We start from the raw sequence: 125,691 nt of genomic DNA, 5'->3' as shown, positions 1-125,691 counted from the left end.
CAATTCAGGATTTGGGACAAAATTTAAGAGGTTAGGGAGAAGAGGTTGGCATGCGGAAATGTTGGTGGGATAGGTATTGATTGGTGGGCTTCAGGCATTTATGGTAAGGTTTTAAACATTTATGATGAGGTTATAAACATTTATAATGAGGTTCTAAACATTTATGGTGGGGTTCAAAAAATTTATGATGGGGTTCTATGTATTTTTGCATGAGGAAGAGAAGGAATTTTAACACCAGATGTTCCTGAATGAGGGACCCCTCGCTTCTGATAAGAGTCTGGCTTTCAAGTTCTTGTAGTATCCTGGTTCTTGGGTTCTGTGGAAGAGGACCTTTGGTTCCAAGGTTGTTTCAGGTCATCGTTTCTTCTTTTGCGCATGACCTGGCTACATGACTTTGCAGTTTTTCTGAAAGACAATCCTTAATCACTTTGTTGATAAGAGATGGGGTCTGTTTGAACTGGCTCTAAATGGGCCCATGGTTACAAAACCATGTGTGTTAGGCAGCTAGGGCTGTCATAACAAGGTACCACAGACTAGGTGACTTAAACAACAGAAATTTATTGTCTCACAGTTCCGGAGGCTGGAAGTCCAAGATCAAGGTATCGGCAAGTTTGATTTCTTCTGAGGCCTCTCTCTTTGGCTTGTAGACGGCCATTTTCTTGTGTCTTCACATGGCGTCCCTAGTGTGTTTTGTGTCCTAACCTGCTTTTCTTCTAAGAACACCAATCATATAGGATTAGGGCCCACCATAGTTTCTTCATTCCCTCTTTAAAGACTCTGTCTCCAAATACAGTCACATTCTGAGGTCCTGGGGCTTAGGACTTCAACATATGAATTTGGGGGGGACACAATTCAGCCCACAACAATGTGCATGCGGTTTGAACAGATTGGGTCCCAAGAACCCCAGAGACATCCAAGAGGAAGTGTTGGATGTGTGTGTCTGGGTTCAGAGGGAAGGGCTTGGCTGGAGCTGTGAATTCTGGAGTGTGTGGCAAAGAGCTGATAACTGGAGCCAGAGGAGAGGAGGAATCGGTTCAGGAGGGAGTGGAGGGAGAAGAGAAGAGATCCTGGACCAAGCATCCAGGAGCTCAACATGGCAAGGGCAAGTGGGAGCTGTGGCCATTGGGGCAGGAGGAGATCCAGGGGAGAGTGGAGTCACAGAAGGGATCGCTTCAAGGAAGAGGGAGTGGTGGCCATCTTGAACAGCCTCCATGTGGGGATGGGTACCTTTTTTCTTCCTGGCACTCATCTGTTCCATGTCTTCCACAAGATGGCAGACAGCACAAGATGGTGGACAGCACAAGATGGTGGACAGCACAAGATGGTGGACAGCACACGATGGCAGACAGCTTGGGGCAGAGGCTTAGTTTTGCTTTTATCCAAGTCCCCAGCACTCACTCCAGGGCATGGTTCAGGAATGGGATAAAAATTGAAATATGGGAATATTCATTTCTAGTTTTCCTTAAGCAGGAGTGAATTTCTTGTTTCTTTATCTTTCTTCTTCTTCTTCTTCTTCTTTTTTTTTTTTTGTGAGGAAGATTAGCCCTGAGCTAACATCCGTGCCCACCTTCCTCTACTTTATATGTGGGATGCCTGCCACAGCATGGCTTGATAAGCAGTGAGTGGGTCTGTGCCCGGGATCTGAACCTGCGAACCCCGGGCTGCTGAAGCATAGCATGCGAACCGCAGCATGCCGGCTGCAGGAGTGAATTTTTGTTTTCATGAAGTCAGCCTACTTTCTGGGAGTTAAAGATGCATAAATGTGTCTTTTGATTGCAAGAGACTTATGCCCTCCCCAAGGCAATCCCGTGGCAGCAAATGCCTTTGAGCTGAAATGAAATACCCAGACGTGCTGTTCTACTTGGAAGGGTTAAAAAAAAAAAAAAAAGCAATCCTGGCTGTGCTCACTGTGGCCTTTAAACATTGATTGGTCAAAGTGAATGATGCTTTCCAGATGCTCCCATCTCCTCCAGTCTGGAGTCCGGCTGGCCAGCTGAGCCCCCACTGTGGGCCTCTCCCTCAGTCCAGCCTCCCAGGCAGCCAGACGGCCTTCCTTGGGCCCAGTTCCATCCTGTCTTGCTCCAGCTGTGTGGCTTTGGCCTTGCTTCCTCCTATAGTGGAGTGCCGGGCACATGGTCCCCATGGACCCTTCCAGCTCTAGCATTCTCCAGTTGTGTGCCTCCTGGGCTTGCGCCTGCCTCAGCATCAAAGTCGGGCATTCAAGGACCCCCATGGGGTTAGCAGTAATGATGCCTTTTATTTGAAAAGTGCTTCATAACCTTCAGAGACACCACCCCACAAGTCTGTCCCGAGCTGTCTGCCTAGCTGCATCTCTCTGGGCACTGCTGTGCTGTTTGCAGTCCCACTGCCTTGATAAACCCACTCCAGTTGATCCTTGCTTACTCCTCCTCTGAGCTGCTGTCCTTCGGAATTTATCACACTTGACTCGAATTGATGGATAGGTTTCTTCTTTTAGAATAAATATCTTTCTTGGATTCTGATACTTGAACAAATTGGTGAGACACCTATGTTACAATTTCTTTCTAACTTTTTATTTCACAGCAATTGTAGACTCACAGAAAGTTGCAAAACCAGTACCAAGAGACTTCTACTTCTGGGAAGATGGAATAGATGTCCTGTTGCCTATTCCTTCCACTAGCTACAACTAAAGACTCTGAACCTTTTGTATAAACAAATATAAGAAGATTTGGAAAGGTGGAGAGAAGCAGCTGGGCTGACTAGGGACCTCGGGACCTGGGGAACAACACAGCGTGAGTTCCTTGGGTTTTCTTTCGCCTCATATCTCCTAGACTTGGAGCTGAAGAAGTTGGCATCTGGAAATGCCCACAGGCAGAGACAAACACAAGCCCAACAAAATCCTGCTCTCTCGAGCCAAAGGACTAGGAAAGGGCAGCCCAGCAAGACAGAAAACCTTTAGAAAATAACTGCTCTACTTTAGCTGAAAACACAGAACAAAACGTGGCCCCACCCACAGACACACCAGGCTGTACTGAAGGACCCCAACACCGCCACTGGGCTGCGTCAGAGAAGGCTGAGTGGGGAGCCAGGACTTGCATCACTGCCAGCCAGTAATGAGGCCCCTCTCCCGTGGTGTCAGTAGAAACGTGGGGAGTCTAGACTTTTCCCCCAACTTGGCAGGAAGGAGGTGTTTCTCCTCCACTCCATGGGGGTTTTGTTAGAAGGGGCCTAGTTGATAGTCTGGACCTTCACCATGGCCCAGTGGTAACAAGGTCACCCCCTGTGCCCCGTAGCTCCAGATGGGAAGAAGTAACGAAGCACTTCTATCCCTCCCAGCCGGCAGGTGTCAGTGGAGGCTTAGTGGGGAGCCAGAACTCCCACCCCCACCCAGTGGTAATGAGGAGCTCTCCCCTTGGGTGTCAATGAAGGCTGGGTGGGAAACCTGGACTTCTATCTCCACCTGGCAGTAATGAGGCAGGGCCCCTGCTTCCCCTGCTGGAGTGATGGGAGAGAAAGCCAGCTGAAATAGAAGTTTAAATAAGGTCCAGAATCTCATATGTAATATGAGAATGTCCAGGTTTCAGGTGAAAATCACTCACCATACCAAGAACCAGAAAGATCTCAAACTGAATGAAAAAAGACAATACATAAATATCAACCCTGAGATGACAGAGGTGTTAGATTATCTGACAAAGATTTCAAAGAACCCATGATAAAAATGCCTCAACGAAAAATTATGAATATGTTCAAAACAAATGAAAAAATAGAAAGTCTCATCAAAGAAATAGAAGACATAAAAAGGAAAGAATCTGTGAACTGGAAGATAGAACAATAGAAATTACCCAGCATAAACAACTGAGAGACAGTAGACTGCAGAAAAAAGTGAACAGAGCCTCAGGAGCCCATGGGACTATCACAAAAGATCTAACTTTTGTTACATCCAAGTCCTGGTAGGAGAAGAGAAAGAGGGTGGAGCTTAAATAATAACTGAAAACTTCCTAAATCTGACAAGAGCAAATAAGCTTATAGATTCAAGAAACTAAGTGACCTCCAAATAAGATAAGCTTAAAGAAATCCACACCAAGACACATCATAGTCTAAACTCCAAAAAACTAAAGGCAAAGGAAAAAGATCTTAAAAGCAGTGAAATAAATGACACCTTACCTACAGCAGAAACAATTTGAATTACAGCAGATTTCTCATCAGAAATCATGGAGGTCAGAAGGAAGTGGCATGACATTTTACAATGGCTGAAAGAAAAAATTCAGAATCCTATACCCAGAGAAAATATTCTTTAGTAATGAAAGGCAAACCAAGACATTATCAGACTAAGATAATGTCTTAATTAAATTTTAATTAAAACTAAAAGAACTTTTGTCAGTAGACCTATCCTAAAAGAATGAAAGATTTCTAAATAGAAAAGAAACAGTAAAATTAGGAACCTTGGAATATTTGGGAAGTAAGCAAACATACAGGAAAATGCAATAGGTTTTCCTTTTCCTCTTGAGTTTTCTAAATTATGTTTGATATTGAAGGGAAAACTATAATATTGTGTGATGTGGTTCTAAATATATAGAGAGGAAATATTCAAGACAATTATGTTATAAATGGGAGAGCGTAAAGGAACCTAAAGGGAGATAAGATTCCTCTACTTTTGGGGGGTTTTTTTGGTGAGGAAGATTAGCCCTGAGCTAACATCTGTTGCCAATCCTCCTCTTTTTGCTGAGGAAGATTGGCCCCGGGCTAACATCTGTGCCCATCTTCCTCTACTTTATATGTGGGGCACCACCACAGCATGGACTGATGAGTGGTGCGTATGTCTGCGCCTGGGATTCAAACCTGCGAACCCCAGGTCACCAAAGCGGAGCACGCGCACCTAACCACTATGCCACTGGGCCGGCTCCAAGATTTCTCTACTTTAACTGGTAAGATGACACCAATAGACTGATAAGTTGTGTATATATAATATAATACCTAGAGCAACTACTAAAATAGTTATATGAAGTGATATATCCAAAAACACTGTATATAAATGAAAAGGAAATTCTAAAAAATGTTCAAGTAACCCACAGGGTGACAGGGAAAAGAAAACAGAGAGACAAAAAGTAGAGAGAACAAATATAGAACAAAAAACAAAATGGTAGGGCCAGCTCCGTGGCTTAGCGGTTAAGTACGTGCGCTCTGCTACTGGCGGCCCGGGTTCGGATCCTGGGCGCGCACCGCTTCTCTGGCCATGCTGAGGCCGCGTCCCACATACAGCAACTAGAAGGTTGTGCAACTATGACATACAACTATCTACTGGGGCTTTGGGGAAGAAAAAAAGGAGGAGGATTGGCAATAGATGTTAGCTCAGGGCTGATCTTCCTCACAAAAAAAAAAAAAGGTAGACTTAAGTCCTAACGTTAATAATTAATTAAATATAAATGGTCTAAATATGCCAATTGAAAGACAGAAATTTTAAAAAATGACCCAACTATATGCTGTCTATAGGAAACTTGCTTACAATGATGTAGGCAAGTTAAAAGCAAAAAGGTAGAAAAAGATACATCATGCAAATATTAATCAAAGGAAAGCAGGTGGCTATATTAACATCAGATGAAGTAGACTTCAGAGCAAAGCAAGTTACCAGAGATATAGAAAGATTACTTAATGATAAAAGGACAAATCCACCAACAAGATACTTTCCCCCTAAGATAGGAACATCTCTCAATTCATTTTATCAAGTTAGTATTATCCTGATATCAAAACAAGTAAGACATACGGATCTTAAATATGTATGCATCAAAGAACAGAGCTGCAAATATGTGAAACAAAAACTGATAGAATTGAAAGGAGAAATAGATAAATCTATAATTATATTTGGAGACTCCAACACACTTCTCTTAACAATTGATAGAACAACTAGACAGAATATCAACAAAGATATAGAAGAACTCAACAATACCATCAACTAACAAGATGTAAACATTTATAGAACATTCCACCTAACGAAAGCAGAACACACATTCTTTTAACTGCCAGGGAACATATCCCAAGACAGACCATATCCTGGGCTGTAACATGAACCTCAAAAAATTAAAAGAATTGAAATCATACAGAGCATGTAATCTAATCACAGTGGAATCCAACTAGAAATTAATAAAAAAAAGATCACAGGAAAATCTCCAAACACTTGGAAACTAAACATCACATTTCTAAATAATCCATGAGTCAAAGAGAAAGTCTCAAGGGAAGTAAAAAATACATTTAACTGAATGAAAATGAAAATACACATATCAAAATTTGTAAGACACAGGTAAAGCAGGCTAAGAGGGAAATTTATAGCACTAAAAGCGTACATTAGAAAAGAGGAAAAACCTCAAATCAACAATCTAAGATTCCACCTCAAGAATCTAGAAAAGGAAGAGCAAAATAAACCCAAAGCAAGAAGAAGGAGAGAAATAACAAAGAGCAGAAATCAATGAAATTGAAAATAGAAGAAAGCAGAAAACATCTATGAAACAAAGAGCTGGTTCTTTGAAAAGATAACACTGACAAACCTCTAGCAAGAATGACAAATTAAAAAAAGAGAGAATATACAAATTATCCAAATCTGCAATGATTTGGGAAATTCACTAGGGACCGTGTAGGCATCTAAAGGATGATAAGGGAATTCTATGAGCAACTCTACACACATAAATTTTTACATTAGATGAAATGGATCATCTTCTCAAAAAGCTCATACTTTTATCACAACTCACCCAATATGAAATAGATAATTTGAACAGCCCTGTAACTATTAAGGAAATTGAATTCATAATTTTAAAACTCCCAAAATAGAAGCTTCCAGGCCCAGATGGTTTTACTAAAAAATTCTACCAAATGTTTAAAGAAGAATTAACATTAATTCTACACAATCTCTTCCAGAAAATAGAAAAAGGAACACTTCCCAATTCATTTTATGAAGTTGGTATTATCCTGATATCAAAACAACATAAAGACAATACAATAAAAAAAGAAACAAACAAACTACAAACCAATATCCCTCGTGAATATAGATGCAAAAATCCTTTAAAAAAAATACTAGTGAGTAAAATTCAGCAATGTATAAAAAGTATTATACACCATGACCACGTAGGATGAAAGGCTGGCTTAATATTTGAAAATCAATCAATCTACTTATAAATGGACTAAAGAAGAAAAAGCACGTGATCATATCAATTGATGCAGAAAAAGTATTTGACAAAATTCAACCCCATTTGTGATAAAAAAAACTCTTAGAAAAAAATAGAGGCGAATTTCCTCAACTTAATAAAAAAGTCTGCAAAAAACCTATAGCTGAACTTATAGGTCTTAGTGGTGGAAGACTGAATACTTTCTGCCTAAGATCAGGAACAAGGCAAGAGGTTTGTTCTTACCACCCTTATACAACACAGTACTGGAAGTTCTAACCAACATATTAAAGCAAGAAAAGGAAATAAAAGGCATAAGAAATACAATTGGTCCTACTTGTAGATGACATAATTTTCTACACAGAAAATCCCAGAGAATCTATAAAAAATTTCTAGAACTAATAAGTGAGTTCAGCAACATCGCAGGACACAAGATAAACATGCAGAAATCTCTTTTATTTCTATATACTGGCAATGAACATGTGGACGCCAAAACTAAAAATACAATACCATTTACAATCACTCGAAAAAATGAAACACTTAGGCATAAGTCTAACAAAACATGTAGAGGACTTGTACACTGAAGACAATGCTGATGAAAGAAATTACAGAAGATCTAAGTAAATGGAGAGACATACTTTGTTTATAGATTGGAAGACACACACAGTAATGATGTCAAGTCTCCAAATGGATATACATGTTTAATGCAATTCCTGTCAAAATCCCAGCAAGACATAGACAATATTTAGCTATAGACAAGATTATTCTAAAATTTATATGGAAAGGTATGGGGCCGGCCTGGTGGCTTAGTGGTTAAGTTTGCGTGCTCCACTTTGGCAGCCTGGGGTTCGCCAGTTCGGATCCTGGGTGCGGACCTACTTACCGCTCATCAAGCCACGCTGAGGCGGCGTCCAAATAGCAGAGCTACAACTCTACAACTATGATACACAACTATGTACTGGGGCTTTGGGGAGAAAAAAGAAAAGAGGAAGATCAGCAACAGATGTTAGTGCAGGGCCAAACTTCCTCAAAAAAAAAATTTTATATGGAAAGGTAAAGGAACTAAAATAGCTAAAACAGTTTTGAAAAGGAAGAATAGAGTGGCAGGGATCAATGTACCCAACTTGAAGACTTATTATATAGCTACAGCAATCAAAACTAAGAAGCATTGGCAGAGGAATAATACATGGATCAATGGAACAGAATCAAGAACCTAGAGATAGACCCACACAAATATGCCCAATTGACTTTTGACAAAGGTTCAAAGTAATTCATTGGAGAAAAGACAGCCTTTTCTACAAGTGTGCTGAAGCAATTGGACATCCATCAGCAGAAAAAAATAAACCTTGACCAAGTCTCACCCCTCTTAAAAAATTAACTCAAAATGGATCACAAATTTAAATGTAAAACATAAAACTATGAAACTTTTGGAAGAAAGCATAGGAGAAAATCTGTGGGATCTGGGACTGGGAAAAGAGTTCTTAGAGTTGACCAAAAGCATTATTCAGAAAAGGAAAAATTCATAAATTTGACTCATCAAAATTAAAAAATTTTTCTTTGTGAAAAACTCTGTTAAAAAGATGAAAAGACAAGCTACAGACTGGGGGAAAATATTTGCAAACAACGTATCCAACAAGGGACTAGTATCTAGAATATATCAAGAACTCTCTAAACTCAACAGTAAAGAAGCCCAACAATTCAATTAGAAAATGGACAAAAGACACGAAGAGACATTTCACCAAAGAGAATATACAGAAGACAAATAAGCACGTGAAAAGAGGTTCAACACCATTAGCCATTAGGGAAATGCAAATTAAAACCATAGTGGGGGCCGGCCCCGTGGCTTAGTGGTTAACTGCGCGCGCTCCGCTGCTGGCGGCCCGGGTTCAGATCCCGGGCGCGCACCGACGTACCGCTTCTCCTGCCATGCTGGGGCCGCGTCCCACATGCAGCAACTAGAAGGATGTGCAGCTATGATATACAACTATCTACTGGGGATTTGGGGGAAAATAAATAAATAAAATTAAAAAAAAAAAAACCATAGTAGGATGGTTCACTACACACTTAACAGAATGCCTAAAATAAAAAATAGTGACACCACCAAATGCTGGCAAAGATGTGGAGACATGGGACCACTTTGACATTGCTGATGGGAACGTAAAATGGTGCAGAAGCTCTGAAAAACAATTTGGCAGGTTTTTTAAAAACTAGATATGCAACTACCATATGCCCCAGCAACTGATTTCCTGGGTATTTATCCCAGAGAAATGAAGATTTATGTTTACACAAAACCTGTACACCAAGTGTTTATAGCACCCTCATTCTTTTTTTTTTTTTGTGAGGAAGATTAGCCCTGAGCTAACAACCGATGCCAATCCTCCTATTTTTGCTGAGGAAGACTGGCCCTGGGCTAACATCTGTGCTCATCTTCCTCTACTTTATGTGGGACGCCGCCACAGCATGGCTTGACAAGCGGTATAGAACCTTCATCCTTAATGCCAAAAACTGGAAACAGCCCAGATGCCCTTTGGCATTCACTGAGCGTGTTCACAGTCAGTCTGTGTAGATGACCTTCATCAAGTGAGGAGGTCCTTTCCATTCCTAGTTTGCTGTGACTTTTTATCATGAACAGATGCTGAATTTGTCAAATGCTTTTTCTGTATATATTGAAATGATTATATGATTTATGTCAATGTAGTGAATTGCACCAATTAATTTTTAAAATACTAAACATTTCTGTGATAACACCAACTTGATCATGATATATTATCCTTTTTATATATTGCTGGATTTGATTTGATAGTATCTTGTTAAGCATTTTTGTGTCTATTATTCATGAGGGACATTGAGCTGGAATTTCCTTTTCTTGTAGTGTCCTTGTTTGGTTTTGGTAAGAGAGTAATGCTGACCTTATAAAATAGGTTGAGAAGTATTCTGTCCTCCTCTATTTTCTGAAAGAATTGTGTAATTAATTAATCTTTGAATCTTCCCTCTAACCATCAATCCCTCTACCAATATGGTAGGTACTTAGTAGATGTGGAATGAGTGAATTTGTGCTTCTAGACCAACAGTTGCAAATTCAAATGGCTTCAAGGCTGGGCCAGTAACATAAATAGGTGAAACAGCCGAGTCTACAATAGGGAGTGGTGGGGTCTGTGGCTAGAGTGCTAAGCATTTAAATTCAACCTTTAAAAAACTTATTTGTGGATCTTGCCTGCAGACCTTTGGTTTGCAACCCCTATAAACAATTCTAATTCCGTATTTTATTAAGACATGGAGAAGATGATAGAGAACACTTTATGAGCCCTACATATTTAGAAATTAAAAATATATATACGTGGCTCTGTTGCATTGATTTACCCTCCTTCCCTGCCTCACTCGTCCTCTCTCACTCTTACTACTCTGAGATTGCAAGCTTCCAATAAAGCATTAGGATGTTTTTTTTAAAAAAGGGAGGCATATGCTATGTGCTATGGCGTTATGCAGCCATTGCCCAGCAAAGTCGTAGATACTTATCCAAAGGTACTGGCACGTGGGAAGTGCCTGGTGTCATTCTTGCCATCCAGGCCCAGACAGGATTCTTGCGAAGTATTTGGGCAGCATTTCCTGGTTAGCAGCCAGAAGCGTGCCCGAAGCGGAATTCTCTATCCGGGTCGTCTTGATGCCTTCGCTCATACCCCTCCAGTGTTTGGGCGGCAGATTCATTGAGAAGAGGTCACATACTTGTAGTCATTCACCCTAGAGTGCTGGAGCTGCTCTCCCCTGTCTCTTCAACTTCTGAGTTTCACTCATGGGAGGGGTCAATCAACAAACCTTTACTGTGTGTCTGTCCTGGGCTGGGCCGTGTGCTGGGCACCAAGGGATGAGCCAGACACGGTCCTACCCTCAAAGACTCAGGACTGCGTACTGTCAGCATAATGACTAGACATCATCAAAGAAAAACATAATGAAGTAAGCTCGCACTCTGTTTATAAGGCAAGGAAGCGTATTCTACATTTTGGAAATCTTTCCACTCGAAATTGTCAAAATAAAAAAGCAAAGGCTTGTCACTCGAGGGGATAAGCTTCAATGCTGGGGAAAAATTGCTCACGTGGGATTGGATCTCTTCCAAACACGCTTGATCAACGAGCGGTCACCACGAGTGGTGTTTTGAAAGGGGGGTTGCAATGTTGTTCTGGTATAGCTCAGAGGGTCACGCAGGCAGCACGGACCTTTGTTTTAAGTCTTGGTGGTGACTTCAATGTTTCAAACAATTCTGCGGGGGTGGGAATCAGTTCTAAAGTCTTATGAATCGTGAATAACTATGAACAAATTCTTACTCGTCTCTCTAAACTAGATTTCATATCTTTATGGGCTGTTTCATTTTTCCATTAAAGTTTAAAAAATATATTTTGAATTTTCCCTGGCTTCAGTATGAAGTCATAAGACCTCAGAATTGCCAACAGATGCTCTCTTTCTAGAATGTGAGTGCACGGGGAAGTTTTATTAAAGTGATTTTCATGTGCAGAAAAAGATTAGGCATGTATAAAACCTGCCATAAAAAGCACACGTATTCTCTGGGGAATGTCTCAGATTTGATTTCAGAGTTCCATCTTGCACAGATAATGATAGTCTTTAATTTACACACATTTTTTTTCTGTTTTAGTTTGGGCTTGTTTTTTGTTTGTTAGGCCTATGTCCCTTCTGTGACTCTGAATTGCGAAAACTTAAACCTGAAAAACTGGCACTTGAGATTAGGCGCAAAATGATGACATTGTATACCTCCAAATTTTTTTCATGCATTTTGGATAGTCTCGGTTCCAATGTTCTTTTAAGCCAAGAATGAACATGTGCTGGGAGCAGTGCAGGTTGTTAAAAGTGCTTGCCAAACATACTTCTAAACCTAACCCCATTAGGGGGAAAAGAAACAGCGTTACAGCACACTGGCTCGAAAGCAGTTTACCCAGTGGTTGGCCCTCAAATGTTTCTCATTAAGGATCTTCCCCGAGGGCAGGCCTAGGACTCGTTCATTCCTTAATTTTCAGCCCCTAGCTCAGTGTCTGTTGGTATTAGGTGCTTAGTGGACATCAGCTAAGTTGACTATTTGAAAATGTTTGACACTCAGAGGGGTGTTAAATGGATGGGTCCCCAGAAGCACGATCTACGTCTCAGAGCAAAGGATGCTGTACTGCCTGTCACCTCCAGATGGACTTTTGGAACTCTGTGCAGAGACGGTGTCTTGAAATCCAGGAAGCTGCTTTGCTTGGAGGGAGAGAGTCCAGAGAAGGGAACAAGAGAGCTTTGATGCTGTTGAGTTCATGGATAGGGCCAGGGCCCTGCTCCCTGTTCCTCCCTCAGAACTTGTTTGCTCAATGGATTCCCAAGACAAGTTCTGGGGAATCCTGAAGAAGAGGGACCCCACACTCTTGGAGGCCCTGGGTAGTGGGGAGGAGGTGGCCGTGTGGAGGTTAGTGCAGAGGACTTGCTGGTGGCTTCCGTCTGGAACTTCCTTCTCTCTTCTCTGCGTGGTTCTCACCTGTCCTTCAGGCCTCCAGTCAGATGTTTCCTCTCTGGGAAGACTGCCCTGCCTCCAGTCTCAGTTACCTGTCTCCTCTCATGTGGGTCTCCTTGTGCCCCTGTGCGTCCATCTGTCGTAAACAAATCACACAGTAGTGCAATCCTCTGTTTCCTTCCTAGCCTGTGATCTCCTTTGGGAGACACCACATCTGAGGCATCTTTGTGTCTCCGTGAACATCAGGGTGTTCTCGTGTTCTCCACTGCCCCTCCCTCTGCCCAACCCAATTTATCACAGTTCTTTTGAAAATAGTGTATTTTCCCCACTCTTAGCTGCTTTTAAGATTTTTCTTTGTGTTTGTTTTTTAATAGTTCAACTATTCTGTGCTTAGAATGTGGTTTTCTTTGTGTTTATCTTGTTTGCTGTAAATTGAGCTTCTTGAATCTGTGGATTGGCATCTTTCATTGTTTTTGGGAAATTCTTGGCTGTAATCTGAGTATAGCTTTGACTGTTTTCTCTCTCTCTCTCTTTTTCTGGGGCTACAATTACATGTATGTTAGACCTGTTGAATATGTCCCATAGGTCTTTTATCCTCTGTTGTTGTTTTTTTTTAATCCATTCCTTTTTTTTCTGTTTCAATATACATATTTTTTATTGACGTGTCTTTCAGTTTATTTTCTTCTGTTCTGCTGTGTCTAATCTGTTGTGAAACCTTTCCACTGAGTTCTTAATTTTTCAGTTCTAGAATGTCAATTTGGTTATTCAGTTCTTTTTCTCTAAAGATTCCAATCTCCTATTGAAAATCTACCTTTCATTATCTTGCCTACATTTTCCTTTGTTTGCTTTGACATATAAATCATTATTATTTTAAAGTCCTTGTTAGCTAGCTTCAATATCTAGATCCACTGTGGTTATGTACCCTTGGCCTGTCTTTTCATTACTTGTCATATTTTCTTCACTCTTTTCATGTCTAGTAATTTTAATTGAAGGCTGGACATTGTGTATGGAAAGCAAGGAGGCTCCAGGGGACTTTCTTCTCCTTTGGGGGTGGTTCCCCTCATCTCCTAAAAATATTCCTGCTTACATTCAGAAAGCTAATGACAAAACTGTGCCTATTGGATCAACAGTATGAGGGGCTTGTCAACTCAATCCAATCAGAAATTGAGCAGGGAAGGGGCTGGGTCTTAGTCTTAGTCACATTCAGTTTGTCTCTGGGGTGTCCCTGTTCCCAGATCATCCCTCCTGAGCTTTTGACTGAGAACCTGGTGGGACTTGGTCTCCTCAGTCTTCAAAGACTACAGGAGAGCCAGCTCTGCCCTCCAGAGGTCCCAGCCCAGCTCTCCCACCCCCTGCCCCAGGAGCTTTGACATCCGGTGAATATGAGGAGCAGGGAGACTGGCAGTGCGTTTGACGCAGGTCTCCTCCCAGGCTGGTCTCTTGTGTCCTAGGCGCCACTCTGCCTTTCAGGTTTCCTCCTAATGCCCCAGATCCCTGCACAGTGCCGGAACCCAGCAAATATGCCACCAGGAAAAAGGGGCTGTGCATCTGAACCCCCTCTGGTTTCCTTGCGACACTCTCCCATGTGACCATGCAAATACCAGCTGGCTTCTCTTTCCCTGGTAGAGGCTCACTGCCAGGAGGACCCCAATCCTCAGCCCTCAGAATGGCTAAAGGTTCTCAGCTCACCCCAGGGTCTCCCCACGCTAGAATTTAATCTCATCTAAGCCTCATTGCTTCCGCCTCTCTGATGCCTTTAACAATGTCATTTTTACAATTTATCCAACTTTTTCTAATTGATGCTACGGGAACATTGGCCTGGGATGATCTACTGCTTGCCCCAATTTAAAAGTAGAAAAAGTGTGTCTCTTACATAGTTTATCCACGTATTTGCTTTAAAAAAATAATCATGCTTAAATGAAAACACTAAATACACAATTGTCTCTACACCATGATTCCAAGCGTAAATATCCTCCACGCAAGTGAACGAGAACGAGAAAGGAATGCCGAGAAACGATGCCTAATGGGTTGGGGTGGTGGGATTGTCCATTTTTCTGTGTGCTTTTGATTTCCTTAATATGTTCAAAATGTGGGTTACAGAATTTTCAAAAATGTCGTTTTGAAAATCCAGGCTTGGCGGTGTGGCTCTGCCTGAGATCCACTTGCAAGCTGGTGTCCCAGGTTCTGTTGAATGGACCGCTGCCCCTCCACTCTACCCGCTCCCGGTCACCCCACGTGGCTCCCTGCTCCTTTGTCTTCCACCTCATCAAGACTCTCAGAAAGGTTGAGGAGAACTAACTACGCGGACCCGGTTGAGTTTCCTCTCCATTCTCTGGTGCTGTAGTGGATCAAGCTCTGGACTTGGAGCCAGGAGAGCTGGGGGGAGGAGAGCACTGGGCCAGGCCTCTCACTGGCTGCAAGCCCCAGGCCTTTCTGAGCCCCAGCTTCTCCATCTGTAAAGTGGGCACGATATTCCTGTCTTGACAGGTTGTTTGAGGACTCAGGGCCGTGTTGCGTGCGGCTTGTCAGAGCTTGGCTGAGTCTGCATTTGAACCATGGAGTCCATGGGCGTGAGCAGGTGGCAGCTGCAGAGAGTCAGGCCACTGGTGGAGGGACACACGCACAGCCCAGGGCATGCGGGGCTGATCTGATTAGACACATTCACAGGTCAGGCCTGTCCATTCACTCCCCACGCTTACACAGGACACTAAATGTGGGTGAATGCAGGACAAGTGTGCACTTTCTCCAAGCGAGCCCTGAGCTAGGGTCCCTGAGATGGACAAAGGGCAGCCCACCCAGTGGTGAGAGCAATGGGCAGACAGTCAAGGCCTATACAGGCTGGCGAATGTGAGACCTAGGAGAGGGACCTGTGGAGACCCAGAGGAGGGCCGAGAGGAGAGGAAGCGAGCATCCCACATGTCCCAACAGACCACCCAACCTGCGCTCAATGTCAAACCCAAATCCCGGAGGGAGTTAAAGGCGCTTGGTGGTCTGAAACATGAGAACACATAAAATACGGTCTTAAATGAAGTCAGCCTCATAAATTGTGAAATCCAAGAGGCAGGCTGACTTCTTCCTGTGTCAGAGTAAACACGGCGCATTTTATATTAAGATGGAAACTAAAACCAAAGATAAAGTCGGAGCCCCATTCTGTGGTGAGATGCACCACCCCGTATCAGATGAGCCTCTCAGATCTGGAGCTCCTGTCTGTGATCAGGGCGGGTGGGGGCAGGGGGCAATGCGGAGATATTCCCCCTGTTATGACACTGCTTCTGAGAGTCAGGAACACTTGGGGTACCTTCTGAAGGGTGAGAATGGATTTGCTGGGAGGGGGAGGGCCTGCCAGGTCAGGAATGGCAGCCACAGGCAAAGAAAGGATGTTTCATGTCTAATGGAAACTCCGTGCCCTATAGTGTCAGCTCCAAGGGGGCAAGGTTTTGTCTGGTTCACCCCTGCACCTAGAATAGTGCCGGGCCAATAGGAGATGCTCAGTAAAATACTAGTTGAGTGGATGGATGAATGAGCAATTCTCTGGGTATACAGAGAGGAGAAGCTTAAGATGCCTGAAGAAAACAGACAGGGCAGAGTGTCCCGGGGCCCCATGTGGCAGTCTGAGGTCCTGGACATGGTCCTGCAGACAGAGGGGAGCCAGCAGAGATGCAGCAAGATCCCTTTGCTATTGCCCAACTGTCCCAGGCACTGTGGGAGGGAGCAGCGGGCGTGGGCCTGGCTGGGCCGTGGGCTCTGACGGTCCACAGCCACAAACATGGCAGCCCTCCAGGACAGCCCAGGGGCTTGGCCTGGGGTCTTGTTGTAAAGCTTGTAGTGCACGCACAGCTCTCAGGGCCACACCAGGCACGTGGCCACACGGTGAGAGGAGGCGGGAAACAGTCCTGAGCAAAGCCAACTGGCCGGAAGATAGGCGAAGGGCAAGCCTGAGCAGAAGCCAGGCCCAGCAGACAAGCGTGAGACATCAAGAGGAGGCCACCTTGTGCCCTGGGCAGAGTATCCACCTGGGCGCAGGGGGACACTGAGCCCCCAGTGCCTCCCTCTGTAAAATGGCAGCTCCCTGCCCACAGGGTTCTAGGAGAACCTAACGAGCTGGCGATGTGCCGACACGTGGTCCAGTACCTGGCCGGCGGCCAGGGCTCCATGAAGACATACTGGGATAGAGCTAAAAACAACCATGGAAATGCCAGGCCCAGTGAGGAGGCCAAGGCCAGGTTGTTCTCTCTATGCTTTCTGCCTCGGGCGCCTCTTCCCTCCCATCCCTGCCACGGAGCTCCTCATCCTCTCCCAGCTCGCATTGCAGGATCTCCACCAAGTCTTCCAAGATCAGCTCTCCCCACACCTCCTCCTCCTCTCCCCCGCTCCTCCGCCATAGCTAACACTTAACAAACAGATTCCCTGTGCTAAGCACAGGTCTAGAAGCTTCACATACATTATTCAATTTAATCCTCCCAACACCAGCGTGAGGGTGATGTCAAAATCCTTTTTTGTAAAGAAGCCACTGCAGCTCAGAGCAGGCAAGTGACTTGCCTAAGGTGATCCAGCCAGTGAGGGGTAGAGGCAGCATTTAAACAGGGGTCTATGAGGACAAAGCTTGCTCTTAGCCATCAGGAGACATTATCGGGTGTGAGACAGGTGGCCATGGTCTCTAATGTTGTCCCTTGGCGCTCTATGCGTACAGGGGAATCCTGTTCATTTTCCTTTAGGGTTTACTTTATACACTTGTCTGCATCCTGGAGAAGGGGAGCTGAGTTCCTGAGAGCCAGGCCCATGCCCCGCCTGCCCAACGCACCACATGCTCTCCGCTCGTGCTTCCTTCTTCTTTCCTTGCCCACCTGGCAAACTTGTGCTGGGCAACACTGAGAGCCCCCTGCTCCCCGCAGCCCACCTCTTCTCAGGGCTCCCACAGTTCTCCCTGGTACTGACAGGGCCGGCGTAGGTCTCCCCAGACTGTGAGCTCCTCGAGGGAGCCAGGCCTGAAAACTCTGGGTCTCCAGCACCCAGCACAGGGCCTGGCACAGGTTTGTGCTCAGTGTTTGTGAAGCAAATGAATCCAATCTGACGTGAATTGATTCTGAAGTGGCCCTGGAGTTGGAGGGACTAGACTGTGCATTGGTTTTCCTACTTAATTACTGTGTAATCTCAGGCAGGTCCCTTTACCCATCCGAGCCTCAGTTTTCTCATCCGTAGAATGGGGACAATTTGAGGGAAAGAGAGATGAAAGCACTTCATAAACTCTGAGTTGCTGCCTAGTTGTGAGGAGGGATAACAGTGGTTCCCAAGCCCAGCTCCAGGGAAGGCTGGTGGGCCCGCTGCTTGCTAAGCAAAGCAGGCACTTTGTAAGGCTCACAGCTACATAGATTGTCCTAAAGCATGAGTCAACACGAAGGATTGTTGAGTTCCTTTTAAAAGAACACCACCTACAGAGACTCCTTGCACCGACCGTTTAGCTTAGCAAGTTCGTTCTGGTTGCAAAGACCCCAGCGGCTCCCCCATACACACAGCTGGAACCTATGAGGAAACTTCAGGCCTTTAATTAGAACCACTTGTCCCTCCAGCGAACGGCAGGTGGCTGGGCCAACTTAGAAAGAGATGCTTATTAGAGCAGTATGTGACCTTTGACCCATTCATCTGACTTCTGGGAATCTGTCCTAAAGAAATAATCCCAAATATGGAAAGGCTCATGAACAAATAAATGATTTTTCCTGTATTTCTCATAATGGTAAAGAAACTGGAATCAACCCGAATATCCAATAAGGGAACGAGTTTCTGATGTGTCCCCAATTTACAGTGTTTATTGCCCACCAAGAAGAAATGGCCACGGAGCCTTTGTAGCAACATGGAGCATGTTTAGGATAGAATGTTAATTAAAGAAATCAGTTTGTAAAACTCTGTGCCCTCAGACGAGCTATGTAAACTACGCATATAAAATACTGGAAATAAATACGCCACAATTCTAGTTGTGTCAAGAGGGTGGGATTGTGGGTAATTTTTTTTTCTCCATCTTCCCAACTTTCTGCAATGTGGTTATAGTTAAAAGTATATTATAAACCTAAAAATTCAAAACAAAGAAACAATGGCTGGTTTTCCTAGGGCGGAGAGAGAACTTCGGACTGTAAAAACAAGTAACACAGGATCACTGGTATGGCCTAATTTAGATTTTTTTTTCTTTAATGAAAAAGTAATACACGTAGAAGTGAAAAAATATTCAGTACAGAAAGATCTACAAATGCTACTATCTTAATGAAACTGCCTTTTTCTTCCAATATTTCTCCATATTTACATATATTTTAAGAAAGTCTAGTATATACATAATTTTAACTTCTGCTTTCATTTTTATTTTATTTAAAAAATGAGTACTCTGTTGCAACAGTCATTATATTTATAAATTTAAAGAGTTACATGATATTCCATAGTGGGGATATGTCATATATTTACTTAACTATTCCTCTGTATGACACACTAGTTATTCTGTTTCCACTCATGTTTATGTTTCTATTATAAATCTCACGGCAGTGAGTTGTACATACTGAACATGTGGTTGTATATAATGAATATGTAAAATCTTATACCTTTCCTTAATATCTGCAATAACAAATTAGAAAACAAGATGGAAAAAATATTCCATTCAGAATGACAATAAAAATACAAAGTGCTGGGGCCGGCCCGGTGGCGCAAGCGGTGAAGTGCGCGAGCTCTGCTGCAGCAGCCCGGGGTTCGCCGGTTCGGATCCCAGGCGCGCACCAACCCACCGCTTGTCAAGCCATGCTGTGTTGGCATCCCACATAAAGTAGAGGAAGACGGGCATGGATGTTAGCCCAGGGCCAGTCGTCCTCAGCAAAAAGAGGAGGATTGGCAGATATTAGCTCAGGTCTGGTCTTCCTCACACGCACAAAAAATACAAAGTGCTTAGAACTAAAGAAGTAAGATGCAAGATCTGTACTTTAAAAAACAGCAAAGTTTTAATAAAGGGTGCAGTTCTCAAAGAAGAGGGAGCTATGGGCTGGGCATAATTCCCCAAGGTGCCCACTATATTCCACCCCTCGGCTGCCCAGTACACTCATATACCCTTTCCCTCTGTATACAAACTTGCTTTTGCTTAACTCAACCCAACTATCTCCCATACAGCTACAAGGTTATTAACTTCCCCCACCAGCGGGAACCCAAGTCATGTTCAGATATTACATCCAGCTGCAGTGAATTTAGGGCCACTGTTCTCAGTGTTCACTGTCTCTAGGGGAATGTCCATTCCTCCTCTAATTTAACAGTCCCAGGACTCTTTTTTTTTTTCTCCCCCCAAAGCCCCAGTAGATAGTTGTATGTCATAGCTGCACAGCCTTCTAGTTGCTGTATGTGGGACGCGGCCCCAGCATGGCCAGAGAAGTGGCGCGTCGGTGTGCGCCCAGGATCCGAACCTGGGCCGCCAGCATCGGAGCACGCGCACTTAACCGCTAAGCCACGGGGCCAGCCCAGTCCCAGGACTCTTAGTTGCAAGCAACGGAAACCAACTCTGGCTGACGTAAATAGAAGGAAATTTATTGAAATGGTATTGGGCAGCTCGTAGAATTATTAGGAATACTGCAGACCAAGTCTAAAAGCTGGGCTGGACCAAGGACATCTGGAATAAAGCCAGGGCCACGGCCAAATTCAGGCCACAACACCAGTCAGGTGATGTCACAGTCACCTCCCATGGTGCCTCTCAACAACAGATGCCCTGGCTTGCTCTGCTGCCAGCCCTGACCCCAGAAATTCCATGTTCTGGCTGCTGCTGCTTCTAACTGCCAACAAAATGGATTCGCCACCAACCCTGCTTCTCTCCATCACCAGGTCCTCTACAAAGCCTGGGGTGGTTACGTGTGATCGGTTCTCGTCAGTCACAGGCCAGCACTGGCGCTTTCAGGGGAGGCTGGTGTGGGAGAAGTGAGAGTTTAATGCCTCTAGCGGAAGAAAGCAGTGCCTCCTCGTGAGGCTCTGAAGTGGGGAATTCCTTAAACAAAGGGGGAAAGAGGATGGATACCCATTATAATCCCATTCACTATTCTGCAACCTGGACTAACAGAAATTCAAATATCACCATTCCTAAGCAACAGCTAAGGCTAACGACAAAAGAAATGCAAATCTGTCCTGAAACAAACAAAACCCCAGAAAGTCTGCCCAGTCTCCACTGCTGGGCCCAGGGCATCGGGAGCAGTATTTCCAGAACCTGATCGGTTTTCTCATTTTGTCAAAACAGAATTACATCTGCTTCAACCACGTAATGGCTGCTGCTGCTGCTTCTCTTTTTTAACCACGCGCTCCAATGCCTTTAATCTTTTTGACAATCACTTTTTCCACTTCCACTGTGCTGCTCTGAGGACAGACAAACATCGTGCCCCGCCCCCGGATGTCAGGATCTCATCTGGCTTTTCTGTTTTCTGGGCTTTGGTATGTGTGGACAGGAGCTTCAGTCTTCAAGCAGAGTACAGCTCCTCGAGAACTCTGTCTTAACGTGAAAACAAATGATGGTGGTTTTATTTGAATTTGCCCTGGTAATTTTTCTTCTGATCCATAGAGAGTTCTGAGGTTCTAGAATGCCCTGGAATGTTGTGTGCTCCCCGCCCCCTTCCTTCGTTGGTTCCAATGCCTATTTACAACATGCCAGACCACAGACACATAACACCTCTTCCTCACCCCTCTCTTTCTAACTGTAGTGGTCCACTAGGGCTGCATCACAAAGTACCACAGACCACAAGGTACCAAGACAAACAGTAGGAACTTGTTTCCTCACAGTCTGGAGGCTGGAAGTCTGAGATCAGGGTGTCGGCAGAGTTGGTTCCTTGTGAGGCCTCTCTCCTTGGCTTGTAAACGGCCGTCTTCTCCCTGTGTCCTCACATGGTTGTCCCTCTGTGTGTCTGTGTCCTAATCTCCTCTTCTTATAAGAAGTCCTTATAAGGACTCCAGTCCTACTGGATTGGGGACCACTCGAATGACCTCATTTTACCTTAATCACCTCTTTCAAGGCCCTGTCTCCAAATATAGTCACATTCTGAGGTACTGGGCGTTAGGACTTCAACATATTGGGGGTACACAATTCTGCCCATAACACTAACCAACCACCTGCCACCGTGCTTGGTAGGGACCGTGGGGTGGTGAGAAACGTATGGGCTCAGGACCTAGGCAACTGGTCCATGTGAGGCTGGCAGGTTCCTCGACGATCCTGCTTCCCCTGCTGTGAAATAGGGTTCATACGGTGGGAAGGGCGTGCCTTCCTCCCAGGCTGGCTGTGTAAGCAAAATGAGAGCAAAGGCCAGAGGCGTGCTAGGGCGCTGGACACACGGACATTAACATCTTCAGATGTCATGGGGGAGACAGAACAACAAGATGGGCCCCAGTCAGGGACTTCCCTGATCACCACCTGCCCTGGTGACATGGGGTTGTCACTAGATGTGGAGGAGCCCCACGAAGGCAGGGAGGGTGTCTGAGGTGCCCCGCACAGGTCACTCCATGCCCACTTACCGTGAGAATGAACATGGCATTCAGGAAAGCCTTGATTTGGTGCTTACCGTGAGAATGAACATGGCATTCAGGAAAGCCTTGATTTGGTGCCGTGCTGCCTGGGAGGCGCAGGTTCAAGAGCACGGGAGTTTGAGGAGAGAGATGTCTGCTGGGAGACTGGGAGAGCCCAGCAGTTCTCTATATTTTGGGTATGTGGCAAAGTTTGGAATCTCTAATTTTTGGCAGCCCAAGTGAAGGGACGGAATTCTTTTTGCATTTGTCATTGGTCACATGATTGCCCCTTCCTAGTAAGGAAAAGACCCTAGTGTAGGAGTGGAGAGGGGGCCCAGAAAGGATGTGAGTGGGCCCAGGAGTGGAGGTGCTTGGATGGCAGCACCGGGCCAGCTCCTGGCCTGGCAGAGGGCAGTGCCTGGGGAGTCACACTGGGCGCCAGGGACTTGCTGGGCTTGTGGGCCCAGCTCTGTCACCTCCCTAAGCCACCACGTCCTCAGCCGTAATACAGAAGGGGAACACCCATGTCAGCGGTGGCTGTGATACACTGCATGACTTGAAGCCTGCTTTTCTCACCATGCTGCATTGCCAGTGGCTAGGAATGAGGCTTTCTCCATTCACACACTCAGCAAGGATTTATCGTGCACCAGAGATGTGCAGACACAGTCCTTGTCCTCAGGGAGCTCATAGGCTAGCAGGCGAAGAGAAACCAACACTTTAACAAAGAAATAAAGGAGTCTGAAGATGGATAAGTGTCATAAAGGGGGTGGTATCTCGGCTGAGACCTGAAGGACAGGAAGGAGCCGGCTGAGCAAAGAGGCAGGAAGGTAGAAGAGGGTGCTTAGGTGTTCTAGGAGCAGTGCAAAGGTCCAGCGCCTGCTGCCAGTGAGCGAGGAGTGCAGGGCTGAGATGTGCTTGGAGGGGTGGGCAGGGGCCAGGGCAGCTGCTGCCCTCAGAAAACCACCCAGGGTGGATAACAGAACCACATGCAAGGGCCGGCCCCGTGGCTTAGCGGTTAAGTGCTCACGCTCTGCTGCTGGAGGCCTGGGTTCGGATCCCGGGTGCGCACCGACACGCTGCTTCTCCTGCCATGCTGAGGCCGCGTCCCACATACAGCAACTAGAAGGATGTGCAACTATGACATACAACTATCTACTGGGGCTTTGGGGGGAAAAATAAATAAATAAAAATCTTTAAAAAAAAAAGAACCACATGCAAGAACCACAGGAGGCTTGTCCTCCAGAGGCTGGGCAGCATCAAATCATTTGTTTTCTGACTTGGGGAAAAACAGTACGCGTGTGCCAGCAATGATCTATCAAACAAACGGAGAGCTATTTGTATCGGGGAGATGGACCAGTTGTTCCGCTCCTCTGAGACGGGAGAAAGCTGGATTGTCACAACAGGATATAACGAATGACTTCCTGCTTGGAGCAGAATCCGAGGGGTGTGTGTCATCTCGCCCAGGACCCAGGGTCAGATGGTGGGGGCCTTCCCTTTTCTTAGTCCCCCAAATGGAACCTCTCTGAAGACCAGTCCCATCTTCTGCAAACTACAAACAAATGTGCTGTTCATCAAGTTCTTTGACTCTTACGTCAAGACCCAGCAGGAAAATGGACAGAATTTAGTGCCAGAAAGAACCTTTTCTCCCCTGATAAAATGGGAGGCTTTCTTCGGTCAGAAAACAGGAACCATATGAGTGATCAGAATTTGATTTTTACTTTGGTTGCCAAGAAACTCGGGGTCAAGTTTAGGTGCAGGAATTATATCACTCCAGGTTTCCGGTACAATTAATCCTCCCTGTCTCAATTGTTTCCTAAAAAAAAATTACAAATAACAAAATTTTCACTAGTCAAACACAACACTCACTTTCATTCTGTTCCCTTTTGATCTTTAGCTACATGAAGACAGCTTTTACATAGTTGTAATTGCAGTGTGGATCTATAAGCTCACACTCAATTTGATTTTCTCTTTTTTTACATAATATTAGTTCCCAAAGACCATGTTTCTGCTTAGACATCTTATTTGGCCTTTTCAACAATGGCACAATATTCCACTGAATCACTGAATATCTATATAGTTAATCCAATTGTACATACCACTGATAGGTTATTATTGGACATGGCATTTTTTTCTAGATTTTCCCTGTAATAAATAATGCTGCTATTACAAAAATAAATGAATAAAGGTTATGAAAGAAGTCACAAAAGGAGAAATACAAATGGCTAATAAGCACATGAAAAATGTTCAACTTCTGTGATGATTAAAGACCTACATTGAAACAACAAGATGCCCGTTTCTTTTGCCTGTGGCAATAACCCAGATTAGACAGAGATGTTACTCAATGTTGGAGAGGAGGAGGAGAGCTCGGCTTGTGTCTCTCTCCAGGGATGGGAATTAGTCTTTTTCTGGGTGCAGCAATTGCTGTTCTAGTGTGTCCATGCTGGGAGCTGAGGCTAGTGCACCCAGGTTTCACTGCAGCATGATTTATAACCTCCTCTCCTCCCATATTTAAACAACCTAAATATCCAATAACAAGACAGTGGTTAAGTAAACGTATATACAACTTTCACACTATTCATTCACTAGATGTGTAATGCAGATTTCTAATAAGATGGGGAAATGTTTGTGCTACAGTGTTCAGTGAAACACAGAACACTTGATATACAGTTGCTGTCAGATGAGCTTGGGATTGGGAGTCAGATGGCCTGGATTCAAATCCCAGAGCTGCCAATCACTCGTCACGAGGATTGGACCAATGACCTCGGTTTTCCCATCTGCAGAATGAGTACTAGAGCCTCCAAGAGCTGTTGTGAGTATTAAGGAAATAATGTATGGGCACATAATACCCTGGGCACACACCACACCTTCTCTCTACTCTAACATCTTTCCAGGGCACCCTTATTCTCAAAATGGACCAGATATTCTCCCTGAGCTGCCCGGGGTCTCTGGTGCCTCCATGCCTTTGCAGATGCTATTCCCTCTGCCCAGGAAACCCTTCTGCTCATCTTTCAAGGGCCAGTCCCATGTCACCTCTTCGGAAGCCTCCCTAACCTGGGAGGCAGTTAGCAAGCGGGCACCTTTCATGAGATTTTCTGGGCTCTCTGCAAACCTCAAACTTAGGCGGCGTCCTGTGGGGAGATGAGTTTTTTTGTCTTTGATTTTTAAATCTAGCATTCATTCAGAAAACGGCACATATTGCAAGTGAACAGCTTGATACATTTTCACAAATCAAACCCAACTTTGTAACCAATAGGCAGATAAAAAGACAGATCCTAACAGCCCCCCAGCAAGTCCCCTTGTGGCCCCTCCAGTCACTAATCCACCCCGAGGGTCATCACTCTCGGACTTCTAACTTGTTCTTGTCCTTCACACAGACAGAATCACGCAATCCGTGTTCTTTAGTGTCTGGCTCTATTGTCACACTGTGTCCGTGACAGCCATCCTGGTCGCTGTGTGAATTGTCAAGCACTCATTCTTCAGAGCTGTGTAGGGCTCCAAGGTGTGACTACCCCACAATGTTTCCATTCTGCTGTTGGTGCTGTTGGGCAGTTCCCAGCTGGAAGCCATCATGAATAGTGCTGCTGTGAACACTCCGGCACCTGCCTGTCCTTCCTTTGGTGCACGTATGCGTGTGTGTGCGTTTCTGCTGAGTGTCAACCTGGGAGGGGAATCGCTGGGGTCAGGGGATCCACACGTTCAGTGAATGGTGTTCCTATGGGTCTTGCTCAGCATCTTCACCTGCATTAGCTTAGTGTATGGTTTTTTAATAAATCTATTTATGGCTCCGACAGACTAACACATCCTCTGTAACCACGGACTGGCTGCAGTCATGAATTCCTACACAAAGAAGTGGTTCGTGAAGGCCCAGCTCAAGGCAGCTTCCTCTCCGGCAAAATGAGTCTCCTTTCCCCTGGGCTTCGGTGTTCCGGGTTCATCACATTCCACCGGTGTCGGTGTCAGGATGTTGCTTCAAGTCTGTCTGCCTCGCCTGACTGGCAGGCCCCTGAGGGCAGAGCCGGGTCCCAGCCCGGGACACGCCTCGGGTCGGTCACCGACCTGCGGAGCCCGGGCGACCCGCGCGCGCGCAGGGCGGCGGAAGGCGGGAAACGAGCAGAGTGGGTGCGGGGCTTTGCTCGCGTGGCCGCGTCCTGCAGGGAGATCCCCGGAGAGGACACCGCCCTTATTCCCCCCAGAAGGCGCCTCCGACCCTCGGGGACACTCCCCCACACCCCCCGCTGCCTGGGTCCGGGTCCCCCGCCCTCTCCGCGGAGTCGGGCGGAGCCAACCTTTGATACCGAGCCCGCCCCTCGAGCCGGCGGGTGGGGAGGGGATCGGGTTTCACTCGCGCAGGGGGGTGAGGGGTGGTAGGGGGTGGGAGTGCCTCCCACCCGAATGCGCCCCCCTTCCCTGGCCCCCAGCAGGGAGAAGTTTGGGGTCCCCGCTCCCAACCCAGCCGTGGGCCTGCGCGCCCCTCGGCGCCGGGGTGTGAGGAGGTAGGGGGCCCTAGCTGTCCCCGGCGGGGGGCGGCCCGCGAAGGAGGGGACCTGGCGCCCCCGCGGCCCCGCCTCCGCCGCGCCCTCCCCCGCGCCCTCCTCCGGGGCGGGATAATTGAACCGCGTGGCCGGGGCCCAGCGTTGGCTGCGGAGGCTCGGCCGGAGCGTGGAGCCCGCGCTGCCCGCCCGCCGCGCCCCGAGCCCAGGACCGCGCCCGCGCCCGCGCCTTTGTCCGCCCGCCGCCCGCCTGCCCCATGGAGCGCGCCGCGCCGTCGCGCCGGGTCCCGCTGCCGCTGCTGCTGCTCGGCGGCCTCTCACTGCTGGCGACCCGAGGTAGGGGCGCGGGGTGCGGGCCGGGAGGGAGGGAGCGCCCCGAGTCCACGGCCCCCACTTTAGTGTCTCCCCCCAACTCCCCCGACCACCCAGCCCCGCGCTCCTTGGGAGTTCTGGAGCTGCCAGGGGCTCGGAGCCCGTGCGCCGCCCCGGCCTGGCCCCGGCGACGATCCCTCCCCCTCACCCCACTCCTAGCTCCGGTCTTAACCACGTCGCTGACTTGGAGGCTGGTTTTAATGACGGGATCCCCCTCAAACACATCCCCTTGCAGGCCCACTCACACCCATGCTACCCTCCTAGGCCCACTCAAGGTGGGGTTGGCGCGGGGAGGAAGCGCTAGCTGGGGGCTGCCGAGCCCCCTTGGTGCCCTGCTCTTTGCACCGGGAGGGCCCTTGGCACACCTAGTCTCACTGCCCCACCTAGATAGGGGCTGTTGTACCCAGCTTGCTGATGAGAAAACAGACTGGGAGGTGGGGAAGGGTGATTTGCCTAGGAGACAAAACCAGTGAAGGGATAGAGGGGGGACACGAAGAAATCAGGAACGCAAAGAACAGTCTGGAGATTTTCAGAGAGATGGCTGTGTGTGGGGAAACCCCTGCCTGCCCTCCTGGGACACAGAGGGCCCGGAGGCAGAGGTTCCGCCAGGCTCCATACTCAGCTGGGGCTGGGCACGGGCCACTTCCAAACCCACCCACCCTGTGGCCAGGGGGACAGAGTCTCCACTAGGGGATCCATGGCCCGGAGCCCCCAGCCCTGGGACTGACAGCATGCCGACGGTGAGCACTCAGCTGCGCCCCTCTTTCTCCCTTAATCCTCAAGGCCTTGCTCCTGGGGGGTGACCACGAGGCACTGTGGATTAGAGCAGCTGTGGGTGAGCAGAGCCATGACCTCTGATCTCTCTGCTGACCTGTAGCTCATCACTCATTTGCCAGGCCCGCCCTCCTGGAGTCTTTGTTCCTCCCTGGGCCAGGCCCAGACTAGAGTCCTGACCACCCTCAGGTCTCAGATTCTTTATGTCTGGCTTAGCTGAGTTTCTTTTAAACTTTCCAGTAACCATCCTCCTTCTTGGTCAAAAGGTCACTTGTCCCAGCTAAAGATGGTCTGGGGATTCAAGGAGAGGCTGGTGGGGGCGGGGAGAGCTCTGCAGAGGTTTCTTGGCTTGCTGGCTGGCTGCGGCAGACCTTCACGGGGCTCTGGGTGTTCCCGCCACCTGCTCCGTCCTCGGGGACATCTCGTGGGGGAGATGGTGCAGGGAGGCACAGGGCTCACTGTTGGCAGCAAGAGCCGTCCCAGGCCCCCGGGCTCACGAGAGGCTTCTTAGAGGAGATGGTGCTTGGGCAGGAGCTGGTCAGGCGAGCCGGGGAGGAAGGGCATCCAGGTGATTGCTGGCTGGAGTGAAGGTGCAGAGGGGGCTCAAACGGGGGGCCACACAGCACTCTTGTTGGAAATGGAAGGGGCCCCAGAGACCCCTGCATTTTACAGATAAGGACTCTGAGGCCCAGAGAGAAGGCGTAGTTGACCTCTGCCGAGCCAGACCCCAGATCCTCCATTGCTGTTCTTGTCTGCCTTCTGTGCGAGAAAGTTCCGCTGCAGCCTGGCAGTGTCCGACTTTGAAGGAACACCTGGGAATTGCTAGGCTGGAGAGGCGCACAACCGTCCTTCTTCATAGAGAAAGTCCTAACTTGAAGCGTGTAAAAGAAACCTCTTCGTTGCACACTTGGATGAGAGCACCCGGATCATCCTGTGGCCATTTGTTTCTTTGGGGAGGTCCCTCTTTTGGGTTTCAACAAGTTTGGTGTGGTTTGGGGAGAGGGTTTGGAGACTGCAGGGTTAGCTCAGCAGCTGTCAGTTTCCCTGAAGCCCTGTGGGGCCGTGCTCGGGTGACACCGTGCCCACCCTCTGGAGAGCCGTGGGGTCCACGAGGAGACAGGCAATTTAAGAGTGATCGTGGAAAAGGCCATCGAGGGGTGAGCCCGTCAGCTAATCTGCTGAAACTCATTTGGCGACCTGGTCACCGAAATGCAGAATGCTCTTTTGTGCCAGTGGGCAGAGCGCAGCCTCCGGTCTGTCCTGTTCTGTCTGTCCTGTTGGGCTTTACTGAGAGCTGGGGCGGGAGGGAGTGGAGAGGAGGAGGGTGTGGGGAAAGACGACTGTGTTTTCTCTAAGACTTTCTTGGCCTCTGGCTCCAGCGGGCAGCGTTTCCGACTGATTACAGAGAAAGTCGGAGAACAAAGGCCAAGAGGACTTGGCTTGGAAACATGTGGCCCGAGCCGCTGCCACTCTTGGAAGTTTCCCAGTCGGGTGGCGGGGGCCAGACGGGCCGAGGGGGGTTGCTAGAGCGCCAGATTCATGAAGACAAGACTCCGGGGGCCCACAGCTCTGGTCACACCTCCCTCCTGGCACTGCCTGAGGCCCCCTCAACTCAGGGCTGCGTTTGCCGCCCCTGCTGGACTGTGCTGCGGTGGGGGTGGAGGGGGAGAGCATGGCTCAGTCATCTTCGGGTCCTAGCGTCTGTGGGGTGGAAAACAGCTCTGCCTGTCTTCCCTCAGAAGAGCCCACGGGATGGTTTGGTGGTTTTCTCATTTATAAAACGGAGGTAACAGAAACCCGCTTCTTAGGTTGCCTTGAGGATGGGGAGAGAGAACGCAGGACGGTGCCGGCCATGGTAGCTGTACTGTTAGGATCTGTTATTTGTGTTGTCCCCTTCCCTGGGGTAGGACAGTATCCTTTTCCCCAAGATTGCTCTGAGAGTTCCACTAACACTGAATTTCCCAGCCAGGAGCTGGGAGGGAGGCCCAACCGGGTGACTGAAGCTTCAGCCGCTGAGTGCCAAAGCCGTGCGGTAAGAGTTGTGCACAGTGGCCTCAGCCGGCCTCCTTAGGCCTTCAGTCATTCACACACTAAATACCTGCTGAGGGCCAGCTCTGTGCCAGACGCTGTTCTAGGTCTTGGGGATACGGCAGGGAGGAAGAGAGACCCGGCCCTTCTCCCCATGGGGCTCACATCCCCCCGGAGATCCAGACAAGTGAACAATTACAAACCAACCTCCAACTGGCAGAGAGTCAGGAAGACTTCCTGGAGGAAGCAGCATGCAAACTGGGATGTGAAGGAGCAGGAGTTGGCTGGGTTTGTGGGTAGGGCTGGGAGGAGGGTGGAGAGGGTGTTCTAGGCAGAGGGAATGGCATGGGCAAAGGCCTAGAGGCGCGAGAGAACGTGGGACTTCTGGGGAGCTTCCAGGAGTTCTGCCCCCGCCTCACACTTGGGGAAGACCACAAGAGACGTCTCCAGCAGCGCACCCCTTCTGCCCCCCATTCTCTTGAAAGTGGGGCTCTGTGAGCAATGGGCACAGTGGGTGGGGCAGCTTTGCAGGTAAAGTTTTATGAAAACAGTTCTAATAGGGTGCACAGTTATTTTGCCAGTTATGTTTTGTACAATAAAAGATTTTTCTTTTGGAAAGCATCAAATTATAACAATTTATTTAATAAATGCTTTTGCAGACTCCATATGGTTACCATTTCCTTGTAATGATCACAAATGTGGCCTTATAACAAATTGGGGGGAGGGAGACACCCCTCACGTTGACTTTCCTGGGATCAGAGACCCTTCAGCCTGGAGGAAGCTCGGATACCCCACGTCACCCAGCTCGTAGCAGGCAGGGTGAGACCCGAGGCTGGGCTCTGCGGCCTGTGCTCTTTCCACTGGGCCCACTTCCTTTAAGCCCCAGGCTGGTCCTCCCAGAGGCTGGGTTAGGAGGGAGCCAGGTGCCTGTTGCTGCAGCCGCCGGCGTGTTAGCAGGAGGGTCCTACACGGTGGGGGCCAGCACTGGAAGGGGGTCAGGAGACTGGTCCCAATTCCGACTCGAAAGAGCTTGACTGTTTCCTTAAATATGGAATGAGAACACGCTCTGCTCTAGGAAATTATCTAATTGAAAGGTCTTACATTTCGTCATGAAGTTAATTCTCTCAACAACACTGTGATGTAGGTACTGTGATTATTTCCATTTTATAGGCATGTAAACTAAGGCCCAGAGCAGTTAAGTAACTTGCCCGGGACACATGGTAGTGAATAGAGGACCAGGATGTGGGACCGCATGCACCTGACCCCTGGCTGGACAGCACTTTAATCCTATAACTGAGTGCTGCGTACTCAAGAGGCATCCTTAGGAAGGGCAGGGGTTTTCCACACCCAGGGGAGACCATGGAAGTGGGGGCCACAGCCTGGGCCCTTGAGGGGCTCACAGCCGGCTTGACAGGAGGTGACCGCCAGGGTGACGGCACCTTCCTTGCTTGAGGTCAGTGGACGAGCCTGTCCTATGCTTGTGGGAGGGCAGCTTGCTGGGGCGTTGAGCTTGGGGCTGGCCCTCAGGTGTGGCCTGAGTCAGGCCATCCTCGCTGCCATCTGGAGTGGGCTCAGGAGCCCCCCAAGAAACCGGAGGCCGGCAGTGCGCCTCCCACTGCAGCAGGAGGTGGTGCATGCGGGGACAGCTGGCAGGGATGGCTGGCTCTGGCCACAGGATGCTGGGAGAGGTCTGGAACTGACAGAGGGAAGAGAGTGTCTCCACTTTCCTGGCGCTTCTATAAAGGAAAGTGCTCTTGGCTGGTCCTGGGTCCTGCACCCAGCAGGGCGGGCCCAGCCCCTGAAGAGCCATGTTCCTGCTTAGTTGTCAGGACCCTGCCCCTGGCCTTCTCCAGTGATCCTGCCAGAGGGCCGTGCTGACATGGCCAGCGCCGCAAGTCAGGAGACCGATTCCCGCCAGCTCTTTGGCCGACTTCCTGGGAGACCCAATGGGCAAGGACCCCTGGTTACTCCTCCCAGGGCCAGGGACCTAGAGCCATCTTTTGCCCCGTGAAAGGTTTGCGGTGTGTGCTGTTACCTGCACTGCCAGCACTCAGAGGGGATACCACGTAGATGAGGGTCTGGGATCCCTACACCTCTGGGTTAGTAGCAAAGATGTGAGAACCGACGAGCCAGCCTTGGAGTCCTACGGGGCCGGGGACGGGTTTTACGTCAGGCATGTGAGGAGAATTTGGGAAGAAATGGTTTGTTTATCAGGGTACAGAAACTGCAGATCAGCTGGTCCACTCTCTTTGTATAGGTGGGGAAACTGAGGCCCAGAAAGGGGAAGTGGCTTGTCCAAGGTCGCTTAGCTGCTAAGTGGTATAATTTATAGGCTCTTTTTCAGTTCTGTTCAGTAATTTCCTGAGCATCTCCTGGGAGCCTAGCCTGGCCCTGAGGAGCTGTCTGTCATGCATCCATCATTTGTCAGTTTGTCCGTTTATTCCACGAGCACTCATTGCGGAGGTGGGCGTCGGCCTAGGCCCGGGGGACATGGGGCAGACCAGGACCCCGCCTCATGGAGCTTGCGTACTATGAGAGTTTCCTATGGCTCCAGACCCAATTACTGCAAACCAAGTGGCTTAAAACAACAGGAGTTTATCCTCTCACCATCCTGGAGGCCAGAAGTCTGATTTCAAGGTGTCTGCAAGGCTTCGCTCCCTCTGAAGTTTCTAGGGGAGTATCCATCCTTGCTTCTTTCATCTCCTGGTGGTTCCTGGTTTTCTTTGGCTTGTGGCTGGTGCATCACTCAAGTGTCTGCCTGTCTTCACCTGGCCTTCTCCTCCTCTGCCTGCCTCTTGTAAGGACACTCGTGGGATTTAAGCCTCACCTGGATGCTCCAGGATGAGCTCATCTTGAGATCCTTAATTACACTGGCAAAGACCTTTATTCCAAATAAGGTCACATTCCAGTGCTCAGGACGAGCCGTATCTCGTTAGGGGCCACCATTCAGCCCACTGCCCGTTGGAATAGTAAACATAGAAACAGATGAACGTCTTGGTAGGGATCAGCGCCCCAAGGACCATACATGCCATAGTAGTGACTGCGGGACGAGGGTGGCTCTCAAGTGAGTGGAGCGGCGAAGTGACACGTGAGCTGAGATGTGAATGGCGAGGAGCCATCTTTGAAAAGACCTGGGAAGAGCTTGTGGGCAAAGGGAACCGCTGGCCAAAGGCCCCCAGGTGGGACCAGGTGTGTTGGAGGAACTGGAGGAAGGCTGTGCCTCGCCGGAGGAGTAAAGGGAGCGGGGAGGAGGGTGCCGGAGAGGGGGTCAGTGCAATCATGTAGGGCCTTAAAAATTTGGGTGCAGACTGTGGATTTTATCCTAAGTGCACTGGGAAGCCACTAGAGGATTTTAAGCAGGGGTGACATTATTTGACTTCCATTTGTAGAAGTCAGTCTGGACCATGGCATGGTGAGTAGACTATACAGAGACGAGAGTGGAGGCAGGATAAGGCAGCATGGAGGCTCCTGCAGGATCCAGGACTGAAGATGCCCTGGACGAGGTGGCAGTCAGGGGGCCGGTGAGAAGTGGGCAGAGCTAGGGCGTTTGGGAGGTTGAGTGGAGAGGAGTTGCCGAGGGATTGGATGTAGAGGGTGAGGGAGAAGGAGTAATTCTGACCCTGTTATTTTGGCTCGAGTAGCTAGATGGATGGTGATTGCTAATTACTAAGACAGAGAAGGCTGGACGGGTGTGGGGGTGGGGAGGTGGTGGGAAGAATCAGAGTTTTGTGTGAACACCGTAAGCACCCTGTCAGACGTCCAGGTGGAGCCTGGGCCCCGGGTGAGATGAGGCTGCAGACAGAAACCTGGGAGTCTTGGCTCATGGATGAGGCTGCAGGAGACCACCCAGAGAGATGGTGAGAGAGGGGACAAGGGACCACGGGACTGAGCTCTCCCAGGCAATTTGAGGAGGAGAAACAGCAAGGTAGCTCACCTGCTCAGGGGGTTCCCAGGCCCTGGGTGGTAGCTGGGACGTTGTCAGGACTGGTTTCCAGATGGGAGCTATTAGAATATTTTTATGCTAATGAAGGGAGCTAGCAATTTTCTTGAACCTGTTTTTCCTTTGGATTGTACTGTAAGTTTTGCTACCTACATACGCTTCTTATTTTGACTTAAAGACTTCTTTCTGCAGCCCACTCTACACCATTCCTGTCATTATCCCCATTATCCATTGTCAGTGTGAGGACACCGAGGCACAGAGAGGCCAAGTAGCGGGCCTGTGGGCACACAGCTGCTAAGCAGTAGCACCAGGATTCGAACCTGGGCAGCTTGGCTCTCGCATTGTATTCCTAAGCAGGACACTGAACTGCCTTGCTCATCTTTCTTACTGAAAGGTCTTGATTTTTCTAAGTCCAGCTTCGGGGGAAGCCAGTTTTTTTCGGCATTTTATAGTAGGTGTGTGTGAGCTTTAGAGTCAGAGCAGGATTCGACTGCCGCCTCGGTGGCTCCAGGGCCCTGGGCAACTTGCTTAATCTCTCTCTGCCCTGTTTCGTAGAGTTGCTAGGATCACATGAGACCGTTTGTCCACTCATTCTGTCACAGATATTTATTGAGTTCCTGCTCTGGGGCAGGCATGGGCCAGGGCACAGAACGAGATGGAGCCCGTCCCAGCCCTTGTGGCACTAAGTACACATGCAGTTAATTATTTGTGCTAGGTGCTGGGAAGTTCAGGGTGCAAAGAGACCATGCAAGAGAGGAAATGGATCAGCACCATGTGTGTGTGCGTGCGCATGCGCATGTACATGTGTGTGTGTTGGGGGGGTGGTTAGGGAGGAATTCCAGGAGGAAGGGACCTTTGAACTGGTGTGGGTGTGAATGAGCTAGCCCAAGGAGAGGAGTGGACTCGGGACCACCCAGCCCGCAGAGCTCCAGCTTCCAAAGGCCAGGTGCAGAGGACACGTGACAGGTGGCTGGAGAGTTGAGAGGAAAACCAGGGAGATGGGTCCTGCAGAGTGGGATGCTGTAGAGATGTCGGAGGGTGAGGGCAGCCCCCGTGTCCAGGAGGTCACTGCCTGGACCAGAGCTGCCTGGAGGGATCAATGTGGGAGATGCTTCTCTTCCCCTTCCCAGAGATGTGCCTTCTGGTCCTCTCTTGCTGCCTCCTACTAGCCGGTTCTCTATCCAAGACCCCTCTCTTTCTGTAATGGGTGCTGTGACGGGTGGGGGTGTGAGGGCACCAGCAACTCTTGTGCTGGGGGCAGGGTCTGGAGCCGTAAGAGCAGACTCGGGCATGTCCTGCTTCCTCCTGGGGAGGTTGGGTGGCCTTGAAGGGGGAGATGGGTCTGTGCTCATCCTAGACCTACAAGGGGTGCAGAGGCACTGGGACACAACCCAGTGACAATTGCCTGGCGTCTCCCCGGACTGTCCCCTTGAGGACAGGGTCCTGCCTTTTCACCTCTGGATCTCTTGCCCTAAGGCAGAGCCTGTGCTTGGAAGGGTCCTAAGAGGGGCTCGGGAGGGGAGGGCCTCTGGAAGGGGTGGGCTGAGTCTTGCATGGTTGTCTTTGCTTGGAATTTCCTGTTGACGTCTCTGTGGTTGGCATCTCGTTGCATTTCAGGCTGCCCAGTGATGTGGGTCCTGGACGCCATGGGACCCGCTCCAACTTTTTGCTCCAGCTTTAGACAGGGCTATGGGGCAGATCGAGCATGAGCCTTGCAGGGTGGCAAGTTCAGAAGACACATAGAACAACATCAGGATCCCAGTAACATTCTGAAACACCTGAGGCCCCTCGGCTGCCTCTGAGGTTTTGAGCTTAAGCAGAGGAAATCAAGAAAATTGACTTGCTCCCAGCTTCTGATGACACACCTTTCCCCCCTTCTCATTTGTGCACAGAGCTTGTCAAATTTTTGTTTTGCCACGTGCGAATATTAAGATATAAAATAAGCAGAGACCCAGCCAACCACCATCTTGTATCTGCCCATTTCATATATATAAAGGGCATTTTAGTGCCCCGTGTTTTGGGTGGACAAGGTCTCAGAATTAAAAAAAGCCTTTTAGGGGCCGGCCCCATGGCCTGGTGGTTAAGTTCGGCACACTCCGCTTTGGTGGCCCAGGTTCAATTCCTGGGCGCAGACCCACACCACTCATCAAGCCATGCTGTGGCAGCGACCCACATACTAAATAGAGGAAGATGGGCACAGATGTTAGCTGAGGGTGACTCTTCCTCAAGCAAAAAGAGGAAGGTTGGCAACATATGTTAGCTCAAGGCCAGTCTTCCTCAGCAAAAAAAAAAAAAAAAAAGAGAGAAAGCCTTTTAAACGGAATCAGGCTGGCTTTTGGAAAAGCTTCCTCAGTCATTTCCTTTCCTCATTTTGTTGCAATCCAGTGGAAATTTTGTCAGACCCACGTCCGTACACGAGGTGGAGTTTGGAAAGCCTTCGCTTGACTCCGGGCTGCCTCCTCCACCCAGTTTACAGATGAGGAAACTGAGGCCTGGACTTACTCCCAGTGGACGGGCCCTCAGTGGTGGAGCTGTAACCAGACCCCAGGCCTCTAGAGCTGTCCCACAGCAACACTGCACAACGAGCAACCTGCCTATTACATCTTGGTGGCTCGCGGGCTGATCAGGCATTGCCCAAAGCCCCTCTGATGTTTATAGGTGGCAGGCTGACATTCTGGAAGCCTCCACCCAAGGAGCAGTACAGAACCCCTCCGACTGCCAGCGGGCATCTGTAGTCTTGGAAAGAACATGCGTCCATATCTTTACCACTCAACAAGAGTGCGTGCTCCTCAGACCGTGGGCCTCTGCTGGCTCAGAACATGTAGCATGCCCTTGGCGTCCATCAAAATCACGCTGATTCACAGTCTGCACCATAATCCTTATGAAGGCTTAATTCACCTGGAAGGAATTGAGTTTTAGCTGCTGTGACAAATGGTATCTGACACCTGTGAATCAGGCTGTCTCTGTCCACCTGCTCACCGATTGCTTCAGGCAGGTGTGTCTCTTTCCTGAAGAGAGGTGACATGGGGGGTGTCGGCCATCTGGCGATGTGTCAGCCTTGGGGTGTGTGAAAAAGAATGTCCTCCCCATCATGGTGCAGAAACTTCTATGTTTATTTTATTTTGAAGATTCTCTTTCTTTCTGTGGTCAGGTACTGATTGAAACATTTTGGGTGGGTTATCTCATTGATCTTCCTGGCCCTATGCAGTTACTGCCCCGTTTGACAGAGAGAGCAAAGGGGGCTCAGTGAGGTTCAGTAAGACGTGGAGCAGGTTCAGGGCTGAGCAGTTTTAACCCACAACGATGCCTTCCCTTGGAACGTCTGAGTTGAAAGCTAACAAGATGTTACAGGAGAGTTTATTCTTCCCCCCACCCCAAAGCCCCAGTAGATAGTTGTATGTCATAGCTGCACATCCTTCTAGTTGCTGTATGTGGGTCGCGGCCTCAGCATGGCCGGAGAAGCGGTGCGTCGGCGCGCGCCCGGGATCTGAACCCCGGGCCGCCAGTAGCGAAGTGCGTGCACTTAACCTCTAAGCCACGGGGCCGGCCCGAGAGTTTATTCTTGATTTATATTTAGTATAATGCTTGGTGGATCTAATCCACACCGTCAGATTACAGGAATCAGAGATTAAAACTGTGCTTGATTGAAGCTTCTTCTCATAAGAGAGGGAAATGATCTGAGAGAGAAAATTCCAGGCTGGCCCCGGGCACCACTTCTCTCCTAAGAGCATCTACAGTCCAGGGATGGGCGTGGGTGGGCAGCCAGCATGGAGTCACCTGAAGTGATTTCGTGGATGTTGCCATCGCTCCCAGGGTCAGGGATAGATGGCCTCGTTTTCTCCAAGTTGCTCTCCTGACATGATCTAGGAGGGCCGCTCAGATGTGGCAGGGTCTGTGCACGGGATTTCTTTGATTTTAAGCCCTCCTGGAGGTGCTGCCAGGGGGTCTGTGAGTGCGGCTTGGCCTGGTTGATCTCTGCTTGGACGCTGTGGACCTCTGCAAACCCCTTGGTACCAGTGAGGTGTGGTGTCGGGTAGGGGGTGTCACCTGGTTCTCTTCTTGCCCCTGGCCCCCCTGTATGTCCTCTGTCAGAGTGGGGCTGCTGCCTGGGAATCTTCCTCTTTCCCCTTCCACAATGTTGCTGAGCTCCTGCTCTGTGTGTCCGGGGGAAGCGATGCTGGAAGGAGGGCCTCCCCGTCACCTCCAGAAGGCCCCCAACGGGACAATCATCTGCCCCAGCTGCTCCCTCCTTACTCTGGAGCAGCCAAGCCGGCACTGAGAAGGCGCCGAGTCGGGGTGTGATGGGATGTGCTGGCGGGGAGGGGAGCTTCGAGGGACAAATCCACGACTGGGGGCAGGAGACAGGCGCCTCTGTGGGCCTCAGGTAGTCCCCAGCTTTGGTGATGGGATGGCAAAGCTCAGGACGCTGGCTTTCAGATAACTGAGAGGTGACCCAACCACTAAGTACAATGAGCCGGCCGAGGTGATGCAGGGGGTCAAAGCCGGAGCGACTCCGAACATCAGGCCCTCGGCCTCGCCTCCGTCTGTCCAGCCTCCACGGCCACCGCCCGAGACACGCGGTGAAAGTATGATCCTGGAGATTTTTTTTGTCATTTTTTTTTACTTTTAAATCACCTTTATTTTGGTTACAAAGTTACAATTTACTTTGTTACTGAACATTTTATCTGTTCCCTTTTGAGGTCTCATAGCTTGCCATGTAAAACACTGCATTCACTTTCAAACCCCTGTACAAGAACATTCTACGATACAGTTTACCAAATTACCTCTCTGCAGTGTTCAGATTAGTGCATTAAAATGACATCAATTGAAAACAGCAAGTGAGTTAATCAGCAAAAACATCCAATTCCTTTCCTAATGAAGGGGAGTACAAAATAGCACACAAACACTCAACTTTAAATGTATTTTTTATTGTAATGAAATGTACATAACATAAAATTGACCATTTTAACCCTTTTTAGGTGTATAGTTCAGTGGCATTAAGCACATTCACATTGTTGTGCAGCTGTCACCACCGTCCATCTCCAGAACTTCTTCATCTTCCCAAACTGAAGCTCTGTCCCCATTCAGCGCTAACTCCCCATTTCCCCGACACTACCTCCTGGCTCCCACCATTCTACTTTCTGTCTCTGAACTCGACTCCTCTACGGACCTCATGTAAGTGGAATCATACAGGATTTGTCCTTTTGTGACTGGCTTATTTACCGAGCATAATGTCTTCAACAATAAACATTTAAACGAGGGGGCCGGCCCGATGGTGCAGCGGTTGAGTGCGTGCCCTCCGCTGTGGCGGCCCGGGGTTCACCGGTTCGGATCTTGGGCGCACACCGACGCACTGCTTATCATGCCATGCTGTGGCGGCGTCCCATATAAAGTGGAGGGAGATAGGCATGGATGTTAGCCCAGGGCCAGTCTTCCTCAGCAAAAGAGGAGGATTGGCATCGGATGTTAGCTCAGGGCTGATCTTCCTCACAAAAAAAAAAAAAATTTAAACGAAGTGTTTAATTTAATGTTAAGTGCTCAGCTCTCAGAAGCAACAATCATGGGGAAGTTAAAGTGAATTTAACCTAAGGATGCGTATATAACCCTTATTCTACAGGAAGCAAGGAAAGACAAATAATGGTCCACAAAACCAGACTGTTGTACTCAACAGGATTTTAGTAGACTAGAAGGTTGGAGTCTTTGAAGTCCCAACACAGTAGGTAATGATTTTTCAAACTCTTCCTCCAGGTTACAACAGACATTTATAGTGACTACACTCTCCCCGTAAACGCCAGGGACAAAGTGGGGACACCAGCCCGGCTCCCTGTCCAGCACTCTTTCCCGGGGCCTCCGCACCTCCCTTTCTGACCTCACTTGATTTTCACCACCGGAGTAAAGCTTGTTTATTACCAAGGGGACGAGTGTGAAAACAGCAAAGCCAGCTCTTTATGGCCCTTTCTAATTGGGATGTGTCTTGGAAGAGATGTGTCTGCGGAGTGGAGCAGCACTGGCTTTGTGCTTCAGAGAGCCTGGTCCTGCCCATCTAAAGGAAATGCTCAGAAGGAGGCGGGTGGCTTTGTTTCTGAACATAAGTTAAGAACAGACCTTTTCTTGGACAGGATGCACGCACTCTTTTTTTTTTTTTTTTTTTGAGGAAGATTAGCCCTGAGCTAACATCTGTTGCCAATCCTCTTCTTTTCGCTGAGGAAGATTGGCCCAAAGCCTGGCTTTGCCACTTGCTGACCCCTCTGGCTATGGGGCTCAGAGCTGGTCACTTAACCTCTCTCAGCTGAATTTTCTTATCTGCAAAATGGGGAACATAATGAACTGGTCTCACTGGGATCTTGTGGGAATTAAGTAAGACTCACAAAGGCTGGTGCTGTGCTTGGTGCATCGTGAGGGGTCAGGAATGATGGAGCGCCAGTGGAGATGGCAGTGGTAGTGGGGAGACACGGTGTCGAGGGACATCCTAAAAGAAGTGGGTAGTGTCTGGAGGTGGGGAGGTGACAGAGCTGGACAGAGAAGGACCAGAGCCTTGAGGGGCCGGGGCCCAGGCCGAGGAGCAGTGGGATGAGCGGTTGGTAGGGAGCGTCAGGGATGTTAAGTGGCAGCTGAATGCTGCACAGAGCTCGTCACCCACTGGTTGGGGTGGGCGGGGCATGGTCCGGGTGGCGACGAGGACACCTTGACATCTACTTTCACATCACTGTTTGGTGACTTAACTCCATTCGGTTTCTTCCATTCTTAATTATGTTTGAATTCCAGGTTCCGTACCTACAGCCACTGATGTGACAGTTTGGTGGCGGGGCACTTAAGGCACGTGGCGAATGGGAGTAGAGGAGGAATGGGGGTGGGAAATCTCTGACTGCTTCTGTGCATCAGGCCCCACAAGAACCCAGTAATTCAGGGTCCAAGCCCCATTTCACAGATCAGGAGCCTGAGGCACAGATGGCGTCAGGAATTTGCCCAGGGACAGTGAGCTGCTAAGTGGAGGTCAGGGGTTCAAACCCAGTTCTGGCGGATGCTGAAACCTTCCTCCACCCTCTGCACAGCGATGTCCCCAGAGCAGCCGCAAGCACTCCAGGGGAGCATGATGAAAGAGGGGCTGGCACTCCCCTCGGGTCCCTCTGACTAAGCTGGAGCTCTCAGCTCGTCCCCAGGTCAATACCTCAGCCTTGAGCCGGGGCCTGTGAGCTTTGGTCAGTTCGCCTGGCTCCAGCTGGCCACGCATCAGCCAAGGTCCTGGCTCTAAACAAACCACTGGTCATCCTGGTCCAGTCGCAGGGTCAGCGGGGCTGTGTGAGTGGGGGCGCCTCTCGGGACAGCTGTACGTATCAAGAGTCGTGATGATGTCTTCCCTGTGACGCAGCTTCTCTCCTTCGGGGGGCTTTGGCCTAAGCAAATAATCGTGACTTTAGGAATAAAGATACACAAATAAAGATGTTCAAACCAGAGTTGTTTGTTCCTGATGGTGAAATATCAGGTGACACAGATGCCAAGAGGGGGAATGCGTCAGAAACGATGGCACTTCTGCTTGACAGTGTGACACCATGTGCCTGACACGGTGGCATAAACAGGAGTTTAAGGGGCCGAGGGAGTGAGAGACGGTAAATGCACGAGGCCTTCTCTGCAGGGCCCATCACATGTCGGGGCTGTTTATTATGATGAGGACGGTGATGCCCTGCCCGGGTCTGCCTCATCACCGTCCAGCCAGGCCGTGGTCCCTGGTGGGCTCTCCGTGGCCTCTCTGACGGGGCCGTGTAGGAGCCTTCCCTTGGCTGACGGTGCCTCACACCCGAGGAGGGCACGCTGACCCTGGGCAGCTGTGAGGCTCTGCTTTGCACAGATTCCAGCTCTGTGGCTGCTCGGAGCATTCCAGGGACATTCCAAGTTTCTGGACTGAGTGAAGGACTTAACATTTTATTGTCCTGCTGAGAATAATGTTCAAAGTGCTGAAGGCTCCCCAGCGGGAATCATTTCCAAATGTTTCCACAGCTCAGGGCACAAAGTTCTCGCCCTGCTCAGCCGGCCGCGGGAGCCTGAACTTCGCCTGCGCCTGCCTTTCTCAGACTTGAGGGGGCTTTGGGGCTGCGACATCCCAGGGGGATTCAGCACCCCGAGATGGGTCCATGGTTCCCCCATCTCTCATGGGCAACGGCAAGCAAATCTTCTGTTTCTTTAATATGTAATCAAGCCGCTGTTTACTGGAGCACACTGTGTGCTCAGATCTTCATAAGCTTTATCCATCTTCTCAGCAACTCTGCGAAGGTATTTCGAGCCCCATTTTACCGCCAAGGAAACTGTGGCTCAGAGAAGTGAAGTGGCCTGCCCAGGGCCACAGAGCAGGAAAGTGTGGAGCTGGGATCAGAGCCCAAGTCTGACTCCAAAGCTGACGCTCTTACTCAACTCTAGCAGCTGCCTGCCAGCTTTGCGCCGAGGTGGAGGAGGACAAGAGACAGGCCCAGCTCTCGAGACGTTTGTGGTTGGGAGGGTGAGGCAGACAGAATATGGGAAAACGGTGAGCTGTGCTCCACACACACGGTGTGATGTGGGAGCAGAGGGCTGCCCAGGCCAGGCTGGTGGGCAGGCGGGCTGCAGTGGGTGGTGATAGACTGGATGGGGGGGGCGCCCAGGACTGGAGAGAGGCTGTGAGAAGCCACGAGGGGTCAGACCACAGGTGGGAGAGCTAAGTGGGTCCAGCTGGAGTTGGGGTGAAGGGGGAGCCGGGACTGGCTGCGCAGGGAGATCAGCCTCAGTGTCAGGCCACGTGGGTCACAGTCATCCCAGGGATGGGCCACAGGCCATATTTTATCGTTTATAAGGTCTTTTGTGAGTGCTTTTCTTCAAGTCAGTTGAAGCCGGAATGAAGGGATGAACAAATGGATGCGTGGGAGCGTTCGAGATGATCCCCGTGACTGTGTGTCTCTCCCTCGGGATGGCTTTCCTGCTTAGGTGCTGGGAGGCCCAGGGCGCCAGACAGTTTTATCCAAACCCCAGCCCATGGTGCATCTCCCACGTTCACCAAACGGCATCATCGGGGAGTATGGAGAGGGGGCAGCTGAGGTAGGTGTGGGCTGAGTGGCCAGGTGGCAGCAGACTGGGGGGCTTTGCTATGGGGTGGCCTGTCACCCTTAACCAAACTGCCTCAGACTCCCCGTGCCAGCCAGACTCTCCCTCACACCCGGGGGAGTGAGGATGGGGCAGGGTACATCCTTCAAGGTGGAAAGCAGCTCAGAGTTCTCCGGAAGCCCTGGGGCAGGGGAAGCCCTTCCTCCCCTGGCCGTACACAATGGCCAGCTGGCCCAGCCTCAGCTCCTCGCCGTGCACTGACCACCCCAGGGTCTTTCTGGAAGTGAGCACTCTCGGTGGCAGTGACAGTTTCTCCCCCTGCCCCCGGAGCGTTCGAGGGCAGTGTGTTCCGGACGCAGTGTGACTGCAGAGGCGCTGGCGTGGTTGAGGGCGGGTCGTCAGAGCCTGTGTTTTAGGAGGTCCCGGGATTGTGCTGAGCCCAAGAGTGAGCCTCCCGTCTGGGGCCACCCGAGGGCCCGGCCTCAGAGGAATAATGAGCCTAAACAGGACACCCATGGCCATCAGTGCCAAGAAACGCTGCCAAGCCCAGCAGGATTTACCCCATTGGGTGCTGGAGAGCCTTCAGTAAGAACACGTGGTGTTTCTTAAGCCCAATTTTGCAACGTCCTCCTGCGCGAGGGGTGACCTTCTGCCCGGCCTGCAGAGGCTGTTGGTGCTAAGGCTCTTGGCCAGGGAGTCCCTTATGCTGAGGGCACCTTGGTATCCGGCTGCTCCTCTCTTGGGGCACAGTGGGGTCTTCTCCTTCCTGTGAGCCGAGGGGCCCATCAGGGCAGCGGCCTGGGGTGGGGCTGAGAGCCAGGCTGGGGACTGGAGGGCCCGGTTCCCAGCTCATCCCGGCTGTTGTCCAGCTGTGAGGGCGCACGTGGGCCAGCTGCTTGACCCTGGGAGTCTTCGTCTTTCCTTTTCCTGCGCAAAGACTCAGTCTTGCGGCAGATCCAGGGCAGAAACCGTCACCAGCCTCAGGTTCCTCACCTGTAGGATGAGAGCTGACGCCACGCCAACAAGTGGCTACGAAGGTTAAATGAGAGCGTGGATGTGGGTCCCAGAGGCTGGTCTAGAAATGCTGTCTCTTTCTTTCTTACCCCAATGGGCTTGTGAATTTGAGGCCCTCGTTTCCCTTCTCTCCTCTGAGCCTCCTCCGTGGTGTGCACTCACCAGACTGCGCCCCCATGCTCGAGAGAAGACTTCCTCGGTTGTCCCAGTTTTGGGTACCAGCCCTGCTCGGAACCTCCACGCCTCCCCCACTCGGCACTGTCCATCTCTAGTGGCCAAACCATCTCCGGCCCTAAAGAAGTCAGGTCATGTCCTAGATACGCTGGACATGTGGGCTGGATGGCAGCTTGGTCATGCCTCTGTCAGCAGCTCCTGTCTTTCTTGCCCTCTGAACCGTGAAGACAGGGACCCCCATCTGGGCAGGGACCCCGTCTGACTTTCCAGCGTGTGGCCGGAGCAGGGATTCAGTCTGGGTGAGTGTGAGCTGCAGCCCCATCAGGATTGGATTTGGAAGGCAATAGTCGAGGTTTCAGGCCCTTCTAGGAAGAAGCAGGGTGTGTGCTCCCAGCCTGGGACCCAGTGAGTTTTCAGTACGCTTTTGTCAAGTGACTAAAGGAATCGATGTGCCCACGGTCCTGTCAGAGCAGCCTGATACTGTGGTAGAGACCTAAGGAAGTGGGCATCCAGATGGTGTGGCCGGGAGGGAGAGCCCTTGGCCACCCGAGGGAGATGCATGTCGGAGGGGACCTCGTGTGCCACTCACCCCATTCTCTTCCCTGCACAGTGGGCGCAGACGTCGCCATGGAAGCGTGCTGTGCAGACGGACATCGAATGGCCACTCAGCACAGGGACTGCTCGCTGCCGTACGCCTCGGAATCCAAAGAATGCAGGTATGTTGGCCAGTGGCCACCATTTTACCAGAACGGTGTTCCTTTAGAGGAAAGCCAGACAGGAAGGGATAGTGTGTGTCAGACCCCCCAGGAGAGGCTGGGCACCCAGGGCCGGATCCGACCAGGCTGTGGGAGGGTGGTGGATGACCCCTGCCTCCTTCCCCTGTGCACCCAGGATCCCCGTACGGGACTCAGCTCACCCTTCCCTTGCTGCCCTGTGACTGTTGGGGCATCCGTGCCCTTCTCTGGGCTGCAAGCAAGGTCTGGGTTTACAGCCCTCTCCACCACAGCTGGGCACTGTGGCCAAGTCAGTTTCCTCCTAACTAAAAGGGGGTCCTTGTGCAGGGCAGATGAGATCACGTGACTGGAAGTGTTTTGCAAATTTAAGCGTGAACCACCTTCAGACTCCGAAAACACAGATGAGCCAGTCCAGAGCAAAGGGTTTCCCCAGACGTTCACCTTATGTAGTAGCCAACATCTGGACCGACTCTTTTTATTCTTTTCTCCCTAAATTGACTCAAGCTCTCTCAAAAGTTTTGGGAGAATATAAGCTTAGAATAAATGACGAAGATATGTAATTTTGATTGTCACCATAAAATAATCATAAAAATAATAGCAAGCCTTTGTGAAACCCCTACTTCATGCCGTGCGTTTGATGCATATTATCTCATTTAACCGTGTTATTAATCCCATTTTACAGACGAGGACACTGAGCCTTCCCCAGTTTACATAGCTGGTAGGTGACAGCATCAGGGTTTGAACCCAGATCTGCTTGCCTAGGGAGAAAATGTCAGGGAGGCGAGGGTCTGCAAGCATCCCGTCATTTGACATCCACTCGTCTGCTCTGCTCTAATCCGAGTCGGAGCTGCTCCGACACCTGGAGCCGTGGGAGGCTGGGTAGAGAGCTGCTACGGAAAGAATGTGCGGGGAAGCTTGTGCGCCTCATCCTGGAGTTCTGCATTTGTTGGCATCGAGCACAGCTGCTGCTGCCAGCAGTGATGGAGGATGTAAATCTCAATTTAGGAAATTCTTGAAAAGTCAAAGGCATTATAGACCAAACAAAGGGATGGGAGATAGGCGCTCGGATGTGTGAACTGACTGGGAGACCACGCATTCCGGTTTACGGAGCATCTGAGGAGTGAGAGCTGGGATTTGGGCTCCAGTGTGGCTTAGCGCTGGAAATGTCGGAGGGGCAAGCGAAGCGGGATGGTCAGCACCAAGCATTCTGTTTACTGACGGTGCCGGCGAGAGGCAGCCTGGCCCCGGGAAGGTGGACCCACTAGGCTGGATTTCTCTGGCCAGCTCTAAGCCTCAGTTTCCCCAAGGGTAGAAGGAGGACCATGGTTCCCTCCTTTCAGGGTTGGGATAACGAGAGAGAAGAGGGAAGAAGGCAGCACCGCAAAGCCAGACAGTGGGAGCATGTTAGTCTGCTGGGGCCGCAGTAACAAATACCACAGACTGGGGGCTTAAACAGCAGACGTTTATTTTCTCACGGTTCTGGAGGACGGAAGTCCAAGATCAGGGTGCCAGCAGGGTTAGTTCCTTCTGCAGCCTCTCTCCTTGGCTTGTAGACGGCCGTCTTCTCCCTGTGTCCTCACATGGTCGTCCCTCTGGGTGTGTCTGTGTCCTAATCTCCTCTTCTTATAAGGACTCCCGTCGTATTGGGTTAGGGCCCACCCATATGACTGACCATTTAACCTTAATCACCTCTTTAGAGACCCCATCTCCAAAGACAGTCACATGCTGAGTACTGGGGTTAGGATTTCAACAGAATTTTGGGGAGACACAGTTCACCCCGTAACAGGGAGACACTATTATTAATACTTACTGAAATCAAAGACTTAGAAAGTGAGGCATCAGCCAGATGACTTCTCGATGTCAGAGGGAGAAGCTGAGGTCAGAGACTCAGTGACTTCTGGGCCCACTTGAGAACTCAGATTTTAGTTACGACTACATTTATTACTGACTTCTGCTCCCCGGCCCCTCTGTGAGGTCTTGAGTTGTCTTTAACTCAGTGGCCCCTGCTCAGCTGTGTGGCAGGCATTTGTAGTACCATCTATGTTTTGATCAGGGGTCAGTTTCAAACATGCGTTAAGAGGTTTCCCAAAACATGAGTCATATCTGAATGGCCGAGAGGGAATTTCTTCTCTCTTTGTGGGAAATGTGGGGGCGAGTCCAGGCTCCCCATTACTCTCAACTTGTTTCTGGTGGCACTCGCTTCATCCCATGGGGCCTGGGGAAATTCTGGCTGGATGGTGGGAGCGTCTATATTACAGTATCCTTGGAACACACTGTTGAACTCCCAGGACACCACTCATAGGTCACTGATCTCGAGTGACCATCTGTTGTTTCACCGAGGCCCCGGGAAGCCGGTCGACTCGTCCCAGTGAACTCACAGGCAGGGGGCTTCGTGTGGGTCGAGGCTTCTTAGCGAGTTAGCTGTTGAGCTGGCTGTCTCGGACCGTGTCACTGCCCTCCATGCCTCCCCTGCGCACGAACCGCTTTGCTCAGTTAACGTCAGGATTCCAGCCCCACACGGTCTGCAGAGATCAAGGGCCCAGCCTGGCCTCTCGGGCTGAAGGTGAGAAGCAGCTCATCTAAGGATGCACCTGGGTTTTCCTTCAGGACGCAGGCATGAGTGCCACCGTGGGGGACACCCAGGAGAATTAGATCCCCCCAGCCCTCCATGCGGTGAGGACCGCAAGTGACAGAGGCTTCTGAGCCCCGAGTCGGAGCTGCGGTGCTGGGATGAGGGCTGGCTGTGTGCCAGGGCGACAGCAGCACAGCAATGCCCCAGAGCGGGGAGTGTCTATCGAATTCAATATGACCGTTCCCTGATGGCAGGGAAGGGAGAGAGCGCGTCAGAAGTTAAATCTGGTTTAAGAGGATTCTCTTACGAGTAATAGTTAAAAAATGCAAGAAACAATGACCACTGGCCATTTGCTCACCCAATAGTTCTGGCATCATTTTTCATCTTTCAAAATAGCATTCTGCTAGCTCGCCGGTTTTAAGTAAAATTCTCAGAAAATAAAAATGAAAATTTTCATTCATTTGATGAGTCTTTATTGATCCTCACTGCTGTTCTAAGCTCAGCACAAGGTGGAATGGGATAACCTCCTGGGCCAAGTTGAGGGCGGAAGGCCCTGAGGGTTCTCTGGGGTGGACTCCACGGGTGGTGAGGGGATCAGAGAGGACTGCGGGAGGAGCCAGCCACTCTGCACACATGGGCTTTGGCCCAGCACGTTCAGCTCTGCCTGAGCCTCTGGCACGTGGCACGTTTGGAGGCGGGCAGGAGAGAGCAGCTCTAATGTTTCCCCGATTCATGCATCACCCTGCATTCTAGCCTTAACCAAGGGCCAACATTCCTTAAAATTTGCCTAAAATCTTGGGTTGGATTGGAGTCCCTCGGAGGAATTTGGATACACACAAGCCCAAACCTAAAGCAAGCCCTCAGCTGCCATCTTTCAATCCAGCAGGCACTTGAACCCCTTCATTTGTTTATTTGGCAAATATCATTGAGGACCTGCCAGGTGCCTCATTCTGGATGAGATGGGGGTAAATCAGTGAGCGAAAGAGGCAAAATCTCTTCCACAGAGGATGCAGATGATAAAATAACAAGTAAATTACATGGTTTGTGAGAAGGCGCCATGTGTCATGGGAAAGGACAAATCAGGGACGAGAGACAGGGTCTCCTGGTCAGCGCAGATTTACAATTTTAGCTAGAGCTGTTAGGGACACCTCACTGAGAAGGGATGGTTGAGCCAGGACCTGAAGGATGCGAGATCGAATGTCCGAGTTGACAGGCAGTGAGGAGAGAGCAGAGATCTGGACGCAGCTCTCCAGACTCCCTGTGCTGGGCTCCTTCCACCGCCGGCCCCACTAGGCAGTGCTTAGTCACTGCCCTGGAGCCCCCTCCCTGTGGGAGGCTGTTCCTCTCCCCGTCCCTGAAGCCTCTGCTCGGGCCTGGCACACAGTAGGGCCTCAGCCAAATTTTGTTTTAGTTGCAGTAAAATACACATAACATAAATTTTGCCATTTTAACCATTTATAAGTGTGGAGTTTAGTACATTCACATTGTTGTATGACCGTCCCCACCATCCTTCTCCAGAACTTTTTCATCATCCCAAACTGAAACTCTGTGCCCATTAAACAAAAACTCTCCATTCACCCTCCCCCAGCCCCTGGCACCTACCATTCTACTCTCTGTCTCTGTGAATTTGACTCTTCTAGGGACCTCATGTGAGTGGAATCACACAGTAATTGTCTTTTTGTGACTGACTTATTTCACTTAGCATAATGTCCTCAAGGTTCATCTGTGTTGTAGCGTGTGTCAGAATTTCCTTTTTTAAGGCTAAATAATGTTCCATGGTGTGCGTAGAACTCAATCCTCAATGGACGCTTGCGTTGCTTCCATCTTTTGGTTGTTGTGAATAATGCTACTGTGAACATGGGTGTACAAATATCTGTTTGAGTCACTGTTTTCAGTTCTTTGGGGTATACACCCAGAAGTGGGATCGTATGGTAATTGCGTTTTTAATTTTTTGAGGAACTGCCCTACTGGTTTCCACAGCAGCTGTACCATCTCACATTCCCACCAAGAGTGCGTGAGGGATTCAGTCTCTCCACATCCTGGCCGATGTTTTTGAATGAATGGGTGGATGGATGCATACCTGGTTGCTCTCCCTGACAATTTAGTGAAATGCCTGTTATTTGCAAATCCACCGAAAGCATGATGTAATGTGTAGTCGCACAGTATAGACTAACCCATCTGGGAGCTGGAGGGCAGTTCTGGAAACCCATGGGAAGCCAGGTGCAGACCTCCAGCCCTGCAGTGTGGAGGTAGGGGGAGGGCAGGCTGGGGGCTGCTGCCGGCGGGCAGAGGCGGCCTGGCTGGCAGCGCAGGGAGGCCGGGCGGCGCCCCCATCCCCGGACAGGCAGGTCCGGCGGCGCCTCCTGCCCTTGCTGGCTCTGGCCAAAGCCAGGGTTATCTTGGGTCTGGTGGGAACCACACCTGTGACTCACGCACGCCTCCTGCTTGCTGCCCCGAGCTGTGTCTGAGGAATGATTCTGGCAGGTCACGGTGCTTCTGCCGACACAAGCCTTTATGCCTGTGTGTCCTCGGGTTTCCAAGGACCTTCTCCCCAGAGCCCCTGACAGGGCTGGGAGACGTGGCCCCTGCGGTCCGCTGTCACTGTTACCACTGTCCCTCACTCCACGGCCTTGGGCAAGCTGCCCCACCTCCCTGGAGCCATCTCCTCTGAGTGTGGAAAATGAGTATGAGTGTTGAGAAGAATTCAGCTTGGTGAAAGGATGAGAGGGTCTGGTCCAAGTCAGCTATCAGCTGTTTCTGTTTTTTAAACAGGGAACATTTTGTGGGTGAGGGTCAGAGCTCAGAGAGGTGAATCTGGGCTCTGGTGGCACACAACTGGGTCCCCTGACTCCACCCCCAGACACTGCCCTGGTTCAGTCATTCTAACTAAACACTTATGGAGCACCTCCTGTATGCCAGGCGTTGTGTGTGTGTCTCCGTGGGTGAGTGGGGGTGGGTTGGGGAAGTGGAGGGACACCCAAAGATGACAGAGCTCCCCTCTCCAAGGGGCTGCTGTTTCCAGGCCCTGTGTACCACCCGATGGGCCCCCCACCCTTGGAGCCCTTGGCCCACCCTGCCCCCTCTGCCCACAGGATGGTCCAGGAGCAGTGCTGCCACAACCAGCTGGAGGAGCTGCACTGTGCCACGGGCATCAACCTGGCCAACGAGCAGGACAGCTGCGCAGCGCCATACAGTGACAAGGCCAGCCTCGAGGCCACGTTCGTGAAGGTGAGGACCCGGCCACCTGCCAGCCTGCAGGCCCTGGGCCCCTGCCAGCTCAGCGGCTAGTGGCCATCAGCAGGAGGGCCTGGGGCACTCTCTTCCCCGCACCCCTGCCCCAGTCCACCTTTCCTTTTGAGCAGTGGGGGTGCCCAGCCCAGGATGGAGGAGAGACCACTCTAGTTTCCCCACCTCCTCTAGTTTAGACAGTAAACCCTGGAAAACACCCCGGGCTCAGTCCAACACTGGGGAAACAGGGATGGAATGACTCAGCCTTGCCCTGAGGACCTCCAGTGCCAAAGCTTCGAGCAGGAATGCAGAGGTCAGAGCAAGGGTCACCCGGGCTCAGAGCCTTCAGAACCCTCTTCTCAGTTCAAGGTAAACATCCCCACTCCATCCAGGAGGCCCTCACACTTCTCTGCCTTCCAGGGCTAGTCATAGCCCAGAGCTCAAAATAGGCCCCCACTAAGCCTCAGATAACACCTGACCTCCATAACTGCTCTAGAAGAGAAAACTGAGGTTCAGAGAGGCCCACACTCCGAAGTGGCCTCTCAGCAGCCCTGGTAGAGGCCCTCTCAGGACCAGCAGGGGAGGGTCTGGTGAGGCAGAGCTGGGAGTAGGGTCCCTCTGGCCCAGGGGAAGTCCTGCACTGAAGGTAAGCTCTGAGTAAATGATGTAGTCCATTCTGGGACTCCACGTCTAGGCGGGGTCACTCAGGGCCTCCGTCACTGTAGAAGGTCTGCGTCTTCGCGTGGGTGTGGAGAAGTTCCCGAGAGCATTTCCAGGTCTGAAAACTGCTGCTAAACTAGGCTGTCCCTCCCTTACCACCCACCAAGGGGTAAAAGCAAGCCCAACCAGGGGAGCTTGGGTTTGGAGAGTTAACCTGGTCAGCTGGGTTTCTGTGGGAGGTGCCTGGAATTCCCTAGAAGAAAGGTTTCCCGTTCCCAGTTAGGAAGGCCACGAAGTAGTTTCAAGGAGCAGGAATCAGGACGAAGTCTGGAGTCCGGGAGCGGACGGGTTCTTTCCTGGGGATTCTCTCTTTACACGGATTGGGACGTGGCGGGAGACTCCACGTGGAGGAATTGGGGGTCCAGTGCCTCTCTGCCCACCCTCGGCCTTTGTGGACTTTCATGGGAGGAGGCTTCTGGCATGAGGGAGCTGGGCAGGGTGAGGGTGGGGTGGGCTGGTCAAGGGGGCCCTGGGAGCCAGGACCGTGGGCGTGCAGTGACTGCCTCCCCGGGCAGGGCTGGGGCCTGCAGACGCCGTCTGCCTGGCAGAGAGCTCTGCCCGTGTCTCCAGCCTTGAGAGAAAGGGAGGCGCAGAAAAGGCATGGAACATTCTAGCAGCAGTGGGAACAGATCGCCCTGGTAGATGAGTGATCTGTGTTTCCGGGAAGGATTACTCATACCCCGCAAGGTGGCGGAGGGCACACGCTCCCACTCTTCCTGGCAGAGGTCATAGAATGAGTGGACGGAAGACCCATCCACCTCCACAGACACTCAAGCAAAGCCACCCCTGCCCGCCTCCTGCTGTGGGCCTTTTAGAAGTTCTCTGCCTTTCTGGGCCGGCCCCATGGCTTAGCGGTTAAGTGCACGCGCTCCGCTACTGGCGGCCCGGGTTCCGATCCCAGGCGCGCACCGACGCACCACTTCTCCGGCCATGCTGAGGCCGCGTCCCACATGCAGCAACTAGAAGGATGTGCAGCTATGACGTACAACTATCTACTGGGGCTTTGGGGGAAAAAAAAAAATAAAAAAAATAAAAAAAAGTAGTTCTCTGCCTTTCTTAGGATAATAAGGACCGAAATGGGCTTGTCGTGTGTCAGGGTGAATGTTGTCCCTGGGATTCACATGTGACTTTTGGGGACACTGGGGTCCAGGTGACAGGCACTGAGTCTGTGCCTCGCTTGAGGGCTTGTCTTGAGGCTGTCATGCGTTTCAAGTAGATGATGCTATTCCTGCTGCCAGAACCACCCTGACTTGGGAAGGAAGAGACAGGGTGCATACGTGTGGCGTGGTGGAGAAATCTTAGCCCACCCGAAAGGAATGGACCCTTAGAGAACTCTTGTGTGACCCTAAGGGGGTCCTTCCCATAGCCCCTTCTTCCTGGAGGTGTATAGCTGGGCAGGGCGAGGAGGTTGAGGGGGTCAGTTGGGTATTGTGAAGCCCATGCTGAGTGCAAGCCCCTTTAAGGTTCCTTTCAAAACCAAGACCTGTGAGATTTGGGGGGCGGCAGCCTCAGGCTTGGTTTGCTTCTCCCTTTATTGCCAACATTTAGAAGAGATAGCCAAGTCAGACACGTGTCATTGCCAGCCAGCATGAGTGCACATGGGGGGACCAGAGAGGTCCGTGGGGCCCCGCTGTGTTGTGTGTCTGGCTTCTCCATCTGGAGTCTCCACCTGTGTTTGCAGAGGTGCTGCCACTGCTGCCTGCTGGGGAGGGCGGCCCAGGCCCAGGGTCAGAGCTGCGAGTACAACCTCATGGTTGGCTACCAGTGTGGGCTGGTCTTCCGGGCGTGCTGCGTCAAGGGCCAGGAGACCGCAGACTTTGCCCCCGGGGACATCGGGGAGCTCCAAGAAACAGGTAATTTCTCCCCTTCCTTCCCTCTTGGGAAGTGCATTAGTCAGGGTTATCCAGAGAAACAGAACCAATAGGATGTGTACATATAGAGAGAGAGACATTTACTTTAAGCAATTAGCTCACACAACTGTGGGGGCTGGCAGGTCTGAAATCTGCAGGGTGGGCCAGCAGGCCAGAGACTCAGGGGAGAGTTGATGTTGCAGCTTGAGTCCGAAGGCCATCTGCTAGCAGACTTCTTGCTTGGGGGAGGTCAGTCTTTCTCTTAAGGCCTTCACCTGATTAGATGAGGCCCACCCACATTATGGAGGGTAGTCTGCTTTACTCAAAGTCTGCTGGTTTAAATGTTAATCTCATGTAAAAAATACCATCACAGCAATATCCCGACTAGTGTTTGACCAAATATCTAGGTACTATGGTCCATCCAAGTTGACACATAAAATTAACCATCACGGGCAGTGTGGGCACACACATTTACCATTGCTTTAATTCAGTGCAGACCCTTTCCAGTTGTCAGAACGGTTTCATGTTTGTCACCTCATCTAAGAGCTGCCATCCTGGAGCGAGATTGAGGGCTTGGGATCTGGGATCCGACAAATCTGGGTTCATGTCCCTGTCCTAACATGTATCTTAGGCAAACTGACTTCTCCAGGCTCGGTTCCCTCATCCGTGAGATGGGGATAATTACGGTCCTTCTCTAGAAGGTTGCTGGGAGGATTCAGTGGGAGAAGGAGTATGGAGTTTGGGCGCGGTCCCTGGCTCCGTAAACATTAGCCATCACAGTTCTTCCCTGTCCCTCCAACGGCCCGGGACAGTGTGGGTGGCTAGCCTTGCTTCCGTTTCCCAGATGAGGACTGATGCTCAAGGAGGAGGGAGAATGCTGGCCTTCCGACTCCTGGCCCGTGCCCTCTCTCTCTCCATGTGGAGCCGATGATGATGTGCAGGCGAGAGGCTGGGGGTACTGCTCGTTAATAGTGGGCTATGCCCTTCATTCAGCCAAGGGCTGAGTGACCCCAAGAGCAGCTTCAAGAGAGCTCCCAGCTGGGTGTCCTCCAGTTCTGCCTCTCCACCCTCCGTTTGTCTGAAGCCAGATAAATCCCGAAGCCTTGGGGCATGGTTCAGTTACACGGTTCAGGAAACTTCTTGGTTGTCTAATAATCTTTTCCGCTTATGCAATGGTTTCCTGCGCCATAATGGAAATAACCCTGGAAAATCGCAGGAGTCTGCTCTGCCCCGCGCCTGCTGTGTGACTTTGGGCCCGTTCCCTCACTCTGAATTCCATCCCCGCTTTGTTAAAAATGGGTCAGGGGCGGAAGGGGGTTAGAAAGGAGGAGCTCACAGACCCGTGGTCCCTAAGTCAGGCCGTCCATCGCTGTGCCTTCGCAACCCCAATGGCTTCAGGGTGCTGGGTCACATGGACCAGTCTTTCCTTCTTTGCTGTTCATTCCTCAAGTCCAGGGCCCCGTGGATGCCGCGGGGCTGCTTTCAGATCTCTCAGTCGTGAAGCGGGGTTGGAACCACATTCTGGCTCCTCCGTGACTTTTGAAATCAGAGCTGAAACGTTCACTTTAAACAAACCCAAACCGTTCATCCTGGTGGAGAGTTTCTCCCGTGTCTCTGGGGAGAGTTTTTGTTGATTTAGGTCTTGTTTCAATAACGATCTCTGCTCCAGATGTCTTTATTTCTCCTCCGTCTTTTATCTGCTTCACTTTTTGCCCCAGGAGAACTTCTCTGTGCTTCCTCCTCACCCCGTCGCAGATGTGCTTCCTCCCTTCCCCTAACAGTTATTGAGGGCCTGCTGTGTGCTGCTGTGGGGCCACACAGAGGGTCCACAGACCAGTACTGGCCTGTGACAAGATAAGTACAGAAATTGAGAAAAAGCTTCTAGAAACTTCTTAAGCATTTGATGGATCACCTTATGTCTGTTTAATCTAAATTTAAAAATGGGGGCTTGTATCTCTGTTTTTGCAGTTTTGTTTTCCTAGCATTCGTTTTTATTATGTTACCAAAGTATTGGTCTAAGACTGGGGAAAGAACCCCGGTCCTTTAGCACAGACAGTTAGGGAAGAATTGTGCGAGGGCATATCTTGGGTATAATTTTCCATTCTACTGATTGGGAAACTGAGGCTGGGGAAGCTCAAGTTCAGGATTCGTTTTCTAGCAGGAATAGTGGTCTTTCCACGCCAGGCTTGCTGGCTCCCACAGAATGCCCTAGAATCTTGATGACCTCATCACCTGGTGGCAAATAGTTCCTTACAAGTCCTCCTAGCCTTGTCACTGAGTCCTTTGGAGGATGGAGTCTGGACGCCCTGGCCTGTGCCTGGCGCGTGGGAGGGACTCTGGCTTTGCTGGGGCTGAATGCACTGAGTGAATGAAGATCCCCAAATTAAATAACTCAAGCAAAGGTGCTCCAGCCTCCTAACCTAAGAGAGATGACTCACACCCTAAAGGTCTTTGCTTAGTTCCTCCCTAGGTGAAAAGTTCTTTGAATTATTCAGGGACCCTGACCATATTTTAATAGCCCCTAAGAAAGAATGCCTTGTGCATAGTTAGTATATATATTATGTTATGTTGAATTTTATAGCAGAATTACTAATATGTTTCTTCTGAATGATGTTTATTTTTCCAGTGTGCATGTATTATATGCTCATTGTAGGCATTTTAGAAGATTTAGAAAAGCAGAAGAAAGAGGAGATTGACACAGATAAATACTGTTTCCCTGAGGTCGCACTTCTTTCAGTCTTTTTTCTGCGTCTCTTTTGGCTTCTCTCCTGTAGGCGTGGTTGTGCCGTGGATACACTTTGATGTGCGCTTTCCCACCAGCGTTGTAACATGATTGCTGTTGAATTGTGATCGCTGTCATTTTATCTTGCGGAAGGGTCCTTAACGTCAGAGGGCTTGGTTTTCAAGTATTTCTAGGGATTCTTCCCTTGGCTTCCCGTTCCTTGGCTATTTCTACCCAAGTGAAGCGGACTAATCCATTTCTTTTATGCCAGAACTACCAGTGGAATACCACCCTATTACATTAGAGCCCCTGCACCCCCCCGGGTCCTTCTCTATCCCATTGCCCTGTTGAATTTTCCATTAAGAGTAGGGCCAGGGCTGGCCCCGTGGCGTAGCTGTTAAGTGCGCGCGCTCCACTGCTGGTGGCCAGGGTTCGCATCCCGGGCGCGTACCGATGCACCGCTTGTCAGGCCATGCTGTGGCGGCGTCCCATATAAAGTGGAGGAAGATGGGCACGAGTGTTAGCCCAGGGCCAGTCTTCCTCAGCAAAAAGAGAGGATTGGCATGGATGTTAGCGCAGGGCTGATCTTCCTCACAAAAAAAAAGAGTAGGGCCAGAAGTCCAAGATCAAGGTGTCGGCCAGGCTGGTTCCCTCTGAGGCTCTGAGGGAGAATCTGTTCCAGCCTCTCTCCCGGCTTCTGGTGGCATCAGGTGTCCCTTGGCTTGTAGATGGCCGTCTTCCCCTTTTCCTTCACATCATCTTTCCACTGTGTGTGTCTGTCACTGTGTCCAAATTTTCTCCTTTTTTTTTTGGTGAGGAAGACTGGCCCTGGGCTAACATCTGTGCCCATCTTGCTCTACTTTATATGTGGGACGCCTGCCACAGATGGCTTGATAAGCGGTACCTAGGTCCACACCCAGGATCCAAACCCGTGAACCCCCAGCCGCCGAAGCAGAGCGCGTGAACTTAACCACTACACCACGGGGCTGGCCCCCCAAATTTCCCCTTTTTATAAGGACACGGTCATATTGGATTAGGTCCCACCCTAACGACCTCATTTTAACTTGATCAAAGACCATACTTTCAGGGATCGTTTCTATAGTTCGTTAACTTAATCATCTGCAAAGACCCTTCCCCAAAATAAGGTCACATCCCTAGGCACTGGCGGTTAGGACTTCGACATCCTCTGTGGGGACACAATTCAACTCATAACAGTAAGCTTTTATCAGGTGCATTGTTTTAGGTTTGGAGGATGTGACTTAATTTATAGTAGGGCTGTGCTGCATTTGCTGAAATATTCAAGTCATGTGGACATCATAACTGCACTCAGCATTAAGATGATGGTTACAGGCCTTGTGCCGATGCTGTTTCTGTTATCGTAGATCTGTTAGAGATTTAACTACATTTATGAGTGTAATTCTTCTTTTAAAAAGGGTAAAATGAGTACACAGCTGTTTATAAGATGTACAGATGGGCATTACTGCCTGATATTTACAAGAAGAGAAGACATTTGGAGTGTGTTCTGAGATCAGATGGGACACTGCCTGTGGGTTAACGTGTCTTTGTCTCTCTTTCCCCTCAGCTAAGATTTCTGAGATCGAGGAGGAACAAGAGGACCCATACCTGAATGACCGCTGTCGAGGTGCGACTCTGGTGCCCCCGTGGGGCCACGTGGTGGTTAATTGAGCCCGAAGGAAAGTCAGTGCTCATATCACTGGGAGTCTGACCTCAGGTTTGCTCAGGGTCTCCTAGGAAGTGCCCTGTGGCTGGGAGTCAACAGTGAGTCGCTCTGTGCTCCTGGGCGCCTTCCCTTCGCTCTCCTCCTAGCTGGGGCTGGTGGGCGAGGGAGGGAGAGTGTGGTCTTACAGAGAAGGGGCCATGTGAGAAGCTGACGTAAAAGCCCCCCACCGCAGTGTCCACCTGGACGTGACCCAGCTCACAGGCTCACAGGCTCTGGGAACAGTGAGCACCAGCTTCCCCAGGGCCGGAGCCCCCCAGGGGAGGCGGTGAGCGTAACTTGACTTGTATCCTGGACCCCTAGCTGTGCCGTCGGTAATATCCATTTGCCTCTGTGAGACACTTGCAAATTTATAGCAAGTCAGGACTTGCAGGTCTGTTTTTCATATGATGGAACCTTATTTCTCTTTCATGGAACATTCCCGTATGTCTAGACTGGCGGGTCTGCTCCACAAGTTCATTCACCGCCTTGCCCTGTGGTTGAGGCATTAATTAGGGAGCGAGTTTAATCACAAAATGATATGGTTGGTGTACAGTGACAGTCAGCACAGAGGCCTGGGAGGGGGACAGAGGGCAGAGAGCACCAGAAAGCCTCGTAATCCTCTGGGGGGCGTGGGAGGGTCTTCCTGGAGGAGGGGGTAGCTGGTCTGCAGTGGGTGAGGATGGGTTAGCCAGGACAGTAGCATTGAAAGGGGATTTGGGGCAGCGGGAGTGGAGACATGCAGACCCACAGCAGCTGGGTGCTGGGTTGGGGTTAGGTTTAGGGTGGGGAGGGGTGGGGTGGAGGGATAGCAGAAGAGGCTGGAGCAGTGGGCAGGGCCCTGCAGGCCCTGGGCAGCAGACAGAACTTTATCTTGTAGAATCTTTACCTGGTAGAGGTTTGTCCCAATGAGATTTGCTCTCTGAGCATCTCGCTGGCTGCCTGCAGGAAGCGTGGCTGGAAGGGTGGTACCAGGAATGCTCAGGGAGCCAGGTGAGCGGGCGACTGGAGCTGAGGCGGTGGTAATGCACATGGGGCAGCGGGGCCGGCCTGAGAGAGAGGTCAGGGGAGATGGGGGGCCTCTTCAGGGCCCGGCCTGCCTCGTGGGGCCTGCTCCATCGATGTCTGTGCCAGGCGGCAGCATCACACTCTTCTCTGCCTCGCCCCTTCTAGCTCCACTATAACCTACAGAGACTGCCCCACATGCCGCCCGATTTGTCGGACCAGGGCTGGCTCCTGAAGCAGCAGCCCATGGGTACCCAGAGCCAGACCCTGGGGGTCTCCCGTGGGAAGGCAGGGGTGCGGTGAAGGCAGCCGGTGGGCTCCAGCCCGGGGAGCCTGCTTTTCTGTGTCGGTCTGCCCTGAGGGCGTTTTCTCTGGCCCAGGCCAAACAGAACTGGAAAACCAGAAGGTCTCTGGTGTGCGTCTGGCCTCGGCTCACATTTGCTCTGATTCCAGGCGGCGGGCCCTGCAAGCAGCAGTGCCGAGACACGGGGGAGGAGGTCGTCTGCTCTTGCTTTGTGGGCTACCAGCTGCTGCCTGATGGTGTCTCCTGTGAAGGTAAACGTCACCGTGCTCCGGGCGATAGCAGGACAGCAGGTCGCTGCGCTGCAGAGCCTCTGCCTCTACTTGCTATCCGGGCAGGACCCGCTTTGCATAACCCGGGGCCCCATTCATGGACGAAAAACAACCTCGGACTGGCTTTCTGGCATTCCCTGGAGTTTGCAGCGCGGTGGCTTCCAGCCATGGCTCTCGTCCAGGAGAATATAAACACCACGTTGGGAAAGAGAGTTTGGTTTGGAGTCTGACTGGGCTCTGAATCCGGGATGAGCTGAGTGGCCCTGGGCACATCCCCCAGTCTCTCGTCTGAGAGCGGGGAGATGGAGGAAGGCCATAGCCCCTTATAGGTTTCTTAAGGATCACGTGACTCCAGTTCAGGGCCTGGCACTCGCTTAGTGGTGCTCAGAGAGAGCAATAGATCTGAAACTTAGCAAGGAGAGAAACCTTTTTATTGGTGATGAGTGCCCAGGACTCCCCTGCAGCGCACAGCCCTAATACACGCAGGACTTGATGGATGCAGGGAACCGATTCCACTATGCCTTCTGGTGCATTCCTTCTGATAAAGCATGAGGATCAGTTGTTCTTGCTGGTTACTCCTGCATCATCTCTGTCTCTCCTAGATATCAATGAATGCATCACGGGCAGCCACAATTGCCGGCTTGGAGAAAACTGCATCAATACAGTGGGCTCGTTCCGCTGCCAGAGAGAGAGCAGCTGTGGGACAGGCTATGAGCTCACAGAAAACAATGACTGCAAAGGTATGACATGCTCTGAGCCTAAAAACCTCATCTCCCCAGAAGTAGACATGATGTGATGGGAAAGGCGGCTTTGGGCTCCCCCGGGGTCTGGGCTCCGCGGTGCTGTGCGCACCTGTGGTGCCAGCCAGTTCTGTTGTTAGTAAAGATTTACCTTCCTTACCATAATGCTGAGTTAATGATGATGGCAAGTTTGGATTTCTGAAAAGGCTCAGAGCATGATCATTTAAAAACAAGACCAGGGATGAATTTTAGGTGCTCACATGTGCTTTCTACAAAAAAAAATTTTTTTTGCACAACAGCTGCCTTCCATCTGATTCCACGCTTCCTTGAAGTTCAAAGCATATTGCCTTCCGCTGCATAAAAACATGACATATCTGGCTGCCGGCCTTTCCCCGCCAAGCCATAGATGTTATTTGGCAGATAAGGCTCTGATGAGAATCTGTTAGAACATAGTTTTCTGCTGAGGGTTTCCAGCCCTCCAGAATGACAAAACCACTTATGTAAAAACGTTTGTTGAATGATGAGGGTAACTCAAAGGCAGGGCACACCCTCCTGGCATCTGAGGGCCTTTGGGCAGGCTCAGCCCGCTCCACCCTGCAGACATGCTGGGCGGTTTGGACCCCGAGAACCCAGGGGCCCAGCCAGCTGAGTATACACTTTTGAACATTTGACAGCCATGAACTTCAAGGGAAGGGCAGCCAACACGACCGATCATGACAATCACCATTGTTCATATTTGGAATGTGGTGACGGCTTCAGAATGAATAAGTTTATAAAGGACAGTGTTTATTGCCACTAAGATCATTGCTTTATGATCTAAACTAAACATGCACTTAGCCTGAAATGGGGAAAAAACAAACAAACCACATCTTGCCAGGAAAATGCCTGGGTTATTTATTATATAACAGAAAGTTTGCCTCATAAGAGTCTTGGGGAAAAAATCAGTTTTAAGTCTTTAGCAATGTAAGCACTATTTGGCTAATCAAGACCCTTTTTGTATGTGACCTCTCTATTGGAATGTTTTGGGTTATAGTCTGAGTAATGAGCATTAAAAAAAAAACTTTCCTGTGATTTTAAAGTGTTGTAAGATGCTCCTGGCAGGACTCTTGCTAACAATTTCCTTTTTTTATGATGTACCAGATATTGACGAATGTGAGAGTGGTATTCATAACTGCCTCCCCGATTTTATCTGTCAGAATACTCTGGGATCCTTCCGCTGCAGACCCAAGCTACAGTGCAAGAGTGGCTTTATACAAGATGCTCTAGGCAACTGTATTGGTAAGACGTTGCTGCCAGGGCTAAAGGGGTCCACCCGGCGGGATGAAGGATCCAGTGACGTCTCTAGAATGTGGGGGGCTGCATAGTGTATAAAACAGAAGTCAGCAAGCTTTTTCTATAAAGGTCCGGATAACAAATATGTTAGGCATTGTGAGCCGTACGGTCTCTGTTGGAACCACTCAGGTCTGCTGTTGCATCTGGAAAGCAGCCACAGATACGTGAATAAATGGACAGGGCTGTGTCTCAATAAAACTTTATTTACAAAAACAGGCAGCAGGCTGGGTTTGGCCCCAGGGCTATAGTGGAGCATCCCCTGGTTTAGATGAAAGAGCTTGAGTTGTGGAGTCAGAGACACCTGGTGTTGAACTGAGTGACCTAAGGTAGTTTACTTACCTGATCTGAGCCTCCATTTCCTCCTCTATAAGATGGAAATAATCATATCTTGGCTTATAGGCTTGAGGGGGGATTAAAAAGGTGATCGTGAAGTCTCTGGTATACTAAAAAATTGTTTTAGAAAATACTCTGTGTCAGTGGTCAAACTCATAGAGACAGAAGGTAGATGGTGGGTGCCAGGGGGCTGGGGGAGGGGGATGGGGAGTTAGTGTTTAATGGGCGTGGAGTTTCAGTTTGGGAAGATGAAACAGCTCTGTGGATGCATAGTGGTGATGGTTACACAGCAATGCAAATGTATTTAATGCCGCTCATCTCTACACTTAAAAATGGTTAAAATGGCAAATTTTATGTTACGTATATTTCACCACAATAAAAAAAATACTGTGTTAATATCCGAGAGAGATCGATGTGAAATGAAAGAAAATCCCACGTGAATTTAGTGAAAATAGGAGGTCTGGGTGAGACTCCTCAAGTTGCAGAAGCAGCCTGGGGCGGGGGCAAGGGAGCAGAAGCAGCTGGCAGGATTGACTGTTCTGGAAACAGAAGGTGACTCCCCTTTCCCCTGAAATTCATCCCTGGAAATTCTGTTTGCTCTTGGCATTTGAGGCCAGATCTGCTGGCCTGCCCTTGCTCTCTGCTCAACAGAAGCTTCTGGGTCCTGCCTTTGAGGTCAGGAAGATTTCTCCCCTGGTTTGTGCTGTAGACCCTGCTAGTCAGAACCTACCCTCCCTGGGCCTGCCACATTCCTTTAAGGCCTGCGCCACCATGAGCAGGGGATCCCTGAGCAGGGGATGGAGAGTTTCTGTCTTATTTGTCTCTCACCCTCTCTCAGGTAATCTGTCTCGATCTTTGATTTGAAATGGTAGTTTGGATGGAAAGCTCTCCCCGCCTTTTTTACTGCTCCAGAATATTTAAAGATTTTATTTATTTATTTATTTTCCCCCCAAAGCCCCAGTAGATAGTTGTATGTCATAGCTGCACATCCTTCTAGTTGCTGTATGTGGGACGCGGCCTCAGCATGGCCAGAGAAGCGGTGCGTTGGTGCGCGCCCAAGATCCGAACCCGGGCCGCCAGCAGCGGAGCGCACACACTTAACCGCTAAGCCACAGGGCCGGACCCAGAATATTTAAAGATGAATAGAACAGCTACCCTTTAGGATTGGGGCCTCATCTGAACCCTGCCCCAGTCTTCATTCCTAAAGCTCTCCTCTCAGCCAGTGCAGGAAGGGAGGCCTCTGAGCTGTGGGCCTCAGCTTGGCTGCTTTTGGCCCCTTGCCAGCCTCCTGCCAGCGGGGCTGTCGTCACTCGTCACTCGGAGCAGGGGGCCACTGAGCTGGGGGCTGACGGCTCTCCCAGGGCCAGAAGGGAGGAGGGTCCTGCCCAGGCTTGCAGCGTGCTTGGGGGGCGCTCCTCGGAGGAGGCTGGCATCTGTTGGGGGTGGACACCCTGACTCATGGCAAAATCAGCCCTGATTTCCACCAAGAAGGAACATTTACATGTCTTGACCTAGCCCTGCTTTCCCCTCTATGGGGCGCAGCACCGCGGAGCGGGAGGCGAAAGAAGGCAGGCTGGGATGGTGGCCCCCCCTAGATGGGGGAGGGGAGAGCCCAGCCCGGTGAGGCCAAACCCTGCAGGAGCCCTGGCGGATGATGTGAGCCGAAGCCAAGCCCTCTGGTTATTCGGCAGCTGTGGAACCAAACATTCAGCTCTCAGGGGTGCCCCTCACCTAGGTACTGGGGGGGTTCCCCCTTTCTTGTGTGCCCACAATCCTTGCAACCAAGTTCAAGATTCTTTCTTTTTAAAGTTATCTTTATTTCAGAAGTTATATACATCTTTATTTACAAAAAAGCAAACAGAACCCAAGTGCAGACAGGAAGAGCTGCTCCCCTGCTCGGCAGTGTGTGCGCCCTCCTGGGCTCCTGCGCCCTCCTGACCTTTTGTTTTTTGTTAAAAATGGGATCAGACTGTTCTGCCCCTTCTTCTTTCCCCACTTAACAAGGTGTTTAGACATCATTTTATGTCAGTACCTGGATGTCATCTTTTTCAAAATGACTGCATCGTCCAAAATAATTCTTTACCGGGTGAAGTTTGTCAAGATAGAGCGATAGTTTCAGGCTGTCTGGGAGAGAGCAGTTCCCCTCCCCTCTGTGCATCCTAGGTCGTCTTCTTGCACACCTCTGCTGACGGCACCCTCATTCCCTTCAGAACAGCGTGATCTGTGGTGGGAAGCTCTGAACTCACGTGTAGCTGGAATCCATCTTCCTGGAGCTCCTGGAACCATCCCCCATGAGCCTGTCTGATCCCCCTCCGGCCACACAGCAGACAGAACTATAGCTGCAGAGCTCTGCCCACGGGGCCAGTGCAAAGCGCAGGATGGAGTCTTAGAAAGCAGAAGCCTCTTTCCTTATTATAAAAGGTAGAATGTTCTACAACCTTGAGGTTTAGTGGCCGAGGGCCTTGAGACTATCACATCTTTGTCGGTTTCCCTTTTTCTTTTTCTTCGTATCCCCTCCTCATGCCCACCACCTTCCTTTCTGCTTCAGTGAGGAGGCCAGAGCAGGACTTCCCACACGCCGCCATCCACATGGGTCTCGGGACGTTCACAGGTCTTGGGCAGGAAAGGGTTTTGTGGTCATTGGTCATTGGATTAAACAAAGTGAACAGGGCCCTTTACAGCTGGGATCACCTGTGTTTTTCTCATGCCTGTCCCTACGTGGGAGAGATTATATGACATGTTCCCAAACTTCCTGGACCTTTTCTGCTTATTTGTTCTTTGTTCTCTGTTTATTTGTTCTTTGTTTATTCAGCCTCCCATTCATTAATTCATTCACTGATCGCCTGGTCCTTACCTTGTGGAGCTCGCTGACTGGGGGTCTCCCCTCTCTTGAGGGGTGCCAGCATTCCAGGGCACAGAGTTCGGGAACTGTAGATCTGATTGGCACACACAAGGCTTAGGGGGAAGGCAGCGATAACATTTCTAAACACTGCATTTATTCTTGACATAAGGCAGGGGGTGCCGAGTTTTTTCTGTAAAGGGCTAGATAGTAAAGATCAACTTTGCATGCCACAGGGTCTCCGTTGCAGCCCTGTGGAAGCAGCTATAGACAGTTTGCCAAAGAATGAGCCTGGCTGTGTTCCAATAAAACTTTATTTACAAAAACAGGCAGTGGGCTGGATTTGGCCTGCAGGCTGTGGTTTGCCGACCCCTGATTTGAGGGCCCTCGCCCTGGCTGGGGGACAGGAGACCCTGGTTCTAGACCTGAGCTGGCCCCCAATTCCAGCCTAGCTCTCGGGGAGTTTTCTGTTTATAAAACACAGATAATCATCCCAGCCCTGCCTAACTTGAATGCTAGCTGTAGTGTCGAGGGCCGTAATGGACGTAAAAGCTTTTGTAAACTGTAAAGTGTGGCGCTGGTGTGGGAAGGTGGACTCCAGCAGGAGGAGGGAGGAGGGCTGCTCCTCTGACTGTCTGAGGGGGGTGGGGCTCGGCTGGGAGGGGAGAAGTATCGCTGATCCCTCTTTCTGCCTTCAGCTCAGGGGTCCTCTACCCTCACACCCTTCTCTTTGCCCACCCTAGATGCTTTGTAGGTGTCTGAACAGGTGATTCTTAAAAATGTAGGTCCTTTTAGAAGACTACTCCTAGCAGGAAGTTCAATCTGTGTGGTTTTTCACCAAATTTGAGTGTGAGGAGTGAGCAGATGTGTGACCCAGTTATCCTTGTTTGTTTACTGGTTCACACTCGCTGGGCGTCTGTTCATCAGAGGTGAATGCCTCGTGGTTCCCACATCGGAGGCGTGTCCGGTCAGCAAGGGAGACTGCTCTAGAGTGAACTCAGAGCAGGCAGCCCTTTCCACTGGGCCCGAGTCAGCACAGGCCCCCAGGAGCCCAGACGAGGGACGGGCAGGAAGGTGTCTCAAGGAGGTGGCACTCAAGCTGTAAAAGTGTTTACCAGGCAGACAAGGGAGATGGCTCCCAGGCCGGGACCATGTGAATAAGGACGTGGAGGTGGGACCCGAGTGGCTTCTCTGGGAGCTGCTGGTGTGTTGTTAGGGCTGGAGCCTGGGCTGCAGGAGAGACCAGCCAGAGTGAGACTGGGAGGCAGGCGGGGCCGGGCCAGTGGCCGCAGGAGCCCGGATCCTCACAGGGGCAGAGTGCTGGCCCTGAGGGGGTGGCTCCCTGAGCCCCGCACCCCGCTCAGGGAGGACGCTCCGTATACCGCACGGAGTGCATGGATACAGGATGCCACCCAAATTGCCACGTCCACAGTGTGGACTGTGAGTCCTGGGGGATTCGTGTGATCACGGAAGGGCCTGAAAGCCAGGCAGGCAGCTTTGGCTTCGGTGCAGCGAAAGGTGGAGGTGTTGATGGTTTCAGGGCAGGAAGATGGACCAGGGAGGTGGTGTTTAAAGTGGTGTGTGCTGGCGAAATCTGGGAGCCAGTTGGGAGGCTGCCGCGTGGTCCAGGGTGAGGGCATTGTAGTATCTCCGTTTATGGTTTTGCAGAGGAGGGCAGTGGGGTTTCTTTGGGAATCCAGTCACTGGGTTTTGAGGAGCCCTCCGTGTTTAATCTCGTTGCCTCCTTCTTTCCCTGCTGTAGATATCAATGAGTGTTTGAGTATCAGTGCCCCGTGCCCTGTCGGGCAGACATGCATCAACACGGAGGGCTCCTACACATGCCAGAAGAACGTGCCCAACTGTGGCCGTGGCTACCATCTCAACGAGGAGGGAACCCGCTGTGTTGGTTGGTATTAAAAGAGAAAACTAATCTGAAATAGGTTTTTCTGTCTGCTCCCGACGTAACCCTCCCTTCTCTGGAAGGGGAGAGTAAATCCCCAAAGCGAAGCTGTTTCTACCTGTCCATCTGTCCCTTTGCTGACCTCCAAACATAGGCCTTTATCATCTACTGCCTGGACTAGTGCAGTAGAATGCCAACCCACCCACCCATTGCCGTCAGCTTTGTCTCCTTCAGTCTGTCCAGTCGTCCTGAGCCGAAAGCTCTCTCGCCCCTCCTTGCTCACAGCCCCCATTGGTGACAGCTCCCCACTGGTGACAGACAGAGGACAGATGCTGCTGCTTACAATCAGTCCTCCTGAGCTGGCCCCAGCTTCACAAACCTCATAATCCAGATGAAATAGGGCTTACTGCTCCCCAAACACGCCCTGCCCTTTCCTTGCTGTGTGGTTTTTTGCTCTGACATTATTCCCTCTGCCCACCTGCTCCAACACTCCTTTGGATCCAGGGCAAAGGCATGTTGACTCAGCCTACCCAGATCCCTGCCAGCCGGAAGGTGTCTTCCTCTCCATAACTCCCAGAGCACTTCCTCAGCATCTCGCCAGTCACTGGGCACTGCCTGCCTTAACTAGGGTCATCGCTGGCCAGCCAGAGCAGGTGTCCCCTGAGGGTACGGGCTGTGTCCCGGTCAGCTATATCCCCAGCGTGGGGCCTGGCACACAGAAGGTGCTCTGTGAAATCGTGCTGAAGGATAAACCATGCTGCTTTGTCAGTGTACGTTTTAGTTTGCTCCTTTTTTGCCTTCCTTTCTTATCGTTTTAGGAAAAAAAAAAAAAAACCCACACTAAAGGTTTTTCTATGTGTATTTCTCTTTTGCAAGACGTGGATGAGTGCTCCCCGCCCTCAGAGCCCTGTGGGCCAGGGCACCGCTGTGTGAACTCCCCTGGAAGTTTCCGCTGCGAGTGCAAGGCTGGTTACTACTTCGACGGCATCAGCAGGACTTGTATAGGTACGTGGGTATCCCCACAGGCCTGGGGGGCCCGGCCACGTGGCACCAAAGAGAACCCAGCCTGTGGCACCCTGGAGTGACCACAGAATGCCCCTCACCTCGGAAAATCCCATGTGCAGGCCGTCCCAGAGAAAGACCCCGAGGCAGGAGACCCCAGTTCTAGTGCGTGCCCTGTGGCTGCCCTCTTGGGATGAGCTAGTTCCCCACCCACAGAACAGGTGCTCTGCTCAACCCAAGACCTCCCAGTGTCTGTGAGACTCCAGCCTGCTCCACAAATGCCCTAAGGGACTCGTGATTTCCTAGAGATTCACTGCCCACCTGCGGGGCCGCAGGGCCCAGAGCTGTGTGCTTAGCCGAGGGCAGCAAGAACCAAAGACGCATGGCGGCCCCACTGCCAGGAGTGGTGACAGACCTGCTGGCCATGCTTGCCATCCCCAAACTAGGGTGCTCAGGGGAGGCTGGTATCTGCCTGCCTACCCCCACAGCCCCTTTGTCAGATCCCAGTGGCCCACCTTCGGGGCTCTGGGGTGCAGCACTGGCAGGTGCATGCCCAGAGGTGCATTCAGGGAAGGAGCATGGGGCTTACCCAGAGGGCAGGCAGGCCAGAGGTTGGTCCAGCTCCCCGCTGACTCGCTGCGTTTGGGGCAAGTCCCTCTGCCTCTGTGAGAAATGGGGCTGAAGGATGTAGGGGGCGAGGGTCGTGAGCTGCCAGGGACAGGAGGCAGCGTGTGGCGCCCCCAGAGTGGCCGTCGCCCTGAGCCCCCCGCCGCTCTGTTGCAGACATCAACGAGTGCCGCCGCTACCCCGGGCGCCTGTGTGGCCACAAGTGCGAGAACACGCCGGGCTCCTACTACTGCAGCTGCACCGTGGGCTTCCGGCTCTCTGCCGACGGCCGGTCCTGTGAAGGTGAGGGGCGGAGCCAGGCACCTCTCCTGCATCCCCTGCCTTCCCCCAGCCGCCCGCCTCCTGGGGAAGGCCACCTCGCCCCCCTGCAGACCCCTTTGGGACAGACTCGCCTTCATTGCCCGAGCACATTTTAAATGACATGTTAGTGGGGGAAATGCCTATGAAAAGTTGTGTGTCGGAGATGACTGCTCGCCCTGATTTCTCCTGGGCCCTGGGGGTGCTGTACCAGCAGCTGCCCTCCACGGCTGCACAGGTGGGGCTTCACAGGCTGGCCAAGAAGCCGTGGGGGATACGGCGGAGAGCATAGGATTTGGAGGTGTTAGACCCACCACTTACTCACGTGACCTTGGGGAGCGGCTGACATCACCTGTCTCAAAGTCCTCCCGGGAAATGGGGCTGATGTGTCAAAGAGAAACAAAAGCCAGACACCTGTTTAAAGCGCTGAGAAAGATTTTACTCAGACTACTGCAGGAGGGGAGAGAGACCTCCGTGTAAATTGGTTTCAATTCCACCAAAACAAGAGTAGGGGGATTTTTAAATGCTGGGGGTGCTAAGGAAAAGTGCTGAAGGATGTTAAGGGGGGTGGTCCATGCAATTAGGCCAGCTGTGTCTGCTGACTGCCTCCTACCCTCCCACAGAGGGGGGGGATGCGGCCCGACCCTTCTTGAGATTACCTTTCAAAGGCCTGGCTCCCAGGTCCTGGAGAAAGACATTCCTGGGTGGTGGAAGATACATCTCAAAGGGACAGAGAAAGGATTTACATTTGCAAGTTATCTAAAGTAAATGCTTCTAAGAAAAGGGGAGGTCGGGCCTGTAATCAGGTGCTGGCTGGAACACACAGTAAATTCTTCTGGCAGCGTTGAGCTTTCTCAGGCAGGCATTTTAAGGGGCTGGGGTCATCCTAGGGACATGGTCTTGGGCCGATAGAAGCCATGCTACAGTTTGGTAGGTAATTCTCTTAGTGTGCAGGGCGGGGGTTGGATGGAGTCAATGATGCTCTTCTCACATAACACCAACCTCCTCTGACGGGATGGACCAAGACGAGGTGTGCAGCTTGGCACATGGTAGTGCTCGGCCGATGTCACATCTTCTACAGGGATTAGGTTCTGAGGTCAGCAGAAATTGAGAGCTTTTGACAGCTCTTGGCTGTCAAAGTGGGGAGGGTGTGATCACAGATCCCTGTTCTGTGCAGTGCAGTCCAGGGGGAAGCAGCTTGTGGAGCCAGACTCAAAACATGACCGGCCTGCAAATTCTGGATTAAGAAGGATAATCACAAAAGTCAGATATGCCAGGATACACTCCCCTGTACATAGTTCTCAAATTGGAGGATGGACAGTGCGATGGGCTCCTGGGTTCTAGGCTTCCCCCAAGATTCTGAGATTTGTCCCCAGGAACCAGACCCAACACACATGTATTAGCAAGGAACAAGATTCTCACGTGGGGGTCCCTCCCACCTGGATTCAAATCCCAGCTCTGTCTTTTTTTTTTTTTTTTTTTGGTGAGGAAGATTAGCCCTGAGCTACCATCTGTGGCAATCTTCCTCTCTTTTGTGTGTGGGATGCCGCTGCAGCATGGCTTGACGAGTGATGTGGGTCCACACCCGGGATCCAAACCTGCGAACCCAGACTGCTGAAGCGGAGTGTGTCGGACTTAACCACTATACCATGGGGCCGGCCCCGCAGCTCTGTCGTTTTTCTGGCCTTGAAGAAGTAACTCAGCATTTCTGGCCTCAATGTTGTCATCTGTGAAATGGGGAGAGTGGGACCCACCCTGTAGAGGGTCACGAGGATGAAGCAAGATGAAGCACATGCAGAGTTTGTCACAGTGCCCAGTGTGAGATGAAGCGCCAGCAACATGGAGACCGCTGGTGTTATTGTCATCATTCATGGCTTGTGCTGTCCCTGGTCACTCCTAAGTGACTGAAAAATGGACAAGCATATTTACCTTAGTGGTCAATATTGTGGGCACAAAACCAGGGTCTGGCCAGCCCCCATTTTATTCCACTAAGCATTTATAAAGAGCCCCCCCACCCCCCAAGGTGTGTAGCAAGAACCTGGTTGCTGCCTTCAGGCAGTGTCTCTAGGATGTGGTGAGAAACCACACTGGGCAGAGGTGAGCAGGTGAATAGGTGATCAGGTGGTGGCCAAGCCTGTGGGGGCTGCAGGGATGAAGCACCAGGTGAGAGGCTAATGGACATTCTTGGCCACTCACCCCTCCTGCCCTGCTAAGAATTAGCAGTAAATAAATGTGAGAGGGGACTTCTAGGCCAGAGATTGGCAAACTTTTTTTCTAAAAGCCACGTAGTAAATATTTTCGGCTTTGCCAGCCGCAGTCTCTGTTGCAGCTACTCAACTCTGCCTTTGTAGCACAAAGGCAGCCATAGGCCATGGTAAATGAGTGAGTGGGCTGTGTACTGATAAAACTTCATTTACAAAAACAAGTGGTGGGCTGATCCCTGCCCTTAGCAAAGGGAACAGATGAGCAAGAGCCCAGAGTGGCTGAGTGGCCTGGTGAGTTCCGAGCACTGGAGTATTGACGTTATCAGCTGGGTCAGGCAGGGCCTCCCTCATCTGAGGATGTTGTCTGGGAGGTGAAGTGGGGAGGATGTGATCAGGTTCCCATCTGAGGACTAGAACTGATCCTGGTACCCCGGTGGGGGCCAGATTGGAAGGAGCTGAGACTGAGACTGGAGGCTGTCACTGTCATCCTGACGGGAGGTGGTGCAGCTTGAAGCAGGCAGTGGTGGGGGTGGAGAGATTCCAGATCCGTCAGCCGTGAGGGAGCCCCTCTCCCTCAGGGTGACCCCAAGCGAGTCCCTGGCCCCACACCTGGGGCCTCCACCATTCTGTGCATGTTGAGGGAGGTGCTGTGCTCACGGCCCCACCAGGGACATGTGAGGCGCTGTGAGTGGTGACCCCTGGGCCCCCTCTCTTTCAGACGTGAACGAGTGTAACAGCAGCCCCTGCAGCCAGGAGTGCGCCAACGTCTACGGCTCCTACCAGTGTTACTGCCGACGGGGCTACCAGCTCAGCGATGTGGACGGGGTCACCTGTGAAGGTGAGGGCGCCCCGCTCGGCAGATTTGGGGAGCGCACCCCCCACCCACCTACTTAACGCCTTTTCATGCTGGCAGGTGGTTTGTTTTTCCCTCTGAGATTTATTTGGATACATTTTACCCATCGTTGAGAGTGAGGTTCCGAAAGGAACAAACCCACTCGCTGGATTTTTCTGTAATAAACACGTCATGTGTGCCAGCACCTCTAGCAGGGCTCGGGGGTGGCGTGTGGCCCAGGGGTGAGGAGGAGGCTCAGAGGCCACCCACATCCCTGACTTGCAGCTCTGCCTCTGGCCTTTTGAAAGCCCCTCCCGGGGCCTGGGCCTTCCTCCTCTGTGATATGGTCCAGACTCGCCAGGTTCTCAGAGAATCAAATTGGATGATGACTCAGAAGGGCTTCATACAGTGCCTGGCACTCTGTAGGTGCTTACAGGGCAGCTGTTGCTCTGAGTATTGCTATTTCCACGCGAGGTGTATTTTTTATTAGCACATTCACGGCAATTGGCATTAGGATGGGCTTGCAGCCTGCAGGGCTCCTGTACCGCTGTACTGCTTCATTCTGAAGCCCGTGGCCTTTCCCCCCTGCTCAGTTCCCCATTCTACCTCCTTCTCCGCCATGCATGCACACTTCACACCATGAACTTGCTGTGTGACCCTAGGCCAGGCTCTTCCCCTCCCTGGGCCTCAGTTTCCCCTTCTGATGTGATGGTCTCAGAGGCTGCCCCAGGCACAGCACTTTGAAGCCTCCTGTGTCCAGCGTGCCCCGTGTCCAGCTTGCCCCATGTGGCTGCCCTCCCAGGCCCCAGCCAGCCCACTGAGGGGATGTAGCCGGGCCAGGGTCCACATGGGATGCTGAGGGTGGGCTTTGCCGTCGCAGACATTGACGAATGCGCCCTGCCCACCGGGGGCCACATCTGCTCCTACCGCTGCATCAACATCCCTGGAAGCTTCCAGTGCAGCTGCCCCTCATCCGGGTACAGGCTGGCCCCCAACGGCCGGAACTGCCAAGGTGAGTGCACTGGGAACCCTGGGGCCACTCAGGCCGTGCTTGGGGCTCTGCAGTGTGGGGGGATGTGCTTCCCCGAACCAGGGGCCACACCACAGACGGGATGCATTTGGGAAGCAGAAGGGGGGCCTCTGCACCCAAGGCGTGTCCTGGGGTCCATACATACCCTGGTCTCCCACACCTGGCACACCTGTCCTCAGGGGGTTCTAAGCCCTCCTGCCCTGCCCTCGGCAGCCCCAAGGGGGCTGGAACCGGAGCTGACAGTCTTTAGGAAGATGCTCACCTTACGGAGGAAATGGGAAGTCAGTGCCGGAAAGGCCCCACTTGCTATTGCTGGCCCTACAGCATAGTGCTGTTTGTTTAGTCTTTCATTCAGTCATTCAACAAACCCTTGCTGTGGTCCAGGTCTTGCCAGGCATTAAGGACAAAACAGTGGGCAGGTGGTGGAGGCTTCTGTCCCAAGGTACTGGTCACTGCCCAGGCAGGGGGTGGGCATGGTCTGGGTGTGACAACCCTGAGGTCTCTGTACTTGTGGACACTATGGCTATGAAGGTCCTGCTGAGGCCAGGGGTCTGCTCCAGCATGGGCTAAATGAGGGGGCCATTCTGTACTCGGCTCTCATTTCTAAGAACACTCTAGAGGTCATCGTGCGTCTGCAACCGTCCGTTTGGTAACGGAGAGGGGTGCTGAGTGGATATTGTGAATGAATGATCCTGGAATGGAAGGCTGCCTCACGTCCCAGAACGGCCCCAGATGCTGAATCTCAGAGGTTATGTCTGTCCAGCCCCTTCTTCATGAGCCCCACGCGGGGCTGGCGACCCAGAGGCTCCGGAGGCCCCGGGTCCTGCAGATGTCGTCTCTGGTCGTGACGGCGACTTTGATCAGAGGCGGGCAGGAGCTGCGGCATTTCCCGAGAGCACCCACCGGAGCTCTGGGTGGAAGCCGCTTTGTCTGTGCATTTCTGACGGAGCAGATGACTTTCCTGCTCCCGGCCAGGCTCCCTCACCGCAGCCTGGAGTCCTGTCAGACATAGCGAAAACACATTCCTGAGCCTCGGCCGTTGAGATTGGGGGGTGCTGTTTTTGCCACCAAAGGTCTGGCATTTGGTGCCTCTTAACAGATGCCTCCCGGCTTGGTGATGTCCCCTGGACCCCACCATTTGGCTGCTCCGGAGTTGTGGGAAGGGCGATGGCTCTCATGTCCAGGGTCCTCTCATAACGATGCCCCGTGCCTGGTTCTGGTCCAGCCCAGACAGTCACCAACCTGGGACACCGGGCATGGCATAGAATCCATTTAAGTCTTGGTTCCCTGATCTGTAATATGGGGCTAGTAGCTTCCGCTCTTTCCCTCCTAGGATGGTACGAGTCACATGTGAGGTAAGGGTATGAGCCACAGAGGGGTGCTGGCTGGTTAGAGCAGGGACCCTGGCGCCAGCCTGCTTGGGTTCAAAACTCAGCTCTGACACTTACAACATGTGTGACCTTAGGCGAGTCACTTAAGACTTAAAAGACCTTTGCGAGCTCCTCCCTAAAATGAGGATAATGACAGTACTTGACCCACTGAATTGTTAGGAGAATTAAGAGAATTCCTGCAAGGCACTTCCAGGGCTATCGTGTAGCGTTTGCTGTTATCATTGTTACACTCATTCCAGGGATTGTGAATAATAAGTAAAATTCTATAAATATAAATATCTGTGAATAAAAGAGCTGGCACAGAGCACTGCTGCAGAGAGCAGGCAGTGGAGGGCAAAGATGGCTCGATTCCCACCCTGAGCCTGGTTGGTGAGAGGTCTGGGCACCCCCGACTGTGGGTGGGGACGGCTCAGGTGGCCTCGGCCTTCACTGTGCTGCCTTGGGGTCTCTTGCAGACATCGATGAGTGTGTGACTGGCATCCACAACTGCTCCATCAACCAGACCTGCTTCAACATCCAGGGCGGTTTCCGCTGCCTGGCCTTCGAGTGCCCTGAGAACTACCGCCGCTCCGCAGACACGTAAGTCCCTCGGGCCCTGAGATTGTCTGTCTGTGTCCGCCTTCCTGGGGGCCTAGCTCCCGGCCTGGGCAGGTGGTTAACAAGCTGTGCCCCGCCACGGGGGTCTCAAGAAGCTCGGGGATCTCTGGTTCTCAGGCCCCTAAACGCCAGCGAGAGTGGTCACAGAAAGCCAAGGTAGTGACTTCAAAAGAGCCGAAGGTTGGCAGGCCTGCTCTCAAGTGTGCCTGTGTGGACCCAGGCAGAAACCCCATCCCTCTGCTTTCCCAGTGTGAAACCTTGGGCAAGGGACAGCTCTCTGGGCCTCAGTTTCCTCATCTGTGAGATGCAGATGTCAGAAGGTGTTCTGACTCAGATGAAGGTAGTGATGGCTCCAGGTGGGCCCACGTGACTTGTTGGGACATCATTATTAGGCGACCTGAGAGCTAGATTCTGTTCAGCCCAATGACTGTGTGGGAATAGCACGGAAGGTTCTGTGTCCTAAATTTGAAACTATGTGTCCATATAATCATTGTGAGCTCACTCACTCCCAGGCCACCAGGATGTCAGCTGGGGTGTCCAGGAGCCCCCTTCCTCAGGGAGTACTGAGGACCCCCCAGTCTCACTACACTCTACTCCCACCCTAATTTTACTTGGAGAGTCTCATTTAGTGCCACTGTCAGTTGTTTCAGGAAAAGCTCCATGGTGGGAGCCAGTCTCAGGAGTGTGGACGCGTGACCCTCCCTCCAGGTTCTGGAAATGCTCAAAGCCAGCACACGGCCAGGCCGACTGGGTGACTCGGCCTCTTGACCTTATGACCTGCTCCTCCCACAGAAGGGTCAGTGCCTTCCTGGACGGTGCGCCAGGCCCCAGCGTCCACTTACTCAGCCTGAGGGCCCTGCCTGGCGGTTCTGGCCCGGCCTCCAGCTTGCCGAATGCGGGAGCGGGAGACGCTCAGACGGCCCCAGTCTCCGGCAGCCCTTTATGTTCTTCCTGGCGTCAGGGGTGCTCCTCACCGTCCTCGCCACCTCCCCCAGGCTTGCTCTGTTCCCCCCGCATGTGTTTTCGTCTGCCTGGAAACCCAACACCTTGCTTCCTTCCTGTGCCTGGTTAGGGAAGAGCCACTCCAGAGCTGAATTTGCTAGCGTGCGGTGTTCCAGAGAGGTGGGTTACGCAGCAGCCCACAGGCAGTGATGGGGTCCCTCTGAGCCGCTCAGAAAGTTCCGTGTCCTCCATCTGAGGCTGTGCTGCCATTTATCATTGTAAGATCCCTCACTCCCAGGCCTCTGTCCACATCTGGGTTTGAGGATTCTGGAAGACTGGCTGCTGTTTGCTGTCGACCTCTAACTCACACAGCCAGGAAAGCAAAAGGGGAGGAGGGTGGCCCGTGCGGGGTCTTCCCACCTCCTAAGCCCAAGGGTGGGCAGGCTGACGTGGTGCACTGAGGTTGTGGCTGAAATCGGCAGACCCAGCTCCTCCTGCTCATGTTGGCACATGCTGTGGACACCTTTGCCACCCCTCAGTGCTGGAGAAACTCCTTTACTTGTTTAGGGAATGTTCACTGTGGGCCTACTGTGTGTGGGCCTACTGTGTGCAGACGCCTGGGCCGACCTTGGGTCTGCAAAGGCCCCCATCCCCTGCCCACTAGGAATATGTGCAAAACCAGCAGTGGCCACTCAGTGCGGGGGGTGCTGAGACAAAAGAGGGCCCCCACTGGTTGGGGTGCGGGGCACGGGGGTACCTGGAGTAGGTGATGTTTGAATGAAGGGGGATGGAGGAGCTGAGTTAGGCAGGGAGGGAAGGAGCAGGGGTTGGGATTGGGGAAGAGGTGTGGCATGCATGAATCAGGGGAACAAAGGGGTTCCCAGCAATGAAATGGGGTGTTGAGTGAAGAACCGCATTCCACTCACTGAGGGATTGATGCGTCAGGGCCTGGTCTGTCCCCATCCCATGGATTTGTCAGCCTGCCCCCGGGGCTGCTAAAGAGGGGGCTCTGTCATTCTCCATAGGTAAGAGCAGGAAGTGGGCCCTCACCCATAGTAAAGACGAGATGGGGATAGGGGATAACTAGGCTCCAAGCAGCCCCTCCAGGGAAGACAGCCGCTGGATTAACACACGTTCCTGCTCGCCAGCCCCACCCAGTGGGACTGGAGGGGAGTGGAGCTGGGAAGGGTGTGGGCCCCGCACTGAGGGTCCTGACCTGAGGAAGGCCAGGCTGAGCCACTGTGATGGGATGCTGTGGCATTCTGGAAAGATCCCGGCTTTGGAGTCAGGCTCGCTTGGGTTTGCCTCCCAGCTCAGTCTGTTCCAGGTCCCTTGACCTTGACCATGAGCAGGTCTTGTGAGCTTCTTGGAGCCTCCATATTCTCAGCTTTTAGTAAAGGGGGTGGTGATGTTGCCCGCCCGGGTTCCTATAGGGTGACCTGTGACTGGGGCGGAGCCCCCTCACAAAGCTCACTCTTCACTCAGCTCTTGTGGGGTGTGGGTGGGCACCCCAAGAAATATTTTACCGCTAGTACTGAAGGCTCTTCCTTCCTGGTGCTGTGGCCTCAGGTTAGCCTCTTGGCCATACAGGGGCCCTTTTTGCATCTGTAACATGGCGCTGAGAACACCTGCTTGGCAAGGCCCTGGGGACTAGTGAGGATTAGCGGTAAACGCTCCAGGCGCCCCGCCAAGTGCAGCATCGGTGCTTAGAAAACGGTGGAGGTGAGGAGGAGGAGGATTAGCATCCTGTTTCTCTTCTTCAGGACACAGCAAATCAGAACACAGGTTCCTGCCGGTGCCTTACGGCTCTTGCTCTGCTGCTTGCTGACTGTGTGCCTACTGAGTGGCTGTGTGCTGACTGTGTGCCTACTGAGTGGCTGTGTGCTGACTGTGTGCCTACTGAGTGGCTGTGTGCCTACTGTGTGGCTGTGTGCTGACTGTGTGGCTGTGTGCTGACTGAGTGGCTGTGTGCTGACTGTGTGGCTGTGTGCTGACTGTGTGCCTACTGAGTGGCTGTGTGCTGACTGTGTGGCTGTGTGCTGACTGAGTGGCTGTGTGCCTACTGAGTGGCTGTGTGCTGACTGAGTGGCTGTGTGCTGACTGTGTGGCTGTGTGCTGACTGAGTGGCTGTGTGCTGACTGTGTGGCTGTGTGCTGACTGGGTGACCAGCTGAGTCGAGGGTTGCTCGGCTCTCAAATGGGGAAGACAGGACACCGGCTCCCGAAGGGCTGTGTGGTCATGGGGCCATCACTGCTGCACACTGGACTCTATCTGGTTACAATTTTCTCCTTTGCTGACCCCTGTTTAGGGCTCATGGACCAGCCAGGAGTCCAACATCGTGTGTAGGAAGTGTAATCCAGGCCTGGAATCCTGGGTTGAAGGGCCCCAGGGGGTCTTATTCTGCTTGCCCCACTCCAGTCGGGGGAGTTCCTCTGGGACCATGGGAGCACCAATAGCTTAGTGTGAGCCTAGTGACAAGTCACTCACAAGTCACGTAGCTGACGTGGGCAGGGCACAGGCTGGAGCTCCTGGCAAGGAGAGGCTAACCTCTCAGCTGCTAACTCCTCAGACTGGGGTTGTCTATTTTAAGCCCCCTTTTCTCCTCCTCAAAAATCCTCTTGAAGAATTTGTTATCTGACCATCATCAGAAAGCAACCTCTAAAATCTAAAAGAGCTGTATTAGAAAGGACCCAGTAGCTGGCGCTTCTGTAGTTAACATTCAACCAGAGTGGCTCATTCAGGGAACCTTGGCAGGCAAGATTCAAGAGTCTCTCTCTCTCTCTCTGTCCCTGGGCCTCAGCCTTCTCTCTCTGCACAGCCTCCTTCTGGGCAGTGTCCCCGGTGGCCGAGGGGCGGTAAGTGGAGCATGACCCAGCAGGCTGGGCCGCAAACCGCAGGGCTGGGCCTTGCAGACTGACCAAGCTGTTAAGATTCTGACCACAAGATTCCCTCCTACCCGCAGGAGGAATGTTCAAAGTGTCCCAGAGCCTGGGGTGGGACTGAAAACATCCTCTCTATCCCCTCAGTGGGGCCAACCCCGGAGACTCGTGGCCTTGAAAGCCAGAGCGAGGCTGGGAGGCCTTGGTTGGCACAGCTCTTGGCCACAGGGTGGAACGCGGGTGGACAGAGCGGGTGGAGCGCTGCCCTGGCTGGTTCCTGGGGCATGTCTCCGGAATGACAAGAGCCTGAAAGTCAGGGAAATGCCAGCAGGGACGGCTGCAAGCATCAGACAGCATGGGGGTGGCCGGAACGGCCATGTCTCCCAGGAGAAGGAACTGAGCCCTGAGGGCCTTTTGTCTCTGATGTGTGGTAGCTTTCAATTATTGCATTTTCACAGAACTTGGGGTGTTCTGATCCAATTTGTTGAACTGAAAAACTGGGGCACATTGTTCTCTCACACATGATGAGGTGGAAAGCGAGGCATGTGGTCCCAGAGGCCTGGCCCTTCTCTGCTCTGTAGGAGATGTGGTGACGACAGCTCCCCCTCAGTCTGGACGTACTGGCTAACAAAGACTTTTGTGCCATTCCCAGTCTGACAGGCGGTCTGCCAGATGCAGTAGTTATGATTTCGGGGATGTTTCAATAAGTTTGGGATATAGAGGATGGGATAATTGAAGTTGGAACTGACTGGGAAAATCAGGGCCATATTTATTGGTGCACATTGACTAAGCGAATAGTAGGTGTCGAGTCTGTGCTGGGTACTGGAGAGAAAACCACAGAGCCTCAGCCCTGCCCTCGGGAAGTGAGTGGTCTAGAAGGGGCCAGGCCCAGAAACGCCTAGTATGAGGGCGGGCTTGGGATGCTCTGGTTAATGACTCTGTGGGGTCAGGGTTTGGAGACCATCGAGGAGGAAGAAGTGTCTGGCTCTCTGGTGTGCGATGGCTGTGGAGCCATACCAGAACATCACGCACACCTCACGTTCCCTGCCTTCCACACGTGCTGGGTTAATGCTTCCATCTGGCAAATCAAAACCCTGTCCTTGAACAGGGTACAGGCCTCAGGGGAGAAGTGGGGAAGCCCGACTCACATGAAGGAGACTCTAGTGCCACCTGCTGGCCAGACCCACCAGACCTTTCCTGAAGCAGCTGGGGTATGTGTGCATGTGTGTATGCGTGTGTGCCTGCATGTGAGTGTGTGTGTCTGTGTAAAGGCTTTGGAGTAAGGCAGGCCGACTTTGCCTCTGCCACTTAGTACAGACTATGGAGTCGTGGAGAAGTTACATGTCCTTCCTGAGCTTCGGTCTTCCCGTCAGTAGAATATGGAGAATGATGTGGGACAGTGAGCTAATGGAAGGAGAAACCCTGATGTCCCCAGCATGATGCCCAGCACCGTCTGTCAGTGCCCCAGATCACCTGGAGCACTCCCATTTGGCCTGGACCTGGGCGTCTCTGGGGGTGGGCTGCCCTTCAGCAGCACCCATTCCCACTTTCTTTCCTACCTTTCCCATCTGCCTCTGGGCCCCCTCCCATGGAGGACTCCCCTCTTCAGTGTTCCTGATCCCCACATACCTTTAGTACCATGGAGCTCATTCCCAGGACTGTCCTTTCTAGGAGCTCAGAATGGTAAATGGCCAAGTAAATGAAAGGATTCCTATCTGTCCTGCTAAAGAGCCTGGAAATAGGATGTAAAAAAAGACTGCACTCACGATAAAGGCCAAGTGTAAAATATGTCCAAGGAACCAAACAGTAGGCATGGAAACTTAAAAAGTTGAAAGGGAGATGTGATGGAAGACTAGGACAGTAGATGCTCCTGACTGGAGAATCCAAACACACTCAAGATGGCGGAACTTCCTGGGACATGCTCTGCCAAATTGTATGGGGCTCTGCACTTTGGCTCTGCTTCCTAAGGCAGCTGCCCTCAGAGTGTGATGGGCCTGGAGTTCAAGAGGCAGAAGATAGTTCCTGTCCCCCTCCTCTCACAGGAAGTTAGAACCTATCTCCATCCTGTCATAGGAAGTTAGAACCTATAACAGGAAGTTAGAACCTATCCCCACCCTGTCATAGGAAGTTAGAACCTATAACAGGAAGTTAGAACCTATCCCCATCCTGTCACAGGAAGTTAGAAGCTATCACCGTCCTGTCACAGGAAGTTAGAACCTATCCCCATCCTGTCGCAGGAAGTTAGAACCTGTAACAGGAAGTTAGAACCTGTCTCCATCCTGTCACAGGAAGTTAGAACCTGTAACAGGAAGTTAGAACCTGTCTTCATCTCCATCCCAAGCCCTGGCTGGCCCTGTGGACACAGGCGAGGAACCGGGCCTGGAGCACAAGGCTTAGTGAGGGGGAATGGGGAACAGGCCTCACTGCTTGAGCACAAATCTGGCTTCCTCACTCCTTCTGAGACCTTGGGAAGGCCACTGGCTCTTTGAGCCTCAGTTTCCTCACCTGAAACCTGGCACTCAGCCCCCCCTCACAGTGCAGCCGTAGTGACGCACTAGAGAAAGCATGATGATGGTGGCCAAGCACTCAGTAAACAGCAGCAGCCGTGATTGCTAGTGGTGGAGATGATCACTTCAGGGATCGTCTTCGAGACCCACTCAAGAGCCCTGGGTAGCCCTGACCACTGTCTGGGCGAGGGGCCAGGAGCCTGGACGACACTCAGAGGGCAGGGTGTGCCTGGGGAGTGCAGCCCAGGGTGGGGCTCTGCCAGTGAGAAGGGGGCACACCCCACTCCAGGCACGACCCTTGACCCCAGCCATCCAGCGCCCCCTGAGGGTGTTGGAAGAGGCTAGTGCCTGAGTCAGCGGCCCGGAGGTCCACGGCACCTCCCACAGGTGAGTGAGGGGTGCTCTTCGCGTTGGCTGATTGGCCAGAGGGGCGGCGGGAGGCCCCGCACAGCGAGCCCCCGCTTCCCCCTCGCTCTTGTTCCTCTGCTTGCTGAATTTGCCCTAACCCTCTTCTTGTCTCTCTGTCCACTTTTCTTGCAGCCGCTGCGAGCGCTTGCCTTGCCATGAGAATCAGGAGTGCCCCAAGCTGCCTCTGAGAATAACCTACTACCACCTCTCTTTCCCCACCAACATCCAAGTGCCCGCGGTGGTTTTCCGCATGGGCCCCTCCAGTGCCGTCCCCGGGGACAGCATGCAGCTGGCCATCACCAGTGGCAATGAGGAGGGCTTTTTCACCACCCAGAAGGTGAGCCACCACAGTGGAGTGGTGGCCCTCACCAAACCCGTCCCCGAGCCCAGGGACTTGCTCCTGACCGTCAAGATGGACCTCTATCGCCATGGCACCGTCAGCTCCTTTGTGGCCAAGCTTTTCATCTTTGTGTCCGCAGAGCTCTGAGCTTGGGCCGTGGGGGCCTCCCTCTTGTTGCTTTCCTAACCCTCCCCTCGGGATTTTAATAAAGTTTCGGCAGGCGATCCCACCCAGCATGCCTCGCGTGCCTTGGTTTTATTTGGCGTGGTTGGGAGTCTCTGAGCTGCTTGTCGCCCAGGGTGAGCTGAGCACTGCCACTGCCTGGTGCTCCCAGGGGGTGACCGAGGGGTGTTTTCCCTAAGCGGGTATGCGCCTGGGAGTCTGACGATGGAGGTCACTGTACATACCGCCAGGGAGCCCAGGCAAGGGGAGAACGAGGCTCGGGAGTATCTGTTCAGGTGAATTATCTCTTCTCCACTACGTGTTGAGCCCAAGGGACAAGGTGACAATTGAGAAGGCCCTCAGAGATGATGGAGCTCCAGCCCTCTCATTTTACAAATGTGGAAACTGAGGCCTAAGAAGGGGAGGGGCTTGGCCAGGGTTACATGGCCTGTTTGTGGCAGAGCTGGGCCTAGGAGCCGGGTCTTCTGGTCCCAGCTTGGTTTTCTTGCTGTATCGCATTTGATGGAGACAAAAAAGCTCCATCCTGAGATTCAAGCCCCCCGATCTGTTTGTCTTGATGAGAAGCCTGAGCTTGTGGTGGAAAACACTGAACACATTACAGCATCGTGGATGCAGCCCTGACCTGAGTGAGGACAGTGACCTCCACTGAGGATCCCAGCGCCATGCCAGGAGGAGGCGAAGGACAGCATGATAAATGTGCCGCTCGTGGGGACCACTAAGTGTGCATCAGCTCCTTCAGTCCTGCGAGGCTGGTGTATCATCCCCACAGAGACTCAGAGAGGGCGAGTGATTTGCCCAAGATCACACAGCTAGTATCTGAACCCCGAATTGCTGACTCCACAGCTCTGACTGTTCCATTCTGTCACTACACCTCCAACATGGGCCTCGACCCACCTGCCTCCCTTCATTTCCTCCACCGTGATTCCAGCCAAGCCATCATCACAACTCCCCACTGTGCCTTCCAAGGCATGTTGTGCCTTGTACCTTAATTCTGTGCCTTGTGACACAGGCTGCAGTTGACTTGCCTTGGAAGCACACACACTTCTCCTAGCCAGTCACCTCCAAGCCTCCCACCTTGTCTCCCAGACCTCTCTCTGGTCATCTCTGGTCTGGACCGGCTTCCAGTCTCCCATCTTCCAGTGCATTCTCCAAGCTGCCGCCAGAGGACTTCGCCGAAGGGCAGGTCTAGTTATGTCACTCCCCACTTTAGAACCTTCTGTGGTTCTCTTTTACTAGCAGATGAAGTCCAACTCCCTTGGAATGGCATTCAAGGCGCTGCCTGATCTGCCTCTACTCACCTTTTCAGCCACACTCCTCCACACACTCGAGCTCACCCCTTTGCTCGTGTCCTACTCACGCAGGGATGCTTGCTCCTCCCTGAATGTGCCTTCTGGCTTTAACAAGTTTGCAGTCCTGCAAACTGCCATTCTCCTTGAGGACTTAGCTCAAAAGTCACCTCCTCCATGAAGCCTTTCCTTAGTCTGAGCTCCCCTAGCCCCAGGCATACTCTAAGCATTTACCCTGTCATATTGTGGTTGTTACTTTCTATTGTCCCCACTGCACTGGGGCCTTTTTGAGGGCAGGAATTGTGTCTGTATTCTCTGCACCTTCAGGATGTTCTGACTGTAAAAGGAGCTTGGTAAACATCTGAATAAACATATGGATGGATGGATGATAAATGGGTGGATGGATGGGTGGATGGATGGAAGATGAATGGATAGAGGATGGATGGATGGAGGATGAATGGATGATGAATGGATGGGTGGATGGGTGGATGGATGGATGGTATTTTCAAGGCTTAGTTCAAATATCACCTCCTCTGTGAAGTCAGCAAGGCACAGCAGGGATTCAGTCATTGTGTTCAATTTTTCTTTCATCATGGTCCAGATAATTCAGGCCAGAAGGAGCACTTTTTCTTCATTTCTGTAGGAGTGTTAAGAATGGGGAAAACTCTCAAGGGCTTTAGAGCCGTCCAGTGACCCTACATAGCTTGCCAGAATCCCCTCTACAACAGTCCCACCACCTGACTATCCAGCTCTGCTTGCACTCTCCCTTGATTGTGGAATTCCCTCCCTCTTCAAGTGGCCTGTTCCATCTGAGGACACCTCTGATGTTTCTCTATGTGTGCCTGAGTGCACACATGGGGGATGATATCTGAATTACCTGAATGCTCACCTCTGCCCTGAGGTTCCTTGTGGCTACATAGTCGTATTCCTATATCATGCAGCTGAGATGATACACTGCAGGAAAAACAAAACAAACGAGTTTGAATGTCCTCCTTGCCATTTACTACTTCTGTGACCTTGGATAAGTCATTTGCCTTTCAGAGCTTCAAGGCCCACCTACCTCATGGATTATTGTGAAGATGACATGAAATTAAACATAAGGCAGAGTCTGGTATATGGTGGGCAGTCAGTAAACATTGGTTTCTTCATTCATTGGAAGGTACTTGAGTGTTCATTTGGATCTTGATTTAAATGGGGAACGAAGGTTCAGAGGGTGTGGACGTAGCCAAGGTGACTGATATGTAGATCTGCCATCACTTCTGACTTCAAGACCTGTGCACTTCTGACTGTGTCACTATACTAAACCAAGCTCCCAAGGGGAAATGATAATGATCATGATTATCATTATTATAATGATAATAATAATGACAACTATGAAGCTAGCATGCGTACTGCTTCCTGGGGGTCAGGCACTGTTCCAAGTACTTGACTCAATTAATCCTCACAACAGCCTGTGAGGAAAGTACTGTTATGATCCCCATTTCACAATGGAGGCAGAGAGAGGTTAAGTAATTTGCCCAAAGTTCCGCAGCTGATAAGAGGTGGGCCCGGATTCAAACCCAGGCAGCCTGGCTCTGGGGTCTGTGCTCTGCAGCCCTGCCCCATGCTGCCTCAATGCTGTGAAGAGGGCAAGACCAGTCAGTGCTGGTCAGAGTGTTCCTCTAGCCTCATCTCAGAGAGCCCTGGATACCAGCCCCTTCTATAATTCCCAAGTACAAGACAGGATATTTTATCAGCTAGAGAGGAGGCAGTGTGGTGTAGAAGAAAGAGCTGTGAAGATTAATGAGATGACGTGTGCAGGATGTCTAGTGGAGAATCTGGGAAGAGGTAACAGCATAGTGTTTGAAGCTGTCTGGACCCCAATCAAAAAACACACAGAACTAAACAATAAAATTCAAAAATCCATGGAAGATATTTACAACTAAACAAGGTGACAAGGTATCCCCACGATCCCTAAAACGCAGTTCGTGCCCACCTGCATGGTATTGGCATCTGTGCAGGAGAAAGTGGGGGAGACCCCAAAATAGTCAACAGGTATTCCCTAGAAAGTACAGGAGACCAATCTGGGAACAGCAGCCGAGGCCGGGAGGTGTTTAGTCGTTCCAATGGCCAGTGTGCGCAAGAAGCTCGTGGAAGGATTGAAGGGATAGAGCAATCTAGCCCCCGGGAATTCTTGAAACTGAGCCATCAGGGCTTCCCTTGAGGTCAGGATCTCACACTATGCAAAAATTGCTGGAAATGAATTAGAAAATTGAGTAGGAAAGAGACAATAAGGACTATGGGGAAAAAAAGTCCAGGTAAATGTAGAGGAATATCAGAAAGCAAGCTGCCCAAAATGACAGATGAGGGCGCTCTGTGGAGTCAGAAAAGCCACTGTGAGCTATGCCTCTTTCTAAAATTTCAGGAAAACTAATTTCACATAAAAACAATCAACCAAAAAGTATCAAGGTTAAATATCATACAAAGTTATTGTGAGAAAGAAGAGAATAAAGAACAGAATGACATCGCTCTGGGTAAAAACGTACGCCAGAAAGATATGCTCACAGACTGGATCAAAACTGTAACCTATATCGAAACAAACTAAAAGCATCAAGAAAGTGATCAAAAATGGAAGAAAAATGTAAGTCAGAATTAGGAAAAACTGAGAAATAAAGTGAAGGAACTTAGGAAATCATTTAAAATTAAAGAAAAAACCAATTTCAGAAATAAATACTTAAGAGAAAGAGAAGCTGAAAAGAAGAAAAATTTTATGAATCGAAAAAGAAATAACAAAAGAAATGAAAAGACTTAAAGAGAAAGTGACAGATCTTGAAGACAGGCAAAGAAGATCCAACATACAGATAATAGAAATCTCTGAAGAACTAACGCAAAACAAGGGAGAAAATAAATACCAAAAATGATAACTCAAGAAACTTTTCAGAAATTAAAAAAAAAAAGATTTGAAATTCCGTATTGAAAGAACACACAATATACCTGAATATATCTACTCAGAGCAACCAACACCAAGACAGTCTAGTAAAATTACTAGACTTTAATGAAAAGAGAAAACAAACTATGGGCACCACGGCAAAAACCACAAGTGACTTATAAGAGAAAAAATGATATTATCATCAGACTTTTTCACAGAAACACTTATGCCAGAAGAAAATCAATAATTAGAACACTCAAGAAAATGTAAGCTGAGGAGTGTATACCCAACAAAACTGACTTTTATGTACAAAGGGCACAAACTATTATCAACATGCAAAATTACCAACTTGCAAGCATTAGATGTAGTTACTCATAGAAGTACAACTAAACGAGTGTTTTAAGAAAAAAGTTTCGTGTGAATTGCTCTATGCTCAGACAAATGTAGATACAGGCACCTCAGAGCTCTTACAGGTTTGGTTCCTGAACACCACGATAAAGGGAGTCACGTGAATTTTTTTGGTGTCCCAGTGCATGAATAATTTATGTTGACATTATATTGTAGTCTCTTAAATGTACAATAGCATTATGCCTAAAAAAACAATGTACATACCTTAATTAAAAAATACTTGATTGCTAAAAAATGCCAACCATCGTCTGAGCCTTCAGCAAGTTGTAATCGTTTTGCTGGTGGAGGGCCTTGCCTTCTGTGCGATATCTGCAAAGCACCATAAAACGAAATGCAATAAAACGAGGTATGCTTGTATAGCACGTCTATTTAAAAATTGTAGTTAGAGTCGGGAGAACATATCTAAAGAAATTATTTCAAGTAATTATGTTAGTGCAGTAATTTTAGTATTGTTATTCTGATATTCTGTGTCAGAATATGGAATATAAATAATTATGAGACATTCTATCATCTCTTATATGTTCTTAAGCATAGGATTCTGATATGGAAGAAAGGAGATTCCTTTCCAATATAGAAGAGATTAGATTAAAAAACTGTGTGGTCCTTGTTTTGAATTGGAAATATCAATATGAACTCATGATGTATTTTATCTTTAGAAATGTCCCCTGAAGAGGCCTAGAAACAATGACGAAACCAGTAGCCCTGAGTCTCCCTGGTGTTCAGATTGTGGTCTTGAAATACCACTTTCTGCTAAAAAACAAAACAAAACAGAAAACAAACCCAAGATCTCTTGGAGAAGTAGCTGGGGCAGTAAAAGTACAAGAAGAGGCTGGACCACTTTGTCATGCTAGATAGCGAGAGAGCTGTCGAAGATTCCAGGGGCCAGGTCCACAGGACTCAGCACCCAAGCTGATCTTCCCTCTGGCTCAAGATGGAAAAACTCGAGCTCCAACGAAAGATAATAATGCAATGGATTGAAATCCACCAAATAGTTTAAATCCATTAGTTCATGCTGATATTTTAAAAAATCTGTTGGTAACCTCTGGTGATGATAGACAGCTAGTTCATTATCCTGAAAAATGGAAATACAAGGAAAGCATCAAGCACTGATCTTGCTTTTCCTTTATGAACTATATACCCTCTGGTCACCAGAGAGCATATCAGGGGAAGCATCTCTTTAAAGAAGTATTCCAACTAATAAATGAAAAAGAAACCATAGAATCAGACTTGCAGCATTTTGCAATCCCCAGTGAATCAGCAGATCTGGGCCCTGAGCATCAACAGCTGCTGACATCACAGAAAGAGAGATGACCAGACACCACATGCTCCTTGATGGAAGACATGCCACCAACTTTCCTCTTGCTGATGGGACTGGGCCTGCGTCCCATCCAGCGTCTGGATCGGCTGCCAATGTGCAGGAAGGGCAGGGGACAGAGGAACACACTGGGCTGCTATGTGACAATGCAGTCAGCAAGGCCAGACGTAGGAAGCTCTGTAGCTCAAATGCTTCCGGTTCCTTCACAGATACATTGTTTGGAAAATGAAGGGATGGAGAGGAAACGTACAGATTAAAAAGGACGTAAGGGGCCGGGCTGGTGGTGTAGTGGTTAAGTTTATGTGCTCAGCTTTGACAGCCCGGGGTTCGCAGGTTCGAATCCTGAGTGTGGACCTACACACCGTTCATCAAGCCATGCTGTGACAGCATCTCACATACAAAATAGAGGAGGGTGGGCATGGATGTTAGCTCATGGCCCATCTTCCTCACCAAAAAAAAAAAAGGACTTAAAAGGTAAAACAAAAATTTTCCAATGGACAAGTCTAAATGATTGTGTCTCGAGATGCACATTTGTGTGATACAAACTGTAAAGAAAGCCCAGTAACGATGGCTAGGAGAGTCAGGACGAGTTACTTTGGGGACACAGGAGGGGACTGAGATTGGTCTGGGGCACATGAAGTGGCCTCAGGGTACTGGGGAAGATCTCTTTCTTGACCTAAGTGTTGATTACAAAGGCGGTTGCCTTACAGTACTCAGGAAATTGTACCTTTGTTTTGGGTAGCTTTTGCATTTGTGTTTTATTTCACGATAAAGAGGTTTTAAAAATATATCTAGCACAATGCCTGGAGCATAGACCAATAACAAACTTGCGCTCTTCTCCTTCCCCGTCCGTCACATGACACTGTAGATTTGACTTCTTGGTGCTGGGCACCCAGCTGGGCACCTTATATAAGCTCCTTCATTTATTGCCCCTGCGATCCACCCACCTGAGGGCTCCATGAAGGCAGGACCACATCTCCCTTGGTGTCTCCGGCGCCTGGAACCCAGCAGGCACTCAAAACACACTTACTGAACGAGCGAATGAATGAATGTGTTTTGCAGGTGTAGAAACTGAAGCTCGGTTCATACAGTTGGCAAACAGCAAAGCTTTGCTTATTCACAGCCAGGCAGGTGGAAACTGGAGTGTGTCTCTGGTGTTGGGGTCCTGGTCCAGTTTGCAGGAAGGGCCATGGGGCATCCCCATCGGGCAGCCGGGCTGCAAGGCCGCTGCGGTTCTCCAGTGGAGCTGTCTCTGGGACAGGTGCCCCTCCCTGGATCCCGGTGTCTGTGGGAGTGGCAGTTCTGACTTTCCCATCGCCTCTTGTGCTGTGGTTCCCCCTAGGCTCCGCCAAGAGAAGACAGACACCGTGCGCTGCATCAAGTCCTGCCGCCCCAACGACGTCACCTGCGTGCTGGACCCAGTGCACACCATCTCCCACACCGTCGTCTCACTGCCCACCTTCCGAGAGTTCACCCGCCCTGAAGGTGAGTGCTGACTCCCATGGCCTGGAATTGGCGTGGGGGACCTGGGGGAGGCCGTCATCTAGAGAGGCGTCTGTGTGAGGCAGCCCCCTTTGGGGCCTCCAGTGCCTGAGCTGATGTTTGGCCGGAAGAAGCCATTCCTTGGTAAGACATGGGTTTGGGGTTTGAAGTGTAGACCTTGCCCTGCCCCGCATCTCCTCCATCCCCAGACTACACAGCACCATGCCGGCCCATCCCTGGCTCTTGGGTAACAGTCGCTTAGCTATTAAGTTGTTGGCTCTGTGCCAGCACTGGGGAGTCAGGGAGGGCCTCCAGGAGGAAGTGACTTCCACACTGGGGCCTGAGTGGTTGCTAGGAGGTAATCTAATGAAAGTGGGGAGCACGGAGAAAGGAGGGTGTCAAGCAGAGCTGAACACATCTGGAAAGGTCTGGAGGGAGTGTGGGCACTTGAGGGGCTAAGCCAGCTTTTTCTGGCTGGAGCGGTAGAGACTTGGCAAGAGATGGGCTGAAAGGATAAACCAGAGCCTAAACTTGGAGTTGGGGCTGAAACTCCAAGGCTTTTGGGAGCGGTTAAAGGGTTGCCCCTGAGGATACTTGTGTACAGAAACATGACCCTGGACACCGAGGGGCAGAGGGACTGCAGGGGCTAGACTGGGTCCAGGGAGCCCAGGAGTAAAGTGGTCAGTGTTCCTGCGCCCGTCCCACCCTGCAGGCAGCTCCTGCCTTGCTATGTAGACCTGCCATCACAGCACCCATTTCACCGGGGCGGGGCTGGGGGTGGCATGCTCCCGGGGCCCAGCAGAGGGCTGTGAACCGGTGCTGCTCTGGACTCCTTGCTTCCGGGGTGTGCAGCCCTCGTGCCGGAGCTGGTGTGGTCTCCAGCCACCCCTTCCTCCGTGGAGTCTTCATCCCTGGCCTTCGGAGGAGCTCACCATTGTTGATGCATTCAGCAAACGTAGACTGAGCCTCCCATGTGTCAGGTTGGGGCCAGGCTCTGGGACACAGTGATGAGGAAGAGCCCCTGACTCCCTCAGGGAAGATGTACAATTGAGGCGTGACCGCGCCCTGTGTCTACACACCGAGACAGGGCCCTGCAGGGTCGCGCAGGAGCACGTGCCAGAGCATAAAACCTGGTTGTGGGGGGCGGCGAGAGCAGGAGAGGCTCCCCAAGGACGTGGTTGCCTGAAGGAGCAGGTGGCCCCTCGCTCCCCACCCTGTTCCCCTAGAAAAGGGGAGGGCGGCACAGACTGGGGTCGGAGAAAATCACTGACTGGTGTTTGCCTTGTGCAAAATGATGGGTTCCACCAAACCACAGACAAATCCTTCCCAAATCCCTAACGGCTGGTTTCGTGGCCTCTCGGCCGGCGCTGGTCTGTGAGTTGGTTCTACAGGGAATTGGGCATCACTGGAGACAGCCATCAGCGTCCTCTGCCCGGGAGATCCAGACCTTGACCTGTAGCGCTGAGAGGACCCTTAGTGGGCATTGGCGGGCTGCCTCCTTCACTTTACAGATGAGGAAACTGAGGCCCAGAGAGAGGACGCACCCAAGATCGCCCAGAGCAGGAGTAGAATCAGGGCCTTGTGCTCCTGGTGCAGGGCAGTTTGCCCCGCTTCCCGTCTGGCTGTCCGGGGGAGGGACACAGCCGCCGAACTGCCCAGCCCACCCTTGGAACCCGCATCACCGTGGGGCAGGAGACCGGCCTGCTCCTTTGCCCTTTCTTCCCACTCTCTCTTTGTCCCCTCATCCACCTCCCTTCCCCTTCGTCCCAGCTTCATGAAGATTCCTAATTACTTCTTAGTGCTGGCACTGCACTGAGTAGCTCCATGACCTCAGGGAAGATCCAGAATCTCTCCAGGCCTCAGTTTCCCCATTGATAAAAAGGGGGGCTGGGCTATGCACTATGGCCCTTCAGGACCCCTCTGCCTTCTCCACGCAGGGGTCCCACGTGCTGGGGTCTCGTTTCCAGAGGGTGCACTCCCCGGGGTCGGGGGGCCGGGCGCTGTCCCCTCTCCATGCTGAGCTTCTCTATGGCAGAGATCATCTTTCTCCGGGCCATCACGCCAGCCTATCCTGCCAACCACGCCGACATCATCTTTGACATCACGGAAGGGAACCTGCGGGACTCTTTTGACATCATCAAGCGTTACATGGACGGCATGACCGTGGGTGAGTGGCCCGAGATGTCCAGGTCTGTCCAGACGCCTCCTTGTCCTCCAGCCAATGGCTTAGCTAAGGTCTGTTGTGCAACCAGGCGGGAAAACCTCTCTGGACCAGGGCAGCTGCCATCTGAGTCCCCTTCCTAGATCCGGTCCCAGCTGCACCCCCAGCCCCCCTAGTCAGTCCCAGCAGGAGGAGCACCCGGGGCCGTGGAGCCTGCCTGGGACCCGCCCCTGGCTGTGCCACCGGCTCTCCAGGGGGTGGCCCCTGTGGGCCTCAGTATCCCCACCTATAAGTGGGCAGGTTAACTAGATCTCTGTGTCTCACAACGGCGAATTTCAGACGCTGTCACATAGGTGAAATGCTTGTCCCAGTGCTCGGCAGACGCCCCAGTCAGTGGGAGCTGATGTGATTTTTATTCTCATGGTGCAACGAAAGGAGTAGCAACCGGGGATCAGAGGACCTGCACCCTGATCTCGGCCCCGGAACTGACTCTCCTTGCCCTGTGTCCAGTTGCTGTCCCCTCCTTGCGTGGCAGTCAGTAAGGGGTCCGAGGTCGTGTCATGGCGTACACACATGCACAGCCCCTCTGAACGTGGCCCCGTGGGAGCCTCCCCCTGGAGATGCGCTGCCTTGGGCGCTGAGGGAGGGCCGGGCAGGCGACAATACCGGTGCCTCTGCGGAGGCAGAGCAGGGACTCAGTGAGGAGGGAGGGGAAGGGGCACCCACAGAGCCCCGGCGGGGGAGTGGGTGGGTCTGGGAAGCTTCGCGTACTTCGTCTGGAGTGAGGGCGGTGACCGCAGAAGCCCTGTTGTTCCCGTCACTGTCGTTCACAGCGCCTGTCCTGAACTGTCGCCTTCTAAAGAGTTTAAGTTCACGGGGAATGAAAACAATCCCATCTGTCATTTTGGACTTAGATTTAGACTGTGAGCATTTTCAAAGAAGCTGAGCAACCGAGGGCCTGGCCCTGTCCTCACCTGGGCCTCAGTTTCCCCATTGTGAATGGGGGGGAGTGGGCTTCGTGGTCCCTTAGGTGCCGGGTTCTGTGCCATCTTGAGCGTCCACGCGGTTGGCCCCAGCAGAGTGTTTTGGAACATGGTCTCTAGGTGGCACTGTTGGATCTTAGAACCCAGGTGCCTGACGCCACAAACCCGACTGTTGTTATGCTGGCAGCTGGAGTCAGGCAATCGGTTTTCCCCTGTTGCCAAAGAGCCATTTATAGCGACTTTACAAGCTCTTAAATGGGTTTGCATGTTGTAAACATGACTGAGTCATTGGGGGGCTCCCCATCCCCAGCCTCCTCCTCCCCTAGTTGGCAGCAGGAATAATCAGTTAATTACAATTAATGGTCCATTAGCCCTCGCGGGGATTCCAAGGGGAGGGCCTACAGTTGGGTTGTCAGTAGTCATAAAACTTGCTGCCTGCTCTTGAGTCACTGCCCACTCTGGCCTCAGTTTCCCCCATTGTTAGGTGAAGAGACCCTTAAGGGACCTTCAGGTGCCTGGGGATGAGGGCAGACCGGAGGAGGTAGGGTCAAGGGTTTGTCCTGCCTGTGTCGGGGGGTGAGCAGCCTGATGACACTTGCATACAGAAGCCCACCTCCTGCCAGCCCTGTGCCTGATGTTGGGCCCGCAGGTGTGGCTGCAACACGGCCCGCCCTGGGGTCATTGACAGCTCTTGGAACCCTAGGAGCTGGAATCAGAAACTTCTGATTCACTCGTTCATTCCTTCTGTTTCTGCACTCTTCCTGAGCCCCCATCTGTACCAGGCCCTGGGCCAGAGGGTGTGGATACAGAGATGGATAAATACCACGCAGCCCTTGCCCCTCAGGGCTTTGCATTCCAGCAGAGGAGAGAGACAGCCCCGTGAACAGGTCGTCCCAACACTGCTGAAGCAGGCGTGCACAGAGAGACGAGGGCGCTCTCGGAGGTGGGTTCCCTGCAGTGTTTGTGCCTTCAGTTCCCAGCTGAATCCTTCCTAGGGTGACCCAAGCCAGGCGGTTGGGCAGTGGCCGGGCCCAGATCCAGTGCCTACCAGCACATTTTTCTAGCCACATCTATACTCCAAACAGAACCAACCTGGGAGTCTCTATTTGTCGGCTTCCCATCCACTGGGGCAGAAAATCCTGGCATGTCAGAGCCTGGAGGCTCCTGGAGATCACCTCTTCCAACTCCTGCTTTTGTAGAGGGGGAAACTGAGGCCCAGAGAGGCGAGGGGGCTTGCCATTCTTCTCATGGTGACTCCAAGGCAGAGTGGGGAGCAGAACAGAGCCCCCTGGTGTGAGAGGCGACCACAGGTGCCATCCCCACGTGCGCTTCCTGGGAATGGAGTGTGGACAAGGCCACAAAGACAGAGCAGCTTTTCGTCACTGCGCTTAGTCATGCGTGCCCTGGTCTTTGGAATTCTGGGCTGGGGCTGCGATGGGGAGGGCCCAGGCTGGCCCTTGGGAATTTGTCCTGGCTGTAGTCCTGCCTCCCAGGTGGGCCCGACCTCTTCCGTTTCTCAGTATGTTTGCAGGACGTCCCATCTGGTTGGGCTCCTGGAGTTTGCCAGTGGTGGAGGAGGGGTCATCCTTGGTCATCCCAGGGTGGAGGACCAAGGCTGGAGGGGGCAAGGTCTCGCTGAGGTGGGACCCAGGCCGTGTTTCGGGTTGGTCTCTCGTCTCTGTACCCGCCAGTTGCTGCCTAGGGTCTCTTCCCTGGGCTTCCTTACCCCCACCTCCTTCCTTCTCCTCTTCTGCCCCAAATAACCTGTGTACCCCAGGAGCTTCCGGGCCCCTGGGGGTGCCCATCTTGGCACACGCCGGCTCTGGACATGAGCGTGGTGCTGCAGCTCCGGGCCTGTCCGCCTGTGATGGATCATTCTGCCACTGGACTCGAGCCCAGGCATGAGCAGCCTGGGAACCACCGCTGAGCACGCTCACCCCCGCATCCCACCAGTCCTCACAAATACCTCCAGGGACAGCCGTGATTGTGTCCCTGGGGCAAAGGAGGGGACTGAGTAAATGAACCCCTGAGACTGAGCAACGGAAGAGCTGCAGGGCCCGGGGTCGGGGGTTTGCGAACTTGTTTTAGCAATGCAGTGCTCATTGCGAGCAACATCTTCGACAGAAACCTTTTATGTCAGCGGAGAGGGAAAAAGCACTTTCTGGGGCCGCTCACGCCTCCCATCGGCTGCGCCCCGGCCCAGTGAGAGTCACTGCACAGCCCCAGGCTGCCCGCAGCACCCAGGAAGGACGCCTCCCCACTCAACAGGTGTTGGCTGAACACCTGGCCCCTCTAGGCCACGCCCTGTGTGGACACCGGGCACAGGGTCAGGAAGGCTTCCTGGAAGAGGGGAGGTCTGAGCTGAGTCTTGACGCATGTGGAAGAGCGACTAACACTTAGTGAGTGCCAGGAGTGGGTGTTTCGTCACCACCCAACCCTGTGACATGGGGGGAGTATCCCCATTAACGGTAAGAGAGCGAGGGCCAGAGAGGGCAGGAGGTTTGCCCGAGGCCCCTCGGTGCTGAGGACAGAGCCGGCCTAGAGCCCCGTCTTCCCCAAACACCCAGGGCGGGAGCCCGCAGACGGCTGGTGCTGATGGGACAAAGCTGCTGAGTGTGGAGGTGTCCCCAGGACCCCGAGGCCGCTGAGTTCATCCTTCCCCCAAATAACAGAAGCAGGAAGTTCCCCAACTCAACTAAGAGCCTAAAAGGGCCAGGCTTGCCCCTAATGTATCCTTTAAAAACCAGGTCTTAGTGGGGATCAAGGCGGCTCGGTAGGGCCGAGCCTGCTGTCCTCGTCGAGCCGCTCAGCCGTCCTGGTGCATTCCTCTTTGCCCAGCTGTCACTGAAAAATGAAGAATGCATTTCTAACCTATGCAGAAATGCTCTATTAATGCCTGAGGTATTCTCGGGCCACTACAAAGCCTTCCTTAGCCAGCTCTGGATTCGTTCTTCACTCTGCAGGGTCCCAGCTGCAATCGGCGGGTGCTAGAGAAGGGGTCTTTCAGGTCCTGAGAGCTGATTAATGAGGGAGCCCTGGCCGCAATGGGCACGGGCCGTGTATTATCAGCCACCAGCAGCTGGGGCCACCCGTGGCTCCCCAGGCCTCTGGGCCACGGCTGGTGTCTGAGTCTCAGCCCTCCCCACCCCTGCCTGCTCACCACTTCTTTTTAACTCCCTATTTTTCTAAGGAGGGGAAAAAAAGTCTGTCTATACTGCGAGTCAGCTTTGCCAATGTTTCTCTTAAAATCTCCCAAACCCAAGAGGAAAGAGAGCACTCAGCTGAAGTTGCTTTTTGGATGCATTTGTTAATTTTATGTATGGCCCGCCTGATCCTGGGGCCAATATGGTAACTGACAGTGTTGATGGAGCAAGGCAGTCCCTCCTGTCGCACAGATGTGGCATGAAATTGAGGACGTGCAGGGAGTGTTGTGACATCAACCACGTGGAGCACGAGCTCCCAGTGGGCTGGGACTTGGGGCTCCCCACCAGGCACTGATATGCAGGACGCGATCGAATATTTACTAAAGACCACGCTGAAAAGATACGAACGCCCCCATCTCAGAGGCTCAGCGGGCAAACAGCCTTCTGCAGCCCTGAATCCTCCGTAGCAGGGAAGGACCGTCAGGACGTACTGGCGCGGTGATTCTGCACACAGTCCTCTTCAGGTTGTAGATCTCCACTGTCCTGTTTCGAGAGGAATCAGCCAGGTCTGGCCCCTGGCGTGTGAGTTGAGATTCATAAAATTCAACTGTGTTGGTGGATGTCCCTTGTAAATAATAATAATTAAAATAAGAACAGTCCTAAAACTACTAGTTAGTTAGCTCCACCAGCCCAAAAGTAAACTGAAGTAGGGAGATGGGTTTGCTAACTGTCCTTCCCCGACGGACGGGGTAGTTCTGCTTTTTGGTCTTTACAGAATTAACAGGAAGGCTCTGCTTTTATTAAAACAAGTACAAGCACAAGAGAACAAACCAGCGTTAGTTACCGGGTGTCAGCTTTGGGCCTCATGACGTCGTCACCACTCTTTTCACTTAAACTGTGACGTGAAAGCCCCTGTGTTAGGGCTTCAGAGGTCCTGGGAATAAAGTCCATTTTTCTTATGGATTTCATTCAGATGTGAGCCGTTGTCAGATGCAGCTGCTCCCCTGAGCTGCCCCGTGTCTCCACAAGAACTACCTCTCTCTTCCTGCTCTGAGTAAATAGTGGAGAGGTTCTGCAAGGAGCTAATGTTGGCCTCACCAGCTTCCCTCCCCTGTGGCCGGGCTCCAGGAGGGCGGCAGCCTCAGGGCCGTGGGGAGTGGCAGTGGTCAAGGGGCGGGCAGGCCTGGAGGGCACCGGGAGTAACTAGTTCACTGGCTCGCCCATTCCACAGTGCTTCTCGAGCGCCTACTATGTGCTGGGTGAAGAGGATGCAGTCTCTGCCCCTAGAGAGGCTGATGGTCCCCAGAGTGACCAGAGAGCACAGTGAGACGTGCTGTGGGTGCAGAGCCCAGGCTGCCCCTGCCTGGGCAAATCAGGGCAGGCTGCAGGGAGTAGGTGGCATCTGGGCTGAGTGGCACTGGCCAGGTGAAGAATCAGAGAGGGATGTTGGAGGACTTGTTTCCTTCCTCAGCGTGGAGGCATTTTGAACCTCACCTCTTGACCATACAGGCTTGAAGGGAGGTCTTGACTCATAGAGGGGTGGCCTTGAAGCTTCAAGACGAGCACTCCTACACGAATCGTGGAGCTCAGCTGCAGTCTGTGTGGTCAGGAGGTGCTGGGGAGGGGGCACGGGGTCCGGGCACAGTTTCCTTATCTGGCCAGTTCTTGCTTACACCGGCGGCTGCACCAGTGGCTGCTGCCCGGGACCCCTGGGCCTGCCTCCTCCCCGTCTGCCGACAACGGGGCTGGCAGGGGTCCAGAGCTGCAGGGGAGGGCTGCTCAGCCTGGGCCGGGCTGCAGCTCCTTCAAGCAGACGCTGGTGTTGGCTGCAATTTCGGGAGATTGTCTGTAGGCTGGGCAGGACCCTCTCTGGCTGGAAACGTGCTTTGATTATAACCTGCAGACCTGAGAAGAAATTCAGACCCCACTCCACATTGTGAACTTGTTTCTGGGGAAGCCCTCTGGTCTGACTTAGTGTGCGTGTATGAGGTGTGTGTGTTTGTGTCACTGGCTGAGTGTGAGTGTATGTGGGTGCGTGTAGGTGCGGGTGTGGCTAAGTATGTAGTTGTGCGTGGGGACGGAGACAAGTGTGTGTATGCACACAGGGTTTCATTTCTGAGATGTTTCGTACTCATTGGCTTGGAGAAAGGATAACCGTATGGTATCAGGGCCCGGCCTCAGGTCCCCAAGGCCACCCTGGGCCGAGGGACAGGGTCTGGAAATTTTGCTCACAGTTTTACTTGGGAGTGGAGGAATTGCTTGGTGCCCTGTGTGCGATCACTCATCCCGGGCATGGAGACCTTCACAAGCCCTATGCTGTTATGTCGCCTCGCAGCCTCGTGCCCCCCTAGGCTGGCATCACTGTTTATGTAAGAAATAAACAGAAGTGCTGGCCCGGGGGTCCCACAGCCCCCGCGTTGGAGCTGCCATTGGCGAGCAGGTCTGCAAGATGCCAATTTGTTTTCTGTCGTCCTCCACACTCCCAGCCCCCCAGGCGGCTCTGAGGGCCCCCGGGTCCCCTGAGGAGCTGAAGTGTTCCTGTCCCTGCCCCAGCTGACCGAGCACCGTGGCAGCCAGTCTTGGGCTCAGTAAGGTCTGAATGAATGGAAGATCACGTGATTGTCCGGCTCACATTAGAGACGGTTTCCTATGTTAGGTTAGGGGGATAAGCCCTAATTCCAGATGCCCATTGATGTAATTAGATGAAATGCTCATGTGGGAGCTCCTAACAGTGTGTGGCGCATGATGGGTGTGCAGAAAGTCAATACTAGTGGAACTCGAACTTCTCCGTGAAAAGGGGCTCGGCAGTTCCTTCTCCCCACCACGCGGGAGCCTCTGAATCTGACCAGTGTGTCGACACCCTCATACGATACCCTCACCACCACCCCCGTAAAGGTAACTAAAAACTTTCATATTTTGAAATAGCATTCTAAATTTCATCTGTGGATGTATACGGATTATTACTCTATTTCAAGTTTACCATTTGAAAATGATCAATGGTTGAGGGGACCCTTTGGAAGCAAAACAGGATTGAGTCTCTGCGCCCAAGTGCTGATGTTGGGGTGCGACGTTCTGAACTTGATTCTGGTTCTCTGTTTCTAGCTGTGTGACCTCAGGCAGGTCACATAACCTCTCTGAGCCTCAGTTTTCTTTTCAGCAAAATTGCCGTAACAATACTTGCCTCGCTGGGTGATGAGGACCGAGAGAGGCTGCGAGTGTTGACGTAGCTCGGCAGGTTGTTAGGGGATAAATGAGCCGCTGCAAGGAAGCCGTTGGAGCTGGAGAGCTGGTGACAACTCGGAGCCTCCTGAGGGGACAACAGGCCAGAGAGAAGTACAGAGCACAGGGCCAGGACTGTGCACCCCAAAGTGGCTGCAGCTGCCTGGGAGCTGACGGGCACGTCTCGTGGCCCAGCCTGAAGCAGGATGTGGAGGCCATGTCTTCCAGGTTCTGTCATCCTTGAATTGTCTTGTTCACTCAGCAAGAACACCCTGGGTTCCTACTCCATGCCAAGCCCTGTATTGGGTGCTGGAGACCAAATTTACATCCAAGCCAGAGATCTTGCTTTCAAGAAGCTGCCTAGGCTTCCCTAGCATCCTGCCTTCTGAGTTCCTGCAGCTGAAAGTGCCTGTTTTTCAGTGGTAGGCTCCATCTCTGTTACTGTCTCAGAGGGAGAAAGAAGTGGTATCTGGCAGGGCTGTACAGTTGAATATGTTGTGCACTGCAAAACCCTAGAGGGGTACCATTCACAGCCTAATCTATGTGCCATGCACCACCTGCTCAACTGTACACAGCACCCCCAGTGCAAGAGCTTGTGATTGAAGATACCAACCTAGTTATACCTCTCTGGGTGGCCTGGCAAGGCCTCCGTCAGAGCAGAGAGCTTGCTTGCCCAGCCATCAGGCTTCAAGTCACCATCACTCGTCCCAGCTAGCAGGGCCCAGATCACCTCCTTAAATCATTACCTCTTAAGGGGTTAAATCCGCACTGCTGACCCCGTCCTGCAGCCTGATCCGGAAAGCTTGGCCGAGGATCAGTACACACTGCGAATGAGATTCAGAAATTCCACCTAAAACAACAGTGCTGCTGCCCCTGCCCGGTGGTGAGTGATTGGCCCCGTCCTGGCTTTCACGGCAAATCCCGGGATTAGGCACTCTCTCTTCTCCGGGCGGCGCAGCCCTGTCACCCGGGGCCACACCCTGGCCAGCAGCCAAGCTGTTTCCCAGGGCAACGGCCTGGCTGCCTCCGGGCCTGGGATGGGCTGCAGCTGACTTCACCTGAGGCTGGCCGTGTCACTGTGGGGCGGTGGGATGCCAGGGCAGGCAGGGGTCTCTCAGAGGGGACGACATGGGATGAGAGGAGGACAAACACTTTCTGTGCTCCCTGTGCTGGGACCCCATGAAGCGGCGAGGGCGTCAGGCCCAACCCCGTGCCTGACGTGTAACCGTTCTGAAACAGCAAGCTGTATCCCTCCAAAGCCCCGTGAAGGGGCTCTCGACCCCCAATTTCACAGATGCAGAAACTCTCAGAGGTCACCCGCAGTCACACAGCCAGTGACTCCCCCAGGGTGCTCCCTGGCCTCAGGCTGGACTCTCAGAGGGCTCAGTGAGGTTCAGGGGGCACAGCCCCCACCTTTGAGCCCAGCTGAGTGAAGCACACAGGGGCCACAGGGCACAGCGCTGGAAACCTCCGGGCTCCTGCCCTGGGCAGCCCCTGGATGGCCCAAGCTGGACCCACAGTAATGGAACAGCATTCGTCCAGGGCCCAGGGCTCAGCCCAAGGAGGGACTCTGTCCACAGGAATGCCACCCTCTACACCCCAGCTCAGTTTTCAGGACCGAACCTCCAGCCAGCAGCCCAGGACTTGGTCAGGGAGGGTCACGGGGCGCCACCTGCCCCAGCAGCCCCCTCTGCGCCCACCTTGGGGAAGGAGGAGACGGCATGGTAGGCAGGATGGTGCACCAGGAGGCACCCTGCACTGGAGGCCCAAGCCTGGCCATCCCGAGCCTGGGGTCTGAGCACCACCCCCTGCACCCAGACAGGCTTTTGTGATGCAGCTCAGAGGAGAGAATGTGGCTAAAGGGTATGGTAGATTAGCTCTGCATTCGTGCATGGTGGTGTCACCGTGGATGGGACTGTCACAGCCCCAGCAGGAGGAAGGACACAAAACCCAAGGCGCCTGCCTTGCCGATGAGTGATGGCATCCATCAGGTTTGGGCTGGAAGACTCACCGGCCTGGCTGGCATCTGTGAATGCCCACCCCCGTACCTACTTGGTCCCCGTGGGCACATGCCCGAGTCGGTGGGGCTACAAATCGCCAGTGCACGAAGACACAGATGGCACGCCAAGCAGGGGAAAGGCAGCCAGGGTGCGAGAGGTGTCGCGGTGTCTCGGTGTCACGAAGGGAGTAGGAGAAGGTGCACAGGGGACAAGAGGTGGGAAAGAAGCACACCATTCTCCCTCGGGTCACCCGGAGGGCCCAGCCCCGTGCCTGGCCCAGGGGTGGATTCCAGTGGTGCCCACTGGTGGGTGAAGTTAGGCCGTCAGACAGCACTGGGAGCTGGTGGGTGGGGCTGGGGCCAGGCCTGTAGGCGGAGTCCAGGGACGATTCAGGCCAGAGGCCCCTCTGTGTTCTCCGAAGGAGGCCAGCGGTGGGTCCTGGGACCCCGAGATGCTGCCCTTCTCACGAGCCTCCTATGGCCTCACAGCCGCCACCCGAACCCTGGACCCATGTGTTGCATGTGGGCTGCTTCTCAGACCTGCTGGTCCCGGTGGCTCTGACGTCTTCACCAGGCTGCGAGGTCCCACCGGCACGCTGCTCAGCCTGGCCAAAACATCCCTCCTGTCTCAGCAGTGTGCTTCCGTGTCACGGGAGAAGGTGCTCCAGACAGACAGAGGTGAATCCCTACCTTGTACACGTTTGAGTCCAGAGGGCAGGAGCAGACAAGAAACGAGTATATATGTACACTGTCAGATGGCAGTGAGTGCTATGCAGAGGACAGGAGAGGAGAGGGGAGGGCAGGGTGTGGGCTGGGGGAGCAACTTTCAATCTGGCGGTTGGAGATATTTGTCAAAGACCTGAGGGGCTGAGGAAATGAACTATGCAGAGATCTGAAGGAAGAGAGGTCTAGCCAGAGGGAATAGCATGTGCAAAGTCCCTGGAGCAGAGGCGAGGCCCGTGTGGCTTGAGCAGAGGCATGAGGTGGTGGGTGATGAGGCAGGGTCTTGAAGCCGTTGTAATGCCCCTGGCTTTCCCACTGAGTGAGGTAGGAGCCATATGAGGGTTTCAAGATGACCCAACGTTTTGAAGCTCCCTCTTGGTGGTGGGGTGAGGCTAGGAGCGGGGAGACACTGCCGGCGATTGCAGTGGTCCAGGCTGAAGACGATAGTGCCTTCAACCACGTGGGTCCAGCAGAAGGCATGAGAGGCAGACAGACTCAGGACGTAATGGGAAGGCGTGCCAGGTTTTGCTGAGGAGTTGGATGTGGAGTCTGGACCCTGTGGATTTTGGCCTGAGAAAGGAGAAGCCGGGGGTGGCCAGCAGCTGAGATGGGGAAGGCTGTGACAGGGCAGCTTTGGGGGAGTCAGAAGTGCACTTTGGGGGCCGGCCCTGTGGCTTAGCGGTTCAGTGCACGCGCTCCGCTGCTGGCGGCCCGGGTTCGGATCCCAGGCGCGCACCGACGCACCGCTTCTCCGGCCATGCTGAGGCCACATCCCACACACAGCAACTAGAAGGATGTGCAACTATGACATACAACTATCTACTGGGGCTTTGGTGGGGGGGTGGGAAAGGAGGAGGATTGGCAATGGATGTTAGCTCAGGGCCGGTCTTCCTCAGCAAAAAGAGGAGGATTAGCACGGATGTTAGCTCAGGGCAGATCTTCCTCACAAAAAAAAAAGAAGAAGAAGAAGAAACTTTGGACATTAAGACTGAGGAGCTTGTTAGACCCCCGGGATGCGGAGTAGAATAAAGGAGTCTGAGACAGGTTAGCGTGTGGATGATGGTCAGAGACACGAGACCGGACGAGCTCACCGCAGGAGACCATGTAGACAGAGGAGAGAGGAGGCCAGAGGCCGGGCACTGCGGACCTCCCATGCTCAGAGGTCGGGGAGATAAGGAGGAGCCGCCGGAGGGAGAGGAGGCGAGCCTGGAACCGTGTCCTGGAAGAGGAGAAGGTGTTTCCAGGAAGAGGGGCAGTGACCCATGTCAACGCTGCTGAGAGTCCAGTCAGATTCTGCAACACCCAGGCCGATGGTGACCTTGACAAGGCTGTCTAGGTGGAACGGGGTGGAGGAGAGATGTGCTGGAGGTGGGAGCGCTGGAGGTGGTCTGGGGACTCCTTCTAGATCTGCTGTGAATGGGAGCAGAGAAGTCCCCATGCCAGTGGAAGGGTGTGGTGGTCATGGCCTTGTGAGTTTTTGCATGACTTTCTCTTCATTTGTGCAGTGTCCCCCTCTGTCCTCCCGTTTGTCTTTCTTTCTTGCACACACACGCATGCACACACACACAACTCACTAGGAGGTGACCTGGCACCCTGCAGGCTGCAGGATTACACGCACCTGCTGACTTCCAGAGTCACCTCGGGGTTAAAGCAAGCCCAGAGCAGCCTCGCAGCCTCTCCCGAGGTTCTCCAGGGCCCGTCTGTGTCCAGCCAGGATGATTTGTGACCCTCTGACTGCTGCTGCTGTGCACCTTCCGAAAAGCCTTTGATCACCGGGCACATTCATAAATTGTTCTTTTTTAAAAAACTGAATTGTTTTAGCCAAACAGCAGTAGAGGCATGTTGTACAAAATTTGGAAAAGAAGAGTCTGATGATGACAGGAATCTTCTGATGGCCTCACCTGACGACCATAAATACGTAAAGGACCCAGACACCTACTGTCACCCACTGTCACGGAGAGCATTTCCTGTGGCCTCGATGTTGGGTGTTTCCAGATGGACTCTACTAGAAATGTTCAATCCGTGGCCGAGGCTGAGAACCCCAAGTAGCGGGTCCCCATTATCACAGTCGTCAAATTAACAGCTAACCCTCTGGTGGCGCTTGCTGTGTGCCAGGTGCTATCCCAGCAGGTTATCTAAGCTCCAGGCTCAGGTGGCATGACTTGGGAGAGCACACGGCATGTCAGGACTCGATGTGGGGTTCCTGCCGCCATGACCTTCCTGAGTGACCTTACGCAGGGCGGAGTCCTACTCTTCGATGTCCGGCCCAGTCCTGAAATTTCTCCACATCTGCATTTCTCTGTATTGCTGAGCCCCTCCCCAGCCTATTTCTTGCCAGGCCACCTTGTCCTTCAGAGTTTAGCTCCAGGTCAACTCCTTGGTGAAGCTTCGACGAACGCCTGGTGCCAGGTCCCGGGTGTGCGCTTCTCCCTAGCTCCACTGAAGCATCTTTGGTGACCTTTCGCGGCCTCTGCTGCCCCGTCGTCGATGTCTGCCTTCCCCTGCGGCTGCGAGCTCCCTGAGGACCCGGACCAGCGCCCATCAGTGTTTGTAACCCAGCGCCTGCACTGTGTGAGCCCAGAGCAAGTGCTCCGTGCTCGCCTAATGAATAAAGAGAGGCCACTCCGTTCCAGCCCATTCTGCACTCACCAGCCTCGTGCCAGGCAGGCCTCTTAATCCCTCGCAAGGAGGAGGTAGTGTAGGCTTAACGCCTGGAAAGCAGAGGGCAGTGCTTGTCTCTCTCTGGTACTCCCAGGTCTTCAATTCTAAGTCAAGTCATGTTGGCAAGGCTTGTGCACATCCTGCCTTTCCATAGCCTTTGCTCATCTTGGGGCCACTGCAAGGGGTTCAGCGTGGCTGGAGCAGAGTGTGCTGGGAAATCAGGCTGGATAGGGCAGCAGGGGCCTAACCAAGGCGCACCTTACCTGCTATGAGCCGGGGCTGGGGTGGAGGGGGAAGAGTTCTAAGCAGAGCCCCAACACGCCCCTGCGTCTGACTTCCGTTGTAGAAGGCTAGTTCTGGCCACAGTGGGAGGGCGCGTGTGGCTGAGGAGGAAGGTGTTGTAGAAACAGTGAGGCCTGCACGGAGGCAGGGGTGAGGGTGGGGTGGAGCAGAGAGGAGAGGCTAGAGACTCTTAAAAATAGACAGCCATAGTAATGATCGAGCATGAGGGATGGAAGCAAGTGCCCTGTTGAGGATGACTCCAGGTTCTCGGGGGCTGGGAGAAGCGCAGGGGGTTTGGGGGAACAAGGTGGGAGGGTGTTTGAGTTGCCCGTCTGGGGGCGTCTGGAGAGGTTTGCGTGGGTGATGAGTTTGGGCCTGGGGCAGGGAAGGCCCCCAGCAGGCGGAGGCCACACAGAGGGGGAGGAAATGACTTCTCATCCCTCCCGTCACAGTCACATTTTTGGCCAACACATTTTGGTAGAAGTAGGTGCATCTGAGGGCAAATCCCTTCCGGAAAACCGCCCAGGCCCTGTCCTCCTTGGCCTGCTGGAAAGGGCAGTGGCCCAGGATCTGGGTTCGAGGGCTGGTGACCGCTCACTGGCTCCCTGATGTTCAGAACTCACTTCACCACACAGAGCCTTGTTTCTTCTCCATGAACCACGGACAACGAGGCTGAGATGAGCGGGAAAGAGACAGTAGAGGGGAGTGGGCTTTACAATGACAAAGCGCTGTAAAAATGTTAGTTGCCACGTCAGGGAGGGAGGCTGAAAGGTTTACTGCAAAGCTGACATTTCTTTTCATATTTCTCCCCAAGGGGAAAGGTGGACCGGGGGGCCGACTCTTTTACTCAGCTCCTGCAGCTTCCCCGTCCAAACTGTCTGGTTTAGCTCACAGGAGACCTGGGGAGGGAGCACATTTATAATAATCAAGAAATAGGGATGATGAGTTCTGCTGAGACATGTCGAGTGCCATTTGGTATTTTAAATATGCAGCCCAGACACCTGTCCCCCTTCCTTCCACGCTCCTCCCTGGGTGTTTTTCAGGGTTAGAAGAGAGGACAGGGTTTCAGGACTCCGTCCCTTCACTGCCAGTTACTGATGTAATTACACTATAATTCCTTTCTGCCATTTTTGCCCTATATTTATGACTCAGCCAAGGGCAGTACATTCTGGAAATTTCCTTCACATCACATTGCAGTGTGAGGAGAGAGCAGATGCAGTGGGACGGAAAGAGCTGGACTTTGGGGTCAGTCACATCTGGATAGAGCCCATGCCCTCTGAGCTGTGATCTGGGACATTCTACTCCCCAGTGACAGGAAGGTGTAATCTCTCCTCCATAGCCTTGTGGGAGGCCTGAACGAAGAAGTGGGCACGTGGGGTCGTCAATTCCCATTTCCCTTCCTCTGCTGTGTACCTCTTTCCCCAGCCCATCCATACTCTAGTTTTTTGCTTTGTAAGTACTGACAGTATTCCTTCGCGTTCTTGATTTTTCCTCTTTGCCTTTGGTTTGTGCTATTAATCCTAGCCTTCAGGGATCGTATTTCTTTCTTTCTTTTTTTTTTTTTTGTGAGGAAGATCAGCCCTGAGCTAACATCCATGCTAATCCTCCTCTTTTTGCTGAGGAAGACTGGCTCTGAGCTAACATCTATTGCCAATCCTCCTCCTTTTTTCCCCCAAAGCCCCAGTAGATAGTTGTATGTCATAGTTGCACATCCTTCTAGTTGCCATATGTGGGACGCGGCCTCAGCATGGCCGGAGAAGTGGTGCGTCGGTGCACGCCCGGGATCTGAACCCGGGCCGCCAGCAGCGGAGTGCGCGCACTTAACTGCTAAGCCACGGGGCCGGCCCGAGGGATCATATTTCTATCAAGGAAAATTTACTGAGATCTGGGTGATGGTTTGCTTTTTTACTGAGATCTGGGTGGTGGTTTGCACCATGGTAGTGTTTGGCGAGACCACATGGGTCTCCTCTGAGCTCCCAGGTTCTCCATTCCAGCACCTTGTCCACACAGGCCCACACTTCACCTTCCTCCCTGGCTGTGGCTCTGCGTGGTGGCCACCAAGGCCAGACAGTGAGGCCTGGCTCTCATTTGTCGCCTCTTTCCTTCCAAGAGGTCAAAGCCTGGAAACTCCAGGACCTTTGGCTATCGTCCACTCTTTCCCAACACTTTCATTTCTCGATGATAATTTTCAACTTTATTAATTGTGTTTAATGCTTTGATCTTTAGTTCACTCATTCATTCAACAGCTGTTGGTTGAGTGCCTCCAGTGTCAGGTACAAAGTAGGACCAAGGACCTACTGTGTTCCAAGAACCAGGGATTCAAGAGTGGCCAAGAAAGACAGTGCTGTTGGCCTCTGGCCTTACACTGCAGTGGGGAGACTGGTGATAAGCAAGAAAACAAATGACTCTGTACCCTGATTGCAGGTGGAGATAGCTTCTTTTCTTTCTATGATGTTGACATGGGGCTTTCTGCCTCTGCCTTTTCTAACTCAAATCTCTGTCTTTAAAAAGCACAGTTAGTTTCCACTGGCATGAGATATCACAGTCTCTTAATTCATCATCTTGTTTGTTAAAATATTCTTTGACAACCGTGTTCACGCCATTACACTTGGTCAGTTAGAATCACAGGACTCTGAGTTGGAGGCTAAACTTCAGAAAGGACGGTGACTTGCACAAGGTCACACTGCTGGTCAGTGAGGAATCAACGTGGGACCCCACAGCTCTGACCCCAGGTCTCTTTATAGATAAAGTTCTCGTGTCAGAGACATGAGACTTGTGCAGAGAGCCCCATGGCTGATTTTCCATCCTTCAAAAAATTGATGGACAATCAAATGCAACCCCAACCAGCAGAAGCTGGGGGATGGCTTCAGGGGACAGGATTGCAGGCCACAGACCCCAAGAAAGTCTCCCCATTGGACTCGTGTGCTCCGTGTCAGGCTCCTGGATCCCCGCACATCAGCTGCAATTTACAAAGCAGAGACGAGACATGAAGGTGAAGTGCCCGAGGGGGCCTACATTTTTCAAAGGGAAAAAAAAGGCTTAATTATATCTTTAAGAGGCACAGACACGCCGAGGAATACCAGCAGCGTCTGAGACCCGAAGCAGAAATGCCAAGGACGAGGATTTGGAAGATTAACACAGTTGAACTCAGCACCATGCCTTTTTTTTCCTGAGGCTCTGGGAAGTTGGGGAGGTAAACTCCCAGCAGGTAAGATGGACAAGGCAGCCGTGACAGAAATGCACCTCTCCCCGTAGCCTGCATTTTGCTGCCAGAATGGTCATTCTGAATAAAACGGCTCTCGCTCAGAGCCTTCAGAGGCTCCCCTTCCTCTCCTTGAGGACAGTTTTGTCTTCCTTCCTAGATCGTGGGGGCCTCAAGGACTGATGTCCCTTCCTTCCCCTCTCCTTCCTTCCCTTTCTCTCTCCTCCCTTCTCTCTCCTTCTTTCTTCCATTGCCTTCATCCCACTCAATAATTGTGACGGAGCTCCTGCTGTGTCCTGCCCCGGGCCCTGGGCTGCAGACAGTGGGACAGAGATGAATGCGATGCAGACCCTGCCCTGAAGAGGGCACGAACCCTGAAGGTTCCCTGCGACGGGCAGATGCAGTGTTACAGCCGAGCTCCCTCCAGGTACCAGGTGACACAAAGGGAAGCTGGAGAGGCTTCATGAAAGAGGACATAAGCAGTCCAGCTGGCCGCCAGGCCTGGCACACGGCAGATGCTGACTGCATATCTGTAGGGTCAAGTGGATGGATGGAATTGGAGCCCTGGTGGAGGCTTTCTGATGTTTGCGATGCCACATATGGGCAGCAAGTGCTCCTCTCCTTCCCCTCCATTGTTTCCCTGCACGAGGAAGGTTGTTGGTGATTCTGAAAGAACAATGGTCTAGAATCGGTGATGAGGGGGAAGCCAAGAAACTGCTGACCCAGATTCCTGGTTCCGTGAGACTGATGAGGTGTGAGGTCCCTGGAGAAGCCCTTTACCACCTCCTCAGCCTCGTCTGCCTGTCTCTCCCCAAGATTAATACTGTTCCCAGAACTCGCCTGAACATTCATACTTTTGGGCTTTGCACATGTCCTACCTGCTTCCTTGGCTCCTACTTATTCTTCAAAATCCAATTTAAAGTCAGTTCCTCTGTGGAATCTTCCTTAAACCTCCCCTGTGCAGAGTGGTCTCTATTGGCTGGATAGATGGATGTTGAATGGTTGGGTGGATGGATGGATGAGGGATGGATGGGTGGATGGGTAGATGGATGGATGGATATAGGATAGACGGATGATGGATGGATGGATGATGGAAGGATGGATGGATGGATGATGGATGGATGGATGGATGTGTAGGAAAGCTGTGAAGAAAGAAGTGATATCAGGAGAAAGCCTGGGTTCAGTCAAGGTGAGGACAAGGAGGTGAAACTCAAGCTTGAACTAACCTGGGAATGGAGGGAACACGTTCACCCAAACCAGACCTCCAGGGAAGTGTGGCTAGGCTGAAGAAGTAGTGGTCAGGTCTGCTGAATGGGCATGGCCTGAGAAAGGGAGCCCTGGGTTGACTAGGGCTATGGAGAGACTTGGAGAGTCAACGTGGACTTCAGGTCAGAGGGGAGGGATAGAGACGCTGATTCTGGAGAACAGGAAGGGAGGCACATTCCTGGGCACTGCTGTGTGCACTCACACAATTTCTTGGTTAACCCCTGCAGCACGCCTGTTTGTTCCGCCTTAATCATTTTTCTTGTTAAATGCAAAGATCCTGAGAAAATCCAGGCAGTGAATGTGACATGCATCAGAAATTCACCCTCCTCCCTGCCCTGTCCCTTCCCAATGCCCTTTTCACTCCTGCAGCCCTCTGCTTCCTCTTGTGTTTCTTTGTCTCATCATTTAGCCGTTTACAATCCGAACAATTGGCCACAGCATGGAGCTCTGGTCTCTAGCCATCACAGAAACTGAATCTCGTGAAGCGCCCTGATGTGATGTATTTATATGCAAACATTTTCTACACATTCAGAACTTTCCTTTCTCCTCAAATTTTAAAATCAATCCAGTAAAAATACTCGACACTTGTTCTATTTTTCAATCATGCAAGAGTTTAGCCGTACTTGAACTGAAAATCAACTCACATTTAAATATGGGGATGCTCTTTGACATCCAGTGGTCGTTTCTGAAGAAGAAGGAGGACCTTGTATTTGTTTTCTTTCTGATTTTCAAGGTCGCTATTTTTAATTCCTGTTTCACAGAAGAGGAAACTGAGAGTCAGAAAAGTTAAATAACTCATCTGGGGTCCCCCTGCTGTTCCCTGTCCCAGAGCCTAGCTCACTGCATCGGCACTTTCTCTTTCCTCTCTGTGCCCCGACTGAGCCCACCCAGGACAGCCCATCATTCTCTCTACATACTTATTGAGCCCAGCGCCTGCACACATAGGTACGCCCAGAGACTTCTGTGGCTCTGGACTGTGGATGCTATTAAAGTTCCCACCTGCAGCAGGGAATCTGTATTTAAATGTGCATGTGTGTGTAATATAATTATTTTATAATATTTTGCAATATTTATATTTTATATTAAAATTTATAATAAATATATTGTATATATTAATAATATATAAATTACATATTTTATATAATACTAACATAAATTTATATAAAATAAAATATATAGATATGTATAAAAGTTTAAATTTAAAATACATATTTTATATATAATAATATTTATATATTAGATTTTTAATATATTTTAAACATTTATGTATTTATATTATATAGTAATAATATATAGTTTATAATATATATTTATATCACATATATCCTAATTATATGCTATATAAATGTAATGTATATTAATTATATGCTACATAAACATAATAATGATATATAGAAATATATATCTGATCATAGCTTGCAGAAGTGTACTCTCCACCTCCATTGCTCCCCTGTCCTAGAACAGTTCTCAGGCTCACCCAGCCCCTCTCTTCTTTCCTTCAAGCCCCCTGAACCCCTCTGAGCGTTGGAAGGGTAGTAATAACCTTCTCTGCCCCTGGGAGGGTGAGGTCAGCAGGTAACCCAGGCCACTGAGGCTGGTGGGTGCCATTGTTGGTCTCAGGCCTGGGGAGAGGAGAAGGTGATGCTGCTGGGGGCACGAGGGGGCAGGAGAGCATCGGGCTGTGATCCCCCCAGGGGACCATGGGGGAGCCCCCACCCACCTGGCCCAGACTGTGCCCAGGGAGGGGCAGGCAGGAGTGGCCCGGTCATCAGGGGCGGCTGGCAAACCGAGGGCGGTGACAAGCCCATGTCTTTAGGTGGGAGCTGAAGATGTTCGAGGGCGTTCAAACAGGAAGATGTTCATGGGCGTTCAAACAGGACAAAGCTGCAGTGTCATCACGGGGTAGGAGGAGAGAAAGGCTGCTGACAGCCCACAGAAGCCTGTGCTTATCTCTCTATCAGAGCTAAAGCCCTTGTTTGCTTAGAATAGCCTGGAATTCCACCCCGGCTGCTGGGCATTTCACTTTTGAAACCTAAGCCCAGGGAGTGAAAGGGGGGACGATGCATCCAAATTCCCCTTCTGAGCATGAACTTGGTGTTCCTGACTGGGAGCCAGCGCTGGTGCAGGACGTCCTCGCGACCCTTCAGTCTCCCCAGGGCCTTTGCTGAGTGCAGAGCGGGCGCCAAGGGCCCCCGTGCACATTTCCTACGTCTGTGGCGGGGCTGTTTGTAGAAACCAGCCCGGAATCAGCGATTTGACACAGCAAACAATCAGTGGCTACTTCTCAACACATGGTTGTGGAGCCGCCGGTCCAGGCCTGCTCTTTGCCAGCATCCCTGCAATGGTGTGCGGGGCTGCTGGTCATGCGCTCTTCCCAGCCCCGCCTTCAGTGACGTCCGTTGGTGGCTTGAAATCAGCCATGGAAATTGTCATATGGTCCAACCAGAGAGCCGGCTGTTCAGCAGTTCTAGCAAACCCCTGCCCCACATGACTCTGGGCAAGTCCTAATATCAGAGCAGGTGGGATGCAGAAGGGGCCATAGAGGTGGTTCATTCCTAAATGTCAACAGCTGTTGGTGGCGCCTGCTGTGCGCCAGGCACTGGGGATAAGCCTGCAGGCTCTGCTAGTGCTGCTTCCTCTGCAGGGAAGGTCACCTCCTCCAAGAAGTCTCTCCTGACTCCCCCCGCCTTCCTCACTTCCATTCTCTCCCCTGCTGGACGACGTGCAGACTTCCATCAGAGCACGGCACTTACCTAGATCCTCAGCCGGCTTTGAAACCAGGATTCTATTAGTTTTCTTTGTATCTGAGAACAGCTTCTGGAGGCTGTTGAGGAATGCATGAGTGCACATGAGCCTGCCGGTCTGGTGGGGACATCGCCCTGCACACCTGGAGCTCACACCTTTACCAGTCGCTGCGCTGGGGTATCTGGATCACACAGTGCGGAAGCACAGGGTCACGTGGCATCATTTGCTCGCTGAGGAATCTGAGCCCCAGAAAAGATGGCGGTCCCTCCACAGTCCAGCCAGGATGATAACACTCACCCTAGCCCCATCTGTCTCATCCCAGAGCACAGGGGAGTTTTCTTTGTGAGCCTTTGGGTGCCCTGCCAAGGCAAGGCGGTGCCAGCAGGGCCTGGCCTGGAGATACGGAGCTGGCCAGGCACAGGTTTGGAGAGAGTTACGGAACCCACTCTTACCACCCAGTCCTTCTCCCCTGCAAATCTGCAGAACACCTGGGGTTGCTCCCTCTTCCACCTGGACCAAGCTGAGCTTTGTCTGTGCCCTGTACTCTGAGCCCCAGCAGGGGAGGCCACCAATCATGGCCTTTGCCTGGTCCCCACCCTGGTCCAGGCAGAATTCCCTGCCCCCCTCAGCAGCTTCACCCAGCAGGTTTCTGCTTTCCCAAGACCGACACCTGTCTCCCCTCTGCCGCCTGTCCTCCTTCTGATGGCCCTGGCCCATCTCTGCTGCTCAGGCTCGACCCACTCTGAGCCTCTGTCACCCGAACTGCCTCTTGCTCACCTGTTACCACAAACACTGAACAATGAGCTCAGGTGTCACCCTCCACAGAGGCATGGAGACTGAGGGATCCAGGGGTATGTCCCATGGGGAATCGGGACTTCCGTGCTCCGATAAAGGGTCCTCAATGTGGCAGGGATCGCACCTGCTTTGTTTCTTCCCAAGGGTCAGAACTGGGCACAGTGCGTAGGAGGGAAGGGGACAGGTGTCTACTGGACATCCAATCCACGCCAGTCCCTTTCCTAGGCTCTTGAATCCTCTGTCAGGTAGATGGTGGTAGGGGAGGAAACCCGGACTCGAGGAGAGCAGGAGCTGGCGCTGACCCCAGGGGCCGTTTGACCCCGAAGCCCCCACGCACAGATTCCTCACAGTCCGAGCTGTGTGCACAATGGAAAGGCCATGGTGAGCTCAGTGTCACTCGTCCCCGGAGGTGGGAGCAGAGCCCGGGGGTGACCACGTGGAGGGAGATGCTATGCAGGGGACTCCAGCATCTGGCTCAGAGTGGGACTTGACGAGGTCTAAGGCCCCTTCTAGCTCTGAAACTCCTCGAGGGAAATCATTTCCCAGATCTCCACATTGCTACGGTCCCTGCTAACTTCCAGAACACCTTCTGCTCTTTCCCCAGGAGTCGTGCGCCAAGTACGGCCCATCGTGGGCCCGTTCCACGCCGTTCTGAAGCTAGAGATGAACTACGTGGTCGGGGGTGTGGTGTCCCACCGAAATGTCGTCAACGTCCACATCTTCGTCTCCGAGTACTGGTTCTGAGGGCCACATCATTGCTGCCGACGACTGTGCTCTGTCCCCGTCGTACCACCCAGACATTTCTTGATTTTATGTATTGTTTGTAGTGTTAGGCTGTCATGTATTAAGCTGGGCCAGAGGAATAAGTCCATCTGATGTATTTTGGTGTTTGAATAACGAGTCCAATTACTCCACTGTTTGGTTGAAAAAGTTGCTTGTTTTTTAATGCAAAGGTTAAATTTTGCTCCCTTTTTCTGCTTGTGGGCTAGGCATTGCTAAGGACCAACAAAAGAAAGATATTTTTCAGGGGGCAGCTCGTCCAAATCCTAGAGAAGACCGTTTCTTGCCCTGATTGTATGAAATTTGACATTTAATACTTTTTTTTGCTAAAATCTGATTTTGTGTGCCCAATTCTGTAGACTAGCAGGTCTGACAAATTCTGCCCAGAAGCAGCATGACACACAATGCCTCGGGGAGTGCTTAGAAGGTAAATTGCAGTTCTGTTGAAACAGAAAAATCCCTTGGTAAAGACACAGCCTGTTAGGTGTGTGTGTGGCCCCAGGATGTTCCAGGGGAATGGCTGGGTTTTCTCTGCCCCCTGCATCGTCTTTTCTTATCATAGGTGGGAAAATAAACAGCTTTGTGATCCTCCTGATGGCCTGTGCATGGGAGTCTTTCAAGAAGGGGGCTCCCCACTAGCAAAGGGCCTGGGAATGTCCCCCAAGGCCTTCTCAAAGAACCTGCCTCCCAAGGTTCTGGGGTGGGACCCACAGTGTGTATTGGACAAGCTTCCCACCCACAGTATTTCTGATACCAGGCCCACCCTCTGAGAAGCATGGCACAAGTACAAGCCATGCCCTACCAGGCAGGGCACAGAGCTCTAGCTTGTGACAGTGTCCCTCATGGGCATTCGGATCCCCTCTAGCAATTGCTGGGGAGAAATAATGATTCTCTTCAGCAGGAAGGAGAGACCACCCGTGTGCACTGAGTCCCCATGCAACTGGCATGTGGTGCTTCATTGGCTCCTCCTGGCAGCCCAGCGAGGGGGGCATGATCATGCCCAACTTAGAGACAAGCAAACTGGGCTCAGAGAGAGGAACTCAACTGCCCAAAGTCCCACAACATTTTAGAGACAAAGAAGGGATTCAAATTCAGTTTCTCAGACTCCAAACTACTTTCCTCTCCAAAACCTGTGTTGGAAGAGACGTGGACAGACTGGATTTACGGGGTGTCCCGATAAATAACCTCAGCATGGGTGGTGGGGCCGAGAACACCCTCTGCCCTGAGGCCACTTGGACCCACAGGGATTCAGCATCCAGGCCCTTCATTTCCACACGCTTCTCCTCCAGATCCTGCCCTGGGTTTATCCCGTCTTAGACATCCCATTCACAGCCCAGAGCCTCTCTCCTCCCGTGCCCCAGCTCCTCTCAGCAGCCTGGACCCTGGCACTGGCTGAGAGCTCAGCCCCACACATGGGACTTCACCCTTGTTGGTTGGGATTTCAGTGTGGCTGGTGTTCTGGTAATTCAAACCAGCAGTACTCCAACTCTGCAGAACATGGTCTCTAACCACCTTGAGGAACTCCCAGCATTTCTGAGATCACTCATTCGGGGTACTGGTCCCTCAAAGCCAGGCAGCCAGGAACAAGGCCTGTTGGGCCCTGGGCATCTTAGGCTGGTTAGAAGGAAAAGAACCAGTGGAGGGCTGGACAGTCCAGGACCTAGGTCCATGGATGAGGAGAGCACGGGGGACATATGAGCCGCTCTCAATGCCAGTGGATTGGTGTCTTGGCAGGGAAGCCAGGGGCCTGGAGTCTGACCACAGGAATGGAAGCCTCAGGATGAGGGGTGGGAAATGAGGAGGCCACGTGGGGTTCCGGTTTCTCATCTGCAGCTTGAGGAGCAAGTCTGCAGGAGCCAGGCAGTTCTGGTTTCTGGGAGCCTCACCCTTCCTGAGGCCTGGGTGGGGATGGGATGGGAAGACAGAAGCACTAGCTCCTTCTTAGAAAGGGCCCTCCCATACTCTTAATAGGGGTAAGATAGGAGCCGCCATTGGTGAGCAGAGCCAAGCCTCCTGCCGTTGATTGGCTCTCAGGGGAGCACATGACCCTAGCTGGCCAATCGGCCCTTCCCGAGCGAGTGCGCACGGGCTTGGGAGCGGACAGAGGGGTGGGGGTGAGGGCAGGGAGCTGCCTGGGGGAGAAACAGAGGAGAAGAGAGGCGGCTGAGACCAGGCCCTGCCTGACGCGGAGTCAGAGAGGCGGAGTCCGAACCTCACCTTGGCAGGAACTAGCAGCATCTGCACAGTGGAGCCAGTAATCCCTGCCCAGCTGCCCTGCCCCCGGATGGCAGTGAGCAGCACTGGAGATGATGAGCGTAAAAGGGCTTTGCAACTGTAAAGTGCTGCGTGCCTGTGTGAGATCTTATTATCATTCATCGTTAAAATTTTAGTAACAATGATGATGATGATGGTGATGATGATAATGGTTGCCACTGTCAAGCCGCATGAATGTGCTCCAGGAAGCCAGGCATCTTTTTAATTCTGCATTTCTTTTTTTTTAATCATCCGAAAGAGACTCAGTAGACAGTTGTGTAAATTACACACAAACCTAACTTTTCATATTTCATATCATGCTCTGGGTTGGACACCTGATGGACTGATAAGTATCCCATTATTACTGCAAAGTAATTACTGTCAGGGCCCAGCGCCGGCTGCATCAGGGGACCAGCTAAAGGGAGCTTGCAGTGCCTCTGGGCCCCCGACAACAGTGATCCTTCTTAATTGCGGCCTTAGAACAAAATAATTGAGGGGAATTGCTAAAGGGAAAGCAGTTTATAAGCAGGATGAGAAGGCAAACACACACAGACACCAGGTGGAATCATTTTTGCTGATCTCATAGTAGAAGAAACTTGGAGAGAAGGTTCCAGAAGGCCTGGTGCTGTAATGTTCTACCGGAAAGCTGTCTACTTTGAATGAAGAGAACGTACTGTAATGTTCAGAGAAGCACCATGGCATGTGGCCGGAGCAGGCGAGTCACCTGGTGTCCTGGAGGGACCAGCGTTAAGGGTGGCAGGGCCCACCCTGCCAACTAGAACCCAAGGAGGTAAGCCAGCTTTTCTACGTCCCATCAAGGTTCTCAAGTTTGTTCAAGTGAAAAAACACCTGGAAATCATGGTGCATTTTTTCTTTCCTAATATTTTATTATGAAAAATTTCAAACATACAGTCAAGTTGAAAGAATTTTACAGTGAATGCCAGGGGACCCATTCTGGGTCCTGGGTTCTACCACTAACATTTTACAAGATCAATTTGCATTTTGAAGAAATGATGATTTGATGAGATACTAAATTGAACATTAAAAAAATGTTACCTTCTAAAAATGGGTTTTTGGAGTCTCCTTTTATTTTGCAGGAGTATTTTTTTAATAAATTTTATTTTTTTAGAACAGTTTTAGATTTACAGAAAAATTGTGAAAATAGTGAAGAGTTCCCATATACCCTGCCCCCAGTTTCTCTATTATTAATATTTTACATTAGTATGGTACATTTGTTATAATTAATGAGCCTATATTGATACATTATTGTTAACTAAATATACTGTATTTTGGTTTCCTTAGTTTGCACCTAATGTCCTTTCTCTGTCCCAGGATCCCATGTTACATCTAAGTCGTCACGTCTTCTTAGCTCCTCTGGGCTGGGACAGTTTCTCAGACTTGCCTTGTTTTTGCTAACCTTGGCGGTGTTGAGGAGGACGGGCAGGTGTTCTGTAGGAAGCTCCTCAGCTGGGATGTGTCTGCTGTTTTTCTCATGATTAGACTGGGGTTTGGGGTTTGGGGGAGGAAGACCACAGAGGTGAGGAGCCCTTCTCGTCACATCCCATCAGGGCACATGCCGTCAGCATGACTGATCCCTGCGGTACGGACCTGGGTCACCTGGCTGAGGTGTGTGCCAGGCTTCTCACTGTAACTTTCCCCCATCCATCCTGTCCTCTCTGGAGGAAGTCACTATGCACAGCCCACCCTTAAGGGGTGGGGAGTTATTCTCCACCATCCACAGGGCAGAGTGCAGGAGTATTTTAAAGCAAATCTCAGACATCGTGTCATTTCATATTTAAATACTTTTTTATATACATGTCTACTAATAAGGACTTTTTTTTTTGTTTCAAGGAAGATCAGCCCTGAGCTAACATCCATGCCAATCCTCCTCTTTTTGCTGAGGAAGACCGGCCCTGAGCTAACATCTATTGCCAATCCTCCTCCTTTTTTTCCCCAAAGCCCCAGTAGATAGTTGTATGTCATAGCTGCACATCCTTCTAGTTGCTGTATGTGGGACGTGGCCTCAGCATGGCCGGAGAAGCGGTGTGTCGGTGCACTCCCGGGGTCCCAAGCCAGGCCGCCAGTAGCAGAGTGCGCACACTCAACCGCTAAGCCACGGGGCCGGCCCGGATAAGGACTTTTTAAAACACAACCATCATGCCTGTTACACATAACTATATTAACAACAGTTCCTTAATATTTTCTAATAAGTGGCTTATATTTCTAATTCAGCTCAACAGCATTTAGTAAGATGGGTGTAAGGACCCTGGGGGATGATGGGAGATACAAAGATAAGGAAGACGAAATCCCACCTCCCTGGTGTGGGGAGATAGGGGCCAAAAGAGAAGGCAGTTATTTTCTTAACAAAAGGAACTTTTCATTTACCAAAGGATTCACTTTGGGACTGTTTTTCAAAACCAGCCTCCACCTTGCGTTCATGGCTTACAAAAAATGGACTTATCCCACTTCATCCTTTAAGCCTCAGCCCAAATTTGTCTCCCAGAGTTGGGGCTTCTCCCGGACTCCCACTGCCCAGGGCACAGACCACTTTATACAACATGGGTTTCAAGTATATAAGTACATACCCCAAATGCTCCCAGGCTGCCTGACCTGGAGTTCCAGACGTGGTCACCTGGTTCCAGGCAGGGCTCTGGGCCACTCATAGGCCAGGTGATCAGAGCCGGGAACCAGAGGCTGGGCATGACGGGGAGGGGGAGTGATGTGAGCAGGACCCCTGTGCACCAGCTCCCCAGTCTGGGTGGAGCAGGGCAGGGAGGCTGCGGAGGACGTGGTGGCCCGGAGGACAACTGTGTCCCCCACCCCCCACTTATTCAGTGAATGGAATAAAGTTTAAAGTTAGAAGGTACTATTACTCTATGTGTGGGCAATTGAATATTATCCCCCAAAAAGATATGTCCAAGTCCTAACCCACGGTACCTGCAAATGTGGCCTTATTTGGAAATAAATTCTTTGCAGATGTGATCAAATTGAGGATCTCAGAATCAGATCCTCCTGGGTTTAGGGTGGGCCTTAAATCCAATGACTGGTGTCTTTATAAAAGAAAGGAGAGAGAGATTTGTCACACAGACCCGGAGGGGAAGGCCGTGTGAAAATGGAGGCAGAGATGGGAGTGATGCGTCCAAGAGCCAGGGAACACCAAGGATCGCCGACAGCCTCCAGAAGCCAGGAGAGAGGCCTGGGATGGCTCCTCCCTCAGAGCCTCCAGCAGGAACCGGCCCTGCCCACACCTTGATTTCTGACAGCTGGCCTCCAGACTGTGAGAGAATGGATATCTGTTGTTTTAAGCCACCAAGTTTGTGGTAATTTGTTACAGCAGCCCTAGGAAACTGATACCATGTGTGTGTGTGTGCACGCACGCACGTGTGCACACATTTGTACACATGTGTGTGTATATAATTTTTAAATTCTTGCTCAATAATCTGTCTCTTGGTTTATATGTTTCTTGGAAAGCATAGATAGTGGATGAATACTGTTATTTTCTCATGTTTTTCAAAAATAAGGCATACATGAGTGTGGGTGCACCTGCCTTACACACCCCCTTGGTCTCCGCCTTGAGGAGAGCAGCCCCATCTGGGGCACCTGTTTCCTTGGGAACTGCTGCCAGAAGGGAGGCACAGAGCACAGAGAATTATCCACCTCCACAAGCCCGGTTCAATGAACTCGAGCATCCTAAGTGACAGCAAGTAGCACAGAAGATACGGTGCAGCTGCATCCCGTCTGGAGACTGTGATTCACGGTGTCCGCTGCAAGTTCAAGATGTCACGATTTAATTATTAAACATTATGGGGCATTAGGAGGCTTTGGCATGTGATGATGAGTGATCCATTTTTAACACAGCTGGTTTATTAACATTTGCAGCAGCTCCTGCATGAATCAGTGTCATTTAGCTAAGCAATGATATTACAATTATGCTCAAAATTATGTATGGGAAGGGGTCAACAGTACAAGTCAGACTGAAGTAATTACTTTGAATCATCAAAACCTCCTGGACTTGGTCTCCCTGTAGATAAACGTCACTCTGGCTTGTTCCCCGCTGATTTTCTGCAGGCACTTAGAGTCCGGTGCTGTGATTCTATGAGCTATCTCCTGGATGGTGTGTTTGCTGCCACAAGAAATAAATGCAAGTCTCTTCCGAGCTGGAACCAGGCGTCCTGAATCCTCCCACTCCAACTGCCCTGACCTCCAGGTCCTGCTACTTCCCAGGAATTTGCTCCTTCAGAGGAAAGTACACTTGGTCCCAATTCCTCTGCTTCATCTGCAAGATAGTGCACCACTTGGTCTCATTCCATCCATTTGCTCTGTTTAGTTCATTCATTCATTCATTCAATCACCTCAATTCACCCTCTCCCACTGGTGAATCACCTCGCCTGAGACTCCTCCCCTCTCTATCCAATCTTCCCCAGGGCTGCCAGGTTATCTTTCCAAAACCCAGATCGGAGGAAGTTCCTCCTGGTCTCGAATCCTTCAGGGGCTCCTGCACCAACCTCGTGGTGTGGCTACAGGACCCTTCACATTTGGGCCCCAACCTTGCTTCCCCACCACTTCCCCCACCCACTCTTCACAGGATCCAGACACACGGAACTCATTAGCCTCGGACGCACAGGCCTCTGAGCCTTTGCACACACAGATCCCTCCACCTGGAGTAATGCCCTTTCCACCTTCTCTGCCTGGTGAACTCCTCCTGACCCCAGGAGACACAGCATAAAGTGCCAGCTGCTCCAGCTACATATCCAAAGGAACTGACAGCAGGGACTCGAACAGATATTTGTACACACATGTTCAGAGAAGCATTGTTCACAACAGCCAAAAGGTGGAAACAACCCAAGTGTCCATCAACAGAGGAACGGGTAAACAAAATGTGGTCTGTACATGCAATGGAATATTATTCATCCATACTAAAGAAGGAGATTTTGATGCTACAACACGTATGGACCTCAAAAACGTTATGTTTAATGAAATGAGCCAGACATGGAAGTACAAATATTATATGATTCTACTTATAAGAGGCACCTAGAATAGGAAAATTCATACAGACAGAAAGTAGAATAAAGGTTTCCAGGGGCTGGAGAGGGGGAGTTAAAGGGAGTTAGTGTTTAATGGGGACAGAGTTTTTGTTGGGGAGGATGAAAAAGTTTTGAGTATAGTATAGATACCCAAATACATTGTAAATGTATTATGTCACTGAATTGTACACTTACCAATGGTTAAAATCATAAATATTGTGCTATGCATGTTTTACCATAATTTTTTAAAAACTCTAAAAACGAAATGCCAATGGCACTGAGACATCGCCTTTAATTTTCCGGGTATGATCAGTTCTTCCCTTCTCTGTGGTCCACTCGGAATCTTTCTGTGGTACTTGCTTGCTGAACTGTACTTTAAATGTCCATTCATGTGTCTGTTCCCTGCCAGACAGGGAGGACCTGGAGGGCAGGGAATCGTCTTTGTCATTTCAAGGTTTCCCCCAGCACAGTGTCTGGCACAGAATAGGCTGTCAGGAAATGTTTATTGGATGGAAAACATAAAAATTCTGTGCTGGGCCAGCCCTGTGGCCTAGTGGTTAAGTTTGGCGCACTCCGCTTTGGCGGCCTGGGATTGGATCCCGGGCGCGGATCTGCACCACTTGTCAGCGGTCATGCTGTGAGAGCAACTCACATACAAAATAGAGGAAGATTGGCACAGATGATAGCTCAGGCTGAGTCTTCCTCAATAACGAGAAAAAAACTCTGTGCTGTGGACTGAATTGTGTGCCCCCAAAATCCATATGTTGAAGTCCTAACCTCCAATGTGGCTGTATTGGGGGATGGGACCTTTACAGAAGTAATTAAGGTTAAGTGAGGTCCTAAGGGTAGAGCCCTGATCTGATAGGGTTAGTGTCCTTATAAGAAGAGAAAAGGACAGCAGGCATCTGTGTCTCTCCACTATGTGGGGACACAGCAAGAAGGTGGCTCTTTACAAGCCAGGAAGAGAGTCCTCACCAGGATGTGAATTTTCCAGCACCTTGATCTTGGACTTCCCAGCCTCCAGAACTGTAAGAAATAAACATCTGTTGTTTAAGCTCCTCAGTCTTCGGTATCTTGTTATGGCAGCCCAAGCTGACTAATGCTCATTGCATACAGACAGGAATGGACGTAATGCTCACAGACACAGGACCATCAAGCCATTTGATGACCCATAATATCAGTGTGGCAGCTGGTGTGAGCAGCTGGCAGTGGGAGTTGAAGAAGGACAAAGAGTTTCTAGGGGGCTTCTTGATCTCTCAAGAATTCAGATATTCTGGGCCGGCCCCGTGGCTTAGCGGTTAAGTGCGTGAGCTCCACTACTGGCGACCTGGGTTCGGATCCCGGGCACGCACCGATGCACCGCTTCTCCAGCCATGCTGAGGCTGCGTCCCACATACAGCAACTAGAAGGATGTGCAGCTATGACATACAACTATCTACTGGGGCTTTGGGGGAAAAATAAATAAATGAAATTATTTAAAGAATTCAGATATTCTAGAATCTAGAAGAATTCTAGAAGTTCTTTCTCACCTAAATCCACCCCTCCTCACCCTCCTCTTTTCTCCCACACTGTAACTTTAGCCTCTCCAGAAAAGAGTCCATTGAAAAGTCAGGAGATGCCACTGTGCAAGACCCAACCTCGAATCCGCCCCAGACTGGGCCTGAAGCGTGGGTCTCCCCTCCCCAGGATCCTTTGTGCACTTAACCCATTGTCCTCTCCGATGTCAAGTCTGTGTTCCGCAGGTCGGGCTTGGCAGAGAGCAGGAACCATGTCAGCTTCCTCCACCCACCCCGCCCCCTACCTCCGACCTCCGACCTGAACCCAGGACCACCACATCCCCTTCAAATTCCGTGCTGAAAGTACCTGTGTGACAGGTGCCTCTGTAACCACAGCTTAGGTTGTAAAAATGATAAATACGTGCCTGAGCTGGGCTAACCCCAAACAACTAGATGATGCTTGAATTGCAGCCGGCCACGTGGGGTTTAGAAACGAGAAAGGAATGTTTTCCACTCTGCAGAGTGGAAACGCTCTTATCCCACGGCCTATCTTGACAACATGATGGTTGCTCTTCTCAACCCAGCCTAGATAATTGCATAATTAATTGCGTGCTGGTAACTCACCCCAGAGAAGGTGGTTATTAGGAGCGGGGAGCCCAACGCCCACTTCCCTGGAAAGTCGCCAGGCTGGCCTCTGCGCCAGATCCCTGCATGGAGGGGCCGCCCACCGGTGTGCGCTGGGTCTTCTGTGCTCACATAAGAGCACATAAGAGCAGCTCATAAGAGCTGCTCCACCTGAGAGCCTGGCGGCCCTCGCCATTGCCTGCTTGCTCTGTTGGGCCAAGTCCGAGGCTCTTCCTTGGCACCAAGGCCCTGCCAGCGTAGTTGAAGTGAAGATGTCTTCTCGCCTTGAGGCTGGAAAGGGTCAAGGGTTTCCCTTGGGGCTTCGGCCGTTCCCCCTTTGGGTTTCCTGAGACACTTCTGGAAAGCCAGCCTCCACTTTCTTCCCCCCCCACTCCTGCACCAGGGTCCACATAGCAGGACATTTGATCGGAGATCTGATGCAACGGTGCCCGGGCTGGCTCCCGGAGTCCTGGCCACAGTCACGATGCTGGGGGCTCTCAGCCTTCAGGGAGCCAGGCTATCAATCAGAGGGCTGTCATCTGGAGCAGGAGTGCTCTGGTATGGGTCCTGGGGCTCTGTACCAAATGCTTTGAGTGCTGGGGGCAGGGAAATGGTCCCCAAACCAGACTGGATTCTTTGAATCAACCCCCATCCCCACTCCCATCATCACCATTCTTGGCCTCTGGCGCCTCATCCGTCAGGCACAGGTCTCCAAGGGCCTCTCTCTGCGCTGCTGTCTGAGGTCTGGGCAGACACAGCCGCCCTGGAGGGACAGGAGTGGAGGGGGGTCAGCCCAGGGGTGTTGTCAAGTGGGCGGTGGAATAACTACATCACACTATTGGCCTGCAGACTTTCATCTCCCTCCCTTGCTCTCTCGGAGCTCTGTAGAAAATTCTGGGACAGAGCACGTGGTCTCTGCTTGTGGTCAGCCTGTGACCATTTGCCTGTGAGCCTGGGATAACCTTAGCATGCGGTGCAGAAGCCCACGCTGTAGGGAAGCCTGGAGCCGCCTCCAGCACCCCTCCTTCCCCACACATGCCCCAGCATGGCCCTGGAGTCTGCCCTGGAGCCCTGGCTTTGGGCAAGACTACTAAGAAGAGAGACAGGCAGGGGTGGGAGGTGGGGGGAGAGGGGAAGAGGTGGGTGTCCCTGTGGAACTAAGAAAGGGGGAGTGGCAGCGGGCAGGGGGCATGGAACTGGGCCAAGGAAGAGGGGGCCACCTGGAGAGTGGGACTCAGAAGCTAGCGAAATGTCACAGAGCAGGTGGCCATCTAACACCCTCCTGGAGTAGAGGCCAAGTTCCAACATCCTACGTGGGAAACCTAAGCAGTTACCGGAGTCAACCATAACAGTAACATCAGCCAAGAGCTTCAACCCTGACATTGATTACTGCACGAAACCCTCATTCTCAGCACCGAGTCCCACTGCCTGGCCACCTTGCTCCAGTTCCTGCCCCTTTACACGTGAATTATTCCAGTCAGTCTGTTGAGTAGCCAGTGATCCTGGATCATTCAAGAGGTGAAAACCTATTCTGCGTTTCTCATGTGAGAACGGAGACGGATCCCAGGAGAAATTGTCAGATCTCCAAGAAAACGCTCTCCTGGACATCCTTTCCTATCTGTCTGGTACACGGCTGTGCACACAGCAGGTGCTCAATTCTTGCTCTAGAGAGCAGAGCCTGCCTGCTCCAGCCTGAAGAGTTTGGATTGGCACAAAGGAACTATTTCCACGTTGTCTCCCCAGATTAGCAGGGGCCCCTGGTTAAAATTGCTGCTTCTGAGTCTTTCCTGTGAAGAACGAACAGACCCCTTCCAGCAGCGTCACCCTGGAAACCTGAGCACATAGCCCCCAAACCCAAATCACAGCAGAGAAAGCGTTTAGCACCCCGAGCACATGCTCATGGCATTGAGATCACAGGGGAACCCACTACGGCCTGTGCCGACGGTGACTCACTGTTGGTAATATTAGTGTTTTTGATGAACGAGAAGAAATCCATTCCAGCATAATTAATCCAATTGGGGTTTAGGGGCATTTTGCACATTCCAGACTTCTATGGTTCCAGGAGAGGGAAAAAACGGATTTTTTTTTCTTTCTGTGCCACAAAAATTTGACGGAGTAATACTAACCTAGGATAACATGAGAAAGTTGATTAAGTTGGTCTGTGACTTTCCTGCGCACCTTTCTGTTTATTATATGTCGAGGAGGCCAATGTAGCTGGAGGTGAGGCCCGGCTCGGTGGGTTAGCCCCCAGGGCCTCAGTACCGGGGTGTTTGAGGAGAGGCAGGGAGGCAGGAGACAGGCACAAAGAGCTCAGAGATGGAAGCCATCTAGTGTTCTCAGAGTCTAATAGAGATTGGAAAAGAAAAGACACTTCCAACCAGACCAGGATGACTCTCTTTAGAGAAATATCACCCACTTGGCATACACCACCTCCAACCAACACTAGGAGTTCGATATCATTCTTACCATTTTGCAGAGGGCAAATCCGAGCCTCAGAAATTAAGGGACTCACCCAGGATAGGACACCGCCGCTTCTTCCTCTGGGCCCTCCTACACTCTTCCACTGCAAACAGGAGGGAGAAACTGCCTGCATCTAAGTTCTTGGTAAACGTTGGCCTTGTTTCCTCCTCGCAAACAACATTCAGCTCCATTCCATGAACACTGATTGAACATTCATTATGTACAAGTCCCTGTATCCAAACACGCCTAAAATAAAAACAACAGCACAGTAGTAACCAAGCCAGCAGTCGGGACACAGGGCCCGGGACAGGCCCCATGTGGCGGGTGCCACTGAATCCACTTAGCCTGTGCAGCTGCTGCCAGTCTACCAGACGGGGCGGGTCTGGCGTTGAATTGCTGGAAAAGGAGCCCTGTCCTCGCTTCTCCTCGTAGGACCACACCCGACATCCAGTGCTTTTCTCCTGCTCATTACAAGATCCTCTTCAGAGTTTTCTTCATCCGTAGCAGTTTTCTCATCTGAAAAACGGGCCTAATAATTACTCCCTCACAGTGCCTGGCCGGGAAGAGGAGCTCAGAAGACATCTGTTCCCATTCTTTCCCTGCTTCCCTGGGGACCTGCTTTGGGGGCTCTCAGTAAACACTGCTTCACTCTCCACTCTTCGTTTAATTTTAAACACATTTTTATGGCACATCTTCTATAACACAGGTAGGGAGACAGGCCCAGGGATACGGGGAACGAGACCTGGTGGCCAGCAGGATAATGTGAAGAATGGTGTGGGGGTCTTTCAGGCCGAGAGGAAGCCAGTTCCTTTAATTGTCTATTGTAAACTGACTGGACTGAGTTTTGTTTCCATCACTTTTACTTTGTTAGTTTTCTTTCTATATATCAAGATGTTTCAGACAAAACTCATTTCGATTTCACAAATATTTAGAGAAATAAATTCTCAAAGAAAGACCCAATGAATTGGTCAGAATTTAACTTTATTAATTTTGCG

General features: G+C 51.6%; 1 protein-coding gene across 2 annotated transcripts; it reads left to right on the top strand.

Moving 5' to 3' along the window:
- The first annotated feature begins 26,747 nt into the window (after positions 1 to 26,747).
- FBLN1 (fibulin 1) lies at positions 26,748 to 113,432 on the top strand. Of its 2 annotated transcripts, XM_004437981.3 has the most exons (17): positions 26,748 to 26,942; positions 44,588 to 44,693; positions 50,376 to 50,511; positions 52,913 to 53,084; positions 57,386 to 57,445; positions 58,979 to 59,080; positions 59,701 to 59,838; positions 60,979 to 61,116; positions 66,105 to 66,248; positions 67,119 to 67,247; positions 68,028 to 68,153; positions 71,091 to 71,210; positions 72,085 to 72,216; positions 74,081 to 74,204; positions 88,741 to 88,883; positions 90,916 to 91,047; positions 112,664 to 113,432. In XM_004437981.3, exons 1-17 carry the CDS (start codon positions 26,864 to 26,866, stop codon positions 112,801 to 112,803), a joined length of 2,121 nt encoding a protein of 706 aa, XP_004438038.1. In that variant the 5' UTR covers positions 26,748 to 26,863; the 3' UTR covers positions 112,804 to 113,432. The 2 variants fall into 2 exon arrangements, with proteins under 2 accessions (XP_004438038.1, XP_004438039.1); XM_004437982.3 differs by lacking the exons at positions 88,741 to 88,883; positions 90,916 to 91,047; positions 112,664 to 113,432 and adding an exon at positions 81,091 to 81,534 and having other exon boundaries at positions 26,755 to 26,942.
- Positions 113,433 to 125,691: the final 12,259 nt, after the last annotated feature.

The sequence above is a fragment of the Ceratotherium simum genome, chromosome 25 (assembly GCF_057802395.1).
Source record: "Ceratotherium simum simum isolate JZ-2026a chromosome 25, ASM5780239v1, whole genome shotgun sequence".
Lineage (NCBI taxonomy): Eukaryota > Metazoa > Chordata > Mammalia > Perissodactyla > Rhinocerotidae > Ceratotherium > Ceratotherium simum.
This window is presented reverse-complemented; position numbering and strand designations above follow the sequence as displayed.

Excerpts from the sequence above, each read along its gene's own strand:
- FBLN1 (XM_004437981.3), top strand. The coding sequence starts at position 26,864 with ATGGAGCGCGCCGCGCCGTCGCGCCGGGTCCCGCTGCCGCTGCTGCTG. Across the intron at positions 50,512-52,912 it reads TCGAGGCCACGTTCGTGAAG|AGGTGCTGCCACTGCTGCCT; the intron begins GTGAGGACCCGG and ends CTGTGTTTGCAG. Across the intron at positions 71,211-72,084 it reads GGACGGGGTCACCTGTGAAG|ACATTGACGAATGCGCCCTG; the intron begins GTGAGGGCGCCC and ends TTGCCGTCGCAG.